At 40.8% G+C, this 115,108-nt stretch overlaps 3 protein-coding genes across 8 annotated transcripts; 2 read left to right on the top strand and 1 right to left on the bottom strand.

Moving 5' to 3' along the window:
* Positions 1-7,054: 7,054 nt before the first annotated feature.
* GCM2 (glial cells missing transcription factor 2) lies at positions 7,055-13,697 on the top strand (the record flags this gene model as incomplete). The annotated part of the gene is made up of 5 exons (XM_082732143.1): positions 7,055-7,144; positions 10,530-10,782; positions 10,911-11,023; positions 11,485-11,610; positions 12,753-13,697. The coding sequence occupies 5 exons, from the start codon at positions 7,055-7,057 to the stop codon at positions 13,695-13,697; spliced, it is 1,527 nt and encodes a 508-aa protein (XP_082588269.1).
* A 26,152-nt stretch (positions 13,698-39,849) lies between these two features.
* On the top strand, positions 39,850-96,837 carry MAK (male germ cell associated kinase). Of its 5 annotated transcripts, XM_082730914.1 has the most exons (16): positions 39,943-40,092; positions 41,311-41,367; positions 45,668-46,006; positions 57,156-57,210; positions 57,889-58,010; positions 62,078-62,157; positions 65,088-65,220; positions 68,567-68,738; positions 69,622-69,789; positions 72,442-72,753; positions 77,791-77,963; positions 80,836-80,984; positions 87,486-87,617; positions 89,281-89,355; positions 91,140-91,259; positions 95,228-96,837. In XM_082730914.1, exons 3-16 carry the CDS (start codon positions 45,906-45,908, stop codon positions 95,380-95,382), a joined length of 1,947 nt encoding a protein of 648 aa, XP_082587040.1. In that variant the 5' UTR covers positions 39,943-40,092; positions 41,311-41,367; positions 45,668-45,905; the 3' UTR covers positions 95,383-96,837. The 5 variants fall into 5 exon arrangements, with proteins under 5 accessions (XP_082587041.1, XP_082587039.1, XP_082587042.1 ...); XM_082730915.1 differs by lacking the exons at positions 39,943-40,092; positions 41,311-41,367 and adding an exon at positions 39,850-39,930; XM_082730913.1 differs by lacking the exon at positions 41,311-41,367 and having other exon boundaries at positions 39,924-40,092.
* An 8,570-nt stretch (positions 96,838-105,407) lies between these two features.
* Positions 105,408-113,527, bottom strand: TMEM14C (transmembrane protein 14C). Of its 2 annotated transcripts, none has more exons than XM_082730918.1 (6): positions 113,334-113,527; positions 112,260-112,326; positions 111,861-111,937; positions 110,918-111,019; positions 106,822-106,909; positions 105,408-105,923 (listed from the first exon to the last, which is right to left on the bottom strand). In XM_082730918.1, the coding sequence occupies exons 2-6, from the start codon at positions 112,280-112,282 to the stop codon at positions 105,869-105,871; spliced, it is 345 nt and encodes a 114-aa protein (XP_082587044.1). In that variant the 5' UTR covers positions 112,283-112,326; positions 113,334-113,527; the 3' UTR covers positions 105,408-105,868. The 2 variants fall into 2 exon arrangements, with proteins under 2 accessions (XP_082587044.1, XP_082587045.1); XM_082730919.1 differs by having other exon boundaries at positions 113,339-113,459.
* Between the last annotated feature and the right edge of the window lie 1,581 nt (positions 113,528-115,108).

The following is a 115,108-nucleotide window of genomic DNA, read 5'->3' as shown; positions in this document are numbered from 1 at the left end:
CAGGCTCCCTGCTGAGCAAAGAGCCCGATGCAGGACTTGATCCCAGGACCCTGAGATCATGACCTGAGCCAAAGGCAGAGGCTTAACCCACTGACCCACCCAGGCTCTCCTACAATATTGTTTTAGTAAGGAGGTATTCTACTATATACAGCTCCGAATTCCGCATATTCTTAGTACTGATTTAAAAGGAAAGATACCATTTGAAATTAAACATGTGAACAGAATATTTTTAAGTGAAACTTTTGTGCCCGGAGTGTTCCACTGATGTTCTCACGAAATCCTTACCGCCACCCTGAAAGGACAGATTCTTTATCTGGGGAGATTGAAAGGCTGGGAAAGGTTAAGAACTTTCATGAGATCTGTTAGCTGCGATTTACACTCAGACTCTCAGACGCTCAAGCCTCTGCCTGCTTGAGACTCCACTTGGCTTCTGTGCACTCAGAATAATTCCGAACCCTTTGCCTTGGTCTTCAAGGCTCTGCAGGATTTGATCTGTCAACTTCTGCCTGACTTCCCTACTAAGTCAAAAACAAAAACAACAACAAAGTTAAATTACATTAAAAAAAATTTTTTTTTTAACTCAAATTCTGCCTTCCCTCAGGGCCTTTGCCCTGACTGTTCTATGCCTAGACTGCTTCTTCCTGCCACTTTCTACCTGGCTGGCTCCTTATCACCCTCTGATCTCAGCTTCATTATCACCTTTTTAGGTCAGTCTTCCAGGACTAACTCAAGTAAGGCAAGTGCCTCTGCTCTCCACTCTCCATGATGATCTCCGCTTTCTTTCCTTCCTACACCTTTCCTTTAGTCAGTGACCTATTTCTTTGGCTTTCCACCAAGTTGTAAGCTCCATGTGGGGAGGAATTGTATGTTTTTTTCAATAGTGTTTACCTAGAATACTACCTGGCCCAAGATAGTTCAGACTAAGATATTGGTAGGGTAGTCGAAGGTATGGTAATGAACTGAATATGAGACTAGGGAAGAGGAAGGAACAAAGATTTCTCTGCCTCTGGCTTGAGCAACTGAGAACTTTTGTGCTGATAGCCAGCAATCACAAAACTAGGAAGAGGGCGCACACGCACGTGTATACACACACACACACACACACACACACTGCTCTCTCCCTCCCCCCCCAGCAAAAAATAAACTTGATCTTTACATAGAAAGCGTGGGGGACAAGTCCACTCCCAGTGTCTTCCTTCACAGACTGCAAAGGACCTTCCTCTACCTGTGTACAAAAAGATTGTTTTTAAAAATGTCTCCAAGAAATGAAGCTCAAGTTTTAAAAATTAAAGTAATGAAGCATCATAGGGTCATTCCGAACAAGAACTTTGTTGACTTGTGCCACTGATTATAGGTCTAAGTAACATACTACTTAGAAATAATTGAACTTTCTTCAGTATTAGGACAACTACAGACTACCACAAGTAGCAAAGCAGACATTGTTGTCATCACCGTCACACAAAATAGACAAACTCTGTAGTGACAGCTATCAAATAGAAGGCTTTGGTTAAATGAACCATTTTTAGAATGAGAGCTTATAAAATGAAGTTTTGGAAAGTGTGTTTCAAGCCCAGTCGTGAGATGGAGCTCTAGGTTGCTTTTAGACTTCAGTGAATTTTAAACACTCCTCCGGGACTTTTACAGCAACTTCCAGGATCAAATATTAGCAACACCCACAAGAGAATTCACAAGACATTTACCAATGGATCGTTACACCTTTCCCTCAAGAGTAATCCCTGGGTCTGCACCTTGGTTTTCACAACACATTATGCTACATTAAGTAACAGCATCTCATCTGCTCACTTCACCCCAACAATTATTTAAAAATACAATACACAAAAAAATAAACTTCAAATATCTCCTAAAGATATGTTTGTTTTTGTTTGTTTGTTTTTTGTTTTTCGTTTTTTTTTTTTTTTAATCTACCTTGGGCTCACAGTCCTACTTCTATATGGACTTGAAAAGATCCTTGAATGTCAGCACATGTTACAATATTATTACTTACAAATATGGGAAGTTGGGTCAATTCAAAGACCCAAATGCAGACTTAACTATTTTTTTCACCAGCAGTGATTCCAGTTAAACGAATGTTGAGAAGCGGGACCACTGGTGGGACCGTGGGCCTTTTAGGGACCTTTATCTACGGCTCAGGTAGCCCGAGTCCCCGCTTGGTCCCTACACTTGGGACCGCAGGTCTGAGCCCAGATGGGTTAATGTCACTGCACGGTCTACGCAGTAGCAGCAAATTGAGAATGATTTGTTGGCCTCTAAACATTAATTCTCCAGTTTCCTCTTCCATGGGCAAGGGACCAGCGGTCTCTCTCCTGGCTGGTTCCCTCGCTGAAAGCTCCGGATAAACTCTAAGCAAACCTAAGCGTCTGGAAGGGGTCAAGGGTCCGCAGCTCCCCGACCTCCCCCCTCCCCCCTCCCCCCTCCAGCTCTTCCGCTGGCGTCAGGGCACGGTAGCAGGTGCCGGGTCCCGGGGGAACACGCCAGCCTCTGCACCCAGAACCCGACGGACCACCCATCCGTACGCCCCCCCCCCCGCCCCGAACCGCAGAGAAAGGGCTCGGACTGAACCCCAGCCCTCCCAGACCCACTCACCGCCTGCATCCCGAGGCTCCCGGCCCAGAGCGCGCCTCCCTCGGGCGCCGCTTTCAGCCTCGTGCAGTTCTGCGGCCCCAAACCCGGACGAGCTGGGCTCCCCCACGGCGAGGGCCCGGGGAGCCTCGCGGCTTTTGAGCTCCAGTCCTCGCCGGGACGCTAACCAATTTACCGCACCTGAAATGTACCCTGCCCTTATATGAGACGCAAGATACCCTCGCGAGTGGTTAGCAGTCGTGGTCGGGCCACCTGGGCGCCCACGCACACCTGGAAGCGGTTCCTCCGAGGCTGTGAACACCGTCGCGGAAACACCCTTCCTTTGCGGAGCTCCAAACGGACAGATACTCCCTCTGTAGAAGCCGCAGTTTTCTCTCCGCCTTCAACTGCTGGCGGAGCTGTTTTTGGTCTCTGGATACTGATAGAGACAAAAACTGGAGCTTCCCCAATAGGAAGCAGATTTGCACCTGAAATTGTGAGAATATTCCTGACTTCACAAAAGAAGGGCTGCCCCCCCACCCCAATAACATGGTCTTCTCAGTCAAAACCAAAACCAAACAAAGCGGGGGGAGGGGAAGCAAACAAATAATTTCATCCACTCGCCTTTCCTACCTATTTCATTTAACCCAGCTGGAGTGTGTGCTAATGACCAGGTTTTCGCCGTTAAGTAGCCTGTTTATGTGGACACGGTGGCAAAATAAATTGGACTGTGTTTTTTTTGTTGTTGTTGTTTTTGTTTTTGTTTTTGTTTTTTAAGCAAACAAATATGGGGCACCTGGGTGACTCAGTGGGTTGAGCCTCTGCCTGTGCCTCAGGTCATGATCCCAGGGTCATAGGATCAAGCCCCATATTTGGCTCTCTGCTCAGCAGGGAGCCTGCTTCCTCCAGTCTCTCTGCCTGCCTCTCTGCCTACTTGTGATCTCTCGTCAAATAAATAAATGAAATCTTTTTTTTTAAGCACCACTAAGATCTAAACTTTCCTTGTGTAAAAATTTGTGTTATGATTACCAACTATGGGTATTTCATGTCAAGACATTTACAGAGCATACCTGTTTGCATCAAATTAAGACCTAACAGAACGAGAATCTCTGCTAGTCAGCCCAGGTCAGCACACAACCTGACTTCCGTTCAAAATGGTACTAATTTCAAAGATCATGATGTCTGTTTCCTGCCCAATACCGTGTAAATATACTTACCTTAATTTCCTGATTTTCACCCAAGCCTTGCAAATGCAAAGGCTTCTGCCTTTGCTTTTTAATTAATGAGCTTTTACTGTATCAAAACAGTAATGAAGGAAGAGCCAGCTATGAATATAAAGTTGTTCTGAATCAAAGAAAATACTAGCACAGGAAAAAAAAAAATGGAAGGATAGTAACAAACAGTAATCAAAATATAGTTCAAAATATAGTTTAAGTGCATTTGACTTTACAGAATAAAATAATATAATGAGAATACAATAAAATATAACAAAATTACAATTTGCTTAATAATCGGCAAAAACTTGATAATCAATTATTTACAGAATTTGGGGGGGAACATATCCTTCCAAAATATAGGGTTGTTAATGCATTCAAACTTTCTGGAGAAATGTAAGACAACACTGTAGAAAACACAACTATTTTTTATTTTTATTTTAAAATTTTCACTTCAATTAGCTTTTTAATTTTTTTTAGGGAGGCTCCACACCCAACCTGTGGCTTGAACTCATGACCCTGAGATCTAGACCTGAGCTGAGACTGAATCAGATGCTCAACCAATGAAGCCACCCAGGCAGGCCATGAGCTTATTTTACTAAAACATTTTACTGAGACATAATTTTAGAGCAATTTGGAACTAAGATTTTAATTCTTCTGGAACTAATAATGGGAGAGACTCAATGACATTTCTTTAGAGACTAGAATCCATTTAGAAAAAAAGGTATATAAATAATTTATTTGGGTTTAACGTTAAAAATTGTTTTTATATTTTTTTAAAAATGTTTTATTTATTTGACAAACAGAGATCAAAAGCAGGCAGAAAGGCAGGCAGACAGAGAGAGAGGAAGCAGGCTCCCCACTGAGCAGAGAGCCCAATGCAGGGCTCCTTCCCAGGACCCTGGGATCAACTCAAGCTGAACGCAGAGGCTTTAACCCACTGAGCCACCCAGGCACCCCTATATTTAGATTTTTGAAGGTAAAGACTCAAAGACTCTCTAGGAACATTCCAAGATTATAGAGACAAGAAAGATTCTAATAATTTTTACAATAAGACCCAAAATTAAAATTAACATCTATGCAGTCTCAGAGGTGATTTTAAATATATTTGAAGTTATGTGAAAGCATTTTAGAGTATATATTATTTTAACCTATCACAATTAATGGCATATATATTTGTCAAAGAAAGGTGTGAATAGTTTTAACATTTGGAAGACAAACAGAATAAAAAAAAAAAAAAAAACAATTGAAGGACAGGAGTCGCCAGACCTTCAGCACTCGGTTAATATGATGAAAATCTGCTAACAAAACTCCTGGGGTGAGAGAGGACACGCTCTTCGCTTCCTCCCCGATCCTAGAGACTACGGGAGAGTGATTTTAATCGGAAACCCTGACCTACACAATCTTTCAAAAAAGGGAACTTGGGGGAGGAGAAGCTGGGGGGATGACCAAGTCCTTTTTTTCGCGTGGACTTTCGCCTCTGGTTGGGAGGAACATCCAGCTTGAAACTTAGAAAAAGAAGAAAATTCGTGAAACTGCCCCAATATGGCATTTTCTGTCACCGGAGTTCTCCGCTGTCCACGCTGGTAGCTCTGAAAAGCATCTCAGTATTGGACCGACTTTCCTAACAAACCTGACTGTGCCCTTGGCCAGGAGGTGAGAGGACCGAGAGCGCGGACAATTCATTAGCGCAGGTTGCGGGTTTAAGGGGCACCTGCTTTTTCCGCCTTTGGCCAAAGGAAGAGACTGGTCTGGCAGGAGGCGCTGGCCGGGGCGCGCTCCCGGCCGGTCCCACGCAGCAGCGGTCCGCGCGCCCGGAGGGTGCTGGACGACTCCCAGGTCCAGCGCACGCCGGGCTTCGGGGTTTGGAGGGATACGGGTCCCACCCAGCATCCCCTCCAACAGTGACTGGCCTTCAGGAGCCGCTCTTTTCTGGATACGGCTGGGAACAGAAGCGTGCCGCCTGCAGAGCAAAGGCACGAGAACAAATTCTGGGAAAGCACTTCCTCGCCGCTCAGAGTGGCTACAGAGAGATTTAAGTCATGTCAAACGATTTCTTTTATGGGACGCCTCTAGGTACCGCAAAAACCCTAATGAGTCTGTCCCGGGGGATCCATGGCGTCCTGCGCCCCCCTCGCGTGGCTGGCTCCTCCAGGCTCCAGAAAACCTCCGCCGATGGAATGGGGGTATTTCCACGACAACACACCAATAAAGACGATCTTTAAAACGTTGTTTCCAGTGGATGGCTGCTGAGAAATCACGGAGTCCCAATCCCCTGTGTAAGCAGATAAGGAAACTGATGCCCAGAGAGAACTAAGACGAGGGGGGGGGCGGTGGGGGGAGAGAGAGAGAGAGAGCGAGCTGAATGTCCTGCTTATGAGCGCTGGGCCCGAAGATCCCCCCACCCCCGCTCCTCCCCTCCCCCTCTGGATACCTGTAGCTCATCTCATCCCTCCTTCTCCAGGTTCACTTTCAGGGACTGTTGTCTCACTGGGCCACTTCCCAGGTGCACCTAGACCCGGGAGCTCACGGGGACGTTTGGCATTCCTTTGGACGCCAGTCCACCAGCCCCCAGGAGAAAAGCACAGACTCCCCGACACTCACAACAGCTGTGACAAAGCCGGAGAGCAGAAGTCCAAAGCCAGTGGGCGCGGGCGCAGTTACCCAGACTTGGGCGCGCGACGGCCAGGGTCTTACAAACCGTGCCTAGGAATTGTATCGGCTGGAAAGCCTCTGTCGCAAAAACCTTCCATCGAAACACAACCCCAAACCCCAGAGGCGAGGAGAGGTTAGGGGAAAAAAAAATTTTTTTTCTACTTAAATGCGACATTTCACCTCCCCACCCCCATCCTCGCCCCCGGACATCTTGGTCAGTTTCCCGAGGGCTCAGGTCAACCTCCCCGTCCGTTCCTAGGTCTCTATCCGGGCGGGGGTGACCCTCCTCGCCGGTGCGGGGAGGGTGGGAGCTGGCGAGGAGAGGGGAAAGGCGGAGCCTGGAGGGGGGGGGGGTGTCTTTATAAACGTGCGGGCAGCTGGCCAGAGCCGAAGCTGCGGTTTCCAGCGCCGTGGCTGAGAACAGAGCTCGTAACCCTCCTCCACCACTTCTGGATTTCTAAATAAATTCTCTCTCTCTGTCTCTCTGTGTGTCTTTGTCTCTCCATCTCCATCCAATAAGACGGGAAACATCACCTTGCCCATCCAGGTTTTTTTCTTCTGTCTTTCAGGATCGTTGGCGGGGAGCGCAGGCAAGGTGCGGGCAGATGCTGGCGGAAGTGGGGCAGAAGGCGGACTGCGTGTGCCCCTACGGGATGAAGCTCAGTTGGGACATCAATGATCCGCAGATGCCTCAGGTGCGTGAAACCCGGTACGCGCGCGCAGGTGGCTCTGTCCATCCAAAACAGGGCTGATGGCGTTCAAGTTCTTGCAGAAAGTGAGGAGAGATCTCCTCTCCAACTGCCACCTCCCTGAGAGTCCTCAGTTGTTAGATGCCACAAGACGCAGAGTTGGGATTAGTGATGTGTCTTCTCCTTGCCCTTGTCTGAAACACACCAATTGTCCGGGGAACTGTCAATTAGGCTTCAAGTTCTCAGTCATCTGGTGAGAACAGGACACCTGTCGCTTGCTTTCCTTTATCCAAGCTAGAAACCAGGTGATTCTCTCATCCATTCTTTGAAATCTATGAGAAGGGTACAGCGAATGTAGACATCATTGCTTCTTAATCAGCAAAACTGTAAGACGACTATAAATCACCATGGCCCGAATCTTAAATAGTGGGACTGAGGTGACTGATGCAGATGCCAGTGGCTGCCCTGGATGACATGCTAACCAGACCACAGGCGACAAGGGAGCCTCTGGAATCTGGACTTTGACCCTAACTTCTGATCTTACTTCTCTAATGACAAGGAGACCACCTCCTTTTAGGGTGATTTTATTTTTGTTTTGTTTTAATGGAACAAAGTAGGGTAGAGCCGAGTCCAGGGAATGAGCTGGACAGTTATGCTTGGTCATACTGGTTTAGGGCAGAAACTGAGGAGTGACTTTGAAGTCCTGAGTGTAGATAGAAGGTGAGAGAAGTGGCTTCCCACACATTTGCAAAGGTGAGCTTCCAGCAATGTTTGGAACTGGGAAAGAGACTACCACATGCCATATATATTAATCAGAAAATAGCAAGTCATTAGCAAGGTCATGTAGCCTCTCAAAGAGATCAGCAATTTTTTTTAATGTACATACGTTTAGTAATCTGTTCTATTTGTTTTAAAGTCTGCTACTTCCATCATCCATTTGTGGGAAGGTAGACCATAGCACAGCAAGAACATCTCATCCGCACTGACTTCCCTCCAGAAAATCTTCATAATAGTCTAATCTTGAATTTTAGGAAAGAGCCACTTACAAATAATGGAAAGATGGCTCCTCTTTTGTGCATTTTTCTAGACTTTCTGAGCAAATGTAAGTTACTTTTCCTTCATGAAACTTCATAAGAGGTTCTTAAGCAGAGAATGTGTGTAATATCTCAAACGTGCATGTGCACTGGGAAATAGAAGTGGAGAAACAGGATCCTAGCCTCGCTCTGGCTGACTGAAGGAGAAAGAGCTAAACTGGTTGTATGACCTTGAGATAGTTCCCGAATATGCCTTCGTTTCAGGCTAAGATGATCTGTCATCTAGTGGTGGAACTAGATAACAATCTCAAGCTATCAGCCAGATTTTCTGTCATGTTCAGGGTGTGCATATTTGTCTGCATGTGCCGATACTTTAGAACAAAAACAATCCAATCCTTGAGTCCTCCATTTTTTGCTTTGACTTAAAAATATGGTCTCAGTGGCTTCATTTTCAGTGTCACTGCCTTAGTAGCTGTTATGAGACATGAGGGATGTGGGATTCTCTACCTTTACAGGGGGACACTGATGAAATATTCTCTTCTGGGAAATTTTCTATTTTGCCAAGATCCTTGGATTGAAATGCTCACCTTATAAACAGCATTTAGTCTACACTTAGAGTTAATAGTACATCATTAAATATTTCATTTGTGACTTTCCTTAAGTCAATGTATTAATTGATGGCAATTACAGTATTTCTGAGAAAAGGTAAATGATGCCTCTTGGTAATAACAATGATTTCAACCATATCCCTGTGGTTTGGGAAACAAAATTACCCATTTACCTATTTTTGTTAGAATGCATAATACTAATGAGGTATTCAAGTCTGAATTGTCCAAATGAGAATAATTTTGCTTTGCCAATGTTTGATTGAATGCCCTTGGGGTGGTGGGAGAGAGAGAGGTTGCAAACAGCTTGTTAAGTAGTGATAATACTCTTCTGAGCCTTTATCATATCAGGAAAGCCAGTGGCACCTGGCTGTCACAGATCTGTCTGAATCCCAGTTATGCCACTCTAGAAAGTTCTGTCTCTAACTTCCACTTCCTCATCTATGAAATAAGAGTATGGACGCCCATCATGAAAGGTTGTCGTGGGGATCATAGATACTCCATAATGTGGCTTTGTGGGCCATACTGTCTCAGCGCCTTTAAAAGCCCAATTCTGTCATAGATGGAAAACAGCCCTAGCCAATATGCAGACAGATGTGCACGCCCATTTCCCAATACAACTGTGTTTATGGGTCTTGAAATTTGAATTTTAGATTAATTTCCATGTGTCATGAAATCAAATTCTTCGGATTTCCCCCCAAGCATTAAAAATTATAAAAGTCATTCTTAGCTTGTGGATCGTACTAAGACAGGCTGGATTCCTGGATTCCTAGGGCTGACCCCTGAGCTAGAGAATACTGGCTAAATATTAAGCATTTCATAAAGGGCAATTTTATATTAAACTTCTATACAAAAGAGACCTTGCGGTATAGATAATGCATATCTTGGGCAAGACCACCAATGATGGATGCTGAAGCAGTGTTGCGTGTTTTAGATAAAACTTACAATTTCAGCCATGCGGCTCTTTGTTGAGAAGAGCAAAAATCACATTGCTCTCGGATGAGGTCCAGGACTTCGCCGGTTCCATCCCATGCTTTGGGTTAGTCCTTCATCGCGGTGCTCCTATAACCTGGGAGAGCTAATTTGGGAGGAGCAGGGAAAGCTGTGTTTATCTCTGTCATGTTGCTCTGGGTATCACTGCTGATGCAACCAACAGGTTTGAGGTAGAGGCAAGAGATTTAGAAGGAAAAGCACTGGACCAAAACGGAAATATTTACAGACTGAATCGCATTTCAGCGATAGGGCATTATAATCACTTTTTAGCCTGGCGCTTTGATGCTTCATTTGAAAACATTTTCACTTCCAAATTAACATTGAAATGTACCCAGAAGTGGTCTCCCATGATGGTAAGAACAGGCCCAGGAGTCAAACTAGTAGGACTCAAATCCTAGAACCAGGTCTTACCAGCTCTGTACCTTGGACAAGTCGGTTAACCTCTTTGACCTCTGTGTTCTGTCAGATTAACTTACCCATTATAGTAGTTCCTATTGTCTGTGTGAGTTATGGAGGCTAGAGGAGCTAGTGCACAGACAGCATTTAGAAGATAAGAACATTATAAACATCCATGACTAGCCAGTGGTCAGAACCGGACAGGCACAGACAGGACGGGTGGCACTTTGAGATGGCACAGTTGTGGGTTTTAGGACACTGCTGGAATTAAAAAGAATCAGTTTTTATTCTAATGTGCTTGGGAAAAAATGAAAAGCACAAGGTGTCCGGCTTGGGCTTCACCCGCTCGCCCCGTCCTTCCAGGAGCCGGCGCACTTCGACCGCTTCTGCGAGTGGCCCGACGGCTACGTGCGCTTCATCTACCGCAGCGACGAGAAGAAGGCGCAGCGCCACCTGAGCGGCTGGGCCATGCGCAACACCAACAACCACAACGGCCACATCCTCAAGAAGTCGTGCCTGGGTGTGGTGGTGTGCGCTCGGGCCTGCGCCCTGCCCGACGGCTCCCGCCTGCAGCTGCGGCCCGCCATCTGCGACAAGGCGCGCCTGAAGCAGCAGAGTGAGGCGGGGACCCCGTGGGGTGGCCTAGTGGCCCCGAGTTCCCGGTTCCCAAGGAATGTTCCCTTTCCTCCTTCACAAGCACCTGGGGTCCGAGTTATTAATATTTCTCTCCCGCTGACTTGGCAGAGAAGGCGTGTCCCAACTGTCACTCTGCCTTGGAGTTGATTCCCTGTCGAGGGCACAGCGGATACCCCGTCACCAACTTCTGGCGGCTTGATGGCAACGCGATATTTTTCCAAGTAGGTGGGGGGGGGCATCACAGTCTGTGGTGGGTATTTTCATCATACCACGGGGACCAGACCACCTGCCGTGTGCCTTAGGAAGCCCGGACTAACCCAAATAGAGTTTCGTGGTCTGACATCGGGGCTGGGGCTCCCGGAGCCTTACCCAGACCTGAGGAATGAGCTCTGCCTCTGTGTGTTCTGTAAGGGCAGCAGATAGTGAGCCAAATTTTAGTGAATATGGGGAAAAGATTGTTAGGTGATCTTTTAGGATTTCTATTATCTGTGCTGTTTTATGAGTTCAGTAATTTTTTCTCTGTCATTTTGGAAAAACAAAAAACAACCTGAGATCTTGGGAGAGACAATCAGTTTTTGACAAACGTCGCCAGCTTCCTTCAGCAGAATAGGTTTATAAATAAAGTTTATAAATAAGTTTATAAATAAATAAATAAACAAGATTTACTTCCTTATTAACGCAGGCCAAGGGAGTGCATGATCACCCAAGACCAGAAAGCAAATCAGAGACGGAAGCTAGAAGAAGTGCCAACAAGAGACAAATGGCCTCTTTTTACCAATCCCAGAGAAAGAGAATTAGAGAACCAGAGGTAATGGGGAGCTATCATGACACTGTGGTCTTTGTTCATTTTCATCACAAAATACATTGCTAATTATGTAACATACGAATGTCATAAATCAATTAGGTTTTATTTTATGTGAAAATTATATCTCCCACAAAATGTCACTGAAGCCACAGTTTGGATAGAGTTCCTAATTTCTTCTTCTTAAAAAAAAAGCAAACTATCTCTGCAGTCAGTGAGATGGTGAGGATGTGTGCCAACGGCCTGATACAAGGACAGGTACTGGGTTTTAATAAAGACAGAAACTTGTGCGTACCAACAGTGCACTAACAGTGCCTTCTTGAGACCATCCTTCGCGTTATTTACACAGAACGAATAAAACCTCTTGGGGCAACTTGCTCTGGTTTCAGCCAAAGCACGCCAAGCTGGCCGTGATAGTCCAGGGATAAGAGAAACTGGTGTTCGAGTGCTTTCTATGTGCCAGGCACGTGAGGGCTAAGAGCTTCACAAATGAAACGGTCACAAAAGCCACAAGAGAAGGTGGTTGTTACTGAAAGTTTTACAATTAGGAATCTGAGGTTCAGAGAGGTTAAGTAACTGGTTCCATTACTGAGGGACAGAGTCAGGATTTGAACCCAGGTCTGGGTCAGGCTCCTGTGACTCCGTTATTATGAACAGAGGATGAGAAACACAGAGCCCTCTGCCACTCAGACCCACCCTGCCTGGCGGCCATGAACTCTCTTCGTTCTGCAGTATGGAATTCATACCTGAGCAAGCTCAAGTTCAACCCTTGGGTCCTATGCCCAAATCACATACCTGAGCAGTTGCAGGGCTCACAACACACAACTGGCCCATTGGAAATTTGTTTTTATTATGTTGGTTGGCTACTGTTACAGATGAGGGCACCCATGTAATTTATATTTTAATTTACAAATAAAAATTTATAATAAAAATTTATATATACATATATATATATTTTTTTAAGGCTGCCCTGGCTACTGAGGCTGGGAAGTCCAAGCTTTCCGGGTAGATGGGCAGGGGGATGTTTTCAGAAGCATAGTTACACCCTGAAAGGCTCTTCCCTTTCTGTATGCTGTCGCAGTATCTCAGAGCAGGGGGCTGCTCTGAGATATATATATATATATTTTTAATGTATATATTTTTTTAAGGCTGCAGAGAATCAAGACAACAGTGGACATTGCAACAACATGCCTCCCTTGGAGAATCCAGAAGAGTTTGATGTAATTGCTGACACTGGCACTGGCTTCCCTATTCCAGCGCAGCCTTGCTTTTCCTTCCCCAGCTCCGAGGCTTACAAAGCTACCTGTGACCTAGCCACCTTCCAAGGAGACGTAATGCCACCCTTTCAGAAATATCCAAATCCAAGAATTTTTTTGCCTGGGCCACCTTGCAGCTATGGATTGGCAGGTCCTAGTTACAAAAATTCAAGCCCACATCCCACCCATTATCCAAATTCCAGCAGCATCCCTAATGACACAGACTGGGTTCGTCTGAATGCACTGCAATATAACGTCAATTCCTACAGCAGCTTTGAGAGAAGCTTTGATTTCACCAGTAAACAACATGGCTGGAAATCAGCTCTTGGAGCACCTGGCCTTGGGGAGAGGCCCGACCATGGACAGCTCCAGGCTGTGGCCACTCACCCGTATTATAACTCAGAGCTTCCCTGTAGGTACCTCTCGACTCCCCCAGCAGGTGCTCCAGCCCTACAGACTGTGATCACCACCACCACCAAAGTGTCCTACCAGGCCTACCAGCCCCCTGCTCTGAGATACTGCGACAGCATACAGGAAGGGAAGAGCCTTTCAGGGTGTAACTATGCTTCTGAAAACATCCCCCTGCCCATCTACTCGGAAAGCTTGGACTCCTCAGCCTCAGTAGCCAGCGCAGCTTCGCCAGCAGGGTCACTTCCTTTGAAAATTCCAGGCAATTGCAGAGCCATCAGACCCACTCTGGCCTTTCCCCAAGAGTCCACTCCCTCCAGGACAGATGGAACAGAGACTTGGGATGTGTATCCATCGAGGTTGGGATCTGCGATCAGTTATTCAGATGGGGCTAGTCCATTCTTTAGCTATGACAATGAGGACTTTTGAACAATAGCCTTGGACACAGTGTAATAGTGGTGTCCATGCGTGTAGTGAAATGTGGACTAGAAGCCATCTCTTGTTTGAGCTGGGAAGTTGATCTAGCAGACATATGTAATAAGAACAATGCTGGTCAGCTGAGAAAATTGTGGGTTGGAAATCTTTAGATAGTATAGGGAAATTCTGCACAGCATTTTAAAACCTACCCCTACAGGGGTACCTGGGTGCCTGAGTCAATTAAACCTCCAACATGATTTTGGCTCAGGTCAGGATCTTGGGGTTGTGAGATCAAGCCCCATGTCAGCCTCTATACCCGGCGCACAGTCTGCTTCATATTCTCTCTTTTTCTCCCTCTCAAATAAATAAGTAAATAAATAAATCTTCAAGGGAAAAATAAACCCTACTGCACTAAACTTGGGATCAGGTCTGAAATGTGACTCTCCCAAATGAACAAATAAGCAGGTTGGGTAGCTTGATGATTAATAAGCTAAATTCACTGGAGTAGAAGCCACGAGTGCTGGTTCTCATTCTAAACCCTTTCTCATTTGACCATAGGGAATTTTACAAATCCTTATCTGGCCCTTAGAGGTTGTCAAAATAGTTTCAGGAAGAAATCTTTACAATCTTAACTCCCAAGTGATTTCTCAGAATTTTTATTTAGCATTAACAATCCATTACAAGAGCTTCAGGAAATAAATTTGATCATTTTATCTCCAAGCATATAACTACAGCCTTTTAAAAAATCTACAATAGAATGATAACATGCAATTGTTTTTAAGAGAATTTTGTTTTCCAGTATCAGCTAAATACCTTTTCTTAACATCAATGAATGTTTTCATAACAGAAACAGCCTAACGATGATATGTATTTAATGGATTATTATTGTGCTAAAATGTGTTTTTTTTCTGATTAAGTTTCAGTATTAGAATTGAGATCTTTTATTCAAATACAGGTTTACTGTTCCTTTGTTACTCCTTATAAATGTTATTGATAATATTTGATCGAATGTAATAAAGATGTTTTAAGGTAGCATTGCTGATGCTTGAGTTATTTCAAAAAAGAAATAGGGGCGCCTGGGTGGCTCAGTGGGTTAAGCCTCTGCCTTTGGCTTAGGTCAGGATCCCAGGGTGCTGGGATCGAGCCCCGCATCGGGCTCTCTGCTCAGCGGGGATCCTACTTCCTGCCCCACTGCCTGCCTCTCTGCCTACTCGTGATCTCTCTGTCAAATAAATACATAAAATCTTTTAAAAAATAAGAAAAATTTTGTTCATATTATGACCTGGGAAACTGTTGCTTTAATATACAAAAACATATAGATTCACTTAACAATAATATAGTTTATTTCATTTTATTTTTTGTACCTTTTGACCCCCTTCACCCATCCACCCATTCTGTCCACTCCCCTCCCTCACCTCTGGCAACCACCGATCTGTTCTCCCATGAACACCCATCTTTTGTTACTTTAGATTCCACATGTAAGTAAGATCATACGGTATTTGTTTTTCCCTGTCTGACTTATTTAGCATAATGCCCCCAAGATCCACCCACGGTGTTACAAATAGCAAGACTTCATTCCTTCTTATGGTTGAATAATATCCCATTGTATCTATACGCCGTGTTTACTTTATCCATTCATCCATAGGGAGACAAATATTTGGGTCATTTCCGGGACTTGACTATTGTAAATGGTGCTACAATGAACATGGGGATGCATATAGCTTTTCAAAGTAGTGTTTTCATTTTCTCAAAATGGATACCCAGCACAGGAATTGCTGAATCACATGTAGTTCTATTTTTTAAAAAATATTTTATTTATTTATTTGACAGAGAGAGAGAGATCACAAGTAGGCAGAGCAGCAGGCAGAGAGAGAAGGGGAAGCAGGCTCCCTGTGGAGCAGAGAGCCCGATGCGGGGCTCGATCCCAGGACTCTGAGACCATGACCTGAGCCGAAGACAGCGGCTTAACCCACTGAGCTATCCAGGTGTCCCTACATGTAGTTCTATTTTAAAATTTTTGAGGAACCTCCATGCTGTTTTCCACAATAATTGTACCAGTTTACATTCCTCCCAATGGTGCACAAGGGCTCCCTTTTCTCCACATCCTTGCCAGCACGTGTTATTTTTTTGTCTTCTTAGTAATAGCCATTCTGAAGGTGTGAGCTGATACCTCACTGTGGTTTTGGTTTATATTTCCCTGATGATTGGTGGGTGATGCTGAGCATCTTTTCATGTACCTATTGGTCATTTATGTGTCTTCTCTAGAAATGTCCATTCAGATATTCTGCCCCTGTTTTTAATCGGATTGTTTTTTTGCTATTGACTTGTGTGAGTTTTTTATGTGTTTTGGATATTAACCACTTTTTAGATATAGGACTTGTAAATGTTCTCTCCCACTTAGTAAGTTCCCTTTTCCTTGTGTTGATGATCACCCCTGCTGTGCCAAAACCTTTTAGTTTGATGTCATTTCACTTATTTTTGTTTTTGGTGTCAAATCCAAAAAATCATCACCAAGACGAATGTCAAGGAGTTTGTTGCCTCTGTTTTTTTCCTAGGAATTTTGTAGTTTCAGGCCTTACATTTAAGTTCCAAATCTCCTTGAGTTAATTTTTGTGTATGGTATAAGACAGTGATCTGGTTTCATTCTTTTGCAACTAGCTGTCCCAGTATGATTTATTGAAGAGACTGTTCTTTCCCCATTGTATATTCTTGGCTGATTTGTTATAAGTTAGTTGCCCATACATGTATGGATTTACTTCTGGGCTCTCTGTTCTGTTCCATTGGTTTATGTGTCTGTTTTTAATGCCACTACCATACTGTTTGTTTCTTACAGCTTTGAAATACAATTTGAAATCAGAGAGCACAATGCCTTCAGCTTTGTTCTTCTCTTTCTTTCTTTCTTTCTTTCTTTCTTTTTTTTAGATTTTATTTATTTATTTGACAGAGAGAGACACAGTAAGAGGGAATACAAGCAAGGAGAGTGGGGGAGGGAGAAGCAGGCTTCCAGATGAGCAGGGAGCCCGATGCGGGGCTCCATCCAGGACTCTGGGATCATGACCTGTGCCGAATGCAGATGCTTAGCTTAACTACTGAGCCACCCAGGTGCCCCTGTTCCTCTTTTCCAAGATTGCTTTGGCTTTTGTGGTCTCTTGTGTTTCCACACACATTTTAGAGTTGTTTTTTTTTTTTTTTTCTATTTCTGCGGAAAATCCCATTGGAATCTTGGCAAGAATTTTGGAATGAATCTGTAGATTGCATTGAGTAATATGTATATTTTAGCAATAAGAATTCTTCTGATTCATGAGCTCGGTATTTCCACTTATTTGTGACTTCTCCGATTTGTTTCATTAATGTCTTACAGTTTTTAGTGTGCAGGTCAAGCCTTTCGCTTTCTCAGTTAAATTTATTTCTAGGTATTTCAGTGGCTTATTTTAGAAGAATTATTTGCTATACTAATAAGAAAACGCCTATTAAAAAAATTCAGAGTCCACCACATACACACTCACATTTTTGCACAGCTCCTGGTACTTACTAAAATCACTCGGTTTTCAAATTACTACAAAGTACATAAATTTCTTTTGAGAATGGAACGGAATGAAATGGAATTTCCATAGAATACTCAACCTGCATAACTAAATGACATCAAGTCAGACGCCATTTTAAATTATTGAGTGTTATATACTTTTTATCAGGTTCATTAAAGCCCTAATACCCGGATGTAATAAATACATTGAGTCCTGGTCTCCAGATTAAATAAATATGAATACACTCCCAAGAGTCCTTAGCTAACTCTTTCTTTAAGGAAAGGCTGCCCAGCACATTCATGGACTACTTTTTTCTTTCGATTTCTGTTGCCTGAACACACAGCTTGTAGTAATGTCTAACACTTATATGACACCGGCAGGGGCCAGAAACTGTTCTAAGTTTTGGACATACGCTAATGTTTTTAACCCTCCCAGCTGTTCTCTGAACTATCTGAGAGACGTGCAGTAACTTACACAGAGCTGGGATCGGAAGTCAGGTCACCTCCAGAATCTAGATGTGTAGAATATGATGTTAGCTTTGACTGGAGTCATTTATCGCTGAAATTCCATTTACACTTAGCACACATGTCCTTGGCACCAAGCAGGGAGTCCTAAGTATATATGTCCCTATGTGGGACCTGCGGCATCCACATAGGACAGGCAGAAAAGAGCAGAGCAGGGAGGGGAGTGGAGGCCCTGAGGCAGACATTTCCCAAAGTATGGTACAAAGGGTGCCCTGGTTACAGGGTGATTCTAAATAATCTGTAGATATTTTACGTGAATCATTACAGATTTCTGTTAATGTGTAATAAAGAAAGATGTAAGTAACACATCAAACTGATGATTTCAAAATATTCTTGCCTAGACAAAGCAAGAGAGTATGGGGATGTTTGTTGGAAGGCAAGGCAACTTACAAAGAGAGATTATGCAACCAATAGTGCACAGGTTGCAAGGAAATTCCAAAGAGTGATTAAAATGGATCAAAATGGGTGAGCACTACTGACTAGTGAGACACATATTCCCGGAGCCAGGGGACAGTGGGTGGCTCAGGTAGAAAGAGTCAATGGTGATGACAGTGAGCTTGTAGAAAGTGGGAGCCAATGAGGGAAACAAACACACACGGGACTTTTGGCCTCTGCAAGTTTAACCACAGCGCTGAAGAGTCTAGACAGTGGGCGGTACGCAGGAGCCAGGGTGTGTGAGTCCATCCCAGGAGAGGCTGGTGAAGAGACATACCTCAAGTGTCAGCCAGGGGCCCCACAGCAATGCCATCCTTCAAGGAGCCAGGATACAGAGCAGGGTGGCTGTGTAGCACAGATCGGTTCTTGTGAACCGGGCCAGCTGAGGAAGGCACCGGACATGTAGACTCTGGATCGTATTTACTGCTTAGAAAACTGATTGGTTAGGGAGTACCAAGTTTTGTGGGGAATGCATGGAAGTAGAAAACCTATAAAGGCCTAGCCACCATATTGACCGCCATATTGTGATTAATATGAAATACTGATTATGAATGCTAGTTTTTAATAGCTCTCTACTTGCGAGTTTATTAGTAGCTTTCAAATATGGGGAGCATAAGTTAGAGCAGCCAGAGTTTCTGACACACTTTGCTCTGCTCAGCTGATGAACTGGGAGGGGCCCAAGCCTAGAGCGAGACCCATGACAACACCAGCTGTTGAGCACAGGGGGAGAAAAAGCAAAAGAGGTGAGGCCAGGCTTGTAGCTGACACCTTTGGTTCAGGCAGAGGACCACAGGTAGACTTAACCAGTGCCAAGGGACACTCAACAGAAACACGAATTATTCACTTGCTAATGATTCATCCTTCTAGTTCACAGTCTGGAAGTGGACTTATCTGGAGAAATCTTAGAGTATTGAATCCAACCTCTGACAGTTTCAATGGAACATTTGTCAGAAAAGCAAATGGGCTGTTTTCATGATTAAACATCTTATAAAACACTATTAACTTACCTGTGAGTTGCTGCATTAAGAACATCATGGCAAACAGAACTCACAACTGACAAAATGAGTTGAAAGACAGTTTCTCACCACACCCATCCTTCTTTGGGCTACAACTTCCCTCTGTGATAGGCAACCGTGGCTGTACGTTAGAATCTCCTGGGCAACTGCAATAGTCCTAGCAGGCAGGATGCACCTCAGGCCAATTAAAGCAGAATGTACAGGGATGAGACCCAACCGGCATATTTTAAAGTTTCCCAGATAATTCCAAAGTGCAACCAGTGTCTATGATTTGTCAGAATAGTACTGGAAACCTTGTTAGTATATGTAGTTCTAGGAAGCTGAAAGCAATATGCTGTGTGGAGACTTAAAAGAAAGACACTATTCTCAGTGTAATTTATCTTTATTATCTTCGACTTTTCCCTGGATGCCATTGTTGGGTTCGTTTAATGAAGAACGGAAGAAGAGAAGATGCTGGCAGGAACCAAGTCATCCACTTGTTGCTATTTAAAATACAAATTAAAAATTGAATTTTATTTATTTTTTTAAAGATTTTATTTATTTATTTGATACAGAGAGAGGGCTAATGAGAGAAAGAGAGCACAAGCAGGGGGAGTGGCAAGCAGGTGGGCAGAGGGAGAGGGAGAAGCAGACTCCCTGCTGAGCAAGGAGCCCAACAATATCCCAGCCCAACAATGATCCCAGGACCCTGGTATCATGACGCAAGCTGAAGGCAGGCACCGAACCGACTGAGCCACCCAGGTGCCCCTAAAAATTGAATTTTAGAAACAATAAAATAAGATATAATACTCTGCCTACAAGTCAAAGCATGAGCTTATTCCTTCCTTCATTCATTCAACAAATATTTATCAAGTTCTACTATGTATCAGTGATGTGCTACTATTAGATAAATGTGGGGAGTTACACAGAAGCCTCTGTCCTCTGGGAGCTCATAGGCTGGTATGCTACATAAACATTAAAGAGACAAGCACACAATGTAAAGGAGAAACCAGGCTCTACGCTGATGTGGAGAATAAGGAAATAGAAGCAAACTCACTGGGATAAGTGGTTAGGGGAGACCTCCCTGAAGTACTGAGTTAAGAACCAAAGAGTAAGAAATCTGTCCAGGTCAATAACTTGGGAAGAGACTGCAGATGATAAACAGCAAGTGCAAAGGTCCTGGGGCAGCAGAGCACACGTCCCAGAAGGTTTAGTGCAAATGGACAAGAGGAAACACAATATAAAATGGGTTGGAAGGGAGAGTGGGGTCCAGATTCTTGAAGTCCAAAACAAGAAATTGACATTTTATTCCAAAAGCAATGGCGAAACATGCAAGAATCATAAGCAGAAAAGCAACATGATCTAAGTCATGTTTTGAGAGGACAATATTGAAACTATGTAGATAATGGGCTGAAGGGGGGTTCAAAAGGGAGGGTGACAATGGCAAGTCATTCAGGCATGGCATGATGATGGTTTGTATTGGGTGGTCGGAAGTGGACAGGTTCAAATGCAAATTGGAGGTAGAATCGATAGAAGTTACTTACAGTTTAGATGTGAGATAGGAAGGAAAAGGAAAAAAATCAGGAACAACTCTCATTTTCTAGGTTCGGCCAACCGAGTGGCTGGTGCTGTTCTCCGAATAGTAGCAGCTGAGGAAGGAACAGTTACAATCAGTCAGTGCTTGTGAGTCATCTGAGTTCTCAGATAACTCTAATCCTACAGCTCTGTGGGGAGATCTGAGCTACAGAGAAAACCCAGGAAATTGCAATTCTGAAGCTGCTTTTTAATAGCTCACCTTGTAAGATAGTCTGAAGTTGTGCTGCCCAATAGCAGCCACTGGCTTTATGTGGCAATAAAAATTAATGAACTAGAATTAAAAATTCAGTTCCCAAGTAATACTGACCACATTTCCTCTGCAGCAATGTGTAGCTAGCGGCTGCTGCACAGGTAAATGCATACTTGGGTATTTCCATCCTCACACAAATTTCTATCAGACAGTGTTGGTACAGAAGAAGAAGAAAGGGGAATCGGTATGCACCATAAGGAATTCCCAATTGGTAGTATGGGTAGGAGGATCTGACAGAGGAATGAAAATTAGTGGTCAGATAGGGAGAAAACCAGGATAGAGAAGGGGGGTCACAGAAGTCAAAGATGAGGACAGAAAAGTCTTTGGATCCGACAACATGGAAATCATTGGTGACCATGGCAAAAGCTGTTTCTGGGGTGGGGTGGGGCTCTAGGAGGTGTGTTGAAATGGGCTTTGAGCCAATGAGTTGCAAGGAGTCGGATGTAACATGTCTACCCCGTGGGTCATGCAAACTTGATTTCACAGTGTAAATAAAAGCCAGTGTGTTTTATTAAAAGCTATATTGAATGGTGCCTGGGTGGCTCAGTCAGTTAAGCATCTGACTCTTGGTTTTAGTTCAGGTCATGATCTCAGGGTTGTGGGATCAAGCCCCATGTCATGCTTCTCATTCAACTCGGAGCCTGTTTGTCCCTCTCCCTCTGCTTCTCTCCTGATTGCTCTCTGTCTCTCTCAAATAAATAAATAAAAATCTTTTTAAAAAATTAAAATTAAAATAAAATAAAAGTCTTTACATAAAATGATTTCATTTGTTGAGCTTCTACAAGGAAAAAAAATATTTATTTTAACTGTGTAGTCTACTTAATGGGAGAGAATATATTTTTATTATCTTTTAAGGTATAAATGTCATAAATAAACTTCAGAGTAAACACTTCAAAAACCAAAAAATCACCCTTTAACATCTTTATTTACAAACCACACAGAACGGACAACCAGAGTTCTTACCCCTAACTTCTTCTGCTGAGAGTCACCCTATCTGTTCATATTTCCATACCACTTGGCTAAAGCAAAAAAATATCCTCCCTATTCTACATCAGTAATGGCTTTCCATGAATCGGCCCATTAGAGCTGGATCTCCTGATCCTCTCTCAGACAGCTGAGCCACCCATACGACTTTGTGTTTTATGGTGTGTCTGACAAGTCTTTTGAAACATGAGGCATCTGGGGGCTGTGGTGTGGAGAGACGAGGTTGAAGAAGCCCATCTCTGACTGTAGCCACCTGTGACCCTCCCGACTGATGTACCAGAAGGGCCCTACTAAGTAAAAATGCCACCTGGCTGCGTGTGGAGACCTCTGCATGTGGAAAATAAAACATTCTCTCTCCTCATGACTCTTCAGGGTGAGGTTTTAAAAACAGCAATTGAAAAAGCCTTGTGTCCCCCGGTGGGCCTTTTACTAGACTGTATTACTGATTCAGGTTTCCATAAGTCACCTGAATTCCTTCTCTTAACCACCCTAAGCACTATGCTTTTAAAGATCTTCTCTGGCGATTGCCAAGATGGAACACTAAAACCCCTTAGTTCAAGGGCACCCAGAATTACGACACCAGAAAGGGATGTACAGAAGTCATCAGTAGAGGTCTCTGTCCTCGGGCTCAGTTGCTAGCCCTGCAGGCTTCTGAACAGAGATCCATCCATTTCTGCTTTGGGTGTCACTACCCTTGTTACAAGAATATCGCACTCATCATGAAACTCTAACAGAGCCTTTAAAATAAAGGTATGACCTTAAAGTTTTGATTTTGTGATTAAAAAAATCAAGTTCATCTTAGAGGACATATCTGCAAAAATGATTGAAAAAAATTTTTGACATATTCAACAGAATATAGCCATTCACCAGATGTATGCTAAGTGCTCAGTATAGGAATTATATGAAGAAGCACAAAATGTGGTCTCTGCCTTCAAGAAATTTTCTAGTAAGCAAGAGAAATAAGACACGTCAAATAGCCTGTTACATCGTGGCCAAGGCTACATTATCGCAGGCATTTATCATATCTTAGAAATTTAAACAATAATGTCTCTAAGAATTTTCCCTTGCTAATTTTAGACTGGACATTACTAGGCACCCACCTCAAGTTGAAGGTGAGACACTTGAGAACTTGCTTTGCAAAAAGGAGAAGAGAAAGGAGACCACTAAAGGCTTCCCATAGTCAGTCTGGAGGTAGAGGAGAGCCTCTCAGCCACGCTGTTGGACTTGGTGAAGGGGATCTTAGCCTGCTGCCCAGGTACCAGGGTCTTACACAGCTTCGGAAAACAGCTCCCCTTCCACTTCCAGGTGGACAAGATGAGCCTGGAGCATTTCATGGTGGTTGAAACCAATCACGAACAACACAACTCCATAACTATGGGTTCATGTCAAAAGAACACAAAAGTCAGCTGAAAGGGGTCCCAATGGCCAAAGCTGGAATGATTATTTTTTAAACATAGTCCTGTATTATAATGCAAAATATTTTTACAAATCCATGAGTCCATCCTGATATAAAGATACAATTGAATAAATAAATAAACTAATTCAAATGGGGGAGAAGAGAAACATGTCCAGAATAATTCCAAATAATTTACGTAGCTTCTACACACTCAAGAAGATGAGGCGTAACTCCCCATTCCTTAACTACATGTCATGCATTGTGATTTCCTTCCAAAGAATACTACACAGAAAGGGAAAAAGAGTAGCTTAACAGTGTGAAAGACTGACAAACTCTCTCTCAGCCAGGTGAACGAGGCCAACATCAAGAGCAAGAAGTCATGTTGATACATGTGCCCTTCATGTGATGTGATGAAGATGTCACTTCACTTCTGTGCTTTTTCCTCCTCCCCAAATCAGAACTCTATCTAATCATTAGAAGAACAACAGATGAGGGGCATTGTAGAAAATAGCTGACCAGTATCCCTCAAAAATATCAAGGTCATCAAAATAAGGACAGTTTAAGAAGCTCACCATCTAGAAGAATCTGAAGAAAATGACAAGTAAACATAATATGGCATTCTGGATGGCATTCAGGAAAAAAAAAAACACAGTAAGACACTGGGTAAAAGTTAAAGAAGTCTGAATAAAGTATGAACTTTAGTTAATAATAATGTATCAATTAAGTATAACAAATGTACCACACTTGTGTAAGATGTTAATAATACAGGAAACTGAGGGCGCCTGGGTGGCTCAGTCAGTTAAGTGTCTGCCTTCAGTTCAGGTCATGATCCTAGAGTTCTGGGATTGAGCCCCAGGACGGGCTGTCTGCTCAGTGGGGAGTCTACTTCTCCCTCTCTCTCTGCCCCTCCCCCCTGCTCATCATGCTCTCTCTCTCTTTCAAATAAATAAATAAAATCTTTAAAATAAAAATAAGGGAAACTGGGTGTTGGCATATGTGAACTCTACACTATTTCCTCAATAATTCTGTAACTCTAAGGCTGTTCTAAAAACTAAGTTCTAGGGGCGCCTGGGTGGCTCAGTGGGTTAAGCCTCTACCTTCGGCTCAGATCATGATCTCAGGGTCCTGGGATTGAGCCCCACATCAGCCTCTCTGCTCAGCAGGGAGCCTGCTTCTTTCTCTCTCTCTCTCTGCCTGCCTCTCTACTTGTGATCTCTCTGTCAAATAAATAAATAAAATCTTTTAAAAAAATAAATAAAAACTAAGTTCTACATTAAGTATAAAATAAACACTTCCTCCTGGACCCTATCTTTGACAGCAGAATCTCATGTGCAAAGGAATGATAGAGCAGAGCCTTTCACTAGAAGGGCAAAATATTCTTTGTTATGTGTCTAAGGCCTTATTATTTCCCACTTCAGTGTGTATTTGAAGGCATTTTCCCATCTAGGATTTTGATCAGACTAGGGCACTGGACCAGATTTAGCAAGATGAAATTTAAAGTGGCACAGGTCTCACCCTGCTGGTTGGGAGTCCACCAAACAGAGGAATGCATGTTGGAACTGGTGGGTCATCAGCAGCCCCTGTCAAAGGAACTCTGGAGTTTAGTTGGCACAGTGAGTCAACAGTGTGAAAGGCTACCACGTGACAGCAGCTTGGGAAGCAGACAAGAGCATGGCTGGACAAGATGCCGCCATGGTTACAATGAGCCACTATTGTCCCGACCATCCTCCCTGGGTGGACATTCCTCTATCTTGTCACTTTGCGGCCCAGTAGCATGTTGGGCATGCCCCAGATAGGCCCATTCTGGGGGGCGGCACCCCAAACAACCAAAATTCTGAGGCTGACGGCCTTTGCTATTGAAGAAGCCGGAGCAACCGTAGAGGATGTGAATAGAATCACACACTCAAGTCAAGCTAATGACATTTCTTTTTTTTTTTTTTTTAAGATTTTATTTATTTATTTGACAGAGAGAAATCACAAGTAGACAGAGAAGCAGGCAGAGAGAGAGAGAGAGAGGAAAGCAGGCTCCCTCTGAGCAGAGACCCCAATGGGGGACTCGATCCCAGGACCCTGAGATCATGACCTGAGCCGAAGGCAGTGGCTTAACCCACTGAGCCACCCAGGCGTCCCAAAGCTAATGACATTTCTTAAGTGATTCTTCCATGCCAGGCCCTATGCTCAATACTTTTCACATATGACCTTTTATCCTCTGTTAAAAGATGTGGCCCCTAGGCTCTGTGCCCATCATGGAATGTGCTTGAGAGTCTCTCTTCCTCTCCCTGACTCTCCTGCTTGTGCTCTCTCCTTCTGTTTCTTTCTCTCTCTCTCTCTTTCAAATAAATAAATCTAAAAAAAAAAAAAAAAAAATAGACACGACCACCACTCAATGACCTGAAACAAAAAGCTGAAATTATTGCTGAACAAGGGAGAGCGGTGCTTATCAACCGCACAGTCTCAGAGCAAGGCTGAGAGTTGCACTGCACTGGCTTGGGCAAACGTCAAGTTCAGGGACTGTGCATGTTCAGAATAAGAGGTCTCAGGGATGGGTTGCTATTTAAGTCTGGAGACAGAGAAATTCACTAAGACAGTTGCTGGCTGGCTGACCTTCGGAAGTACAGTCATTGCTGAGGGGCCGCGGATGATGGGCTGTTTTTGAGAAGTGTGATCTCTCACTGATTTGTCTACTGGTTATTGTAGCAGGTTATCATTGATCAATTAGGATTACCTGTTGCTAAAGCCACAGAATGACGGCTACTCTCCTTAAAGGAGGGTTATCCTTTTATTATTTTTTTTTTTATTTTAAAAAAATTTTTAAAGATTTTACTTATTTGTGAGAGAGAGAGAGAGAACGTGCACGTGCAAGCGCACAAGCAGGCAGAGTGTCAGGCAGAGGCGGAGAGAGAAGCAGGCTCCCTGCCGAGCAAGGAGCCCAATGTGAGACTCGATCCCAGGACCCTGGAATCATGACCTGAGCCAAAGGCAGAGGCTTAACCGACTGAGCCACCCAGGCATCCCTGAAGGAGAGTTTTCTTTAAGATGGGGGCTTAAATCCAGCTCTCTCTGATGCCAAGGCTCTGTTCTTAAGCAGTAAGTTATTCATGCTAACTGACCCCAGAGCGAGGATAAGGCAGACTAGTCGTGCTCTGCCTGGGGCTCATCACACCTGGAGTATGTCAGGTGGGGTAATCGCAACCGGGACATTTTCAGAAAATAATGAGGAGGGATGGGAAAAGGAAAATAGATTGTTGTTTGGTGTAATACGACGCTTCAGAGAAACAGAGCCAATAGATAAATTTCTAGAAATATATAAGCAAGAGAGAGAATGTGAGAAAGAGAGAGAGAACGAGAGGGAGAGATTTTAGGAAATTGGCCAACAGGATTGCAGGGCCTGCAGATCAGAAATCCGTCAAGCAGTACCACAGGCTGGAAATTCTGGCAAAAGCCGATGTTGTGATCAGCTTGAGTCCAAATCCCACAGAGTAGCAGGCTGGAAACTCAGGCAGGGTTTCTACGCTACAGTTTTGAGGCAGACTTGCATCTTTGGGCAACCTCAGTCTTTCCTCTTAAGGCCTTCACCGAACTGGTTGAGGCCCATTCACCTGGTAGAGGGTTAATGTGCTTTACTGATTTAAGTCTACTGATTTAAAGTTCATCACATCTCTAAATATCTTCACAGATACATTTAGAATAATTTTTGACCAAACAACAGGGGACCACAGCCAAGCCAAACTATTCATAAAATTAACCATCACACTTGATAAAGATGGATTCGAGGGACCTGGGATATTTACTAGAAGAAAAACTTAGGACATGATAAAGTCTAGAAAGATTTAGATGTAATGTCATGCAGAGATGGGATTAAGTACTAGAGTTTAGGGGCATGGTCTTCCACAAAGCTGCAAATAGTGAGCATAAGAAAGGACGCTGCCCACATTTGCACAGCTGTTTGGGGGGGTGCTGGTGTTGGGCCCAGCACTTTTGTGCACTGTGAAGATTTTGGGGAACACTGGAGAGCTGCGGCTCCTTTCCCTCAAGGTACCTGGAATCTCTCCTTTTTGCTTATAGACAAACGTCCTAAATTACTTGGAAGACTTGTAGGGCAGCCTAGGAAATATGAGCTTTACAATCTGAAAAAAGTAAGACTGGGACAGAAAACAGGATGTCTTCTAGAACTTTCCGCAGAACTAACCCATTGGAGGTAAAGAGGAAAAGACTGGAGAAAAATGCATCTGATTAAGCAAAAGTATTTTGTTATCATAGACCCTTTTCCGCAGGCCTTGGAATCTGTGCATCAAGCTCCGCCTCTGAACATGCGACTCAGCACATCCCTAGAGAGGGAGACGGGAGGGGAGACGCCCACATTTCAAATGTCGATTTTCATCACACATCCCCGGTTTTGTATGCCTTTATGACTCATTCAGGACAAGAGCTCAGCTCCAACTTACAAACTGTCTACCTATAAAACACAGCTTCAAATACTTATGCTTTGAAGTTTGGATGTATTTTGACAAAATTTAATTAGCATAATGTAAGTTTGGTAAGAGTAGGCATGCTAAAAACGAAAACATATTTTATATGGAGAAGAAAAGAGGACGAACACTATGCAAAGGTAATATAAAAGGCTTTGTCTACTCATCAAATTGATAAGTTTACCATAGTAATCTGTAATTCTTACCCTGCTACTAGCTATCTGGTAGCCAGTGACATTCTTCTACACTCTGCACTGCTGGTAGAAAATACTGGAGACACATCTGTGATTTTAGCTATGCCCAGAAGACCCTGGAGTTTCAGTTCCCTGGTGAGAAAGCTGTCTTGAGTCTGTGAAATGAGCCATTTGCTGAGTCTGAAGGGAGTACTAAGAGGTGACAGAATAAGAAATGCTATCAGGGACCTGTATCAGTTGTGCAAATGCCAGGAAAATAATTTCAAGGTGATTTCTCTGGTAATAGATTACAAATCAGAAATGGCTGCTGGCTGATAACATCATGCACTTCACCTTGAACTTCTAGAGTATTCTTTGGACTGTAGATATGGAAGCTCTCAAAAGACATAGATATGTCTATTTTAATCCAGGAAAGCATGGAAAAATCTAATTCAAACTCCTACAACTACCTCTTATTCTTTAAATTGTTTTCCAAGGGAAATTCTAAAGTAAGAAGTCAATTCTAAAATGTAAAAATAGATTAAGTGTTGAAATCTCCGTTCTTTTATTGGACATTTGTAATGGTAGGCGACCCATGCTAAAGGATTCAATAGACAGCAGAGATATTTGAGAAGTAGGAATACTTTCTAAAAGTTGCATTCACAGCTTATTGGGTCCCTAAATAATTCTGGCATCGTAACAGGTTAGAGTCTACTCTCCACTCCCACTCCAGCAGCTGTGGAGTGCCAAGATAGGCAGAAGCTCCTGTGAAATGGTCTGTGTAAGCCAGAGCTCTCCAGAGAAACAGAACCAATAGGTTCCCAATGTGTATATGTGTGTATATATATGAATGTAGGTACTACACACATGCACGAGCGCACACACACACACACACACATTTACTTTAAGGAACTGCCTTGTGTGATGTGGGGGCCAGCAAGTCTGTAATCTGTAGAGTAGTCCAGCTGGAAACTGGACTGGAAACTCAAAAAAGATTTTATTCTATCTCAGTAGTCTTGAGGTAGAACTCCTTCTTGTCAGAGAAACTTGTTTTTGCTCTGAAGGCATTCAACTAATTAGACGAGACCCACTCCACTTTTGGAGGGTAATCTCCTTCAAGGTTAACTGATTGTGAATGTTAATCACATCTACAAATTATCTTCACAGCACATCCCGGTCAGTGTTTGACGAAACAACTGGGCATCAGAGTCTAGTCTAGCCCAGTGGACACATACATATGAACCATCACAGGGTGGTGGGCTGAGAGCTTTCCAGTATCCACTCTTGTTGTACCAACCTCCTGGAACGCCCCTCCCCGAGACGCTCCCATGGCTGTTTGGCCCTTAACCAACATCCACCCTTGTTGTACCAAGTTCCTGGAATGCCCTTCCCTGAGACACTCCCATGGCTGGTTCTTCTGGCCATTTCCGTCTCAGTTCAAATGTTGTCTTCACAGGGGCTGCCTTGACCATCTGTTCTTATCCAGTTCCATTTCCACCTCTCTTCTTTCTATCCCCACGCACCATTTCATTTTCTTCATGGACATTTTATTTTCTTAGTGGAGTTTTTTTTTTTTCTTACTGTTTCTCTGTCCCACCAGAATGTATGGTTTATCACAGCAGGTCCATGACTATCTCGTTTGTCATTTGCTCTTGTCCACAACAGTCCTGGCATAGAGCAGGTAGTCAGTCAATATCTGTACAGTTAATCAATAGAGCCAGTGAGGCACATAACCCATCCTATGGTTAAATAGCTAATTTATAAGAAACTTAACAAAAATGTTGTTACTTACGCTAACCTGAAATCACCTCTATATGAAAAGCCATCCATTTGTCCTGGATTTATCTTTCAGACCTCCCCAAATAATTCTGTTTCTCATTCTGCATCTTTAAGCATTTGAATACAGTATTTTTGGCTCCTACTAGTTTCCTATCCAGGCTAAATGCCTTCAGTTCCTCCTATAGTATGGTTTCCAGAGTCTCCCCGAATTTGTTTGTATCCAAATGAAAGATTGCTTCCTTAAGGCAAGACTGCCAGAGTGGGACATGTTATTCTGAGCATGTTGTGAGCAGCACAAGTAGCGAGACTGCCACTTCCAAGTCCTGCACATTATAACTCTATTAATTTGACCTAACAGATCATTAGCACGTCTAGAAGTCATATCACACTCCTATACACAGAAACATGCCTCTTGATGGTGACTAGAAATTTACACAAGACTTGTCTATGCTGAGTACAGTACATTGTGGGATTTTAAAATACATGTACCTGTCTCAAGAAGTTGAGAATCCAACAAGAAAAAAAACTGTGACACATATTCGGAATTTTCCAAGCTGGAGGAAAGCTTCAAGGACATCCAGTCTCATCCTCTCTGTTGATGGAAAATGCAGTGGGGCCCCAGCTTAGCCAGTGATGAACTGATAATGAACAAGACGGAAGAGAATGTGAGTGATCGATCATGTGCTGCGGACTAGAAGAGCAGTAAAACAAATTCAGAGGACTAAGAAAATCAGGGGCACTTTGAGTTGCTGGTAAGAACCTCATAGAAGAAGGAAGCCTGGGCCTTGGGGTGTGGAGAGAATTTGACCGATGGAACAGAGAAAGTTTTTGGGAAAAGTGAGCCCCTAAGAGGCCACCAAATGGGATAGAGCATGGCATGTTCTTGAGACAAATTCATAAGAACAGATGGCATTTATATAAAATCCCAATATGTTATAGAATGTGTAATTAATTAAATTATAAAAATAGACTTTGTAATGCAAAATTAGAGTTTTACAGAAAGCCTACAGACTACAGAGAGCCCAGATCTTAGCAGACATCAGATAATGTGAACTAAGTTCTATGGGACTTCTAATATAAGTATCAAGAAGATGCTGTGAATACTAATAACTAACTACACATCAAATCTATGTATATCACTGTGTTATTTATATGATATTTTTCTTCTAAAGCCCTGAGAGTACTAGAGCCTAGAAATAGACCAGTGAACACAATAGAAAAATAACTGTGTTTAGAGAAGAAGAAACTGATTCACAGAAAAGAATTTGGGTTCTCTAAGTTTCTTCTGACTTTATTCTCTACATTTGTCATAGCACAATCTGAAAAAAGAAATAGAGATGGGGCGCCTGGGTGGCTCAGCGGGTTAAGCCTCTGCCTTCAGCTCAGGTCATGATCCCAGGGTCCTGGGATGGAGCCCCACATCGGGCTCTCTGCTCAGCAGGGAGCCTGCTTCCTCCTCTCTCTCTGCCTGCCTCTCTGCCTACTTGTGATCTCTGTCTGTCAAATAAATAAATAAAATTAAAAAAAAAAAGGAAATAGAGAAAGAGAGAGGAGAGGAGGAAGGGAAGAAGGGAGGGACAGAGAGAGGGATTGCAGAGGAAGGAAGGATTAAAATCTTGTATTTCTAGAGGTGGTGGTTGCATAACATTGTGAATGTATTAAATGTCACTGAATTGCTACTTTAAAATGGCTAATTTATATTATGTAAATATCAGCTCAATTTTTAAAAAAACCTGTGTTACAAGTTCAGAGGAGGTATTACAATAATATGTAAATAAAGACACCTAAAAATCTTTCTCTTATTGGTTTATAAAAACAACACCTACATTTACTCATTGAATTCACTGGTCTCGAATTCGGCGTGGAGCAGTATAGTGCTATGGAATTACCTCTGAACCCAGAATTTTAAAAAAAAAAAAACTGTATATAATTATGTTCTTTGAAATTGGCTATGTGCCTTAGACTGAGTCACGTGATCACCTTGAATGTACTTTCTGCATTAGTACGATGGAGATAGAGTTGTTGTAAGGATCAGCTATGGAAATGCTATACATATTCATTCAACAAATATGTTTGGAGATCCTACAGTGCTAGACATTGCCTTGACCCTGGAGATAGAGCAGAGGACAACTAGCTCAAATTCTTGCCCTCACTGAGGTTACATTCCCATCATGAAGACTGATGATGCAGGAGAACTTAATATGAAAATATATAATATGGCGTGCCTGGGTGGCTCAGTGGCTTAAAACCTCTGCCTTCAGCTCAGGTCATGATCCCAGGATCCTGGGATCAAGCCCCACATCGGGCTCTCCGCTCCGTGGGGAGCCTGCTTCCTCCTCTGTCTCTCCGCCTGCCTCTCTGCCTACTTGTGATCTCTGTCAAATAAATAAATAAAATATTTAAAAGAAAATATACAGTATGGCCTAGAGTGATAACTGCTAAGCAAGGAAACAGAGCAGAAAGGAGATAGGAAATCATGTGTTGGTAGGATATATGCACATTTAGATGGAGAGGCCACAAAGAATGAGCCCTTTGGGTTAAAATCCGAAGAAAATGCAAAAGCTGGTCATGTAGTTAAAGGGGGTAGGAGCATTCCAGTAGAGGGACTAGCCAGTGTTCCGCATGTTTGGAACAGAATGTTTGCTGTACCTGGATAAATAAGGGGAGGGTAGTACAGATAAGGTAGGGCCTTGTAGGTCTTAATAAGAACTGTGACATAGGATTGACAGAAGAAAACACTGGAGGCTTTTGAGCAGAGGGTCCTCATCTAATCCATGTTTTAGCAGAATTGCTCTGGTCATTGTGTTGGGAATAGACTGAAGATTGGTAAGGGTAGATGCAAGGCAAGTGGTTGGAGGGTGATTGCCATGATATGGGTGAGAGATGATGGCGGTTTGGACCAGGGTTGTGGGCAGCGGGCGTGGTGAGACATGGTCAGGTTCAGGGCAAATCACAAAGGTAAAGCCTATGGATTCTGCTGTGAAGGGGAGGAGACAGAAGATTCGAGGATGACACACCAACTATTTAATTTGACAACTGAAATCATGGTGTTGCCATTAGCTGAGACGGAAAAGGCTGATGGAGGAGCACTTTGGGCAAATGTCAAAGGAGAGAGTATCAGGAGCTCAGTTTTGAACATGTTAAGTTCCAGCTTTTAGGTTTCTAAGTGAAGCATTAAATGGGCAGTTGGGTATATGAGCCTAGAGTTAAGGTTGGAGGCACGGGCTGGGGAGACAAATTTGGGAATCGCTGGCATATACTAATACTTGGCATTCATAGATTGTAAAATGCTATTCCAATATATGGCATTGTTACCTAGCCATTATTCATGAATATAACATAATAGCAATGCCCCACTACTCCTCTGGATCACCAAAGATACTTTTTAAAAGTTTTTTTTTTTTTTTTTAAGAGAACACTTTTTTTTTTTTCCTTCCTGGAAAATAGGGCATATGCAAGTGTTAAGTTTTTCTTGCTCTACTTCTCAACTACTTTATTGCTGATCTTAATTAAATATTAAGAGGTTCGGAGATTCACAATTAGCTTTAGGTTTGCAAGTTGGAAGTTCTGAGTTCCAAGTTGCAAGCTTGGAAGTTCTGAGATGGCCCCATAATGCCAACCTCTCCAAAAATCCTTATCTTCCTAGGGACTGAAAAGCTCAAATGTGAAATGCACAGTCTTAAAGAAGCATGAAGCTGCTCGATGAGCCACTGTCTTGATAGTAATCACATACCGAAGGATATGCCGCCAGTCTTTGATAAGAAATATGCTGGTAGTTAAAAATGTACACAACTTTCAAACATTCTAGCCCATGAAAAAAATGGAAAGAAACCTATACTAAGATTTAACCATTAAAAAGAGGATGACTTAAGGATAAAACAAAAATGCAAAACACAAGAATGAGAGTCTATGGGGGAATTCCAAGAATAATGATTCTATAAAATCACGGAAATCTTGATTTCAGTTAAGAATCAGGATATATATTTTGCCATTTTGCTATTAGATATCTACAAATCAAATCATAAAAATACAAATAGACATTTGGGGATCAGAAAATACAATATTGTTCTGAAATTTTTGAAGTAGCAATACTTAAATGCAAATTCTTGAATCTTTTGTTCTGGACACAGTGGGGTGGCTTGTGTTGGACTCACTCTTAGGTAACAGTTCTAAACTCTGGGAAAATAGGAAGTTTAATTATTTGAAGGTCCTGGAAAGTCACCAACTTTAGACAGGTATCAGAGGGCATTGGACCCTTAAGAGAAAGGAACCATGCTGCCCTGTAGTTCATGTTAATACAGCTCCTCTCCTGGGAGCACCTTCTAGTCTCCAAGACCAGGAACAGCTAGAACTAGAAGGTAACACTGCAGTGTTTTTGGCTTGTTAGGGGATGGATTGTGAGGCTGGCAAAGCAGCTGGAAACTGAGGGCAGAGTCTTGGAAAATCAGGAGCCACAGAGAGTATGCCCCAAATCTGTACAAACTAACATTAAATTCTCACCTGAACCCTGAACTGTGCTTGCCTAGACAAGACAGCAAGCGGATCCACAAAAAGCAGTAGCTGGAAACTTGTAAAGGCTGAGCAGTAAATTCTCTGCCGTCCACTGCACGGAAGACAAAATTTGGAGATTGCATCTGACCAAGTTGGAAGGGTCTGGTAAACACTTGGCTTTCCACCAAAACCCTACAAGGGCCACAAGGAATAAAGGTTATATCCTAGTTCTAAAGCATTTCCCCTAAAACTAATGGCAAAACTAAAACAAACCTGTCTTTGGCTTCAAGCATAAATTAAATCCCCATTTACAAAGTGAACATGAAAACGAAGCAATGGTTGATAGAATTCAAGTTGCCCCAAAGTTAAAAGTCTGGAACTGTGTTTGTCAAGGTGGGGGAGGGGGAGCTGTTGAACTGTTTGCATTCTTCGTTTCTAATAAAAACAACAGCAACATCCTTTCAAAGCTGCCATTTCTCATAAGTTATTGTGGGCCAACTTTGCTTTATTGTATAATCATGGTTGGCTAGCAGAAACAGTTTAGTCTTAGTTCAGCAGCAAATATTTCCAGTTTTCAAAATCTAAGCATATTTCAGCGGGCTCTAAGATGATTCACTAAGAAGCCAGACAACATAAAGAATCCTTAGAATTGGTATTTTTTTTTTTTTTAGAATTGGTATTTTGACATAACCAAATCCCCACTGAAATAGGCAATGTGACTGGGAAAACATTTCATTCTGAAACTACTTTTAATTTATTTCTCAAATTACTTTTTTCTTTATATATTCCATATATAAAATATGTGTATTTTATGTATATGTATTAATATTATGTATATGTATTTTATGTACATATATATTTTAAAATACATGTTATTTTATATGTATATATAAGATATGTGTATAGTACATAAAATATATGTAGAGAGAGGGAGAGAGAATACATATATACTATATTATGTGTATTATATTATGTATATTATATTATGCATTATATTACTTTATTATATATACCAGTATGTATACAATATTAACATACTAATATTTAACACATATAAGAAGCCTAACAGTCCATGGGCTATCTGGTTCTCAGCATCCTGAGGCACCACTTTCAAATCTTCAAAGTTTATCTTCCAGCGTTACCATATTTCTAAAGCATGGGTTTAGGGGCGCCTGGGTGGCTCAGTGCGTTAAGCCTCTGCCTTCAGCCCAGGTCAGGATCTCAGGTTTCTGGGATCGAGTCCCACATCCGGCTCTCTGCTCAGTGGGGAATGTGCTGCTCCCTGCTGTAATCTCTTGCGCTCACTGTCAAAATCTTTTTCAAAAATAAATCAGTATATAAATTACCAAGTGGATTGAGCTAAGTCTAACTTTTGATTTAGAACTAAAAAACCCTTTCTATTAAAAAGCTCTAAGTCTTAGAACGTAAATAAACACATATCAAATTAAATACCTCTAAAATTTCTGCAGGAAGCTGGTTAAAAACTACCAAAGACTTGTGTGCTATTTTTAAACTGTGAAGCTTAAATTTGCCTCCTGTGCCTAAAAAAGCTGCATTGATTTCTTGAGGGTTTTTTTTTTTTTTGACATGATCTGCCCCAAATGTGACCCAAATCAAGAAGTATGCATCTTAAGAAATCAAAAAAGCTGGGAATGAAATTTGGAATTTCGATAGTTGCTTGTCTTGATGATGTCCCACTAGTACTTTAAAGATTTTATTTCAGAGGTTTTAAACTTTATTTGGGGCAAGACCTTGATGATCTATCATCTTACAGTAAAATCTTCTAAGTCAGTGAATAAAACATACAAACAAAGTTGCTGGACCTAGAAACATATTGATAAAGATCTGGTCCACGAATCAGCTTGACAGAAGCAAACATACTTGAAATGATATAATTTATGACTTCCTCCGAAGCAGGACAGGCTCTAGACTTATTTGTGACAGAGATGAAGTGAACTGAAGAGTTTGTTTAAACATAATGCTGTGCAGTGACTGCTTCTTGACAGACCGGCCAGATCTCAAGTTCCCGAACCTGCCCTGTAGCCCTTCAAGCCAGTTCCGGTCACCCACAGGGATGTTTTGCGTCTGAAGCTCCAATCCAGTGTTTGTGTTTAATGTCTTTTGATCTCCTAGATATGGACCCTCCCTTCAAACCTCTGGGACCTCCCTGAGGAAGGTGCAAAGGGTCCCAGCACGGGGACCACGTTTAACCACCGTTAACACCGAGGGACACTGATATCCTTCCTTGGCAAAAAGCTACAAGTGGTCAATGTTGGTAAAAACCAACACACCTGAAAGAAAACAACCCAAACCAAAACAGCAACAACAAAACCAAAAAACACAACTCACTCACACATATTCTTGCTTTTGTGGAAAATACTTACATAGAGCAGTTTTCTTCATTTAGAGTGGAAACTGTTTCAGGAACTGGTTTCTTCACGGATACCAGCTTTTATTCTATAATAAAACTTTTGTTTTAAAAATAAGGTGGAAAGGGATGCCTGTGTGGATAAGTGACTGCCTTTGGCTCAGGTCATGACCCTGGAATCCCAGGACTGAGCCCCACATCAGGCTCCCTGCTGAGAGGGGAGTCTGCTTGTCTCTCTGTCCCTCCCTCCTCTCATACTCTCTCTCCCTTACTCGCTCGAATAAATAAGATCTTTAAAAACAACAACAAAGATTTATTTATTTAATTTTAGAGAGAGCAAGAGCACAAGCAGAGGGGGGGCAGAGGGAGGGAGAGAGAAAGAATCTCAAGCAGATTCCCCATTACATGTAGAGCCGTAGGCAGGGCTTGATCTCATGACCTCGAGATCATGACCTGAGCTGAAATCAAGAGTTGGACAGAGCCACCCAGGTGCCTCTTGAAGGGGAATTTTCATGTCCTCTTTCCAGCTTTCATTTTTAGTATGGACAGGTCTGCCCTCAGTCTAATTGTTCTTCTCTTATAGATCATTTCTCTTTTCTCCCTGGCTGCTTTTAAGTTTGCTTTGTCTTTGGCATTCTGCAGTTTTGCTACTTTGTGTCTCAATGTGATTGCCCTGCTTGGCATTCATTGTCCCTTCTTTATCTGTGGATTTTTATCTTGAATCCATCCTAGAAAGTACTCAGCCCTGATTTTGCAAAAACTGCCTCTCCTTCAATCTCTTTATTCTCAATCTACTTAAATATATATTAGACTTTCTTGTCTTTTCCATCATATCTCTTAGTCTGTCATGACCATCTCCTACCTCATGTCTTTGTGCTACATTCTAAGTGATTTTTGCAGATTTCATGCCAGTTTCCCAATTCTTTCTTTAGTTCCGATACACTGTTGAACTTACTTGCTTCTTCAAAAAATGTACATTAGTGATTATTATGTTCACTTTCAGCAGTTTTTTCTAATATTCCTCATCAATCTTTGTTCATTTTTGTGATTTTGTATCCTTTCCTGTATACTTTCCATACATAATTATTTTATATTCAAACTGATATTGCCAATTTCTGAAACCCTCAAAGGTCTAAACATATTGCTTTTTCTGCTAATTCTCATTTGAGGGGGTTCATTTTTCATGTGGTTATGAGCTGATATTTTGTGAAAAACCTGGGTGCCTAAATTAAAGATGCTTTCTCCAGAGATGATTTGTATTCTTCTGGGATTTGGATGGCACTACTGCCCTGAGACCATTCTGGTCCCTTCCCAGTATCTCTGGTTAATTTTCTAGCCTTTGGTTCAACCCATGGTCACTGGTCCAGGGCTTTGTCTTCTTATTGCTGTGCTGAAGGTAGATTTGCCTTTGGGCCTGTTTTGCCTTTCACTTATGTTTATTGTTCTTATTTGTGTATCAGGGACCTCTTAAAAGGAGTTGGGGGTGTTTGGGGATCTGTTCTTCCTAATGAAACAACGAGTTTAAAAACCTTGCCTTAAGCATGATGGAGTTGTTTCAAATCTAAAGGGCTCTTCAAAGGATCTAGTCTACCATTATATCCTCTTCTTGATTTCCTCTATGCTTGTTTTTTTTTATTTTTTTAACCTACCTGTTTTCATTCTGAAACATCTTTTTTTTTTTTTTTTTTTTCAGGACCATCCTACTACTTCTCTGAATTTTCTTTTCCAGTCCTTCTTTCTCCCACATCTCCCATTTTCCTTTTCCACCCTTTAAAGTATTTAAAGAGTTTTCCAGAATCCCAGTTTTCCCTTCTTCTAAGTTTATCTCACCCACACCCTTGGACTTTAGCTATAGTTCCAGTGTTTCCAGCCCTTCCAACCCTAAATTATAAATCTGTTTCAAATTACCCTCTCTTAACCTCCATTTAGATTTTCCTCAAATTCAAAATTTTCGCAAGTTCCCTTATGATCTCTCCCATACAGCACCTACAAATCTGCTTCTCTTCCAATATTTCCCAACTCAGTTTTGGAGACCACTGTCCACCACTCACCTAAGCTGGATGGGCCTGTCAAAAACAAACAAGCAAACAAACAAACAAAACCCCTAAATATCCCTTAAATTCTGTCCCTTTCTCTTCTGTTTCCATCATCCCTGCTGCAGTCAGAACCTCATCATTTCTTCCTGATCAATTGCCACCACCTGCCTTTCCTTCTCTTGCCTCCAGACTCTCTGCTGAAATTTGCCCTGCCCACTGTTGCTTTTGTGATCTTCTGAAATACAGATATGAACACGTCACTCCTCTGTGGAAAATCTCCATCAGTTCCCCCATCAATGCATGGTAAGTCCTAGACTTCATAATTAGGCATATAAGACCTCCATGATGTAAACTTTAAAAGCTTTTTACTTTTCTGCCTATTTTTTTTTTTTTATATATACTGCAAGAGGGCCATGAGCATAACTGTCTCATTTGCTTTGGCATTATTCTGGTGCCAAGCCCGGGGTGGATACCTCATAGATGATTACTAAACGGATACATCATTGCCTCATCTCTCATGCTTCTGATTCATGGACCCTCTCGCTAGGCAATCTGGACATTTTTTTTTTTGCAGTAACACAAGTTTCTTCCTCCTCTCACAACTCTAGACTAGTTACTATTTACTCATTTATTTACACAAAGACATTAGTTTATCTTGGAATTACCAACTAACTGGTACTTAGTAGGTTCTCTGAATGAATAAATGAAAACAAACTTAGAAGTGTGGCCTAGGAGGTAACACATACCTGAATAGTTGACTGACACAAGGGACTGCAAACCGAGAGCAAATTTCCCCCAGGTGGTATATGCATAAGCAAATTAAGTACGGGTCAACATGTGTATCTTTCTTCTGCCCTTTCCAAGTCTGCAAACCAGATTTAACGAATCAAATTCTTTTGTAGAACGAATCCAAGCAAAACCAAAACAGAATAAAGGGCAAACAAACCAACTTCCGGCAAAAAAAAAAAATCTGTAAAGGTAACCAAGACTTTTCCCAAGCCCCAAATACAAAGAACGCCAGCTCTCTAGGCGCCCGGGTGTCAACGGAAGCCCTGCCCTGAGGGAGGCGGGGCTTGCGAAACGGGGCGGGATATGTCCGGGTTGACCACGCCCTCAGTGGGCGGGGTGTAAGCCGGCAGGAAGCGCGGAAGCCTGCGCACGCCCCCGCCGTTTCCTAGGAGACGAAACACACAAGACGCCAGAGCTTCACAAGGGAGCGAAAGAGGTAAGCGGCGGGTGCTGGGCAGGTAATCCCTTGCGGGCTGCGGGGCTGCCACCCTCCGTCCGATCCAGCCCGAGCCTGTCCAGAGAGGCCCGCCCGGCATGTCCCCTCGGTGCCGCGTCCTACCAGGGCCAACCTCCGCCGACAGAAGGGCTCTGGACACTGGTAGGGGGAGGGACTGGGGAGAGAAGGACCGGGGCGGGGGGCGAGGGCGAAGCGTGGGGAGGGGTCCTTCTGCGCCTACCTCGTTCTTGCTCTCCGACGTCTCCTGGGCCACTTTTCCGTGTTCCTTGACCGTAGGGTAGATTCCGGGCGGGAGGAAGACGGCGGGCATCCCTCAGTGTGAGGACCCCCGCCCCGGACCCTCTCCGTTTTGATCCCCCTACGCCCCTCGCCCTTTCCCCTCCACCCTCACGTCCACCGCTCGCTCTACTGCCGGGAGTTGGGAGTGACAGGAGTGAGGGAGAAACTACTTTAGGAGTGAAGAGTCAGAAGCGGGATCGCGTCCCGGGCAGGTAGCGGAATTGAGTTCAGAACTACTGCAAAATAAAAGAGGAAGGAAAAGAAAGAAAACTGGGTCTAAATTCTGCCCTCGTTCGTGCATCCCAAATGACTCCCAAGGGAATCCCGGCGCAGGATGGCCTTGAGGGGCTCCCAGCAGTAACCCCGCCAATACGGCTGCCGGCTGCCGGGGTGCCAGGGGATCACCCGCAGGGCCCGGGGACGACCCGTTCCGGTACATCGGCAGGACCCCGGCCCCAGGAGTCTTTTAAAGGGCCTTAGTTTGCGGAAAAAGGATGAGACAGCCGGCGTGATGAAAACTTTCTTACCGCAGATTAAGATATTTTAATTTAGGGACAGAGTCTGGAGGGGGCAGGGAAGTGGGGAGCAATAAAACTGATTTTAGGGGCTTGTAATTTCAGTTCTTAAGGAGATTAATTATATTTAGATAATAATTTTAAAAGAGCACACATCTGTCCTAATGATAACGAAATTCTTTGAACCAAAGTAACAATTTACTCTCCAGCCTTCGGACTTAATTTTACGTCCACCATGCCCCAATTCACCGCAGCGTCTGGGGAAGGGAGACCCCCCACACCAACCCCCCACACCCCAAGGCGGCCCCTTAACTGCCTGTGCAAAGCTGGCCGTGCACAAAGTTGTTTGATCTCTTCGTTGGGGTGGTTTTTTATTTTGTTTCGTTTCAGAATAATGTGTGAATGTTCTTTTAAACACGCAATCTTTGTTGTTCCACTCTAAAAGCTCTCCTTTCAATTTCTGTAAAACATGCGTCTTGGTGACTTTGAGACCTTTATTTGTTTTGCTCTTAAACAACTTAGTGATTTTTAAAACGTTATTATTTTTTAAAAACGTTAATGCCAGCGTTGGAGTGATATCGTTCCAGTAGGATCTGCAAAGACGAGCTGAGGAGTTCCAAAGGTTATCTGTTCAGTGATTGGCAGAGGCAAGTTTTACCCTCCATTTGTCCTCTGTGTTAATCTTCTTTAATCCTGTCTAAGTCCCTTTTAGCTGGCAGAAGCCCTTGAGAATACAGCTTAAGTTTACAGTAATTGCGCATTTAAATACATGGTACTCGTGCACTTAGATAAAAACAAGAAAACTATAATGGGAGAGAAATTATAAGGGTATTTGTTTAATGTAGGTCTATAGTTGAGGCTCTAAATCTCTTTTCTTTAAATCAAACTATAACGTTGTTTAGCCATAGGAGAGTCACTAAATATTGTAGGTTAATTGTAGAAAACTCCAAGTTCCTAACAGTTCTGCTAAATTAAAGATCATAGTTGTATTACATTGACTTCTGTCCTACCTTGTTGTATGTATGAACGTATAAATGGAAATATACAGACATTTGACCCTTGAACAACACAGGGATTAGGAGTGTGAACCTCCACATGGTCAAAAATTCCAGTATAATTTTTGACTCACCAAAAACCTAATAGCCCACTGTCCACGAGAAACCTTACTGATGGCATAAACAGTTAATTAACACATATTCTGTATATGTATTATGTGCTGTATTCTTCCAATAAAGTAAGCTAGACAAAAGAACATGTTATTAAGAAAATCAGAGAGAAAATACATTTACAGTACTGTCTGGTATCAATCGGGAAGAAATCCGCATATAAAAGGACCTGTACAGTTGAAGCCCATGTTGTTCAAGAGTCAGCTGTAGAGATGGAAATAGTCACATACATAAGAGGTCATGTTACTACATCTCTGTTCATCATAATTTGTCTTCTGTAGATCAACAGAGAAGAATAAATGTAACCTGTAGAGAAATATTATTGTGTGTGAACTGAGGACCTGTAGGCAGCCTCTGTTTTCTTAACTTACATCTATTGCTTTGGACTAGTAATTAGTTTAGCAGTTTGCTATGGTACACCGGTTAAAGTAGTTGTTTGTCTGAATTGAAACATGGGAATTATGATTAAAAAATAAACAAAGTCTTCACCTGGATATCTGTGCCTCTTTACATGAGGCTCTTGTCTTTATATTATCAAGAGGATACAGGGACAGCTGAAACGGTCAGCTTCTAACCCTGGAAAACTGTTTTGTAATTAATATGACTCAAAAGAGTCCTCTCTAAGGTTTTTGCTTGGGAGTATAGTATGTAAACTTATTTTACTTAAAGGTTAGGTAGGCTTAAACTGGACATTCTCTGAGAGCCCCAAATTAGACCTTTTTAAAATCTATAATCTTCATCACGCCACCCCTTAAATGACACAAGCTGAGAAATGGCTGGGTCCCCTGTTTATTCTTCCCTGGATATAAGTAGACCTTATGCTGTAGTCACCCTCACTTGAAACGAACTGTTTTTCCAGGTTTATTTGGAAAGTGGTTGGTTAGGCTAGGCATGAAGTTTTTATAATTTCCTCTCCAAAAATGGTTGGGTTTCCAGGCCAATGAGAAAGTCATCAATGAGTGAATGATCTGTAGTGCTGATAATACTGGTGATGGTGGTGCTTGAGGGTCCTAACAGTGGAAGATAAAGAGATAATTAATTCCACTTTTAGAGGCTAAGTCACTGCGAGGTAAAATTGGACTGTTTCTTGCAGCCTCTCACCTCTGCCGTTGGGTTCCCACCTGGCCAGCTCCCTCTTTCATTCCCTTCTCAAGCAAAATGTCCTTTTCCAGAATTGCCTACATTACTTCCTGCCTATCAGACCCTCAGTGGTAGTCCTCGGTTAGGTATTAACATGAAAGAAAAGATGATGCTATTATCCTACTGAATTTCTGAATTAAGAAGTTAGTTGTCTTAGCTCTACTTCCTCCCTTCCTCCTGCACTACTTTCTTCCCCTCCACTGTTTCTGGCCTATTATTTTTATAGTGTCCTTCGGGGTATAGAGCCAGGTACAGCCTTGGGGGTCTAGTACGGGTAAGGAGTAACATTTGCAATTTCCATTTGGTCATTAGCATCTTGGTATTTTAGGGTAAGGAAATGGGTTAGGAATCTTTAAGTGGAGGTGGGGGGGTAGGTTTCATTGTGGGGCAGACTCTGCATGGTTTTGAGGGAAAATGGGGGGTGGGGGTAGTTCCTTTGGCTTCATCAGTGATTGTAAAAGCCAGTACGAATGGGTTCTTTAGAAGTTGGGGACTACCCTACAAAAAACAAGCAGCCTCAAACCTAATGCAAGTACTAGACTGACTCCATCATTGATTCTCTGATTGATTATCGACACATTATATTATAGATTACAATCCTACTGATACGATGAACACTGTGGCCTTACAGACAAATATATTCTCTGTATTGTTACTTATCCAGAAAGGATCAGTAAACCTGTAGACAGCACTTTTCCTTAAAAGAGAGGTGTATGCCACCTTAAGTGAGACAAGCTAGAAAAGAGGTCAAACAATTAAACACTGTCGATAACAAATGGCAAAACATTGATTTAATAAAATTCTAAATAAGGATAAGTGCATTTTAGTCCGTGTTTTGCTTAATCATTAACACATAGTACAAAAAACAACCCAGAGGTGCCCAGTTGGAAGAGCACGTGACCTCATGGGGTCATGAGTTCAGGCCCCATGTTGGATGTAGAGATTATTTAAAAATAAAATCTAAAAAAAAAAAAAAAACCCGGAAGATCTTTCAAAAATAAATTTCCTTATGCAGAAAAAGGAAAAAATTAAGAAAAACAAATACATGTGTGGGTCAGGAACCATAGGGAAGGGGCGTTGACTTCCTTTCTATAAATGCCTTAATATTTCGATTCCATGTGTGTGTAGATTGTAAAGATCACTTACAGAAAACTCGATTTTCAGGCAAATGGGGAATCATTTGCTGGCATCCGTCGGTCAGATTTAAGCTGAAAAATACCCAAATAGGTACGGAATCTACTATTGTGACCTCTTTTTTAAGATCCTGGCCACAGTTATCACAGCCTAAATTAATTCACACATAACTTTCAAGGGGGTATTATCTATATGAAGTAAAGTAAATGAAACCCTAATACACCCCCACCCTGTTCCTTAAAAGTCCCACAGGGTTCTTCCAACCTTTCCTGTGGATGAACACACTCTGTAATAGGCAACAACACAGTTTTATTGTCCTTCCTTGCACTTTTTGCTTCTTCCTCCTGAAAGCCTGCTTTTGGAAGTCATAGGTACTTTGATATCCTGTGGGTCCGAAATTTCTGCATATAATAGAGAAACAATTTCTATAATTTTATTTGGTGGCAATGAAACAGTACTACAGTGAAGGCAAAGCAATCTTTGAATGAAGCATCAAATTATAAAACAAATTATTTGAATGGTGCAGAGCATTTTGTTACCATCTGGAACTCACCATAAAACCTTGTAACAGAATGACAGCAAAGTTTAAAAGCAGTGTAAGAATGAAATGAGAAGCAGCTCCTTGAAACAGATGTAAGAGGGAATAACGGGAAGAAACTACTGAATGTCATCGTAATGGGGCACACAGGAAAGCCAGCACTGTGTTCTGTTTTTCTTCAGTTGCAGTAATACAATCAGGACCTACCGAAACCTGTACCTTTCTAATACATTCGGACCCACAGTCCCTCATCTGTTTCAAAATTCACAAAACTCTGAACAATGACCATTTTAAAATAAATTTGTGCAACAATACAGCGTAACATGAACTACAAGCTGCGATGCCAGCGTTTATTTTTTACTTTGTGGACATTCCTTAATTTTATTTTACTTTGTGGACTTTCAACAGTTTTCTGCAGCTACATTAAGATGCTGCTTGGGAGGTGTTACATGACCTATGCTATATCCACCATATTACTTTTCTTAAAATGTACGGATTCCTGGATTCCAAACACATCTGGCCCAGGGCTTTCACATATAAGGGATCATGGGCCAAATTAAACGTAATGCAAAAAGTGATTCAAGGAATAGATATTATAGTTGTCTGATTCTCCAATGTCTGACTTGGAATAATACAGATTATATTCAGTGTAAAAGGAATCCTACAAATCATTAAGCTTGTATTTACTGAATATAATGGCATAAATAGCAGGCACCACGTAAATGAAGCAGTCATAAATGAACATTATCAGTCTGTTATATGTGAACCCCATTCCACATAGCACAAAGGACTTACTGACAAATGTTTAACCTACCAGTATGCATATTATAATTCTTCCCTGTGCCTAGGTTACCAGTTAATGAAATGAAATTTCTTTAATGAAATTCTCTCTTCTTGCTCTGTTTTTTGTTTTGTTTTGTTTTGTTTTGTTTTGTTTTTAATAGGGTGTTCGTAGGAATGGAAGCACTGTTTCCTTGCCAGATTCCATATCTCTCTATCTCATGAACCTTTGTAATCCTGGGGAAGATCTTGTGTCTAAGGATGACAAACCTGTCACCGGTATAGCAACAGCAGTCTGAGGGGAAGTAACAAAAAAAAGACCCAAAATAAAGAAGCGTTTGCATTTATATTCAACAAAGAAGTCATTTCAACCGACAACCTCTGTTGCACTGTGTTTCCAAGATGAACCGATACACGACCATGAGACAGCTGGGGGACGGCACCTATGGGAGCGTGCTGATGGGCAAGAGTAACGAGTCTGGGGAGCTGGTGGCCATCAAGAGGTACCGTGTGCGACGCTGCCGAGCTTGGAGCTCTGATCTTTCCTTTCCTTTAGAAAGAGTTCTGGTGTAGCCCCCGCGCTTGTTTAGCTGATGGGGGAATGCCATTCTGGAGGGACACTGCCAGGAGGGAGTTCTGCTTGTCCTCACGGACATGGATTGAGTTTTCTGGTTTGTCCGGCTCTATAATTAGGAGCCGAAACGGAAGCCCATGTTTGGAGATTGTTTAGAATTTAAAGTTGAGTGCAGAGTAGAGTCTGTTATTTCCTTTAAACGACGGGCCTCAAAATCAAATGGTGTTCATATATGAAACAGTTCTGGAGGGTATGTGCTGTTCTCCTAAGCTTACCAATGAAATAGAATTAACTATTATTAACTTAGTTACTTCTTCTGAATCTACAGTATTTGTTACCTATTATACATTAATAAATTTCCCCAAGGCTTGCTGATTTAAGATTTTATTTATTTGTCAGAGAGAAGGAGAGAGAGAGAGCGAGCGCACAAGCACACAAGCAGGCAGAGAGGCAGGCAGAGGCTGAGAGAGAAGCAGGCTCCCTGCGGAGCAAGGAGCCTGATGTGGGACTCGATCCCAGGACTCTGGGATCATAACCTGAGCTGAAGGCAGCGGCTTAACCCTCTGAGCCACCCAGGCGTCCCCTCAAGGCTTGGTGATTTAAAATGGAAACAACCCGTTCTGAACTCCCAGGTTCTGGGGGATCAGGAATTTAGGAGTAGCTCAGCCGGATGGTTTTGGCTCCAGGTGTCTGCTGAGGTGGCAGTCAGCTGCAGGCCGGCCAGGGACCACAGCATCCCCTGGAAGGTGGCTCCCTGGGTTAGTGAACTTGGGCTGCTGTAACGAAGTACCACAGATGGGTGGCTTAAACAGAGATTTCTTTCTTCGTGGTTCTGACAGATTCGTGGTCACAGATGAGCTTTCAGCAGGGGGAATTTCTTCTGTGGCCTCTCTCTGTGACTCGTAGATGGCTGTCTTCTCCCTGTGTCCTCACAGGATCTTCTGCTGTGTGCTAGTCTGTGGCCTAATCTCTTCTTCTTTAAGGACAGGAGTAATACAGGATGAGGACCCACCCTAAAGACCTCACGGAACCTTAATTGATTCTTTAGAGTCTGTCTCTAAATATAATCACACTCGGATATTTATAACTTCAACGTATGGATTTGGTGGGGGCAGTTTAGCCAAGAACAGGCTGTTGTAACAAGGTATCAGCCACAGACTGTGTGTGGCTTCAACCAGGCCAACTTACAGATCTACAGTTCTGGAGGCTACAAGTCTAAGATCGAGGTGTCAGCATGGTTGTTTCCTTCTGCGGATCTGTTCTAGGTCTTTCTCCTTGGCTGACGGATGGCATTTTCTCTCCATGTGTCTCCATATCTCTTCTTCTTCTTTTTTTTTTTTTAGATTTTATTTATTTATTTGACACAGAGAGAGAACACAAGTAGGCAGAGAGGCAGACGGGGCGGTGGGGGGAGGCGGGGAGCAGGCTTGATCCTGGATCATGGGATCCTGGGATCATGACCTGAGCTGAAGGCAGAGGCTTTAACCCACTGAGCCACCCAGGCGCCCTCCATATCTCTTCTACATGGTCTTCCTCTGTGCTTTTCTCTGTATCCAAATTTACCTTTTTTATAATAACAGTCATACTGGATTCAGGTTCACCTTAATTTCATTTTAAATTCACGGCCTCTGTAAAGACCCTGTCTCTAAATTAGGTCGCATTCTGAGGTACTGGGGGTTAGGACTTCAGCATATGAATTTGTGTGTGTAGTGAGGAGGGGGACACAGGTTAGCCCACAACACAACACTCACTCACATGGTTGACAAGTGGCCTGTTCACAAAGGCTTCCACGGAGGGTTGTGTGAGTCCTCTAATGCCATGGCAGTTGGATTCTTCCAGAATGAGTCCTGGAGACTGATTACCACCTCAACCAAATGATGACAGTCTAAAATTTAAAATGCTTTAACAAATGCTCTCCAAATGTTAAACACTTTGAAAAACGATCTAAAGCATTACACATACAAGGAAATAACTTTATAAAATATTGTCAATAGCCATTATTGTCAAATAAATGTACAATGTGCCATAACTGAAATGAAGTATTTACTGAATGGGCTTAATAAAATTCAATACCCACTCGTGACTGGGGGAAAAATGCTCTTAGCAAACAGGAATAAAAAGAAGCTTCCCTAACCTGGTAAGACTCAAACATTCATCATCTTTATGTGAAATATTAGAAGGACTGCTGGTAAAGTTGGTTTTAAGACCAGACTGCCTGCTATATTCCTACTAATTAAGATTGCTTTGGTGATCCTAATGAATGCCATAAGAGAAAAAAAAGGAGGCATCAGTATTAGCCAAAATGAGATGATACCATCTTTATTTATAGATTAAATCATTGTATAAACTCATGCAAATCCTTCATTATGCATAAATAAATTTATACATATAAATATTTTTAGTATATGTGTTGCTGAAGCAAGCACTATATATAAATGTTTTTAAAGAACTAGAAAGACACACATATGATTCATGAAAGCTGTGGCTTCTGGGGAAGGGGTAAAAAAATGAGAATGAGGTTAGGTCTGGTGGAATCATGTAAGGTTATTACCATTGTTCCATTTTGTTTAACAAAATGCACATTATTCCTTGTGGATGGCAAAATCATGTGTTTGTCTCACTGTTCCATTTCACAAGACAGGGAATACCAGCATAGACCTAGATAAAACCTTGAAAGCACTGAAGGGTCCAAAAGGGTAAGAGGTCTGAGGGCTGAGAAGAAGCCATAAGTATATAACTTAGGAATGCTTTGGTATGTGAAATAGAAACCCTAACCAAAAGTTACTTAGATGGGGATTTTTCACACATAAGAAAAAGTCTTGAAGGAGGCAGCCCAGGGCCAGTACCTTGTCCATGCTGTTAACCCAGACGTAGGTTCTTCTGTCTTCAAAACATAGCTGCCTCACCCCTCTCCAGAAGACTTCTGGTTACTTGTCATTGGCCGGAAGTGTGTCACACAGCTCACCTGGCTATAAGGGAGGCTGGGAGACCGAGTACTTAGCTGGGTGTTGGTTTCCCTATAGAGAAGCTGGGATCATAAAGACAAAGAGAAGAGTGGCTTTGGATAGTCAACTCAGAGTCTGCCAGATGGCGTTCCTAACTTCAGGAAGGATGCAGCAAAAATGAATGAGAAGGGGAGGGATCATGGGGAAGACTTGAAGAAAATTTCCGTATTCATTCAGCACACACTTGTGAAGCTCCTACTCTGGTGCTCAGGACAAAATGGGAAAGAGACAGAGGAGTTACAATGTGGGAGGAAGACTGACAAATTAGACAAGTTACAATACAAAATACCATTAAGTCCTATGATGTGGGAATAACGTCCTAGTGGAGCACAGAGAAATGATGCCGAAGAAGTATGCTGGAAGACTTCCCGTAGAACGAGAAATCTCAAGAATGAGAAAAGAGTATCAAGAAAAAGAGGAGGTGGGGCACCTGGTTGCTCAGCCGGTTGAGCATCCAGCTCTTGGTTTCGGCTCAGGTCATGTCAGGGTCGTGGGACTGAGCCCCGAGTCTGGCTCTGCACTCAGCGTAGAGTCTGCTTGAGATTCTCTCCATCCCTCTGCCCCTCCCCTCCAATAAATAAATAAGAGTTTTTTTTTTTTTTTTTAATTAGAAAAAAAAAAAAAGGATGGAAAAGAATGTTCTAAGCAGCAAGGATAATATGTATGTAGGCCCGGATGAGAGAATGTGAAGAATGTGAGAGAATGTGAAGGCTTGCCTGGGGCTGAGGAACTGAAGTAGGAGCTGGAGTATAGATTCTGAGTGGGGCAGAGGAAGGACCTGGTGCCAAAGAGGGAAGCCATGAAGCCAGGTTAAAGAGTTTGTCTATCTTGACTAGAAGGTGATGAAGGATTTTAAGCAGGAGAGTTGTTGGTGTGATCAAATATTGCTTCAAAATGGTCTCTTTAGCAAAAGAGTGGATACTTGATCAAAGGCGACTAGTCAGGAGACTGAAGCAGCCATCTTGGTTAGAGGTGGCAGTGACCTAATCTAAAAAAACTGCATTGAGTATGGATATAAGTGAAAGTACTCAAGGGACATTTCAGAGATAGGCTCTGTAGGGACTGGTCACTGGGCTTGGAGGGAAGGGAGTAAAGCATGTGCAAGAGTCCAGACTAACTCCTGGGATTCTTAAGTGCATGTTCGTGGTGCCATTCACCATGACAGGGGAGACCCCAGGCTTAGGGGTATACTTTTGGACATGATGACTTTAAGAGGCCCACAGGTAACTGAATATTTGCATTCAAAGCAGGTCTGGGCTGGTGATTTGGGAATTGTTAGTCTACAGATGCTAATTGAAGCTATATAGAAGGAAAAGAAAAGAGCTCTTCATAGGGAACACTCAGGAATCCCAGCATATAAAAATGGGCCTTGGGGGAAAAGAAAAAAGAAATGGGCCTTGGAAGAGGTAGGTGTTTGTAGAGAAGCCTGAAAAAAAGCCACCAGAGAAGTAGGGAGAAGACCAGGAGAGTGTAGAAAATATATGGAACCAAGGGAAAAATATAAAGAAGTGCTCAACTAGAAGACAACTAAAAACTAATGACTGAAAAGCATTTAAGTTAGTTAGGAATCTTTCTTGCTTTAAGTGACAAGTATGTAAATTAATAGCAAGTGATGGAACCAATGGCTTAAATAAGTAGATTATTTTTCTTCCATATCAGGAAATCTGGATTTTGATGACTCCAGTGAACTGTATCTAGGTCTTTTCCATCTTCTTCATACTGTGCTGTTAGCATTTATTTGCCCTCAAGCATGTAACTTAGTGGTCACATTATGACTACTTCATTTCCAGGCATTACATGTGTGGTTCAGGGTGTGAAGAAGGGAGAATGATACCAGCAAACCCTTCTCTCAAATTTTAGGTAAACTTGTTTCCCAGAAGCCCCATGATGACTTCCCCTTACATCTTATTGGCTAGAAATGGATCAGATGGTCTCCCTTATGTACAAGAGAGGCTGAGAGGTGAGAATCTACTCTTCCAGCTTCTATACTAGGAGGCAAATGGGAGGAAGCTAGAAATGGCTTTCTGGTACCCAAACCAATATTGGTGTTCTTTGGACTTGGAGAACATGGTATAATTAGTGGCTGTGGTGAGAGCTGTTCTAGTGAAATCGAAGAGGAGATAAGCCAGAATGCAGGGCAAGGAGTAGTAAAAAGTGGGGGTAGTAGAGGCACTGAACTTTGAATAGTCATGGAGTACGTGTCACTTAGTTGCTAAAAAAAGTCACAGCAGGTTTTTCTCAGTACTCTCAGAATCCACTCTCAGGGTGCCTGGGTGGCTCAGAGGGTTAAAGCCTCTGCCTTCGGCTCAGGCCATGATACCAGAGTCCTGGGATCAAGCCCCATGTTAGGCTCTCTGTTCAGCCGGGAGCTTTCTTCCTCCTCCTCTCTCTCTCTTTCTCTCTCTCTCTCTGCCTGCCTCTCTGCCTACTTGTGATCTCTATCAAATAAATAAATAAATAATCTTAAAAAAAAAAAAAATAACCCACTCTCAGAATCCCTGAGTACATGCGATGAATACTAAAATAGAGCTACTGGCAGCATGTACGTGACTTTGTACAGAGTCTTCACGGATTTGTATGGAGAGCAGAGACTGAAGGATGGCAGGGCAGGAGTAGTAGAATGGGGGGGGGGATCAGAATATATAGGTGCTCTTGAGGGGGACAGTGAGTGGGAAGGCTGACCATGGGATCCAAGCTAGAGGAGGAGGCAGGTAAAGCCAAGTGTGGAACAAGTAGACACATACATTTTATCCAATGGTAATGATGGAGAAAAGACAGGAGGATGTGGTCAGAGTGTGAAGTCTGAAAGGCTGAGATCTTAGAGGGTAGAACCATTCCTCATGACAGCAAGGTGTTTATATATAGAAGGGAGCAGCTCTTTGGAGTGAAGAACAATGAAGACAGGCTACCAGCAGGCTTATCAATATGAATGTTCACTCATTACTCCTAAAATTCTTGACCAGACATAATTTTAGGATGGTTTTTGACCTGCAAGAGTCATACAGAAGACTATGCCATTTCTCTCAAGTCTGAGGCAAAGCAATAAACTTGGCTTGAAGAATTAGACCCTGTATTCTCCATTCTCAATGTATCCCTATTTGTTACCAAAACAACCTACATTCCATAATATCCGATCAGGACCATCATCTTGTGCTTCGTGGCCTAAAACTTAAGGCACTGAGAATTCAGGCCACAAATATTGTAGGAATAACACTTTAAATCCATCCAAGTTGGATGAAGAATTCTAAATAAATTCCATGTTGAATACATTTTGTGTAGCAGATGAAGAGCTGCTTTATCGTTAATCTTCAAAGAGCAAGAAGCATGTCCTCTTGAAGGGAAGCATTATCTGGATGAAGGTATTTTTCATTCTGAAAGCCTTTTAAGCAGAAGAATCAGGAGAATGAAGTTTGAGGAGTGAAATGGCGAAGAGTCTGAGCACTAGCGCAGTAGGGAGATAGCCGGGAGAAACCAGGGTGTGGCACGGCAGCTGGTAGATGTCAGAGTGTTATAATTTCAGACATGAACATGGGAAGAAAGTCTGTACTTGATTCAGTAAGCAGTGGGCAAGCCTTCTGAGCAGTCTTGAAATGCCCTCAAACTGGCTTGGATGAGTTGGCGGATGAGTGGTTAGAAGTTGGGAGAACACTATAAAGAAAAAGATAAAAGGTACCTTTTTGAAAATTTTCTTTTTGAAATTTCAATTTATCTCTGGCAAGAAACCTTGTATCTGCTGCCATCAAAAACAAACAAACAAAAAAAGGTTGTAATAATTCATTTCTAGCGGATGGTAGTAAGATCCTCTTATCTCATTAAATTTAAAATATTTATTAAGCTCTCTGCTCTTTAAGGACTTGGAAGGCAATTCTATTTTGGAGGGTCTCCTGTTTGTGGGATAGTTCCTCATGAGTCCAACTGTGGGTACAGAAATTCATCCTGTCATTTAGTAAATACTTATTGAGGACTTGCTGTATGCCAAAAATTGATGTAGCATGTAGGGGTGTCTTCAAGGAGCTTGAAGGAGGAGGATGTTAGAGATAGTAAGTGCTATGGAGAAAAAGCAGAGCAGAAACAGTGACCTAGGAGAGTACTATCCTTTTCTTCAGATCACTAGCTGGGAATAGATAGGAAAATTAGCTCAGGGAATTACTAACAAGGATCAGCCTGAAATGGTCTTTTATTTCCTTGACCAGCCAGCTCTTTCTAGCTCTGTCTGTCTGGGTAAAACTTCTATTTTTTCAGTCTTTCAGTTTTTCCCCTGCTGGTACCCTCTGTTTTTCGGGTCACAACTGACATACTGCTTTATCAAAAAGGCCAGGCCATTATATTTTTTAAAAAGAGCCCCTTACCTCATGGTCCTTGTAACTAATTTGTCTGTTTTGTGTTCACTCATCTAAAGCCTATTTTGTGTTAATGGGAGGTGCCATGATAACCATCTCTGGTTCTCATTTGTACCTTGCCCTGGCATGTAGTAGTTGTTGAATGAATGAATAAATGAAAGAGAAAAAGGCAGGACATTTAAAAGGAGGTGCCTTTTCCTATCATTCTAACAAACTGGCTTAATTTCTTAAAATTAGGTTCTTCACATTGGTTGAAGAAATTAGATAATTGTTTTATAAGGAAACTTCAGTATTTGTTGCATATAGACACCTACATTGCCTTAGGGCAGTATTGATGAGTAGTAGTAATTGATGGGAAGAAATGAATATTAGAATATTAGAATATGTGGATGCAGCCAGTACAAAGTTTCAAATAGAATAAAAATTCCAATTTTTACGAAATTGAAGAAGGAATATACATACTATCTAGTGTCTCAAAAATGGATTTTTAAAAATCTTACAATTTATAAGAATAATAACATCATATGCACAGTTCTGGATGGATTTGATCATTTTCTTAAACTTCTCTTATATACTATATTTGAATTGACTTTTTTAAAAACTGACATTTAAATTTAACATTGTGCTACATTTGCCTTATCAAATTAGCAAGATATTTATAAATCTATAGCATAGAAATGTATCTTTTGGTAAGTAACTTGTAAACCATCAATTTCTTAAACCTCCATAAATTTCTGCACCTTAATGAGAATAAATGAAATTCTCATTCATTAAGGATGCTTTAGAAATAAGAGCAGTGATGCCCTTCATGTCTGTCATAACTGATCATTGATACTGGTAAAAACAAGAGCAACCAGTATTTACTGAGCGCTGAATTAAGCAATTTGCAATAGGCTTTTCATATGCAGTAATTTCTACTTGTAACTATGGAATTTGAGGCATAGAACGGTCAATGGGGAACCTGTACAAGGTCATACCTCAGTGAGTCACTAAGCAAGGGTTTGGAGCCAGCAGGCAGTTCCACAGCCCACATTGTTAATGACCATGGCATGCTGCCAGTTCTTTGTGCTGCCATTCCTTTACTCATTTCCTTACCCTTGTGTATTACACTGTTGAAGGGACTCTGAATAATTCCTATAGGAATTCGTTTAATCAATAAAGATAACTTTAAGCTTCCTGAGAATCTTCTAGAACCCCTCAATAGGAGATTATATTACTAAATGAAAACAGTAGGGCACATAGGAATTTGTAAAATATTTTTTAAAAATTTGAGAGAGAGAGAGAGCATGTGATGGGGGGAAGGGAGGAGAAGTAGAGGAAGAGGATTTCAAGCAGACTCCTACTGAGTGTGCAGCCTGAGGCAGGGCTAGATCCCACCACCCTGAGATCATGACCTGATCATGACCTGAGCAGAAATCATGAGTCAGATGCTTAACTGACTGAGTCACCCAGGTGCTTGTAGGGTCCTTGTTTTCATAATCCAGCTTTGTTATTTCTTTACTTGAAGAAATATTTTTTAGAACATAAATCCTCTTTTTTCTTATATCTCATTTTGCATGGTGACTAAAAAAATGTTCATAAAAAAAAAAACAAACCTCTATTTGTGGTGTTTAGTGGAATTATTTTGTTACCTTTATTACTTTTGGTATATTTATCTCTAATGGTAACATTGGGATCAAAGAGGGAAAATAGAGAACAGAATTCAGGAAAGCAACCTCCTAAATGGAAGAAGATATTTGCAAATAATATACCTGATGGGGGATTAATATCCAAAATATATAAAGAACTTCTATAACTCAACACCAAAAACCACAAATAATCTAATTTAAAAATGGATGAGTACCTGAACAGACATTTTTCCAAAGAGAAATACATATGACCAACAGACACATGAAAAGATGTTCAGTGTCACTAATCATCAGGGAAATGTGAATCAAATACACAATGAGATATCACCTCACATTAGTCAGAATAACTAAAATTAAAAAGACAAGAAATAACAAGCATTGGTAAGGATGTGGAGAAAAGGGATTATAAATTGGTACAACTATTGTGGAAAACAGTATGGAGGTTCTTCAAAAAATTAAAAATAGAACTGCCACATGATCTAGGAATTCTATTACTGACTAATTACTCCCCCAAAGTGAAAAAACACTAATTTGACAAGATATATGCACCCCTATATTCACTGCAGCATTATTTACAATAGCCAAGATATGAAAGCAATTCAAGTATCCATTAATAGATGAATGGGTAAAGAAGATGTGGGGGGTGTGTGTGTAGGTGTATAAAGGATACATATAAAGGAGTATTAGCCATAAAAAGAATGAAATCTTGCCGTTTGCAATGACATGGGTGGAGCTAGAGAGTATTCTGCTAAGTGAAATAAGTCAGTCAGAGAAAGACAAATACCATATGATTTCACTCATATGTGGAATTTAAGAAACAAAACAAACAAACAACGGGGGTGGGGAAGAGAGAGAGGGGGCAAACCAAGAAACAGACTCTTAACTATAGAGAACAAACTGATGATTATCAGAGGGGGGCAGTGGGGGATGGGAGAAACAGATGATGGGGTGATTAAGGAAGGTGCTTGTCATAATGAGCACTGGGTGATGTATGGAAGCGTTGAATCACTCTATTGTACACCTGAAACTAATATGCTCTATATGTTAACTAACTGTAATTTAAATAAAAACTAAAAAAAAAATAAAGATGATGAAGATCTGGTATATATATATACAATGGAATATTATCCGGCTATAAAAAAGAAAGAAATCTTGCCATTTATGATAACATGGATGCGCCTAGAGTACTATGCTATGTGAAACAAGTCAGAGAAGAACAAATACCATATGCTTTCATGTATATGTGGAATTTAAAAGGTAAAAAAAATAAAATAAATGAATAAAAAGACAGACTCAAATAAAGGGAACAAACTTGTGGTTGCAGGGTGGGGGGGTAGATGAAAGAAATAGGTAAAGGGGATTATGAGGTACAAACTTCCAGTCGTGAAATAAATAAATCACAGAGACAAAAAGTAGAGCAAAGGGAATAAAGTAAATAATATTGTAATAATATCAGATGGCGACTACACTTACCATCGCGAGCATTTCATAATGTACATAACTGTTGAATCACTATGTTATATACCTAAAACTAATGTAACATTGTATGTCAGCTAAACTTCAATAATAAAAATTAAGAAAAAAAATTTTAAAAAGAACTATTTCTAGAGTTTGGTTGCTTCTGAATTTTGGTTGACCTGAATCACTTAACTTTATGGGCTGCTTGTTTAAAGCAGAGGTAATGATATAGACATCCTCAGTTCAAGTTACATCACTAAATTTGCTAACAGCGCTTGTGATTTTCTTCCCCTCTCCACTTTAGTGTTTCATATTTATCTGTTAGGTTCTAGAAAGAGAAAATTTGGAAGGGGACCTTTTAGAAAAGCACAATTAAACTGATGAGGGAAATATGGGAAGGCACCCAGAAAGGAAGATTAATGGTAATCCTTTCACCATTGTGTTTAAAGCAGAATTTCAGATAGAACATAATCGTGCACCTGTACCAAACTGCCTTGAGATATACAGAAGAGAGGGGACTTCCTTTTAAGGAGGAGGGAGGATCACAGTTACCCAAAGTGAATACTAGTGTAAGAAAGCCAACAGCATAAGTTGTGTTTCAAATCCTCTGTCCCTGTACATTAAGGTTTTTTTTTGTTTGATTTCAGAATGAAGAGAAAGTTCTATTCTTGGGATGAATGTATGAACTTGAGAGAAGTTAAGGTAAGATCCTACAGGTATAAAGAACCCTAGGCGACCTTCTCTCTGCCTCACCCTGTCTTATTTATGAGGACGGTAGCTAAAGGGATTGTTCTGTTCTTTGTAGGAAACGTTCCAAAGATAATTGTATTTCTTATGTTTTTTTTCTTTATCTTCCAAAGTGATTTCTCATTTCTTTCCCGAATGTCAGTAGAGGACAACAGAAAAAACTATACACTCATATTTCAATGTATACTCACTTTTAAGAGCATTTTAATTCATGTTATCAAAGGAAAGACAACTTTTAATTACTACATACCATTTCTATTTTATGCTGTATGTTTTTGTATATTTTATGTGCATAAATTTCTGGATACCTTTGTATGGAACTTCACATAGTTAAGTCAGAAAAAAACTTAGGCCTAGTGAATAGACTGAGAAAAAAAAAAGTGACAGATTGAAATGTTTGGCAGGTATTATTGGCTTGGTTTATTTTTGTACTTACATTCATTACTTAAAACAATTACTGCTTACTTTAAAATTGGTATTCTAAGATGTTTTATAGACATTAAAACTTAATTCACTCATGAATGCAGAAGAAATGGAAGATTACTTAAGGTAATTATCATAGAGATTGATGAGATTTTGCCGACTTCAATAACTTTGTTTTAAGAATTTTAATGCTGATTTGCTGTGTTACAGTCTCTGAAGAAACTCAATCATGCCAATGTGATTAAACTTAAAGAAGTTATCAGAGAAAATGACCATCTCTATTTTATATTTGAATATATGAAAGAAAACCTCTATCAATTAATGAAAGACAGGTATGTCTTTATTTGATAAAAACTATAATGTTTTCCCTGTTATCTCCTCTGTGAGTTCCTTGGAACCCTTCAATATGTTACACTTAACAGTGTATAGATTTAGCACTCCAAGAGGTGGATGTAAATTAATCAGCTGTTACCTTGATAACCTTGAAGAAGAACCAGCTATGACATAGTCACCATTTTTCATAGTCATCATTTTTCTGACCATTTTTACCACCTTATCTATCTATACTTTTGAAACAAAATCTATCTATAGTTTGGCTTATTGGTTTGTTTTTTAAGTAGGCTCTTTGCCCAGTGGAGCCCAACATGGGGCTTGCACTCATGACCCTAAGATGAAGACCTGAGCTGAGATTAAGAGTCAGACCCTTAAACCAAATGAGTCAATCAGGCACCCCCAAAATCCTTCTATAGTTTTAATACTAATAAAGCCAGACGTGAACAAAATTGAGATTACCTTCATTGCTCTCGCAAGCAAATTGTGAAAGGTGAATGAAAAAAGGGAGGCAGTTTTCGTGAAGGGATCTAATAAGTTCATTTGTTAGAATGTTTAAGTGAACGATAAAACTTAATGTGTTACCAATCGCAAAGAAATTCTCATTTTCATTTTTAAACCCATGAACAGAATCTCTAAAGAGAGCTTCAGGTATCTGCCTTGAGCTTGGGGAGGCTAATATTTTGGTGGTAACTGATGGTCACATGTGGGAGATTAATGACCATTTTACCTGCTTTTAAAGCCAGAGTTGTTCAACAGAAGATCCTAAAATACTTTAGAAATAAACTTCCCAGTGGAACGATGACTGCTGTCTCTCTATTTCTTTCATATACACATCATGTACACACTCAAGGTAATCCTTAGGGCTGGTGAGTGAAATTTTCTTTAATCATTTTTTTCCTTTTTCAAAAAATACTAGGTTCCACAAGCTATCCATTAAAACATTAATAGCAGTTAAAATTAAAAAAAATTTTGCCCCTCAAATCAGTGTTTGTTTTTCTAGAGTTCTTTCTAGCCCTTGATCCCAGCCATTTTTTTACATAGTTGCAATTTTAATGGTGATCATTTTTTATTTGATTGATTGACTTACAAGCATTTTGTTATGCTGATACATAATCTTCACAGTTACTATAGTTAGTATGTTCTGCTAAATGACTATAGCATGCTTCACTTATCTCTTTAAACTTTTTTTTTTTAAGATTTTATTTATTTATTTGACAGACAGAGATCACAAGTAGGCAGAGAGGCAGGCAGAGAGAGAGGAAGAAGCAAGCTCCCTGCTGAGCAGAAAGCCCGATGATTTGCGATGCGGGGCTCCATCCCAGGACCCTGGGATCATGACCTGAGGCAAAGGAAGAGGTTTTAACCCACTGAGCCACCCAGGCGCCCGATCTCTTTAAACTTCTTAAAAGAAGTAACGATTAGGAGAATAGATTGGTAATTATAGTTTATAATATTGATGGAATTATTTTGTAGCCATTAAAGGTGACAGCTATGAAGATTATGAAAATGCCTGAGTGGATAAAAAACAGAAATCAAAATCATAATTATTTGACACTGATACTTAATATAAAAGTTATACATGTAAATGCATTAGGACTGGGTTAGAACACTGAAAAATCCGAATAGTTTCTTAATCAGGTGACGGGCAATCTTAAATTTTTGGCTTCTAATAATTATGCTCTTTGAAATGTATGGAGTGGGGCACCTGGGTGGCTCAGTCGGCTAAGCGGCTACCTTTGGCTCAGGTCATGATCCCGGGCTCCCTGATGCATGGGCAGTCAGCTTCTCCCTCTCCCTGCCGCTCCCCCTGCTTGTTCTCTGTCTCTCTCTCTGTCGAGAAAATAAATAAAATCTTTAAAAACATAAAATAAGTAAAATGTATGGAGTGATAAACTTATGTGTAATATATATTAAGATATATGTGTTGAAGAAAAAGAAATTAAGTAATTAACTAAATATAAATATTTGAAATGTTATACTTTTATCTGATTTAAAAAATATATAAGGGGCACCTAGCTGGCTCAGTCAGTAGAGCGTATGGCTCTTGATCTCGGGGTTGTAAGCTAGAGCCCTACTCTGGATGTAGAGATTACTTAAATATGTATATATATATAAAATTTAAAAATATAAAAATATATATGTGTGTGTTTTCTTCCTCAAGATATATATCTTATTTTTTCCTTAAGATATATATATATATGTGTGTGTATTTTTTTCCTTAAGATTTTATTTATATATATATAAAATAATATAGATCCATGTATAGTTATATAGCTATATATATCTGTTATTAGACATGCTTAGTGCAATAGTAAATGAACACTAAAGAGGATCAACTTTGGAATTTCATGATTCAATTCCAGATTTCTAAATTAACTGGAACTAAAAATGATATTGTTTGAATATTATTTAATGTCAAAGGTATAAATTTAACAATTAACAATTGTACATGGTAAAGAGCTATCTGAGGTTAAGTGTTATTTTTACACCTTGTTTTTGGTAGCTTAACTTCCTGAACATTGTTTTAAGGATGAAGATTAAAAGTCTTTTTTATTCACGTAAACTTTTTTATCTATTTTACCTGAAGGCCAATATACAGAAATCCTTGCTTCAATGCTATAACTGTATCTTTAATTTATAGCATTCTTTTTATAAATTTAAATTGTTGGCAAGGATAAAAATATTTTGTTTCTTTTAAAATTTATTTTATTGTTTATGAAAATGAGTTTTAAAAATATTTCAATAATATGTGATCAATACTATTTTCAATTTTGATATAAGACCAGACTTTATCTTTCTTTGTCTATTGTGTGTTCTTAGCCCATTTGGTGGTATATTTTAAAACACTACATAAACATATGATATAGTTAACATTACTCAAAAATAAGCCATTTTCTACACATTGAGAACATTTTGAATAAACACCCTAATCTAATCAATCATGCCATAACAAAAATGGTAGAAAATGTTGAAATTATGATGAGCTTTCGAAGTTTAAAATACTTCCAAAACAGCATGGTTTCAGGGTCAAAGAATTAATTTAGGATCAAAAAATAAAAATCAAAAACATTAATTTGTGGCATGTTAGCAATTAATGTTTGTCTTAATTTAGTCCCTATTAGGATCTTACTTTAGACTTCATATAAATTCCACATAAAGCCCCTCTGTCCAGTACAGTAGCTACTATTCACATGGGACTCTTGAACTCTTAAAAATGTGGCCAGTCTGGATTGAGATGTGCTTTAAATGTAAAATTAAAATACACATCAGACTTCGAAAACTTGGTACCAAAAAAAGGAAACTGATTAATTTTTATATTGATCACATGTTGAAATAACATCTAGTATATATAAAATAAAATATATTGTTAAAAATTAATTTCACATTTCATTTGTTTTTTTTTTTAATGTGGTTACTAGAGAAAATTTAATACATAAGTGGTTCTCATTTGTGGCTCTTACTATATTTCCACTGGACGGTACTAGTAAACAATATAGAACGGAAGCAGTTATGCCCCTAAAACTCTTTTTTTTTTTTTAAGATTTTTATTTATTTGGCAGACAGATCACAAGTAGACAGAGAGGCAGGCAGAGAGAGAGAGGAGGAGGCGGCAGGCTCCCTGCTGAGCAGAGAGCCTAATGTGAGGCTCGATCCCAGGACCCTGGGATCATGACCTGAGCCGAAGGTAGAGGCTTTAACCTCTGAACCATCCAGGCGCCCACCACTTGGCTTATCTGATGGATATCAGTTTTCCAATTTACTTTGCTCCTCTCAGGACAGTTTAAAATTTAGCTGAGTATCTGTGCAACACATCCATTACTGGATTTGAGTTTTTATCAAACATCAAAACAGACAATAATTGTAATTGTCATGTTTTAAATGTGTAACCTTAACAACTATAAAGCTATAAATCACACCCTTAACCATGATCATGAAACCAACAGGGGTTCCAAGGGAGGAGGAACACCTGCTCTCTTCTTTTGGTTGGTTGGTTAACAGAATTACACGACAAACATTTATTTGTTCCTGTCTTTACAGAAACATTTATTTGTTCCTATCTTTACAGAAACAAGCTGTTCCCTGAGTCAGTCATCAGAAATATTATGTATCAAATATTGCAGGGGCTGGCATTTATCCATAAACATGGTAAGTTTAAATTTCCTTTCCTTGCCTCTTTAGATTACTGTCAAGGTCATGCACAGAAATCATATATAATCTGTTAAATAGTGTTATACTGAATAACTACAGATTTGGAGTATGGGCTGTACACACTGACAATTTTATTTTTAAAAACCTAGAATTTCTGTAATTCCATATAACACAGAATTTCTGTACTCTTTAACTATCTTCCTCTACAGCAGAATTTGTTAACACTTTGATCATCAGCCTTTGCTCTCAGTTATCATACACCCATCCCACAACTTCATTCCCCAATTTTACCATGGAAATGAAAACAAAACAAACAAAATGCCCTTCTTTTGGAAAAGATTGGAATGCTTTGATCACATGACCACTTATCAACATTTAAACAGTTTAAAGCACCAGTGCTATGATATTTTATAGTTTTCTTAGTATTTACATTTAGTTTCTGTTCTTTGAGTGAAATTAAAGTGCTTGTTCTTGTTTCTATGAAATTCTATTTATGTGATCTTCATTTATAAGTTTTTTATGTATCTATCAAACCAAAATAATTCATCCAAAAAGTTAACATGATTATTATGAAAATATTTGGCAAACATTTGTTTAGAATCCCTAGATGTTTAGATATTAAATGGAAAGAGTTTATGCCAGATTATCACTGTATTATGAACAGAGGCATCTGAAAATCCCCATCGTTAGCATGTTTTCATGTTTCATCCCATATTTTCTCCTTTTCCCTTTAACTGTTAAAGGAAGTAATTTATTTTCTAAAAACTCTATTTTAATCATTTGTTCCATATAAGCATTGTCAGAATATTCCTGAACCCCACTTTTTTTGTCCTTTAAAAGTCTAAACCCTAATTAAGAAGGACATGAGATGTGATGAGCACTGGATGTTATAAGCAACTGATGAATTATGGAATTCTACATCTGAAACTCATGATGTTGGCTAATTGAATTTAAGTTTTAAAAAAGAAAAAGAAGGAAGATGTTAAAAATAGAAAGTCTAAAGCCTATGATGATATACTACAATCCATTGATTAAAGTCATTTATTAATCACATGGAAACAAAGATATATTCTATTTTAATTGTTCATAATGAATTTTTGATATTCAGCCTATTTTCAAACACTGGCCAGCATGGTAACTCATGATATTTGCCGGAGTTAATTTATGCCAGTAGAAACAAGTGTAGTGTGGAAAAATCAAAAGCATTATAAATTATTTGATTTTGGAAACAACTTTGTGATAATTGATATTTTTCAGGTTAGTGATAAAACTGGTTTCCATTCCTTGGATATATATACATGATATATATGATATATTCCTTGGATATATCTATATATATGAACTACCAGCAACCTCAGAGTGAAAGTGGTTGAAGGAAGAAGTTAGTTTGGGGGTTAAAAACTGCTGTTACAAGTAAATAATATGAATAACATATGGTTGGTTATACAACCGATGATGCAGTGATTGGGGACACCAGATCCCAAGAACAACAGACAGTGTTACGAATGCTACATTATTCTTGCTGTAGTGGAGAAGATCTCAGATGTAATATTTTGAGTAAATATTTTTAAATAGTAGCTGACTAAAAACAAGACTATTATTTTAGTTAAAATAAGGACCAAGTTACTGATACATTTGTGAGAATGGGGGAAATGTCAACTGTGCAGATACACAACTGGTGTCATTCTGTATGTTTTTATGTTGCTTTACTCACCACCACGTGTGCTCCTGTTCTGGTCTTCATGTTACGAAAGTGCAGTGTATTTCCCTTGAAAGTTCGTGAAATGGATCTCAACAACTAGTTTGAGTAAGAAGTCCCAGATAAACTGAGGACAAAACTGTTGTAGATGTCACATACATAGAGTCCACACAGGCTTAGCAGGAATGAAAAAGCTCGGGCTTAAGATTTGACTTAAAATCTTTAGGCTACAACTACATGAAAACCCCCTCACGACGATGACTACAACTGATGACCAGGATCCTTCTGGATTCTCTCACCTTGCAAGGTCACTGGAAGACAGGCCATCTGTCTACAGCCAGCAAACTTTAGATCCCCCTTAGAAATACATGAAGAGGGGCACCTGGGTGGCTCAGTGGGTTAAGCGTCTGTCTTTGGCTTAGGTCATGATCTCAGGGTCCTGGGATAGAGCCCCGCATCAGGCTCTCTGCCCAGTGGGGAGCCTGCTTCTTCCTCTCTTTCTCTCTCTGCCTGCCTCTCTGCCTACTTGTGATCTCTCTCTGTCAAATACATAAATAAAATCTTTAAAAAAAAAGAAAGAAATGTACAAGAGGGTTTTCATGTTCTTCTTGCTGCATTTTCTGCCTCAGTTTCATTGCCCTGCCTCTCAGCTTCAGTAACCACTTATTTTACATACTGAATTGGTAAATAATTGCATTTTTCAATAAGGCAGCTGCCAGGGGAGAACTGAGCTATTAAATAAAGTAATTGTAAATGAAGGAACTGGATAAAATGTGTGGAGTTCTATTTTTGTTTAATGGACTTTTCAAACAAGTGATGTAAGCCTGATTATGTAGCTTTGCTGGGGCTTTAATTAGGTTTCTTTTCTCTGGGCATCTCCCTCCTCATTTACTACACAATAGTGACCATAATACGTCCTTCAAGTTGTGCATATTACTGGAGATAATTGGAATGTGGCAGTATCTAGCCCAAGTGCTTGAATTTACTGGATTCACAAAATATGTGTTAAGTGGGTATTTTAAGTGGCCTCATATACTGTGTAAACTTCCTTATCAAATTTTGAAAGCAGGGTCCCCACCTCCATCAGTTTTAAGATAATAAATATAGATTTTTCTCCCCAAGTTCACATCCCTAATTACAACAGAGAGGCTCAGTTATATTTTGTTGAGAAGTCAAATATGTTTAGACATAATGCTCAATTACTGTTTTTCCTCTCTACATTACCAAGGTTTTTTTCATAGGGATATGAAACCAGAAAACTTGCTTTGTATGGGTCCAGAACTTGTGAAAATTGCTGATTTTGGACTTGCAAGAGAATTAAGATCACAGCCACCATATACTGATTATGTATCTACCAGATGGTGAGTAGCTTTATGCAACTCTGTAGAGGCAGAAGTAAGTCTATGTTGAAGCTTTACTATAGTGTGTCATTAACATAGTCTTCTAGAGGTTCCATTTTGAGTATTTAAAACAAAATATTAAACTGAATTTTGCATTCTTTGGAGAGAGAAGGACTGGGTCACAACTATTCTGAAGGAAAAGAGATTTCATTCATTCATTCATTCATTCATTCAACAAACACTTGTTGAACACCTACTATGTGCTAGGCACTATTTCAGGCATGCGGAACACAGAAGTGAACGAAACAGAAAAACCATCGATCTCATGCTGCTTACATGACATCCCATATATAAATAAGCAAGTTAGGGTGCCTGGGTGGCTCAGTCATTAAGCGTCTGCCTTTGGCTCAGGTCATGATCCCAGGGCTCTGGGACCGACCCCTACATCAGGCTCCCTGCTCAGTGGGGAGCCTGCTTCTCCCTTTCCCTTTGCCTGCTGCTCCCCTGGTTGTGCTCTCTCTCTCTCTCTCCCTCTGTCTGTCAAATAAGTAAATAAAATATTAAAACAAAATAAAACCAAAAAAACCCCAAATAAGCTAAAAATATCATGAGTTACAGAAAGACATTCACATGTTCATGTCTCAAACTCCAAACTACCCAAATGTCCATCACATGTAGCATAATATATATTCATCCAGTGGGATGCCTTACAGCAAAGTGAACCAAAGTCACTACATGCAACAATATGACAGAGTCTCACAGATATAATGCTGAGAGTAAGAGGCCAAACAGACCAAAAAAAAAAAAAAAAAAAAAGTACATATGGTATGATTCCATTTCTATAAAATACAGAAACAGAAAACTAATCTCTGCTGTTAGAAGTCAGGGTAGCAGTTACTTGAGTAGTGACTGCCAGAGTACAAGAGAGGGGCCTCCTGGGATGCTGATAACACCGTTTCTTGATCTTGGCGCTGGGTCAATGGGTATATTCTATTTTTGACAATTCATCCAGTTGTCCTCTTACGATACGTGCATTTTTCTGCATGTGTATTACATTCCAATAAAAACAAGAATATCTGTCTATCAGATGACGATACATTATTATGGAGAAGAATAAAATATGGAAACGGACAGGGAGTAGGAGGGCTAGGGGAGGGAAAGTGCATGCTGCTATTTCAAACAGAGGGTCTCTCTGAGAAGGAGATGCCAAGGCACGGAGCTTTCAGGCAAAGAAAATGCTGAGTGTAGAGGCCTTGAGACAGGAAAGCCATGTGTGAATTCTGCAGAAGGAAATGGGGCAAGATCTCAGGTCCTTATAGGTCATCGTAAGGACTGTGATGCCTTGTTAAACTTAGTGAACTGGGGAGCCCCTGGAGAATGCTGAGAAGAGGTGTGATGGGGTCTGCCAGGTCTTCAAAGTATCACTCTCACTGGTAGGTTAAAAACAGATTTTAGAAGAGCAAGGGAAGAAGCAGGGAGACCAGGTAGGAGACTGTTACACTGGCAGGGAATGACAGTGACTTGGATCTGGTGGCCATGGAGGTGCTATTTTTAAAGTAGGGCAGCCAGGATTTCCTGATGAATCAGATGTGCATTATAAGATAAAGGAGTCGATGATTCTAAGGGGGTTTTTATTTTGTTTTGCTTTGTTTACTGAGCAGCTGGAAGGATGGTGTCAGCACTAATTGAGATGGGGAATACTGGGGAGCTTCTGGGGGGAAGAAGCACAGTTCCGGTTTTGGTATCTATTTTCAACTGGGTAAATACAGACGCTATACTGAAATGGAATGCAATTGAGAAGACTTGTTTTCAACATCTTTCAAAACTATTAATTTTATCTCATAAAAATATCAAGTACTGGCAAGGACACAGAGAAACTGGATCCGTCATACGTTGCTGGGGTGAATGTAAAATGCACGGGAGAGTCCAGAACTCCTTGGTGGTTTAGCATATAGTTCCCGTGGGATCTGAAATTCCATACCTCTGCACCTCAGAGAAAGGAAAACACACACCCACACAAAAACTTATATATGAATGTTCACAACAGCATTCCTTATAATAGCCAAAAATTGGAAACAACCCAAGTGCCCATCCACTGATGAATGGATAAGTAAAGTGTTCGACAGCCTTATAATGGAATATTATTTGGTGGTAAAAAGAATGAAGTACTGATAGGTGCTACAATACAACCTGGATGCACCGAGAAAACACATTAAGTGGGGCGCCTGGGTGGCTCAGTCGGTTGAACGACTGCCTTTGGCTCAGGTCGTGATTCCAGAGTCCTGGGATCGAGCCCTGAGTCGGGCTCCCTGCCCAGTGGAGAGCCTGCTTCTCCCTCTCCCTCTGCCTGCCCCTCTGCCTATTTATGTTCTCTCTCTCTCTCTCTGTCAAATAAATAAATAAAATCTTAAAAAGAAAAAAAAAAAAGCCATGCTAAATGGAAGAAGCCAGTCCACAAGGATTGGACAGAATATGGTTCCACTGGTGTGAAGTACACACAATAGGCAAATGTCTAGAGGCAGAAAGTAGACTAGCGCTGGGGGTACAGGGACATTGGAGAGGTGTGAAGTTTCTTTTGGGGCCAATGAAAATATTCAAAATTGAATGTGATAATGGATTACACACTCACTGAATATATTTAAAGCCCCTGAGGCATACGCTTCTAAATGGATATGCTGTATGTTATTCAAACTATATCTCAATAAACCTGTCAAAGAAAGGTACTCGGAACAGAAGCAAAAAGGCAATACTGTGAAATATCTGGGCTGCTAAATCTACACATTTAAGTGTGAAAAAAGGAGTTAGAATTGAGACTACTTTTCCACCAGGTACCTTTGCTCTCATAAATAGGGTATTTTTCTCCACTGAAGATATTGTCAGTTGGGGGAACTGAGTCCACTGAAGGAATCAGCACTTTCAATCTGATAAGTAAAAAGAAGAGGAAAACCCCACTACTTAGAGATAGTCTTTGTTCATCTTTTGTTTTCTATCCTTCTTATAAATACTTCATGGATATATTTTATAAATTATGCTACTGTTCTCATTAAGAATACCTCTGCTTCCGTTCAGATCCACCCCCCCCCCAACCCTGTCTTACAGGACTTATTTCCATAATGATTCATTTGAGTTCCTAACTTAGCCCACTTGGACATTTCATTTATGTTTGTCTCCAACTCCACCAACTGTTTGTAGTCAGGGAAAATGTGTTATGTCCAACTGAGCCCCACCATGCTATGCAAATGCCAAATACATAGAAGCCACTTAGCACTGGTTCCTTGATTGAAATGTATAACGAAACCCCACCATTTTTCCATCTTTCCAACTCCAACCAAAATGGCCCGTTTTGATTTGTTTTCTATTTCCATAGGTATCGCGCCCCTGAAGTTTTACTAAGATCTTCAGTATATAGCTCTCCCATTGATATATGGGCTGTTGGGAGTATAATGGCTGAACTATATACATTAAGACCACTTTTCCCAGGGACAAGTGAGGTCGATGAAATCTTTAAGATTTGCCAAGTTTTAGGGACTCCCAAAAAAGTGAGTACTCATGTCCTTAAGTTGTTATAACTTTTGATTATGATTTTTACCTAGCTATCTGATATTTTCATTTTCAAATAGGCATATGCTTTAATGGTTATTTTTCTTGTCCTTTTTTTTTTAATTGGGTGGGATAAGAAGCCAGAATCCTTCAAGACTGAAGAAAAAAGGGTTCTTACCTTTAAGAACTTAAGGGAACATTCTATTTAGAATTCTATATATTTACTTTGGGTTCATGACCAGTTGAAGACCTCGTGGCCATCCTCGCTTAGACTCTTTCCCATTTACTCTGCGAATATTCATTGGCATCAATTCTAGAATCCCAGGTTCCTGGACCATTTCCTCTTAACCTTTCCTGTTTCATTTTACATACCTCTGCCTCGGGTATTTGATTCCTCGACCTGAGTACTTCTCAATTAACTACCACATTCAGCCAGACCTTACTTTCTGATATGTACTTAATAAGTACATATAATTACAGCCTAATTATGTTAGTATGTGCCTTGTAGTTAAAATTAGACAAGTAATTAAAGCTTCGTGTAATTTGTTATTTCCTAACTATGTGCAGTTTCTAACAGTGGATGCAATGTTTAACATTATGAGGGACTTTGGAATGATCAGCTGTTTGTATAAACCACTTGTGCCTTATTTATTCTAAGTCGGCTGGGTATCATCATTAAGATCTAAAACACGGACAAGAGTTTAATATTCTTTCTATACTACATATAGCACTGAGTTGTAGGTCTGGTATTTCATTCTGTTTCTATAAATCAACACTAAACCACCAGTGATTGTTATATTATACCTGTGTTTTTAAATTGATCACTAAAAACCATTTCGTTTTTGCTCTCCTGTCCCACCCACTTATATATGCCTTAAACAGAGTGACTGGCCAGAAGGGTACCAGCTTGCATCCTCTATGAACTTCCGGTTTCCCCAGTGTGTTCCTATAAACCTAAAAACTCTTATTCCCAATGCCAGTAATGAAGCGATTCAGCTTATGACTGAAATGTTGAATTGGGATCCGAAGAAGCGACCAACAGCAAGTCAGGTAAGAGGAATCCCTCTGTTACAGTGGTTTTTCGTGGTTTTTTCTTTATACTAAAGAAAGTATACATGAGTATTTAATCTCAAGATAAGAGATAGATGAGTATAAAAGTAACAGAAGAAACCACAAAGGGAAAACTCAGATTTTTTTTTTCATCATCGTAAGTGTACTCCTCAGGCCACATCGCCCATTTCCCCCACACCCCCAGCCACCTCCCCTCTTGCAACCATCAGTTTGTTCTCTGTAGGAAAAACTCAGATTTGGTCACATAAAAATTAAATTTTTTTCTCTTATAAAAATCCTAAGGTTGGAAGACAAACAGCAAGAATTCTTTTCAACAAATGAGACATTTTCTAATTTTAACATTTACTAATGTTTCTAAATATTTGTTAACTTTTGTAATAAATATATAATAAAAGTCTTTAACTCTTACCTAAAAAAGAAGTGGGCATGAGACATTTTTTAAAAACCAGAAAAAGAAGTAAAAATTACCAAAAACTATTGTTTTTAAATGTGTAGTCATTGTTCATTATGGTAAAATGCAAAAACAACAAACTAACAAAAAACAGCTAAAAGGCTATTTCTCTAAGTAATGGAAAAAGTTTTGCAATGTAGTATATCAGGAACATTGAAAGCAATCAGAAAGTTGGATAATGATTTATGCCACAGATGTTCAAAGCTAATTAAAAACTGCACATTGGAGGTATATATATATATATATATATATATATATATATATCTCCCTAACATAGACTACTTTGCTCTCATTAAAAATGCAATTTTTAAAATAAAGTAACCATTTTGGAGAGTTCTCAATTCCAAATGCTAAGTTTAAATGTAGGCTAGGCTATTATACATACAACATGATTTTATTAAAAATAAATAAATAAATATATATATATATATATATATATATTACATGACTAGAAAGAAGTGCAAAAAAGCAAAACATCAAAATGTGAGCAATACTTTTTTCCTGATGTTGGCATTGCAGATTATTTTAATTTCTTCCCGAGAATTTTCCATACATCCTTACTCTATGCTATGATCAAATATTCTCCGAGTAAGCAAGAAAAAACAAGTTCCTTCTTAAAGACTCACCTCTTCTTGAAGGATGGTAGCTGATATCTTAAAGAGGAAAAATTGTTACAGATGAAGCCTTGAAGTTGCAAATCACACTTTTAAAGTTTCTAGCTCCAAAATAGTACAGTTTTAATTTAGGAGTATTGACATACTAATTAATAGGACTTAATTAAGAAACTGAGTGCTTTCTGTGCGCCAGGTACTGATGTATTTAAATTGCCTGTATTTGTAGAGCTCCACTTAGAAACGTCGGTGTAATTAACACATACATCAGTTGTGGTAGGGGACATCTCAGAATAAAGGCTCTTTCTACATCTGAAATATACCTCCCGCCCTTAACCTCTTTCTTGCCCACTATGTCATAGCCCTGCTTTTTAGTGGAAACAAGAAGACTGAGTTAGAAGACATGAACTTACAGAATACAGGAGCCATGTACAAGGCTACTTCTGTCCCCTCAAAAACTGCCTTTGCTGTTAACTGTGGGTCAGAGCTGTGCTCACACATCAGTGGGAACCGGCTTCATGCAGGATGTGCAGGGTAGTTGGGCTTGGCTACCTTAAGGTGCCCTCCCTCCCCTCCTCCCACGCATACAAACACAAACTGCAAAACTGGGAACTTTCCTCCTTTAATCCAGGCATATGATTACTGGGTAAAGGGATCAGTATCCACAGCTGAGCCGCACAGAAGGCTTCAGATATTCCCTAGACCAATTGTCATCAACTTTGGCCATTGTGACATTTGGATTAGATCCTTCTTTGTTGTGTGGACCATCCTGTTATTGTAGGATGTTCAGCAGCACCCTTAGTAGCATGTCTAGATGCCAGTTGTACCTCCCACCCACGGGAGAACCACTCCTGTAGACTCCGGTGGCCAGACGGTCGTCAGGGGCCCTCCCCTGCAGCCCACCACCTCCATGCTGCAGCAGTAGTTGGTTGGCTGATCTGGTTAAAACCCAAACAGTGATCGTTTATTATTATTATTATATTTTCTTCCCAGAAATAACTTCTCTTTGCTGATATATTACTATAGTAAGCTCTAACACATATCCACTTGTAATCTCCTTTCCTAGAATTTTTCTTACTGCTGGTAGGCATGTAGCCTTCCTCAGGCTAAGAGTGGCCCTGAATTTTATATAATATTCTAGTTAATCACTTAACATGAACTCCTTAGAAGGTTTTCTTAACTCATTCCCGAATGGCTTTGGAGGGACTCTAAAACCATGCTCAGTATCTAGCATTTTAGTTTGAATTAATCACATCAAATTTAGCCCGTGTTTATAAGCTGGATTTTATTTTCATACAAATACAACAGTTGCTTTGCCTGGACATTACCCGTGAGTTTTACATTCTCCCTACTATGTTGTACCTTATTTTTTCAATGAAATTTATGTCCTAAATCATCATCTGCTGGTTACCTTTTTGAAGGTAGCAGAAGGGGAAAACTAGATGCTTTCTAAGTCTTTGAGGCTGATCTAGGCTAGTGCTGTATGCCAAGCCTGCTGTCAGTCAGTCGCTTATGTGCAGTAAATTTAGGTGCAACTGTTTTCCATTTCTTATTTCCATGCTTTTGTAGGCATTGAAACACTCGTATTTTCAAGTTGGTCAAGTATTAGGCCCTTCCTCACATCATCTGGAATCGAAACAATCTTTAAATAAGCAGGTGCAACCACTAGAATCGAGGCCATCTTTAGGGGATCTAGAATTGAAGCCCCTGCCAGACATAAATGACCAGATGGTCAGACAGCCCCAACCGAAGAGCAGCCACCAGCCACTGGAGTCCATCCAGCTGCCCCAGAACACGAGTGTCCAGCCAGCGCCAAAGCAGCCGGGACAGCAGAAACCGCCGCAAACACTGTTTCCAAGTATTGTCCGAACCATGCCGACCGTAAGTAGCCCATAACGACACTTTGGAGGCAATAGTTTCTAGGCTCAGTTAGGATTTTATTCCTAAAAATGTGGGAGAAGGTATAAAAGATTACTCATGTTAAAGTCCCTGCTTCCTCTAGCAGGAGCTTTGCAAGAGATAACCTGAAATCCTAATACGGTTTATGAAAAGAAAAACAGCCAAAATAAATGTGATGAAGTTTGGATGCTACAGACTTTTCTTTAACAGTTACTCAGATGCAAAAGAACTCAAAGAACTTAATAGACTCTGGGACTCGAGAGAGCTGATCCTAAATCTTAAGGATTTGAACAGTAATTTTATACTGTTTTTTTTTTTTAAGATTTTATTTATTTATTTGAGAGAGAGACAGTGAGAAAGAGCATGAGCGAGGAGAAGGTCAGAGGGAGAAGCAGACTCCCCATGGAGCTGGGAACCTGATGTGGGACTCGATCCCAGCAGTCGGGGATCGTGACCTGAGCTGAAGGCAGTCATCCAACCAACTGAGCCACCCAGGCGTCCCTAATTTTATACTGTTTTTAAATACTAATGAACATGAACAGAATGGGCTTTTTAAGTATCAGGCATTGTCTAAGACTTTCTCTTCCTACTTCTTTTGTTCAGTTCAGGGAGCTCTGCCGGGGGCCACATGAGCTGTATCCTCAAGATATACACTCCCAAATGCATTTGCATCATGGGCACTTTAAGGACTGAGAGATCTCAACGAATACTGTCTAATTCCTTATCCCCTTCCGCCGTCCTTATATAAGAAGCCCTGCTCCCTGTAGCACTAATCCTATTCTACTGTACTATTAATTGCCTGGTTCTTATGTGTCCTGTTTATTATCTGGCTCTTCCTATAGAATGTAGGCTCCAAGAGCTCAGGAATGTTTGTCTGTTTATCAGTACAGGCCCTGAACCCAGAATGGTGCCTGTTACGTGGTTGGCTTCTCAGTTTACCCATTGAACAGATGAATTAATTGTTCACACTACATCTAGGAGTCTACATCATCTAGGGGCATTTCTTTTCTTTATTTTTTAATAGGATTGATTTATTTTAGAGAGACAGAGAGCACATGAGCAGGAGAGGCAGAGGGAGAGATTCTCAAGCAGACTCCACACTGAGTGTGGAGCCCAACACAGGGCTGTCTCACAACCTTGAAACGCTTAACCAACTGCACCACCCAGGCACCCCCTCTTTGGGACATTTCTGACTATTCAGAAGTTCTTTCTTATACTGAGCTAACATCTGGTTTTCTGTAGCTTTTTTTTTTTTTTAAAGATTTTATTTATTTGAGAGAGAGAGCACACGCAAGCATAAGGGAGAGCCAGAGGAGAAGCAGACACCCCACGGATAGAGCCTCAGGACCCTGAGATCATGACCTGAGCCAAAGGCAGACGCTTAACCGACTGAGCCACCCAAGTGTCCCTTCTGTAGCTTTTAATAAAAGTTTATCACTCTTCCCCAAAGGCAGCCATTCAGGTCTCTAAAAATAGACCTTATATTACCTGTCCTCTTCTCTAGAAGAAACATCCCAAGTTCCCTCGCACTCCACACATGACATCATTCACCAATGACTGAGTAATCCTTCGTTCCTGTGTCGGAAGGAGACTTTGAGTCCCCTCTCCATCCTGCTTCCCATTTAGAAAGAGGCTGCCAGAAGTAGAGGCAAACCATGGGCAGGGAGTATAAATCATGGGTGAATCACCTCCAACATTCCAGAACCATATGTGCACTTGTGTCACCAAAGATTACATTTTTGTTTTTTTGTTTTTTCTCTTGGGAGGTACATCAAACATTGACTCATACTGAGAGGAAAAGAAAAGAAATGAATATTTATTGAATATCTGCTAAGTGCCATGTATTATGCTAAGGCCTTGTATGCATTCACGAAGTTATCGACCCAGTATCCTAGTGCTCAATTTTTAGATAGCTAATAGTTTCCAGAGAAGGGATTGAACATTCTGTCAACTAAAATTCCCAAGTCTATTTTCCACAAGTGCTTTTGCTAAATCACACATTCTTTACTTCTTTCTTGTGTATGAGATTTTTGCAAATTACAAAGTATGATATCTAGGATTCAAAAAATTGCAAGACCTTACTTTTACCTTTCCAATTTCTAAATTATTTTTGTCTTGTCAGTTCAACCATTCTACCTAGCATGTCACTAACTATGCATTAGTTCAGTTGTTCATTTGCTTTTTTTGCTCCTATATCTTCAAGACGAACAGAAAGGCAGTGAGCCCTTGGGCAGGCCACCAGGACTTTCTTGTACAGTGACACTGACCCTCTGAGAGTCCTCTTGGTCAGACTACTGAATAATATACTTTGTGTGCTTGGGCTGCTGTAACAAAATATCATAGACTGGGAGGCTTTAAGCCGGAAATTTATTTTCTAGATGCCGGGAAGTCCAAGATCAGAGTATTAGCCAATTTGATTCCCAGTGAGGGCCTTCTTCCTGGTTTGTATAAAATGCCTTCTCGCCTTGTCCTTACATGGCAGAGAGGGAAAGCAAACTCTCTGTGATCTCTTTCATGAGGGCCCTAATCCCATCATGAGGGGTCTCATTCTCATGACCTCATCTAATCTCTAGTTACCTCCCAAAGGCCACTTGCCCAAATAGCATCACATTAGATTTGGGGTATAAATTTGGGGTGTGTGTGTACAAATGTCAACATATAAATTTGGGGGGAAAATAAACATTGAGTCTGTAACAGTACTGACCCACCTTTGTTGTCCTTTTGTCACTTCATTTCAAATGAAATGAATCAAAGACTTTGTCAGCTACTCTGTTGAAGGCCACAGAGACCACATATATTCAGTTTGCTTTGTAGAAAAAATGGTGGCCTATACGATCTACCCACATTTTTTCCCTCAGTGCTCAAAAACTTTCCCTTTAATAACTGAATTCAGAGTCTTTGCCCTTATCCTATACCAAACATATTAAAGTGTAATTTGCAAAAATACACCTTCTACTTTAAAACATTATTTATATTTGCCCCTTTCCAGTCTTCTCAGACATTTTGATATTACTGACATGATCCAGCAGCCTAGAGCATCAGCGCCCGGAAGAACAACTCAACGGAAATAAGAGGTCTCGCTCCGCTAACTATAACCTTTGATTAGCTCTACTCATCTGGGATCTTAGATTGTTTCATTCTCCTTAGTCTAGAGTTAATTTTCCCTGGCAAAGAAAACAACAGTATAATAGAGGTCAGCAAACACTATTTCTGTCATCAGCCATCACTAAGGCACCACGGGCTCCAAGCAATAGCATATCCATTCTTTAAACATCTTCTTGCCCGAACTTAGCTGTATATGCTTCCAAATTCCTTGATTTTCAATTGCCTTTTGGATTTTCCCATTTATGTACCACCCCAACTGCCCCAGATAAATTTGAATAAAACCACTCTGTGGTCCAGGGCAGGTTTTCTTCCTCATTCCTTATTTTTATCGATAGAGCCACCGTCCCGAAACAAGCAGGCTGAAACTTTTAGTCATCCCTGCCCTTCCTGTCTGCAGCCATTAGGATTATACTCTTCTGTGACTTATGATGGAAAACGGACCACTGAGGCTCAAACAATAATGGGCTTTTGCTTGCATAACAAGAAGTCAGATGGTGGGCCAAACCAGGGCTGGTGCAGATTATAGAAGGCACCACCAGACTGCTTCGGTCTTCCTGTTCCGCCATACTTAGCAGGCTGCTTTCATTCCTCTGGCCACAAGATGGCTGCTGCTCCTTTGGGGTAGCTTCTGCATTTTAGAAGAGGGAAGAGTGAAAGCCACTGGCATGCCAAGGGAGTGCAAAAATAGCTCTCCTGGAAGTCCCTCCTGTACAATTAAACTGACAACTCATTGGCTAGATTGTGTCACATGGCTACATAGAACTGTGAAGGAGGCTGGGATTTCATGTATTTTAAGGAGGTATATTGAAAGGAAGATGGGAAGAATGGCTACTGAGTGGGCAAGCTGGCAGTGTGTGCCACACTCTCCTCTGACCTCTGTTCAGGGAGATGCAAAGTTCAGACCTTTTATTCCTTGTTAAGAGCAAATGTATTCTTTCATGACTGTAACAGTATAACTGTAAAGACTTCCTATTTGAAGAGCTTGGCCTTCTAGAATGCTGCCTTTATCTCACCACTTTTTAGCTCAAAGACATCCAGTGTTCTTTACTGCCCATGGGAGAGCTGCAACGCATTAGACACACTGAAGGCCTTCAAACGCTGGCATCAGTCTGTCTTTGCAACCCCATCCTCCACAACTTCCAGCACCAACCATCTGCTTTGATAAGCTAGGTCTATACTTTCTTCCTGGAACAAACTCTGGCACTTTTCTCTTTTTTCTTTCTTCCCCCCACCCCACCCCCCCTTTTTTTTAAAGTAGGCTCCATGGCCCAATATGGAGACCAACATATTGTGAGGCTCAAACTCACAACCCTGAGATCAAGACCTGAGCTAAGATTAAGAGCTGAACGTTCACTGACTGGGCCACTCAGGTGCCCCTGGCACTTTTCTATTAAAAAGTCATACTCTGTATATTTCCTCTTCCAAACTCTGGAACAAGAATAGTAATAACAACCATATTACCTAACCTTAGTATAACTCTCGTTATATGTTAGGCCATATCCTAAGGACTTTCAAGATATTTTATATTAAATTCAGAAACACTAATTAGAGAAATACTGCATATCTCCATTTAAGGAGGAAGAAAACAAGGCTTTAAGAAGTCACTTGTCCAAAGAGACACAGTCACACATGAAACTTTTCCAAATTATACATCAGTGAGGAGTCAATTCTGATCCTGAATAAAGTCTCACCCCAGCCCAAATCCAGAGATCTTTCCTCCCTCTGAACTTCTATCATATTTTTAGCATGTGCTACCTGTTTTTGTTAATACTTTTCAACCTGTATATATGTATCTTCTTAACTTTATGGAATCCTCCTTGAGAATGGGTACTTTGGGTATCAACTAGAATAATTTACGCATAAAAGGAGCTCAGCAAATGACTACAGGTGATGATGACTGATTTTCCACCACAGAAGCCAAATGGCACACTGGGTCATAAAAGTGCTAGGAGGCGTTGGGGTCAGACTGTGTTCAAGTCTGGAGACAGCTGGGAAGAATTTGAGGACTGTGATCTCGGAGCCTCCCATTCCAAGAAGCCAAGCATGAACGTATTCAAAGAAAAGAGGAAAAAAGATTCTCCATTTCGGTAAGATTTCACATTCCAGGAAAATATATTTTTATCATACATCAACTTATATTACTCATTATGTATAACTGAAGATGTTAAAAGACAATAAGTAGCTTACCATTGTTTTCTTCCACATACCCCAGATCTCTACGCATACCTCTGGGAAGGTAAGAATCTTGACTTCTCGCGGTAATGATTCTCAGAATTAATGGCTGAGTGTTGTGTGTGTCCGGCGGGGGAGGGGAAGAGTTCTTGTGAAGTTGTTAGTGTGCCCTACTGAATTATGATCGCCATCATTCCCATTTGAAATCTGTATGCCTATTTGAAGAAAAACAAAGCACAATCTATAAAAGTAACGGATTCACAGACCTGTACCCCTGGGGATAAAAATATATGTTTATAAAAAATAAAAAATTATATAAAAAAAAAAAAAAGTAACGGTTTCCTCTGATGGTGCTCAGATTCGCTAATTTATTTGCTATTTTAAACTCTTTTGATCATTTCTTAAACTTTTTCTGGAAGTTTCCTATCTCCCGCGGTCCCTTTTCTAAGTTAAGTCATCATTAGTGCACTTTTCAACTTTGAGGTGAGGGTGGTTTAAATTTTATGAACAAAAGCTTGGAAAAATACTGTCTTTTTTTTTTTTTTTCCTCTCTCTTTGGAACAAAAGAGGGAGAAAAATATTGGCAGGAGGCAGAGAATTTTATCTAATAGCTAGCTGGCATTTACTTTGGGACACACATGTCTCTGAAAGTACATGGAAGGTTCTGTCAGGAGGACTTACGCTTGGATAATTCTTTGTCAGTAGGTTTCCAGATGCTCAAGTTCCATAGGTACTCTTCCGTAAAGTACACGAACTTGAGAACAAACATGCTTAATCCCCCTCCCACTTTATGCCAGAGGGTCACTCCTCTCAGCATTTCGAATCTGGAGTGGCATGAATGCATAACAACCTTTGAGATGATAGACAAAGGGACATGTCAGAAGACTGCCATCTTCAGCTCAGAAGGCTTTGTTGTCCTATACGTATTTCTCTTAGGGAAAAGAAGACCCCACATTAGAAATCGGGTATGTTAGCCAGTGTTGGAAAGCATGGGAATTCAGAACCACTAAAGCACTAGAGCCCAATGATGCTTATTCTTTTAAATGTACTAGAATGTTCTGTGAAACTGTGACTTTTTTCAGAACCTACAGATATACGTTATAATTTTTTGAAGATTCAGGGTTTTATGGAATAAAAGGTACTTAGAACTTTATCAGCTCACACCATGAAATAATTATAGTTAATCTTCATATTTCATCTTATGAATTGTTTACTGTTTTCTATCTACTATTAAGAAATAAGAAATAAAATGACTTAATTTATGATAAAAACTTATAGATGTCAAGTTAAGCTACATAGTTGCTTTTTTAAAAAAATAATTATTTGCATCTGCATTGATGTACTGTGTAGATGACTTGAAAACTTTTTTTTTAAACCTATGTCATCTCAATTCCAGCTGAATTTTATCATGTGTTAGGTGAAGAGATTTGAATCAAAATCTATAGTTAAAATCAAGTTTGTAGTCCATATGCTTAATTCTGGCAAGGGAACAATGGGTGAATGTCTTCAATAACATTTATTCCTTTTCTCTTGAAAGTCTTTTTAGAAAAACTGTATGACAATGAATTCTTAATGTGTATTCCATTTTCACTTTTTAGTATCTTCAAATGGCTTTATATAATTTAGACATATAACAATAATTATTATTAATATATTAAGTGCCTACCTAAATTTTAATTTGTAATCTTCATGCTCCAGTAAAAATAGTGTAGAACAGAATACCGAGAGTCAGACAGGTTGGATAAACAGGTCGCCTAAAGTCAGATGAGGCCTAATTCAAAACTTATCGAGATGTCTGCCTCTCTCTCTTCTGTACAATACTTGGTGAATTGAATGCGCTCTGCTACTCTCTGCATAGGCTGACTCAAAAAGAATACAACGGATCAAATACTAAAGTGTGAAAGTTTCACTTATTAGGTTGTCTTTTTTTTTTTTTTTTAGCAAACAAAACGAAAGCAAGATATTTATACTTACACTTGTATGCATGCGCGGTAGACAGTTAACTAAACACCTAGATGGTATTAAGCAAAGGTAGGAACAGGATGTAGTCTGTCTTCATCCCATCAAATGTATAGCAGTGGAAATATGTACCACAAGAACAGAACTTGTATTAGGTTCTGCTAATAAAGGAGCTCTAAGGAGCTCCAGAGTTCTGTTCATGGGCAGATCACTTTGTGGAGGACAGCAAAGTCTTTTTGGTAAGAGCAGTTTTGAAAACGGGTAGGATTTCAGCCGTTGGTAGGTCTACGGTGGGCTGAGGGAGAGGGAAAGGGAGCCAGGAACGAGTGAGGGTGTTTTGAATGAAAGGGCCCCACTTTTGTCTAGGGCTACCCCAGAGCAGGTTGAGCAGCCAGAAGATCAAAGGGCCAAGACAGGGTCAGTCCGAGGGAGTCCCAGACAACCTTACTGACAGACGTTGCTTTCATGGACAGGTGACGGGGGCCATGATTGTCTTCCCTTTCAACGTGCCGGCCTCCCCTGTCATAAATCCACAACTGTAGCAGTGGCCGGAAAGCTAGAAACATTACACACAGGCAATGTGCTGCTCAGATATACAGCTATCTGTCACATAATGTTTAGTATCAAAAAGGATTGTGTGGACAGCCCAGTATCTGTTGGGGAAGAAGTTGTCATTTAGTGTCCCGGTCAGCAAAAGGACGCTGATGGAAACCATTTAAGTGAGGTGACCTTGCCCTTGAAAAGATGAGCAGGAGGTGGGTGAGAACACGGTAGCTGTCATCCTCACATGTTTTCATATTGTAATGCTGCTTTATGTTGATTTTTAAGGCTTCCAGACTCTGTCCCCTCTGGCTCCCACCACTCTGCAGGGGAAAACAAGAGCTTACCTGCTGCTTTTCCCCTAAAATCTGATTCTGAACTGTCAACGGCCTCAACAGCTAAACAGTACTACTTGAGGCAATCAAGATACCTTCCAGGTAAGCAGCGAAAATGAAATGTTTGCTGCCTACTAGAAGACAGGTCAGGCTCAAGTGTCTTGGAATCTTTGTAGGAAGGGTACCAGTAAGATAACAGGTATAATATGTGCTCTTGGCTGGCTCTGCCTTGCCAGGCAGGACTTGTCTCCAAGGACTTTTCTCAGTCTCTTGCCTCTGTCAAGTCTGCGCAAGAAATGCTTAGTCAAAAATCAAGATGAGAACAGGGTTCAAAAAAATACCACTCTCGCCCACCAAAGCTATGCCTTTAAGTAAGTGCTAAATTCTGTACCACTGTTACACCATTTCATAAAATGTGTTTCCTAAATGGTCTGGATTATGGTTTTGAAAGATCGAGGTGGATTGAGCATACTATACACTCAAGAGGGGCAAGAAGGTTGGTTAAGAGCCCACTGCTTGTGTCTGGATAGACAGTAATGGCTTGCTCTGGAGTGGCAAATGTGGAGACAGAAAAATGGGTAAAAGTTCCGTGTATTTCAATAGTGGAAAGATAAGACTTGCTGACAGACCAGCATGGATGATGGTAGAAAACAGCAGGAATTAGTGTTGGCTTCTGGGTTTTTGATGTGGCAATGACTGGGGGTGGTGGTGGTGGTGGTGGTGACTTAAGCTGAGAAAGGGAAGATCAGGAAAGAACAGGAGGTATGGAAGTGAGAAACTGGAGTTGAGGTTGGGATGCCTAGCAAACATCTGAGTTGATCTATCTAAGACGACTGAATATATGAACCTGGAGCTTGAGAGAAAGATCTAGACAGATGGTGGGGAGTTTATGTTGGGCCTACAAGCAGCATTTTTCTCCTTAAAATCCATTTGAAAAAGAAAAGTTTAATGAAGTTTAAACGGGAATCAATTTTTAATTGACTGTGTATCTATGGAGATATATTTTAGTCACAGAAGAGGGAGAGATAAAGTGTTTCATCTGTGGGCATGGCTATTTACAGCTTTCTGAAGGTAGTAAAAAGGCCACTGGGTTCACGTGAGGAAGTCTCCAGAAGCAAGTAATGGTTTTCATCTCCCAGGAATTCGGGATGGAGGAATAAGGGAGACAAGGGTGAAACTGGATTGTTAGCAAGCGATTGTGGCGTAACATTTTTCCATTTATCTTTTAGGCAACCGTGTAAATTTCAGTTTTAGGAATCCAGTAGAGATCTACTCCTACTGTCAATAATTGAAAGGAAAAAAATGAAATTACAGAAAGGCTTTAGAAATGGACAGGAGAGAAAAAAGAGGCATGATGGCTGTGTAGGTTTAGACACCCATGTCAAAGAAGTTGAAATAAAGGTAGGGAGACCAAGACCAGCATTCAGACTGCACTTCTCTGCTGGGTAGTAAGAAGGAAGATACTGTCCTATCCAAGAGAGATTGAAGAGATTGGCATGAAGTTATCCAGGAAGGAGCTAAAACTATAACCCTGGGCATTTGGAGATCTGTGGCTTCAGTCTGTTTTGTTTTAGCCTTTAGAGAGGGGGTGGCCCAGCAGGTCGTTAGTGGATGAGCCGCAGGTCTCCGTGTGGATGTAAGGGCAAGATATTGTGAGACCTATGGATAGCACACACATTCATTCGTGGATGCTCTTGATTTCTTTGTTTTATTCATTTACTCAGCAATATATATGCAGCTCTTAATATGTGCCAGGAACATAATGATCTAGGCACTGAGATATCTGTATAGCACTGAACAAGACATGCAAGGTCCGTGCTCTCTAGGAGCTTAAGTTCTAGTGCAGAGAGAAAAGGCAAATTCACAGGTGGTGCTGAGTGTTGTGGAAGCAGAGAGATGACCTGGAGTGTGGCTGTGGGGGGCACTCCCCGATCCCTTCACCTCTGACCTGATGCCAGGAGGAGGAGGAGGAGGCGATCACGCGGAGAGCTGAGAGAAGGGATTTAGGCTGCCTATCTGGAGCTTAAAGGGCTAAGGGGAGAGCAGTGGGGGCGGGGGAGCCGCAGGGTTCAGATGAGGCAGCACCTTGAGGGCAGGGGAAGGAGTTTGGGGTTTCTTCCAGGTCCCATGGAGGCCTTTGAAGGAATCTCAGGAGGTGAGTGACACACGATACGATACGTGTGTTAGAAAGACTGCATAAAGGATGGATTGCAACAGGGCAAGGCAGGGAGGCCAGCTGGAAGCTACCGCGGTCCTCCACGGGAAAGATGACAATGGCCTACAGGGACTTGTTGTTGGTGATGACTTAGAGGGAAAGATAATGACGACCTCTTGATGGATTTTGGAAGTGGACTTGCTGATGGATGTTGGTAGAAAAGAAGGGAAAAGGGAGTTTGGAGCTTGAATCTGAGCTGGGTGGTGGTGCCGTGCTCTGAGATGGGGGGAGACCGAGGAGGAACAAGAGTGGGTGGGGACGAGGTAGACAGTCCTGTGCGTGGGCTGTTGCTTTTGAGATGCTTGTGAAACATGTCGGTGTGGAGAGGCCAGGAATGCGGAGGAGGGACCTGGGCAAAGGAGAACAGATGTAGGAGTCCGCAGCAACTCCCAGACAGTATTAAGTCCATGGACTGACGAGGATCACCTGTAGAGAGATTGGGAATGGGAACCATGGTAGCGGTAAAGGAGACGGAGCTTAGAAATAGGAAAGAACCAGGCAGATGATGAGGAGACCAGGCATAGAAGGTTTCCAGAGGCCAAGAAGGGAGTGTTTAGGTTTACTGCTGAGCGGTTCTAAGAAGGGAAAGAAATGTTCAATCAAATTTGACAATGGAGAGGTCCCTGATGACCCTGGGTGCGCAGTTTCAGTCTGGAATGGTGACGGAGAAGTAGGCTGGAATGGGTTGAAAAGTGATGAGAAGTGAGAAAGTAGCGACTGAACAGGCGTACTACTCTTTGAAGACGTTCTGCTGCGAAGAGCTTAGGAAACAGCCATTCTGGAGCCGGCTCAGGGAGCACATCAGTGGTGGGGATTCTGGGTCTGTAGAGCTCATCACGTGTGGACAGGAATGATGCCTTACAGAGGGAGGCATTAATCATGCCGGAGGGGAGGGGGATGCCTGAGGGACTGAAGTCCTTAGGAAGGGGAGAAGAGTTGGAATTAAGACCATAAAACATGGGGGGCACTTTTGAAAGCAACAAAGGCACTTCCCTTGTAATCTCTATCTAGATGCCTGGAGGTTTGTAAATGTTGGTGTTGGCACTGTGAGGGAGTTCGGATCTGACTGCAAAAGTAGGGATGTAGCAAAGTTCCCAGAACACAAATTCATGGGGGATACTCTTCCTTTGGGGGAAAAAAAACAAAAATCACTCAGCAAATTGGTATTTTTATCTATACAAGGGAGCCCTCTGGTGGTGGGAAAGGCAACTGTAAGTTTTTGTTAGCATAAAGGGATGCAAGGTACCCTGTTTTCGTATTTCTGCTCCCTAAAGTGGTTTTCTGGGACATATTTTGGGTATCTGAGACTAGTCAGATCACTTCCTTCTTAAAAGAGAGATGTAACAGTTTTGCAAATTACTGTGGTTCATAAGCATGGCTATAATCGAAACTTTAAATAAACAGACTTGGAATTAGAAGTGCATGAAATCTCCATTTGAGCTTTACTATTCCCCTGTTGGCCTTTTTTTGTCTTGAGGATGCCTCTCTAGAGCTGGATGAGGTTTGAAACTAGAACTGAGCTCAGTTCAGTTACCTGGACAAACATTTATTGAGCACCTATCATAACCCAGCAACTGTAGAGGATAGAAACTGCAATAAGAAGTAATTCTTGACATATGTGATCCAAAGTTATTTTTATAATTGAGTATCTTCAGGATTAAAAAATAATTATAATTAAAAAATAATTATAATATAAATATAATTTAAAAATAATTATAAATCCAAACATAAAAGGTTTTATTAAGCATCAACTTTTTTAGGATCATGGGAGCTCTAGAAATGTACCATATACTTTCAGGGCAGCATGACATTATACAAGAATTGGCAGATCTGTGACACTGGCCTTCAGGGAGAGAGACGCAAGAGTCATAGTTACTGACCTGCTACTGACCGGCTGTGTCCTGGAGCAAGACTTTGAGATTCTGTTTTCTGTTACTTACAATGGGACTGCAGTCATCGCTCAGCTCACCCTGTAAGCCTTACGTATTTAACGATAGCAAGGTAGTTGCAGTAGAGTGCGCGATGCAAGCGCAAAGCATCTCTCGGAGGTGCCTTCTGGTCTCCGTCCTGCTCCCAGCACCAGGACTCCAGCCCGCATGTGCGGACGCAGCCACGTGGCCAGGAGACCGGCTCCCTCCACAGCACTTTTGAAACCCTGCTCCTTCTCGAGTCCCTTTATTACTTCTGTTCCTCCTCCCTGCTCCCCTGGCCTTGTCTTCAAAGTCCCATGTCATTTCTACACTTGCCTTTCCTACCGTGTTTTAAATGTCTTCACAGGACACACACATCCCTATGTGACTTGACCCCTGCTCCCCTCTCCAGCCTCATTTTGTGCCAGTCCCTGGTCTTCCTTCGTCCACGGACTCTCTCCCAGGGCTTCCCCATCTCTGGTCCCCAGCCTACACTGTGGTCTCTCCCGACCCCCAATCAGATTCACAGTTCACCTTAAAATATCCAATTTTTTAAAGAAAGAGTGATAGAACTTTTTTTTTTTTAAAGATTTTATTTATTTATTTGACAGAGATCATAAGGAGGCAGAGAGGCAGGCAGAGAGAGAGGGGGGAGGCAGGCTCCCTGCTGAGCAGAGAGCCCGATGTGGGGCTCGATCCCAGGACCCTGAGATCATGACCTGAGCCGAAGGCAGAGGCTTTAACCCACTGAGCCACCCAGGCGCCCCAAGAGTGATAGAACTTTTAAAGAAACTTGCTTCTGTTATTTACGTGCCCCCCTCAGCACCAGATTCTTTTAAACAATTTCTATACCACTAATTATCTATTTATAACTTTTAATGTCTCCCTTCCCATTAAATTATAAGAGCCACAAGAGTAGAAACTAGTGTGCCGTGTTCACCACTTTTCGTCCAGTGCCATATACACTGCCCGGCATGTGATAGGTGCTCACTAAATATTTGCTAACTGATTTAATCTTCTCTGAGGCAAGGGATGATGGTATGTTCATTTCTACCTCTATCCTACTGTTTGCTATATAGAAGGTGCCCAGTAAAAGCTTGTCAACTAAGATGTAAATAACTTAACAGTCTAGATTGTGTCTATTTCCAAGAAATCTGGAATCTTAAAAAAGACAGCAATAAAGCAATTTTCTTTGCTAATGAATATATTTACTTTAAAAAAAAAAAACTAGGGATATCACAAGACTAACTTGATTAAAAAAAATAATTGAGGTACTCAAGAGCCCATTCTTTTTGAACTACACTTATGAAAACAGGTCATTTAAGGTGGTTTTTAGTTTGTCCCCCCTACCTTGACCTTTCTTTCAGGGCAAGCAAGCAAAAAAAAAGAAAGATTTTGTGTGTGTGTGTGTGTGTGTGTGAAGATTTTCTCATGAGGTATTGCTATCTTCTTTAGAAAGTGCATCTTTTTTATTGTCAGGTAATTGCCTGCTGTAGTTCAGTTTGTGTTTTATTAGAAACCAAAATCCATACAGAGCTATATGCCATAAGAAAGGCAAATTATTTACCTGGCGGAGTGTTTCATTAGAGAACTGGTGACCAGTAACCTTGAGGTACAAAGCAACCTGTTTTTTTTCTGTCTTCAGAACTAGGGATATTATTATATGCCTCATAAATGGGCAACTTTGCTAAGGAGTTCACTCTGAAAAGCAAGAGATTGTCTCACCTGGAAAAAATTGCTAATTTCCTACATTATTGATAGTTCCCAGTGAGGATTTTTCTTGTATTAGCTGAAGAAAACACTCATGTACAGCCCAGAGGCTTCGATGGTGTGAGGTCTTTACCGTCCTGTATGTTACATCCAATTTATGGTCAGTAAAAAGAAAGCAAGTTCAGGAAACTTCCAAATCTCTTAAAAAGTTGAAACTCCACCCTTTGACCACTAGTATCAGAGTCCAAAGTTGACTCCACATTTCTCAGATTTCAGAAAATCAGAACTACTTTGTTTAAATTTTACTAGGTCTCATATACAAATAAGCCTCATAGATAGATGCTGACATATCTGCTTCCAAACTTTAAATTCCCCTGAGTTCTTGGTCACAGGTCTGTTTTCCTGGCCACACTTAGTGTTCCTCCAGGGTCTGGCCCAGAGTCCATACTGAAAACAAGTAAATGACAAGAAAGTATCTTTTTGAAGAAAATGTTACCATCTCCATTTTTGTAAGATATTTGGTAATGTTTAACCTATTCCTTCTTGTATGACAGAAAACATCTTATGTTTATAAAATACACTGTGAGGATTCCAGGTTATTGGAAGTATTTCAGGTTAAGGCAATTATCTGCTACATTGCAACATAAATTTATTTCCATTCTCCTTCTCCATGTTATTTCTGGTCTTCATCTGAAATGTATTATATATTTTTCCTTCAAGTTAATGCTCACACGCTAACCTCTGAAATGACTATTTTGCTCTTCTAAGGTGTAAATCCCAAGAATGTGTCCTTGGTAGCCAGTGGAAAGGATATAAACCCATATACTTGGAGTAATCAGTTATTTCCTAAGTCATTGGGACATGTGGGGGCAGAACTTGCTTTCAAAAGGAGTAATGCAGGTAAAGCAAAAATACATTTAAAGTATAATTTTACATTGTTTTCCTTCTGCAGATTTTTACTTTTAACTACATTGCAAGCTGCCTTCTTCCAATGGAGATAATTTTGGGGGTACACAAAAGCTTTCTAACTGGTACTTCAGCACAGATCATTTAAAGGCAATCATTTGCCAGATCTCAACTTCCATATGGGTTCTGTCCTAAAAAATGCATTTTTCTGAACAATGGGTCTCTATTCTCTGACTTTACAAAAGAAAAGACAAATTCTGTTTACTAGGGTATGTTTCCTATTTCCCTAAAGAATAAAAATCTCTGGGGTGCCAGCCAAAGACACAGTTTCATATGTTGGGGTCAATGTTGAGAAAGTGAGTAACTTTTGATGGCTGGGGAACAAATCCTGTTTAAGTTACGTGGCTTCCAGTTCTTAGCCTAATTGAATTATCAGCTGACAGATAATGAAAACTCATTATCAAATCACTGTATGATTTTTGGTCTAGAACTCTGAATAGAGTTCAAAGACTGTTGTGACAAAGCTGTAACAGAACACCTTTCATTCCCAACTATCTGTTTACGTTAAACAAGGTGTCTCAGTGCTTCCATCTCCAAAAAGGAACAAGAGAAAAAGGAACAGAACTGGTGCTAAAACCTGATTTTAGCAATAAGCAATATTCATTTGTGGATACAAGGACAACCTGAAAAGGTGACATCTTTCTCAGTGAGATGAATTTCTCCAAAAGACAATACCTTTCAAAGTTCAGTAATCAAAATTTATAGTATTCATCTTTTTTATTAATTATATACAATGAATTGTTGTAATTATTAATGAACCTAATCTAGAAAAAAAGTATTTTAACATACTTATGGCTATAAAAACTTTTTTTAAGGTTTCAACTGACACATACTTTTCAGCGGTCAACTTAAAGACTTTTAAGCCTAAAACTATATTTGGATAAAATTTGGGAGCTGACATGAATGAAAATAAAATTTTAGAGAGAAATGGGATTAAAGTGAAATTTCCAACAGTTAAAAGGAATGTATTTATGTATTTTTAAGTCCGTATTGGTAGGCATAAAATCACCATGGTATTTAACTCCCACTGCTTAAAGTTAAATTAGAGATGTAATAGTTTTATTTTGAAATGTCTATAATATCCCACAAATGACAACTTTACGAACTATCAATCTTACAATGAAAAATTTACGTAACAGTTTAAAGTGTGTGAAGAAGTAGAGTTCTTAATATAGATAGAGAACTGGATCCAAAAATATCTGAGATCAATGATGCGGCAAGTGAGTAGTCCTCTGGAGTGTTCTGAGATGTGACAACACACTCTGGACATTTTAAGTTTTCCAGATGCTCTGAGGACTCAATTTATTTATTTAATAGTGCTGAGGTATCAGACACTGCAGGACTAATTTACTTATTCTTTTCCACTATTTTAAAATAATATTCACTGAACCAGCTGGTTAAGTAAATGATCCCACTACAACTTTGCGTCTTGGGGGAATACAAAATTGGCTGGCATCAAAGGAAAGCTGTGACCACATGTGAGAACAGTTTCTTATGTCCTTCTGATTTTTTTCATTAATCATCTAACGATTGTTTCTCTGCTTTTCCTAAAACATTCTTCTTCTTCATTCTTTCTTTCCACTTGCCTTCTCATCAGAGGAAAGCATAATTAAACCAATTGAAAAACTATCATGCAATGAAAGTTTTCCTGAAAAATTAGAGGACCCACAAGGTAATTTCTGGGCATTGTAGATGAGTACAACTTGTTCTTTGAATATCTTGTCCAATTTTCTTTTCCACATTTTCCCTGAATCCTGTCATACAAGGCCACTAGGAAGGCCAACCAAGGTCACCTGCTTTTAGAAGTTAGACCAGGGCCGGGAGAAAGAAAAGCGTTCCATGTCTATCAAGAATACCGTTCTTTGGGGCGCCTGGGTGGCTCAGTGGGTTAAGCCGCTGCCTTCGGCTCAGGTCATGATCTCAGGGTCCTGGGATCGAGTCCCGCATCGGGCTCTCTGCTCAGCAGGGAGCCTGCTTCCCTCTCTCTCTCTCTCTACCTGCCTCTCCATCTACTTGTGATTTCTCTCTGTCAAATGAATAAATGAAGTCTTTAAAAAAAAAAAAAAAAAAAGAATACCGTTCTTCAACAGTCAGGATTCTAGACTAACTTGCTCTTACAGCTCTAGGCTCATCTTCTTAAATTAATGATGACACTTTATATAAATGAAGCAAATCTACTGAGAATAAGAATTAAAAGAATATTTTCTAATCTGTAATCAGTATTCCTGGAAAATCTTTTTTAAAGTTCTGAAACTCATTTCTTACGCACGAACAATCGCTTAAAAGTTAACCAGGTTAATAGAAATGGTGGATTTCCTAGAGAGTCCCTGTTGCTGGTTTGAACAGTGCCAACTGTGGGCTTCAGCCTGAAACTTTGAAGCTCACAAAGTACTTCTAAATAAGCCAAAATAATGAATTTTTTGTTCATTTTTCCTTAGCAACTTTCTCCCTACAGCCCATTACCTGCTCAGCACTTGGCTTTTAGAATCTGACATATTCCATCCCCATTCTGTCACTCAGTAGCCCTGTGATTGTGGACAAGTCAGTCAGGCTCCCTAAGTCAGTTTCCCTGTGTGGAAAATGAAGGACATGGTATTTACCCCAGGGTATTACTATATAGCCATCCCTAGGATTTTTGTCACCGTAAGCATGTAGCGTCTGCTCGGAGGAGGTGGCAGAGAGCCGGAGCAGTGTTCTGAAGCTGCCCTTGAATGGGATCCCTGCCGTGAACTGCCTTTCAAAAATCTTTTGACGTAAAAGGCTGATTAGTGATTCAGAAATGGGTACTGGGAACTAAAAGAAAGGTCAAATTAGGCATATGCAAATTGTGCATATGCAGAATTCAGTAGTGTTAAAAACAACAAACTGACTTGTTCACTATCTGAAGTCTCACTTCTGCGGTGACGCTGCTGCTTGGCAATTGTTGGGTCCAGAGCACACACTTACTGAGGGCCTCCTGTGCAGAGCGCTGTGACAGACGTCAGGGACAAGAGGTTCAGAAGCCAGACCTGTGAACCAGTAGCACTGTAAGAGATGCTTCAGTCATAGCTCACCGTCACCGTCAGAGTCCTGGTCCACCTCCTTGCTGACAAGTGTGTCTCCTTTCCTGCATAGCGAGGCTCTTTGAAAGAAAATTGTATTCCTTTTCCTTTTTTCCAGTTTGCTTCTCAGCTCACTGTGGTTCATATTCTAGCTTGGTCACTTATGGTCACTTATGGTCACTTATGGTGATCATTTAGGCAGGTTCTAAGAGCCACAAGGTGTGGATAAAATAGGCATGTAAAGGGGCATTATACGGACGCAACAGGATTATCTGTAAAGCCTTTATGCAGCGCTTTAAATAGAGTCAATACTCAAAAAACGGAATCCAGAATTGGGAGGGGTGTAGTATTTATTACTCTCTGGTGCTTTAAAATATTCACCTTCTGACTATGAAACTTTATGATGCGTCACCAGGAAATCTTGGAAGCTATGCTACTTACAATCAGTCAGGATATATTCCTTCCTTTCTCAAAAAAGAAGTGGGCTCAGCTGGCCAGAGGATACATTTAGCACCTCTCAGTGCAACAACTTCAGGTAAGAACAACTTTATAGTTTTTGAGATTTCTGATCAGAAAGGAGCTCTTTCGAAGTTTATATCATCAGTTTCCCCAAGTGAAGACTTTTAAATTAGTCTCCTTAACACAGTTCTAATCGGTTTTGGCAAAATGTCCTTTCTTCTTCTGAAGCTGTGGTCTGAGGGTCTGTTCTAAGTGCTCCCTCTGCTTCAATGGCTCCTCTGCCAGGCACACATTATGCCATTTACTCTTCACAAGACTGGACGAGGGAGCCCTTCTACAGAGGAGGAAACTGACATGAAGCAGTTTACCTAGGGCCACACAGCGGGTCAACAGTGCGGCCGGGACAGCATCTGGGTCTGGGTAGTTTCAAGGAACATGCTGTGCTAGCCAACGAGATGGAAGATGGCATCCTTCAGAGCTTCCCACCTGGCACCTAGCCCAGAGGGGAAGTGTAACCAATGCTGAGACATTGTCCGTGTGCCATTTCCTCTGCAGTTCCACTGTACTGAACCGAATGGTGGCGGGACTTCCACACACACTGGCTTTGCAACAGTGAGTGGTGAAGGGCTGATTCCTCGGTAGCGTGGCAGGACAGCCACGTTCAGGGGTATGCCCTTGATCGTCAGGGTCGTGATTCTCCCATCCAAGCACTAACCAGGCCCGACCCTGCTTAGCTTCCGAGATCAGACGAGATGGGGTGCGCTCAGGGTGGTATGGCCAGAGACCAGGGTCATGATTCTGTACTTGAGCTTGACTAGATCTGGCTGTGAACATTCTTGAAATTATTCTAATCTAAAATAGAGATCCTCATGAAAGTGCCTAAAGGTGAAGGCAGATAGAAGTTTGGTAAGATACGAAGTTGTAGTGTAATAGCGAAGTTCACTTGAAAAGTAATCTTGGGGTGTGTCCTAGCCAGGGGCTTATCTTAGAACTCCTGATCCAAGCTGCCAGTCTTTAAAAGTCACACTGTTGAAGCTAAAACTGTAAAAAGCACTGGACATCTATAATTTATTCTCCTTTAACACAGAGTAGAAATAAATAGTACTCAGTTACCTTATCTGTGAAGAATTGCTTCCTTTTATCCCTCTGCTGAAACAAAATATGTAAGTGAACACTTGATACACAGCTGCGTTTTTGTTTTTTTTCAAAGCCTCAGGTATTTTAAGCCAACCTTATGGTAAGTCACCAGCCATGGCTTAATAGCAATTTTTAAAATAAAAGCAGAAAATCATAATGTATCAAATTATTTTGTTATCTGAGTACCTGCTCTTACAAAGAGAAAGTAGGTGTCTTTAAGACTATTTTTAGGCACGCCTGGGTGGCTCAGTAGGTTAAACCGCTGCCTTCGGCTCAAATCATGATCCCAGGGTCCTGGGATCGAGTCCTGCATGGGAACCTGCTTCTCTCTCCGCCTCTGCCCACCTCTCTGCCTGCTTGAATGCTCTCTCTCTATCCTTTATTATGACAAAGAAATAAAATATATTTTTTAAAAAGACTATTTTTATAAGATACTGAAGGCCTTTACATGTTTTCTGTCAGATTAGCATGCATAGTCCTATCTACATTTTTTTAGTAAATGCTTTCTCATAACTTTTTATCTCTTCATTTACTCTGCTCATCAGATTTTCCTACAGATGGTGGTAGGAAGATAGGTATAAAAAAGAAGTAAATATTAATCATTCTCGTGGTCAAGGCAAATGCTTAGGAAACCACTGTTCTGTAAGAGAGGAGTCCTCCAGCACTCCCACAAGAAAACAAAACCAGGTCATTACCTTTTTTACTCAACTATTTCCCCTTCTCATGTAGCCTGCCTCCCTCTCTGCTCCTCCTGGTCCTCACTCTCATGTTTTGAGAAGAAAATGCAAATTAATTTCTTCCAGCTTTCCCATGTAATCTGTCATCCCAGACTTCCTAACGCCACCTCCTCCCCTTGCTCTGATGGGAACAAGGACTTTAAGGAGGGCTTCTTTCCTGGACAGCCACCCTTTATGAGGGCGGGGAGGGCCCTGATCTAAGTGCGCTACATTCATTAACTTGACCACGGAAAGTACTATTATCATGATCTGTTTTACAGAGGTTCTGTTTCTTGCTAAAAGTGACACAGTGGTGGCACTGATTAAATTCTTAACTACAGGTGAACATCTTTCCTTCAGCACACTTTATTTTTACAAGAAGTTAAATGCCCCTGATAGGACACATGTAGTTCTTAAATGCACAGCAAACCTTTGAGGCTTTGTCTGCCCCATGCTCAGGGTGTGCGGGGTCCAGTCTGGCAATGACACAAAAGCATTTCTTGCCCTCCCTCGAGATGTCGGATCCTTTGTCAGGCCCTAAGTTCTTCAGCAATGGTGCTTGAATCCTAAAACTATTATCTTTCAGGTAGGAATCTAAATGTCAACACTATACCCTTCTTGGCAAAACAATCCCCTCTTCCAAGAAGGTTTTAAAAGTATCTGCCTGGACACAGTTTCAAATTCATTTAGGATTTGACGTAGCTATGTCATGACCTGCAGAAAAAGCTGTTACTCCCCAGATCCCTCATTTTGTACCCCAAGGGCTTCACCCTATTAGCCGAAGGGTTTCTCTGAATCACCAGGGCTTATGGTCTGTCTCCCTCCCCCCCTCCCCTCCCATCAGTGCTATCATCCATGCCCAGTACCATTTTGGCCTATAGACCTCGGGTTTGGGTTCACAAATTTAACACACTGGCGCTTTTCTACACACCCATGGGTTAGAAGTAAAGGGCCATTCCTGGAAAACTTGGTTAGTGGTTTAATCAGTTTTTCCTTAACAGTTAAGGGTTGACTGGCTCTTCTAAACACTTTGTCCCTGCTTCATTAGATAGCCTTCTGTTGGCTTTAACCTGGAGAACTTTAAACCTGGTAAGAGTGAGAGGACAGGACAGGTTGTTCCCTGGGCAGTTCCTCACTTAATGCTATTCCCCATTGAGTGGTGGTTAGAGGGACAATGGACCCATACTGCTCCTATAATGTTCCCTCCACTCCCACGTTTAGAGAAAGTATAGACTAAACAACAACAAAAACAGGGAAACCATGTACGTGAATATGGTATAGTGCTAGGTGTACAAAAGGGTTAGACTCATTTCAAAATTGACACTTAGGAGTTTAATCCAAGTGTGACAGCCACCACACAGTGTGAAAAGATACTTAAATCTCAAATGGACAGATCAAACATCCTCTTGAGAGAGAACACCTGATAACCCGCTGTAAATGGGAAGTGAGAGTGGGTGAGGGAAGGCCTGGAGAAGGGACTGAGGTTCTCTACAAAATGATTTACTGCCTTGTCATTTGAGATGTTTAAGCAAGTTTAGCTTGTAAATTGTTCAGGTAACAACAAATATTTAACAAATTAAAATTTCACAAAGGTTTGGGATCTTAGGAATGGCTCACCTTTTAAAGGAATTGTTTTCATCATTTTCCCAATTAAAAAAATGAAGTTTCTTGCCTCTAAAGACCCCATTTTCATGTTTAAAAGAAATCTACAATGGGATCCCATCCCTGTAGCTCCATGAAGCCAGAGACTTATAGGATTCATAATTACAAATAAATTTTCTGTAGTGGGTATTACATTTGAGTATTAGTCAGATGTAACCACTGTGTGACTTTACAAAGTCACTGACACTGTGGGTACTACCTGTTGAACCTGAACCCAGAATTTCTTGGTCATCCTGGTTGATGTTGCCTACCTACATGTGTTAAGGCATTTGAGTAAACCCAGAAAAGAAGCAGCAGCAGTATCAGAACTGTAAACCAGATATATTGGCTCTTAAGCTACTAAGAATTCTGTATCAACATAAAAGTATACTAGAACTTTAGTTTTAATATTTAAAAAAAATCTTAGAGACCACTGAACTAATCTTTTAAACTCTGGATTCCCCCATAAAATAAAAAAGATAAATTGCTTGATTTTAAATTTGTTAATGAAATAAATAAAATTCCAACTTCCAATTCTTATTTCTTCCAGAATATACCTGGAACACAAAACCTGGTCGGGGGCAGTTTTCAGGACCTACTTACCATCCTACGGCCAAGAATCTAAATATTGTGAACCGTGCACAGCCGGTTCCCTCGGTGCATGGAAGGACAGATTGGGTGGCCAAGTATGGCGGCCACCGGTAGGAATCTCGTGTGAAGCCACACAGCACTGCTCCAAGGAGCCCTGCAAGTCCCCCGACCCTAGGAAATGTCTACAGATGTCATGTCTATTTCTACTGAGTTCTGGAAGAAATATGCATTAGTGGGTACTTTGAAGAGCAAAAACCATCTCCTATTTTCTTTCCTAGAAATGAAATGCATATTCTTAGCATCGGTTGCCCACAGTGCTGATATACGGGTAGGACTTTACAAAGTATTGAATAAACTATTTGCCAAAGTATCAAGTATTTGATCTACAAATTAATAGTTACTAAGTATGATAAGAATCTTTTTTTTTTTTAAAAGGCCTTCAGAAAGTGTTTAGAGTGTTTCATCTGTTATTTGCTAAACTAATTTAACATTTCATCAGTTGGCCTCAAAGATTTGTTTTTTTAACAGCAATTAGGTAGACTTCTGTGGGCTGTCAGTTATGGTTCTTATCTGGCTAAGGCTCTACCCTACCAGTTTGGCAATGGCAAAAGAGGCTCATTTATCATATGCTTTTCTACTTTGAAATTATGGAAGCGATGGTTAATTCCATCTTGAGCAGGATATCTTTCCTAGGAATAAATTTATCTTTAATAATAAAGATCTCAAAATTATGTCACCCAATTTTAGTGGAGAGTCTGTTGTTTGATTTTGACCAACACCACTCCCATGAATCCATGGTGACTATCAAACCCAATGGCTTGAAGACTCCCGGATCAACCAGGTCAAGGTTCTCTCATCTTCACATCAAGAAAGTTCTTGAAACTGTGACATATGTTCACCATACTTTTAAAGTTTTTTTCATATATTTCATATATTCATATATATTTGAAAGTTCACTTTCAAAATACTTTGCTTCCATGTTCCTATTAGACACAAAAATGAGGTGTGCCAGCCTGTCCCCCAAAGCAAACTGTTGCTGCTGCAGATCACTGACCTGGCTCTGACCTTGACATTTACTCTGAAGAGCAAATGCATTCAGTTGCTATAGCAGTGATTTCACTTAGTACAATTTTTTTTTTCCTTTAATTTCTAAACTGGTACTTAAAATACACATTTTGAACTAGGGACTACTCTATTTAAACCTGCCATTTTATGGACTGGACATTAGTACTGTATATTCTTTTTAAAGAATAATAATGTTATCAACTGCTATTTTTATGTATTTTCTGACTTTGTAACAAATGCTAATGTAATTGGTATCATCTTGTGGACATTATCCAAAGACATCAAAAAATGATAGTAATATGGTATTTTTGTATAGAAGATGCAGCTCACCTTGTTGAAAAATGTTATAATCTGAAGTTATTTATGTTGATGGTAATGGTTATATATATTTGTACAGTTCTAATTAATGTCTCAAAGCTAAAAAATTATTTTGTGTTACTGGGAAGCTTTTATACTTCTCAATAGATATTAAAATAAATATGGTTAACTGGTATGTTTTCTTTATACTTTTAAACTTTATACTTACACTCTGAGGGCTATTTGTCATTTTCATTATAGACTTTTGTTTTTCTAGCAGTTTTAGGTTTATGGAAAAATTCTCTGCAAAGTACAGAGCTTCCATATACCCCCCTTCAGGCCCTTCCCCAAATTATTCTTATTATTAACATCTAGCACTAGTGTGGGACATTTGCTGGAACTGATGAGCCAGTATCAGTACAACTTTAGTCTCCACAGTTGACATTAAGGTTCATGCTTTGTGCTGTATATTCTGTGGGTTTTGCCAAAATCCATGGCATGTATCCACCGTTACAGTATCCTAGAGATTAGTTTCATTGTCCTAAAAATCCCATGCTCCACCCATTCACCCTTCTCTCCCACCCCTCAAACCTCTAGCAACCCATCAATCTTTTCATCTCCACTGTGCTCCTGTTCCAGAATGTCACATAGCTGGAATCATACACCAGCTTCTCTCACTGAGCAAGATGCATCTAAGTTTCTTCTATGTCTTTTCTTAGCTCGATAGCTCATATCTGTTTATTTCTAACTAATATTTCAAGGTATATATGCACCACAGTTTGTTTATCCATTCACCTACTGAAGAACATCTTGTTTTCAAGTCTGGGCAATTATGAATAAAGCTGCTCACCCCAGTAGCAATCTAGCTTCCAGATCTCGAATCCTAACACCACTGTCCAGTAAAAGGAACCAGGGCTTTCTGGAGAGATGGCCGATTCTAGTACTGAGCATGAAATACCCAAGCTGATACTGGAGATCTTATAGTGCTAGAAAGTAACAGTTACAAAAAACAAAAATAAAAAATAAAAACAAAAAGCCAACAAGCAGAAGTCACCCACATTGATGGGCTAGGTGAAAGAGCTCCTAAAGAGCGAGCTCCTAATGGCCCGAACTGCAACAATTTGAGAAAGAAAATGAAGCAGTAATTGTATAATAACCCAAAGTGGGAAATACATATCCTGGAGTGCATACTGATCTAAGTAAGTAAATAACTGAGTAGGGAAAAGAGACAAATCTCCTATGCAGAATCCCAAATAATTTATGTAGACACTCTGCCCTCAAGGAGGAAGAGTACAACTCCCCAGTCCTTAAGTACAGAATGTGCACAGTGACTTCCTTTCAAAGAGTGCAGTATGGGAAGGGGGGAAGAGGAACAACTTCACAGTGGGGAAGCCTGACTGAAGCCAGATGATCAAGGTCAACGTCAACAATAATACCACGTTCATATATGTTAACCTTAATATTATGTGATGAAAACAGCATTTTACCTCTGTGGTCTTCTAAAATTTCCTAACTCCAGACTAACCATAAGGGAAACACTAAACAAATTCTAACAGAAAAGCATTCTACAAAAGACTTGGTCTGTACTCCTCAAAACTATCAGAGTCATCAAAAACAAGGCAAATCTGAGAAACAGTTATAGCCAAGAGAGCTTAAGGAGACATGACATCTAATTGTTACATGGGATCCTACGTGAGATCCCATAAAAGAAAAACAGTATCAGTTTTTAAGAACTTAGAAAAACTGAATAAAATATGGACTTCAATTAATTTACCAATATTGGTTCGTAAGTTCAAACAATTATTTCATGCTAACCTAAGATATTAATGATAGGGAAAACTAGGGGTGGGATATGTGGGAACTCTGTACTGTCTTCTCAAAATGATCCTAAAAAGTGTATTTTTAAAAAGAAGATTTGATCAATTTATAAATTCAGCAATATTTACTAAATGCCTACTAAGTACTACGTATAGTACATATAGTAGTGACAAAATGGTCATTTTCTCTCACCTCATAGAAATATACTCTGGAGGTAGACATTAAATGAACACATATGAAAGTGTACACGAGCAAACCATGATGGGGTTAAGAAAAAAAAAGACAGGACATTAGGGAGACTAAAGAAGAAATTTAAATGTTGAGAGACAACTGAATGGTTTTAAGTGTAGGAGTCAAAATATACTTGAAATATGCCTCACCTGCTGGGTAGAGAAAGAACTGTTGAGCAAAACCATGAAAACAAGGAGTCCTACTAGAAAATTAAAAAATGGTGAGGCTTAGACTTAGGTATTGGCAACAATATGGAGCAGAGTAAGTATGACTGTTAATAGAAAGCTATTGGGTTTTAGTATTACTCTTTCTTGCTGCTTTATAGAAGTTCATTAGTTCAGTATGCTTTTAACTGCTTGTCTTGGGTTTTCTAGATAGATAAATATATTAACTGTTTAAAATGTTTAATTTCTTGATTTTTCCAGCATTTATACTTATTTATTTCTCATGTTTTGCCTGGTGTCTCTAGAACAATGTTGATCTTGTCAGTAGCAGCAAATATATGATTATTTTTAACTTTAACATAAAGCCACAAGACTAAATAAATGGTAGCTAATAAGAACCTAAGGCACATAATATGCTCGAGTGAGTCAAAAAGTACTTACATTACTGTCAAATTAATTTTGCTCAGACCTGTTACCTAATTTAAAAATGCATATGAAAAAGGTTCCATTCATCATAGTCACAAAAGCTAAAATATCCTACAATCTTAACAGAAATACAAAAAAACTAAATGAATGTAACTCTAAAATATGAAGACATTAGAAACAAAACAACCAGAAAACAATATATAAAATGGTAACAAGTATGTATCAATAATTACTTTAAGTTACTTTAATTGACCTTAATGCTCCAATCAAAACACACAGGGTGAAAAGATTAAATGAACAACAACAACAACAAACCACACAGGGTGGCTGAATGGATTAAAAAAAAAAAAAAAAGACCCACCATACTGTCTACAAGAGACTCACTTCAGATCTAAAGACACATGCAGACTTAAAGTGGAGATGGAAAAGAAATTCCATGCAAATGGAAAGAAAAAGCTAGAGTAGCAATACCTACCAGACAAAACTTTTAAAGCAAAGACTGCAACAAGTGTTATTACATAATGATAAAAGGGTCAATCCAAGAAGAGGATAGAACATTTGCAAATATTTACATACCTAACACAGAAGTACCTAAATATGTAAAGCAAATATTTTAACAGACATAAAGAGGGTAACTAACAATAATACAGTAATAATGGAAGACTTTAATAGCCCACTTACATTAACAGATTATCAAGACAAAAAAGTCAAAAGTAAATAAGGAAAAACTGTCCTCAAGTGACAGATCAAACCAAAGAGACTTATTAGATATACACAGAACATTTAATCTTCAAGCTGCAGAATACACATTCTTTTCAAGTGCACATTAAACATTCTCCAGGATCACAGTATGATCTCATGAGACCACAAAACAAGTCTCAATAAATTTAAGACTTAAATCATTGCAAACATCTTTTCTAAGCACAATAAAGCTAGGAATCAATTATAAAAATAAAATAATAAAATAAAATAAATAATAATAAAATAAAATTATAAAAATAAAATCAGTTTGCCAGTATACAATTTCATATGTGTTCATATGTGTTCATATGTGTTCACCCAGGAGTGCCTGGGTGGCTCACTGGGTTAAGCCTCTGCCTTCAGCTCAGGTCATGATCTCAAGGTCCTGGAATCAAGCCCCTCATCAGGCTCTCTGCTCAGCAGGGAGCCTGCTTCTCCCCCCCTCCTCTCTGCCTGCCTCTCTGCCTACTTGTGATCTGTCTGTCAAATAAATAAAGTCTTTTAAAAAAATAAATAAAAAATAAAATTGAAAACAAAAAACCCACAAGACATGGAGACTAAACAGCATGCTACTAACCAACCAAGGGGTCAACAGAAAAAGAGAAAATCAAAAAATACCTTAAGACAAATGAAAATGGAAACTAGACTTTCCAAAATCTACGGGACACAGAAAAAGCAACTTTAAGGGAAAAGTTTATAAAAATAAGCAAGAAATAAAAATCTCAAATAAATAATCTAACTTTACACCTAAAAGAACTAGAAAAAGAACAACAACAACAAAAAAAGCCCAAAGTTAGCAGAAGGAGGGAAATAATAAAGATCAGAATGGAAAAAAATGATCTAGGGAGAGAGGGAAAAAGGAAGAAAGAGAGGAATGGAAGGGAAGAGGGGAGGGACAGAAGAAGAGAAAGAAGGAAGGAGAAAAGAAAAAAGATTATAAAGCTAAAAGCTGGTTCTTTGAACAGATAAACAAAATTGATAAGCCTGTACCCAGACTCATCAAGAAAAGATGAAATAGAGACCAAAAAAAAAAATAAACTCAGAAATGGAAGTTAAACTGATATTACAGAAATAGAAAGGATCATAAGAGACTTCTAAAATTATACACCAACAAACTGGAAAGCCTAGAAGAAAGGGACAAATTCCCAGAAACACACAACCTTCCAAGACTGATAATGAAGAAAGAAAATATGAATAGACCAATTACAAATACTGGAATCAAAACAATTTAAAAAACCACCCAAAACAGAAGTCCAGGACCAGACAGCTTCACAGATGGATCCTACCAAACATGTAAACAAGAGTTAGTAACTATCCTTCTCAAATTATTTCAAAACATTGAAGAGGATGAAACACTTCCACACTCATTTTATGAGGCCAGCATATCACTTAAACCAGACAAAGACATTACAAAAGAAAATTGTAGGCTAAGAGCCCTGATGAACAAGGATGAAAAATGCTCAAAAATTATCAGGAAAGGGTGGCCTGGGTGGCTCAGTGGATTAAGCGTCTGCCTTTGGCTCAGGTCATGATCTCAGGGTCCTGGGATCAAGCCTCACATCGGGCTCTCTGCTCAGCGGGGAGCCTGCTTTCCCCTGCCTCTCTCTCTACTTGTGAGCTCTGTCTGTCAAATAAATAAAATCTTAAAAAAAAAAAATCAGGAAAGTGAATTCAACAATACAAAGGACCATACACCATGATCAAGTAGGATTTACGCCAGGGATACGGGAACGGTTTCAACATCCTCAAATCAATCAACATGATACATGTTAACAGCAACAAAAAAATGGATAAAAATCATATGATCATCTCAATAGATGCAGAAAAACCATTTGACAAATTCAACATCCATTCATGATTAAAAATGATTAAAACTATCAACAAAGTGGATACAACAGTTATCACCATGTTCAACAGCAAAAAACTAAAAGCTTCTCCTCTAAGACAAGGAATGAGACAAGAATGCCCACTCTTATCACTTTTATTCAACATACAGTGCTGAAGTCCTAGCCATAGCCATTAGGCAAGAAAAGGAAATCAAAGGCATCCAAATTGAAAAGGAAGAAGTAAAACTATCACTAGTTGTAGATGACATGAAATTATACATAGAAAATGCCAAAGACCTCACCAAAAAACTATTAGAACAAATGAATTTCACTTAATTTGCTGAATACTATATTAACACACAAAAATCAACTGTACTTTTTTTACAAACTAACAACAAGCTATCAGAAAGAAACTTAAAAAACAATCCCATTTCTAAGCGCATCAAAAAGAATAAAATACCTAGGAATAAAACCAAGGAGGTGAAAGACCTGTACCTATAAGATACTGATGAAAGAAACAGAAAATGACACAAATAAGTAACATATACTGGGCTCACAGATTGGAAGAATTACATTGTTAAAATGTCCTTACTACCCAAAGCAATCTTAGTGATTCAATGCAATCCCCATCAAAATATTAAATGTATAATTAGTGGAACTAGAACAAAGAATCCTAAAATTTGTATGGAACTACAAGACCCCAAACAGCCAAAAGAGTCTTGAGAAAGAAGAACAAAGCTGGAGGTAAGGTCCCTGACTTCAAACTATACCACAAAGCTACAGTAACCCAAACAGTATGGTACTAGCACAAAAACAAATATATAAATCAACAGAATAGAGAGCCCAGAAACAAACACACACATATATGGTCAATCTATGACAAATGAGGCAAGAACAGACAATGGGTAAAGGACAGTATCTTCAAAAAACTGTGCTAGGAAACTGGATAGCTACATGTGAAAGAATAAAACTGGATTTCTGTTTTATACCATATACAAAAATAAATATAGATTAAAGACCAACATAAGACCTGAAACCATAAAACTCCGAGAACACTGCCTAGGCAGTAAGCTCTTTGACATCAGTCTTAGCAATATTTTTTAGACCAGTTTCCTATTCAAGAGCAGCAAAAGCTAACACAAATAAATGGGATTACATCAAACTAAAAAAGCTTTTGCAGAGAAGGAAACCACCAAAATGAAAAGGCAATCTAATGATGGAGGAAGATATTTGCAGCAAATCATGTATCTGATTAACACGTTAATATCTAAAACACATAAAAATCTTCTACAGCTTAATATCAAAACAACAAATAATCTAATTAAAAAACAAGCAGAATTTCAACAGACATTTTTCCAAAGACATACAGATGCCAACAGACACACGAAAAGATCCTCAACAGCAGTAATCATCAGGGCCGTGCAAATCGAAATCACGATGAAATATGATACCAGTCAGGAGGGCTCGTGTTAAAAAGAAAAAAAATAACAAGTGTTGGTGAGGAGGTCAAAATGTAAACTAGTACAGCCACTGTGAGAAACAGTATGGAGGTTCCTCAAAAAATTAAAAATAGAACTACCTTGGGGCGCCTGGGTGGCTCAGTGGGTTAAGCCACTGCCTTCGGCTTAGTTCATGATCCCAGAGTCCTGGGATCGAGCCCTGCATCAGGCTCTCTGCCCAGCAGGGAGCCTGCTTCCCTTCCTCTCCCTCTGCCTGCCTCTCTGCCTACTTCTAATCTCTGTCAAATAAATAAATAAAATCTTAAAAAAAAAAAATAGAACTACCATGCAACCCTGCAATTCCACTTCTGGGTACTTACACAAAAACCCCAATCTAAAGAGATTTATGTACCCCTATGTTCACTGCACCACTATTTATAATAGCTAAGATATGCAAGCAACCTAAATGTCAAGACGATCACAAAAAGGCTAGCTTAGAACCCAAAATGTATCTGATCAATTAATATATAAGTATTGCCTTTTTATTTTTTTTTAATTTTTTTTTTAAAGATTTTATTTATTTGACAGAGATCACAAGTAGACAGAGAGGCAGGCAGAGAGAGAGAGAGGGAAGCAGGCTCCCCGCTGAGCAGAGAGCCCGATGCAGGCCTCGATCCCAGGACCCTGAGATCATGACCTGAGCCGAAGGCAGCGGCTTAACCCACTGAGCCACCCAGGCGCCCAAGTATTGCCTTTTTATTTAATTTTTTTCTGTGCCTCTGCTCTTCTAGTTCGTATGACTGAAACACCTGGGGAACAAGAAGTGAGAACTAGTGTTCACTTCTACCTGGCCCGCACACAGCAGGGTTGGGGGGGGGGGAGGGAGAAGCATAAAGGTTAGCTCCGTGAACAAGGATAATACACAGACTGGTCATCATTGCTCAAGAGAACACCTGGGCCACCTATGGCATTCTGACCTTTGTAACACTACCTATATCCAGTCATTTTTTTCCCAAACACATGTCCATTAAGAATCAGTTTTTAAAATATCAAGAAGATCATGCAATGTTCTGCCTACTTGATTTTTTGTCCGTTTTCCTTTAGACTGTACAGGACTAATGTTTGAGAAGTTCACAATAATCTGATTCACCAGGGCATGAAGTCATACACAGACCAATTAGCTATTTATAAATGGATCTGTCCTTATAATTTAAACCATGAATCTGGTACAACTACATGATAAAAAGGCGACTACTGACTACACCAGGAACCACGGAACATTTTTTATTTAATCAAGCATTCACAAGTATGTGACAATAAGCGCCAACCCTTTCCTATTTAGTAGTTATTATTAATAGTGTGTGCAAGAAAAAGACATGAAGTCTCAGTAGGTCATAAGTTTAATGAGTTATTGCTGTGATGAGGCTATCCAAAAATCTGATTTTGATCCCAGCTGTATTAACAGAAATGCGTAGTCTAGAATACACTACCCAGTCACACCCATCTTGTGCAGAGCTCTGGGCATTACCTGTTTAAGAATGGGCCCTAGTAGACATGTCAAAACCACGTCACATTAAACAAGGATGAGAAAACCAGGACTCCTTTCAAAAAGAGTTTAAGAAAACATAAACGATTTATAAGAGCCTAAACTATACTATAGATCCAACCAATACCAGTTAGGGAGGAGGTAAGTAGCAAATATCCCTTGTCTTTTGAAACTGGAGAAAACTAAAGCAAGGAGTACCAGAATGAGTTAATGCTCAGTGCTGAAAACAAAAGAAAGTGAGGTGGATATGTGTCAGTGTCCCCTCAATGTTGTAGAGACCAAAACTGGTCATTCAAGTATCAGGTGTTTTAGTTTCATATTTTAAATAGCTAGTTAACCACATTTTCATTTTTCTTCTTTTTTTTTTTGTTACACAGTCTTAGAAATCCTCATTAAGGGATCAGTTCTAAAATGAGCAGCAGTGCAATGTATAATCAAATTATAACTAACTTTCCTTGGTCCTTATTCAAAATAGGTAACTACTAAATAAAATATTAACAGAACACTTTCACATTGCTATAGTTTCCTGTTACCCAGATCTCATTCTACACCTAGACAGCTCTGGCAACGAAGACACCATAGAAAGTATTTCTTACAGTAAACTTTATTTTCATTGATATTTCATTTGACATAATTCCAAAGTAGGTCTGTGCTCTAGGATGAGCCAAAGAACAAAAATCCTAAAGCTCTTAAGACACTTTTTTCATACTGTTCTGAGTAGGGCATGGGGTTTCAAGGCTCCCAAAGTTGATACCTAACATTTTACCCCTTGAGACTTTACCCACAGATACATGAAGAAGAGAGAACACCATGTTCAATAATCAAACTGTACGAGAATATATAAGAAGCTCTTGGGTTACATATCACCCACCTCTTTAAGGTTGTAATGATAATGACTGATTTCTTCTGGAAAGTTCAGTATTATTTTTATTCTGTTTCATTAAGTAAAATGTCAGAATATGTTAAAATGCTGCATTTGTTTCTCTCAATACACTAAAAATAGTGGAAGTTTTTAAATTCTTCATGAGTCCAAGCGGGACATGGCTACTACTGATGGGGTCTACTCAAAAAACTAACTCCAAGTTTGGCGACCATCAGCAAACTGTTCAAAAGAAACACATAAACAAAAAACATCAGTTAAAGGACAGAATAGGCACTTGACTATTTTTACAAGAACTAAAACTGCACATCCTTCAAAACCACATGGTGAGGAGATGCCAAGGCAGAGCAGGCACAGGTGAACCTCCAATCCTGGAAGTACCAAAGGAGTAACATGCCAAGGGGCAGTCTTGCACCCCACTTGCCTTAAAACAGTACATGTGAATTCAGGAGCTTCTCATCTAACAGCCAATAATTCAAAGAGATGAGCAAACGGAAGCCTGGGAAGACCAAGGTCTATCCAGGGTCACAGAGCTGGATCACGGTACACTTCCAGTCTCCCAGTTCACCACTCCTGACCTTGGTCTACACTGACTATAAAGCATTATGCTTGACAGCATCATAACTATGATCAAAGTCAGGTAAGGGATCTTCTTCCAGATATTTAAAAATTCTGTTCTCAGAGTATCTGTATTATACTTAAGGAATATATATATTTTTAAATAATCTGGTTTAAGACAATAGGATTTAATCAAAATTCCCTTGTAGGAAAATTTTTAATAATAACGGATGCCCACACGACTCAGAAATATGGAACTCATGCTGAAAGTCCCAGAAAGAGCTGCGGTCATGGCTTTGCATGAAGCTCCTTCCACTGTAGGCAGGAGCCAGGACAGACCAAAACGCATTATGTGAGAGAAATTCATGAACGCACTTACTTCGTTCTGGCATTAAATCAACTACAGTTTCTGCAGCCTTCCCTATTTGTGTGTAAATTACATCACTTCAATTGATATCCAGCATCAGGCACAGCAATAGTTAAGTCTTTGAATGCACAAAACCTTGGGGGGCATGAAACTAAACTCCATACTGGTGAAGAACAGCAAGAGAAAAGAAAATACCTGGCACCAGCAATTAAGCCCGCAGGCATAAATTTTCCCGAGTGGTAGAATCTCATTCCCATAATGCCAGCTAAGGTTCCAGATGTAGCTGATGGGAAAGAGAAAAAGAATCAAAAATCATTACATCTTATATGCGGGAGAACGGATGTCCCACCCATCTTTCAAGGGCCAGACCCCATCTTATACTATCATCTCCTTCCCATGGCCACCCACGCTCTATGGGGCTAAGAACAAATACTGGGGGCGCCTGGGTGGCTCAGTGGGTTAAGCCGCTGCCTTCGGCTCAGGTCATGATCTCAGGGTCCCGGGATCGAGTCCCACATCGGGCTCTCTGCTCAGCGGGGAGCCTGCTTCCCTCTCTTTCTCTCTGCCTGCCTCTCCATCTACTTGTGATTTCTCTCTGTCAAATAAATAAAATCCTTAAAAAAAAAAAAAAAAAAAAAAAAAAAGAACAAATACTGGAATGGAAGGCCCTCACAGGCTGAGCCAAACGGCCTTCTTGGCCTTACCTCCTACCACTCTTCAGCCACAGTTTTCTCCAAATTTGCCACAGACCTTTTTTTCCTATCCTGGCTGATGTATTTATACTGCATGTTCTTCTTGTCAACATCTGTTAAAACACCTATTATATGCCATGCACTGCACTAGGGGATGGAGGACAAAACTATCATCAAAAAAGGTTTTTTTTTTAAAAAGATTTTATTTATTTATTTGACAGAGATGACAAGTAGGCAGAGAGAGAGAGGAGGAAGCAGGCTCTCTGCTTTGCAGAGAGCCCGATGCGAAGCTTAATCCCAGGACTCTGGGATCATGACCTGAGCCGAAGGCAGAGGCTTTAACCCACTGAGCCACCCAGGTGCCCCATCAAAAAAGGTATTTAAACAGGGGTGTCTGGGTGGCTCAGGTCATGATCTGGAGTCCTGGGATGGAGCCCCGCATTGGGCTCCCTGCTCAGCGGGAGTCTGCTTCTCCTTCTGTCTCTCACCCTGCTCATGCTCTATCAAATAAATAAATAAAATCTTAAAAAAAAAAAAAAAAAGTTCTCTAAACAGTGGGTCCAGCCTATATGGGAAGATCAGGAAAGAACTTGCCGAGGAAGTAAAGATCCAGCAAAGATCTAAAAAGTAGGAGTGAATGAACTAAAAGGGGAAGAAAGCACATTCCATGAGGTGGGAATAATACATCCAGGGCCTTGTGGTAAGGGAACTGAAGCTAAACTACAACTAGCAAGGAAGAAGGGCCAGACCACAGAACCTCGAGAGCCATACCAGGGACCATGGTCTTCATCCTCAGAGAAATGAGAAGTCATTTAAAGATATCAAGCAGAGGGATACACGAGCAGAAGAGAACTGTAAAAACAAAATTCTAGCTGTTCCATGGAGAACTAGGGTGAAATCAGGGCATGTAGGGTTACCAGTTAAGACACTTCCTCAGGAATGCAGGCAAAATACAGGGATTACTGGGATGGGGACAGTGGCCATGGGGACAGAGGAGACAATTCAGGATATGTGCTGGAGGTGGTGTCAAGAGGACTTCCTGGTGAATGAGACAGAAAGATGGAGGGAAGGAGAGCAAGACCCAAAAGGATGGAGAACACCAGAAGACCAAGGTTATGGGAGAATAAGAGGTCAGATTTGGGTAGATGCCTTGAGACAACTAACAAAATATTTTAAGCATATAACTCTATACCTAAGAGTAAAGCTTGGAGGAGAAACCCATTTGTGAATCAATGACCTGTTTCAATAGTAATTTAAGGCCTGGGCTCCAATGAGCCAAGCAAGATGGTATAAGGAATACAAAAAGAGCCAGATCTTGGGGCACCTGGGTGGCTCAGTCAGTTAAGCAGCCAACTCTTGATACTGACTGAGGTCATGATCTCAGGGTCCTGAGACTGAGCACCACATTAGGCTCCGTGCTCAGCAGGGAGTCAGTTTGGGATTCTCTCCCTCTCCTTCTGCTCCTCCCCCTGCTCACTTGAGCTTTCTAATACGTAAATAGGTCTTAAGAAAAAAAATTTAAAAAGAGCCAGGTCTTAAGAACTTCAACATGTAATTGCCAAAAGGAAGATGGGTTAACAAAAGAGAACAAGTAAATAAAAAGGAAAATAGGAGAGTGGAAAATGTATTGGTCTATTATGCTAAGAAAGCTAACAGGCCACTAGAATGAGGATTAAAAAACGTACACTGCAAGGGCGCGTGCGTGGTTCAGTGAGTTAAGCATCCAACTTTGATTTCGACTCAGGTCCTGATCTCAGGGTCCTGGGATTGAGTCCCGTGAAGGGCTCCTCCGTGCGCAGTGGGGAGCCTGCCCAAGATTCTCTCTCCCTCTGCCCCTCCCCCATCTCATGAGTGCCACGCCCACTCTCTCCCTCAAATGAACATCTTAAAAAAAAAAAAAACTGGATTCTGAAAAATTCAGGTCACTGGCACAATCAGGGAAAACTATTTCCATGGACAAAGGAGACAAAAGCAAGAGACTGAGTGGGTCGAGAATGTGAAAGGGTTAGAAGTAAAAACAAGCAGTTTAACACACTGTTTAAGAGAAGTTTCTAAAGAGGAAGAAGGGCATCAACTGGAGAAGGAAGTGGGGTCACAAGAGGTCCTTTTTTCTTCACTGGGTAAAAGAGGACACACGTGAACACAGGCAGGAGGGAGCCATCGGCATGGTGGAATCAAGTAAGAGATGGCATCTGTGGCAGAATAACACTCCAGAAGGTCAGGGAGAAGAGACCCAAAGGCTGGGTGGAGAGACTGGCCTTGGAGAGAAGAGAAACAGCACAGCAGGAGGTATGGTTGCTGACGGCACGCTGGTGCCCCCATGTGATGACTGCTGCTCTTCTTTAGGTAGGCAGTGCTGAGAGTGGAGGAGTGGAATCAGAAATGGGGAAAAAGTGAGCCACATAGATGGCCCAGTCGGTTAGGCGTCTGCCTTCAGCTTAGGTCATGATCCCAGGGTCCTAGGATTGAGTCCTACATTGGGCTCCTTTATCAGCAGGGAGCCTGCTTCTCCCTCTGCCTTGTGCAGTTGCTCGCTCTCTGATAGATAGATAGATAGATAGATAGATAGATAGATAAATTCTTTGGGCGCCTGGGTGGCTCTATTGGTTAAGCGACTGCCTTTGACTCAGGTCACGATCCTGGAGTCCCAGGATCAAGTCCCATGTCGGGCTCCCTGCTCATCAGGGTGTCTGCTGCGTCTGCTGACTTCCCCCCTCTCATTCTCTCTCAAATAAATAAAATCTTTAAAAAAAAAAAAAAAATGGAAAGATGTCTGAACGTCTTTCAGGAACTTGAGTGAGGGAGCTGTGAGGCAGCCCGAGAGCTGGGCACCTCCTCCTTTTGCAGCACACCCCCACATTGGCCATTGCTGGTATCTACTGCCCAGCCCATGGCAACTCATGCAAACCACTCCGTTAACATGCTTGTTCTCCCCACTATACTTTTAAAGGCCAGAACTATAAATTTCCCAACTCTGCGGGTTTGTGGAGACCGTGAGATGCCCACAGTTCTAGCGTAGAGCCTGATACATGGGTGCAGCTCAATAAAATAAAAATGCCCCCAAAGGCCCCCTGGTAAGTGGTAATCTTCCCTTCCCGGCACTCCTCACTCTCTGTGCAGCTCACAGGGCACTTCGGCAGCCCCGCAGACGGTTTCATGTCAGTAAAGGCTCCTTGAAGGCAAGGCCTCTGCCATACATTTAGCTCAGTGCTAAAGGGCTAATATTTTCAAATGTGAAAAATATTGATGCAAACCTAAGCCTGACATGTGATCCTCTGCGAATGCTCGAGCACAGTCTTCAGTGGGCCATCATAATGATTAAGAGACCTATACTTAACCTTGCACAGCTTTATTATTAATTTCATTGGCTAAATCTAAATTCATGAGGCATGAAAACCTTTCCGTATTCTGTACTTAGAAAACAAACAGAAACCAGCACAACTCCCCCCACCCCCCCATTTTAAAACTCCCCTAGAACTTGGCAGAAGTAGTAAAACTGTCTTCATGTGAAGAAACTGCCAAATTCCACCAAACCAGAGCCTCTTGGTAGAGGGCTCTGGATACATAATTGTACAAGGGAGACAGTGACACTGACATACCTAGGAACACCCAAATGTTCCTCGGATCCTGAGACAGCTGATAAGCACCCAGGCCTGCTAAGCTACCAAAAAGCAGCCCAGCAGCCAGTGACGGGACACTACCTACAAGAAAGCAAACAGAGTCCTGCATTATAATGTCAGCCACTCATTTCATTAACAGAATTCACAAGATTTCCTTTACCTTTTACTGCAAAAAAAAAAAAAATTTTTTTTTCTCAACACAGTTCATAACCAAGGAGCTCTCAGGCAGGAAAACGTTTGGGGGAGTTTGCTATTTTACAGAAAAGGCAGGGTAATAGCACACTAATCCTCTTTTTAACTAGACAGATACTTCCATCTGGGGTGAAAAGAAGGGCTCCTAACCAAGCCTGACTAACAGGGCTGGAACTCTCTGTAGTTAGAACTCAGGCAAATCCCCCAAAGGAGAGGGAAATAAGGGAAGGGAGTTTAAAAAAAAAAAACCAAATAAAAAACAAAACATAACTGGAGAATAAGAATTCTGGGGTGTGTGTGTGTTGGGGTGGAGACGCAGGCTAGAACTGAGGTAGAAATAGCACATTTACTGACAGACCTATGTCTAAAGAGGAGACTTCAAAAAAATGAGCAGGGAAAGAAAAGAGGTTTCTTCCTACTTAGCACAGAGATGACATTCTGGGGGTCAAGGCTGATGTGTGGTAGTCCGTGATAATAACAACCTACTACCACCCCTGCCCAGCAGCTTTAGATAAAGAACTGAAGGACAAGTGAGTAGACAAGAAGCCTGACTTAGGTCAACCAGATAATGGAAAAGCGAGTGCAAGAGCAGCTATACAGATAATAAGCCCGCCCTCAAGCTAGAGGCCTTAAAGCAAACTTGACTCAAAGGAGATAGCACTTCAGGGACTCACTCTTTACCAGCAACAATGTGAAAATCTTAGGAGGTTTAAGCGGCTACAAATCATACCTGCTTTTGCATAGCCAATGATGCCACCAGAAGCAACCAGGGCTGCATAGCCAAAGCCAATCCAATGTAAAGGCACTCTGAAAATGAGAGCATAAGAAATCAGTGTCCAATCGTGGCTTAAAAAAATAAGAAAAAAAAATTACAGGATGGGATTAAAACATCATTCCAGAACAGTGATAGGACTGTACAAATGAACATAAATCCCAGAGATCAGATGACTTGCTGTAGCCGGTGACAGAGCTGGAACTCAAACCCAGGTCCCTGCACCTACATGTCCACCCTCTCACATACCCTGGTGCTGCTCTCCAGCAGCCTATTCTCACGGTCCTTTCCAGATAAGGAAGCTAGCTCTGCTTTTGAGAAGTTGCTGGCTATTCCTCTCCCATTCAGTGTACTTACAGTGGGCCAGAGTCCTTCTGCATTGCTCTCTTTCACTCTCACCAGACAGAGTACACCAGGCCAGCACCTGTGGAGGCGGGGACTAGGTCAGAGATGGTTAACTGCAGGGCTCTCTAGCAGTCAGAAGGAAATGGACCCAAGTTCCAGCTCCACCCCTCAGCAGCTAAGAAGTAGCAGTCAAGCTACTAAACTCTCTTAGCCTCAGCTTCCCTCACTGTACAGAAGGGTAAGAATGGTAGAAATTTCCCAGGGCTCCTGTGAGCATTAAACAGGGTAATAGGAAAAGTGCTTAGCACGTAGTAAAATGCTGAGCAGATACCAACCGTTTTGGTAATAACCTCCATTCTAATAACACACCTGCAGGAAATGGAACGCAATTCACTGACCAGCTCTGTACAGATGAGTTTACCTTCTCCTCAGCTAACCAGCTTATTACTACTCAATCAGAAACTAAGTATCCCCTGTGTCCTTAATCGAGCTATTTTAATTGCCCCTTTCTGCCCTTGCCCCACGGATTCAATTATTGCAACACTCAACATCTGCAAAACTTTTGGACGGTTATTTACTCTTGCATCCAATCACAGCTCGTTTGACTGAGCTCGGCGAGGGGGTAAAATATTGGAAAGCCCAAGTCCTAGTTAACGTGGGACACTTCGCAGGGTGTAACTCCTACCTTCTTAAAGAAATGCGTTTGGCATCCAATGAGTTTTAAAGCCTGGAAGCAATTCATACCTGTTTTGTTTTAAACTTTTAATTGTGGGGCAGGGGAATGCCAGTGATTAATTCCAAGTAGCGCCGAGTTACTGAGACTCTCAAGGAGCTGGAGCAATAAAATCCACAGGGAACGAGTCACCACCGCGCTACATCGGTAAGCATTTGTCTCAAGAGCACAGGGATTCTGCAAGGTTCACACAGTTTTTCAGGGAAGCACAAAATGCGCGACCAGAAAGGCAACTATGACGCAGCCTAACGCTCCTGCCTGGGTCTGAGGGACGAAGAGTGGGCGGGAGCAAAGCCTCTCCTGCAATCCCCCCAAAGTCACAAAGGTATAGAATAATAACAATTCCCAAGTACCGAACCGCTTTGCCGTAGGTCCACACCGGCCTTCCTAGGCGCACAAGCCGTGGGGCGGACTGCACTGGTCCCGCCGGAAGCGACGCCGCGCGCTCTGCGCCCCGGCGGTAAGGCGGAGCGTGGGGCGGGGCAAAGCCTAGAGCGGGGCTTGGGGAGGGGTGGAGTCGCGCCGCGCGCAGGCGTCTCGGGAACCGGGGACGCATCGGGCGGGGCTCGAGGGGAGGAGTCACAGAGCGCGCAGGAGTCCCAGGAAAGAGAGACGTATGGGGCGGGGCTTGAGGGGAGGCGTGGAGGCGCGAGCACTGCATCCCGGAGGCGGGGCGGGACCTGAGGCGGGGAGTTGTGCTACGCCCCCTGGGTCCCAGTGCCGCAGCCCCCGCGGGGCGGACGACCTTTGAAGCTCCGCTCTCCAAAAGCCTCCTGAAACCCAGAATTTGAGTCGGCTCTTGCAAGAGGCATCGCGAGTTGGGCGCTGCCTGAGGTGCGGGGCCACGGATACGAGAGAAGGGCACCTGAGGATGGACTCTGAAAGGCCCTTTTAGTGGAGGGACTTGTGGTTTACCTGATGTAAACCGGTGGCGTGCTCTAGCCAGATCGCGTTTTTTGCCTACAGTGGTATTTTCTTCCTGCAGAGATGGTGACCGCAAACCTGGGTGTTTACTTGAGCAGCATCTTAGAGGAGAGAGGATGAGTTAAATATAATTTCCCACTACCTCTGTACGCCCTAGTGTCCACAAAACGTAATCTCCATTCCGCTACAGATCGGCTTCTCTTCCTCGCGTTTCCTGCAGGACCACTAATTCGATTGCTGTACAGAAAAACTGGGGTGTTTATCCTTGATAAGTCTCTCTTTCTCCTTAATCTCCTACAAGAATCAATGTAGATAAATCTTATAAATACAATCTTGAGTGAAAGAAGGAAACTGCAGCTCATGCATACTCCCAAACAAAAACTTTACAATTACAGCAGTTCCTGCCTTTGAGATACCAAAACTGAAGCCTGTGTTTACCATACCTAATTCTAACCAGGGAAATCAGAAAAGGACTAAGAAGAACTTGAGTCATTCCAGTATGCCAGACCCTCACTGAGTTACTGAAGATGCTGAACAACCAACAATGGGACTTAAAACTAGCTCAGAACGGATTTGGGGATGCCTTCCTCCCTATTCAGGTGTAAACTTAAACCTTAGTTTTAATCACTGTGATCTTACTCCTGTCCTTTAGACTTAAAGAAATTAAACCACAGAGAATTAGGTAAGTTACCTACAATCCTCATCCTGGCTGGAACTGTTATTTTGAAGTAAGGTCTTTCGAAATCTACACCCTTGACCTCACTTGTGTTGTCTCTATGTCATTCCTCAACCATAACCCAGTGGCCCCCTTTCTCATGCAATGGCCTGTGAAATCCTATACATCTACCTCCCTGCCCTCAGCTCACTTTCATCCCGACTTTGCTCATGCTTCAGCCTCCCTGTCCCTGCCTCTGAGCATTTGCACCTGTTTCTTCATCTGCTCAGCACTTCCCAGATAATCTCCCAGGTCACCACCTGGTCTCCTTTATGTCTTTATTCAGCTGTCACTTTCTCAGTGAGGCGTTCCTGGATCATCTGGTTTAAAACAGGTGGCTCATTTGGTGAAGTGGTGAAGTGTCTCCTTTGGCTCAGGTTGTGATCTCAGGGTGCTGGGATCAAGACCTGCATCCAGCTCCCTGCTCAGTGGGGAGCCTCCTTGTCCCTCTTCCTCTGCCTCCTGCTTGTGCTCTCTTGCAAATAAATA

This window comes from Mustela nivalis (assembly GCF_964662115.1).
Source record: "Mustela nivalis genome assembly, chromosome: 5".
In the NCBI taxonomy this organism is placed as follows: Eukaryota; Metazoa; Chordata; class Mammalia; order Carnivora; family Mustelidae; genus Mustela; species Mustela nivalis.
This window is presented reverse-complemented; position numbering and strand designations above follow the sequence as displayed.

Coding starts and splice junctions, on each gene's coding strand:
- MAK (XM_082730915.1), top strand. CDS start 45,906: ATGAACCGATACACGACCATGAGACAGCTGGGGGACGGCACCTATGGG. Junction 46,007..57,155: donor GAGCTGGTGGCCATCAAGAG/GTACCGTGTGCG, acceptor GTTTGATTTCAG/AATGAAGAGAAAGTTCTATT. Junction 72,754..77,790: donor TTGTCCGAACCATGCCGACC/GTAAGTAGCCCA, acceptor TTTCCACCACAG/AAGCCAAATGGCACACTGGG.
- TMEM14C (XM_082730918.1), bottom strand. CDS start 112,282: ATGCAGAAGGACTCTGGCCCACT. Junction 111,020..111,860: donor CATTGGCTATGCAAAAGCAG/GTATGATTTGTA, acceptor GCTTTCTTGTAG/GTAGTGTCCCGTCACTGGCT. Junction 105,924..106,821: donor GGCTTAATTGCTGGTGCCAG/GTATTTTCTTTT, acceptor TCTTTTGAACAG/TTTGCTGATGGTCGCCAAAC.